Source organism: Spermophilus citellus (assembly GCF_964194105.1).
Source record: "Spermophilus citellus genome assembly, chromosome: 4".
In the NCBI taxonomy this organism is placed as follows: Eukaryota; Metazoa; Chordata; class Mammalia; order Rodentia; family Sciuridae; genus Spermophilus; species Spermophilus citellus.
Window position 1 is genome coordinate 3,712,430 of NC_138185.1, and position 131,843 is coordinate 3,844,272.

Here is a 131,843-nt window from a genome sequence, read left to right on the forward strand (position 1 = left end):
CTAAGCATCTTCTAGTAATGACTCAACTTGACCCTCATCATAATCCTTTGAGGTAAGTATGATCATGTTCATTTCACAGATGGGGGAAACTGAGGCACAGAAATTAAGGAAAGAGTCCAATTTCACACCAGTTGGCAGAATCAGGATTCAAACTCAGAGCCCTGCTCCAGAGCCCGGCTCTGCACTGCCAGCCACACTGAATGCTGCTGCTGCCTTGAATCCAGGGAAGGTAGGCAGCCGCTGGAGCTGCCCTGGGGCTATGGACCTGAGACACCAGCCAGAGCAGAGATGAACCAAGTTCGGAGGCAGACAGGAGGGGAGTCCTGCATGTTCCGACTTTGAAGAGACAGGTCTCACCAGGGCAGTGTGGCTGCAAATAGGTGGAGATCAAGATCATTCAGGTCTGGACAAAGAGCTCGCGTCTAGGCATTGAGAATTTGAGTCCCTCCGCAGAGGAGGGTGCGGATCGTCAGCCTGACTGAGCTGGTTTCCCATCAGAAATCATAAATGGTCCCTGTGGATGCCCCTTTTGCAGGGAGCAGGCCTCAGCGGCTGCCTCCTGGGCCATCTTGTCTCTGCCCAGATGATCGCGGCAGCTAGTTCCTCTCGCCCTGTTTCCACCTTCGATCCTTACAGTCTGTGCTCAGTGCAGCACCTCTTAGCACAGTGTATAATTTTCTCACTTATCACATTTATTATTTACAGGCTGACTCTACAAGTCCTGGAACTTCTTTTGTCTGCTCTGTTCAATGATGGATCTCAGGACTAATTTCAGAGCCTGGTGCAAATCCAGGTTTAGTCATTATTACATGAATGAAATAATGTGCCTTGCTTGAGAGAGAAAACATTTGCAAATCATGCCTCTGATAAAGGGTTCACATCTAAAGTAGGCACAAAACACAAACAACTCAATTGCAGGAAAACAAATAACCCAATTAAGAAATTCACAAAAGGACCCAAGCAAACATTTTCAAAAGAAGACATACAGATGGCCAACGGGTATATGAAAAGATGCTCAGCATCACTGATCCTTGGGCAATGCAAATCAAAACCACAAGATATCACCTTGTAACTGTCAAAATGACTATTATCAAAAAGACGAAAGTTAGGGCTGGGTTTGTGGCTCAGTGGCAGAGCGCTCGCTTAGCATGCGCAAGGCTCTGGGTTTGATCCTCAGCACCAAATAAAAATAAAGGTATAAAAAATTTTTAAGGGCTGGGGTTGTGGCTCAGCAGTAGAGCACTCGCCTAGCACATGCAAAGCCCTGGGTTCAATCCTCAGCACCCCCATACAAATAAATAAAATAAAGGTATTGTGTCAACTACAACTAAAAAAACACTTTTAAAAAGTTTTTAAAAAATTTTTTTAAAGAAGGAAAAGTAATTAAAAAAAGACAAAAGTTAACAGGAGTCGGTGTTTTGGTTTGGATATGAGATGTCCCCCAAAAGCTCATGTGTGAAACAATGCAAGAATTTTCAGAGGTGAAATGATTAGATTATGAGAGGTGCAGCCCAATCAGCGGTTATCTACTGATTGGATTAACTGGGCGGTGACTGCAGGTGGGAAGGGTGTGGCTAGAGCAGGTTTGGTCAGTGGGTTGTGCCTTTGGGGTTTATGTTTTATCCTTGGTGAGCAGAGCTCTCTCTCTCTCTCTCTCTCTCTCTCTCTCTCTCGCTCTCTCTCTCTCTCTCTCTGTTTCCTAGTTTCCCTCGTCCTGAGCTGTTTTCCTGTCTTGCCCTCCCACCTTCCTCTGCCTCACCTCAGTCCCAGAGCTATGGAGTCTGCCAACCCTGTCCTGAACCTCTGAAATCATGAGTCAAAATAAACTTTTCCTATTTCAAGTTGTCCTTATCAGATCTTTTGGTCACAGTAACACAAAAACCGACTAATATAGCAGGTGAAGACATGGATAAAAGGAACACTTCTACACTGTTGGTGGAAATGTAAACCAGGACCGCCATTAGAGAAACCACTGTGGAAGTTCTTCCAAAGCTAACAATATGATCTAGCAATTGTGCTTGTGGGTGTACATCCAAAGGGTTTGAAATCAGTAAGTTGAAGAGATATCTGAAATCCCATGTTCACTGCCACACCGTTCACAATAGCCAAGATACCAAATAGACCTACTTACGTGTCCATCAGTCGATGAATGGATAGAAAAAAAATGTGGTATATGTAAATAATGGTATACTATTCAGCCTTTAAAAATAAGGAAATTCTGTCATTTTTACTGATGAACCTAGAGGACATGATGCTAACTGAAATAAGCCAGGCACAGAAAGACAAATACCACATGGTCTCACTTATATGTGGAATAGAAGCAGAGTGTGGAATGGGGTGGTTACTGGAGGATTCAGGGTTGAGGGGAACAGGAAGATATTGGTCCAAGGGTTCAAAGTTTCTGTTAGATAAGAGGAATAAATTTGGGAAGATTGTACTGTATAGCATGGTGACTAATAATGCTAATTACTAGAGTAAATTTCAAATTTCTCACTACAAAAACACGATAAGTATTTGAGGTGACTGGTGTGTTAATTAGCTGAATTTAATCATCCCAGATTGTATGCATAGACCATAACACCAGTTTGTACCCCATCAATATGTACAATTAAAATTTGTCATTTACAATAGAATAAATGTAGCTTTCTTTTCAAAAAGAGATGTAATGGGGCCTAGGAAACTAACCCACAGTTGAAAACCTGGAGCAACTTCCCTGTCCCCAGGATTCCCCAGTGGCCATGACTGCGCGGACCAGAGCTCGCTTCACTCCAATTCCCCAGACCAGTTTTCATCAGCCATTGCCTTCGGAACTTGTTAAAAATGTAAATTCCTTGTGCTCCATCCCATCCTACATAAGCTCTTGGGGTAGAATCTACAAGTCTGTGTTTTAGCAAACCTCCCACCTGGTTAAAATCTGTGTCATATTTAATTCTTTTTTTTTTATTGGTTGTTCACAACATTACAAAGCTCTTGACATATCATATTTCATACATTAGATTGAAGTGGGTTATGAACTCCCAATTTTACCCCAAATGCAGATTGCAGAATCACGTCGGTTACACATCCACAATTTTACATAATGCCCTATTAGTAATTGTTGTATTCTGCTACCTTTCCTATCCTCTACTATCCCCCCTCCCCTTGTCATATTTAATTCTAAGAGTGTGACTTCAAATGCAGACTGGGAAGAGGAAAACAGAAATGTGCTACTGCCCCCTAGTGGCACTGACGTGCATGAACAGTTGAAGGGCAGCTGGCAGGCAGGAGGCCTCAGAGGCAGGGGCCCACAGTGGGCTCCTATTTCCAGAGGTGCTGCCCCATCTGGACAAGGGAAGGGACTTGCTCAAGGCCTCAGAATGAGGCAACCAGAGGTGAGTCTAGAATTTTTTTTTCCCTATTTGTGCTGAGTACAGCTGCTTTCTTTCCCGAAAATATTATTTCAGCAGATGCCTATAGGAGACAGCACCTGGCCCCAAGCCAGGCACCTCCATCTGTCCCCTGGATGACTCCCCAGGCCCTCTGCACACATTCAGCTCGTCCTCCCATCAGCCAGGAGGATCCTTCTCGAGTATGACCATGGCTATGTTATTCTGCTTGAACCCTTCAAGGCCCAGAGTTGCCCTCCGGGTTGGGTCCGGAATCCTTCCAGGCTCACAGGCCTGCTGAGTCTTCCAGATTCTTCTATGCTCCAGCCACACTGGATGGCAGGGGCTCACCACTGTCTGCCTGGGAAGGAGGAGGCTACCAATGGCCACCATGTTTCATGAGCTGATGGAAAGTTAGCCTGTCTCCCTGTGGCTAAAATGCGGCCTCAGATGGAGGTGCACTCTTAGCCCTGGGGTCATGTTTCACTGATTCTCGAGAACTCACCTTTTTGCTCTCCTACTGCAATTAATCATGATATCAGGGAGACCTAAGAGCAGGGGCCTAGGTCTCCCGATCCCCTCAAATTTGGCTGGCAGACCTGGCCTAGGTGTCCCATCACATTGATCTGGTCCTTATGCATGTCACATTTATGTCCCTCACCCCTCCTCACTGGCATTCACAGTGATGTCTCTCGTCTCAGGCTGGTCTAGGTCTCTTTATCTTGTAACATGAGCCTCTCGACAGCTTCTCTCCTACCTGGAGCCCCCAAAGAGTCAAACACAGGAAATGACTTTGACTTGCAGCCCCTGCTCACCTTAAGAACTAACCCTCCTGTCCCCTAACTTCTGCATCTCTTGGTCTCTGAGATATCCCCGTTCGGGTCCTGTTTTCCCTCTCTCCTTCTCTTGATACCTGCTGCACACCTGCTCTGATAAAAACCCATGTGGCGTCCACAGTGCCTCACCCCTTGCTCCAGGTGGCCAGTTCAGGGTTCCAACATGGGCCCTACAGAAGGCAAAGTCCCCTCGAGTCCCCTACCCAACTCAGAACAAATGTGATAGCCACCTTTTAAGATGTATACAACTAAATCTACTCCAATTACCATGATTTCAAAGTGGTCAGAGTATAAACAGTATTTTTGAGATATCTGCAACAACTTCAATGTGATATAAAAATACCAGTGATTTTTTTTTTTTTTTTTTTTTTGGTAATGAATGGGTACCACTAAGACTATTTTGTTGTCTTCATTCATAATTGAGGGAACTGATAAATGTCAGAGATGGTGGAAATAAAGATGCAATTGTTTTCCTTTTCAAGTTCATGGATCCCTGAATTCCATCCACAGAAACTATTGAGGTCTGTTGTCCTCAGGGGAGGAATCTCAGTTTTAGAGCATGACAGAGCCACAAGAAGCCTGGGTTCCTGAGTGACCACATGGAACAGATCTTCCAACATGTGTCAGCCCAGGTAAAAAGACTAATTTTTTTTCAAGAACATGGAAACTCTGAGACTAGGCCTACATCCCAGCTATGTGCCCTTGAGAAAGTCTGAACTTCAGTATCCTCCTAAAGAAAATGTAGACTATGGTCCCTGCTATGGTCTGATTGTGTGTTCCCCAGAACTCACGTTGGAACAACCCCTGAGGAGTTGTTATAAAGAATTGGAGTCATCGGGAGGTGATCTGGGTGGTGCCCTAGTGGGTGGGACTTAGTGCCTTTGTAAAAGAGGCCTGAGGGAGCTTTCTGTCACCTAAGGACACATAGAAGGTGCCATTCACAATGAACAGGTCCTCATCCGACACCGAATCCACTGGTAACTTGACTGTGGACTTTTCAGCCTTCAGAACTGTGAGCAGTAAGTTTCTGTTGGTCGTGAATTATCCAATCTAAGGTATTTTTGTTATAGAAGCCTATGTAGACTAAGACAGCCCCAGGGTTGAAGGACTGTCATGAGGATTGTGTTAGTGACTCTACCACGCGGCCTGCGCAGTGGTTTCATTAATGAGGTTCTAGGCATAAAGTTAGTTAGAAGAGATCAAAATAAAACACACAGACAGTACCTTATTTATATTGCTAGGTCCGAGACGGCTCACCTCTCTGGTTCCCACCTCTAGCCGCCCAGCAGGGCAGCGAGGATTACTCAGGGCTAGCAGGAGAGAGAGAGAGTGAACACGCCTGGGAGTAGCCTTTTATTGGGGAAACAAGAGATTCAGGGGAGAATTCCATCCAATGAAGGTTGAGGGGGGCTGCACTCCAAGGTCAGGGTCAGTGATTGGGTCCCCGAGGTCAGTGGTCAGGCACACCCCCACACGGATGGGCTCTCTCATCAGGAAAGGGTCGGGAAAGCTTCGACAGAGCCAAAGCGCCTCAGGCCCTTAACGGGAGTCACCCAATCACGTGTCAGAATGGCTTCCCACAAGTGACCACAATACCTGGCAAGATCTGCTTAGAGGAGCAAAGATTTATTTTGGCTCATGTTTTAGAGGATTCAGTCCACTGTCAGCCAGCTCCATTGCTCTGGGCCTATAATGAGCATCATGGTGGAAGGTATTGCAGGGGAAAGCTGTTCAGATCTTGGCAGCAGGGGATGGGGAGAGAGAGGCCAGGGAGAAGACAAGTCCTTTCAAGGTACGTCCCCAGTGACCATCTTCCTCCAATTAGGTTCCAACTCCATCCAGCTCTCAATGGATTAATCCACTGACCAGGTCAGAACCCTCATGATGCAGTCATTGCCTAAAAACCCACCTTTGAAACTTGCTGCATTGGGGACCACGCTTTCAGCACATGAGCTTTTGGGGACAGTCCAGATCCACACCAGTAAAAGGATTAAAGGCGATCATAACTCCAAATGCTTCTAGACTTCATGGTAGTTTATACCCGGAGTCTTCAAACACTGGCCAGTGAACTAGTACTAAAAATAAGGGCAACAGTGAAATCCCGTCAGGTTAATGAATCCTATCTGAAGGACAGTTCTTTACTCTGCCCCTGATTATGTCCCTCCCAACTTGAGAGGTTATAAAATGGATTCTTCTACAAAATGAGGGTGATTGAAAACAGTACTTGTAGATTTTTCCCCCCACTGTTCTTATGTTGCAAATGAAGCTGGCAACGTTGCTTATGCTGGTAAATATTTTATGAAGTGTGGTTGTTTTATGAAAACCCCAAAGTATGAGAATCATTTCTTCTTATCACCACATAAATATCCCATTCGTATTATCACTTAGGACTTAGGACTTGATGGGCTGGGGTTGTGGCTCAGTGGTAGAGCGCTCGCCTAGCACATTCGAGCTGCTGAGTTTGATCCTCAGCACCACATAAAAATAGGTAAATAAAATAAAGGTATTGTGTCCAACTACAACTAAAAAATAAATATGAAAAAAAAGAACTCAGGACTTGATCTTGACCTGGCATAACCTTGAATAACAATAGGAATGAACAGGTACTGAGATTTCAATGTCCCCAAACTGATCTAAATATTTCCTACTTGTAACTGGTGTACTGAATAATCCAAACTTGGTGAAAGACATACCTAGATGAATTCAGTTTCTTCATTTCCTTCCAACACTTTCTGTCGCATCTCTCTTTCATGCCTCCCTGTCCAGTTTGAATATCCAGTCATATCATATTTAACAATTTCCTAAATCAAGTTTAACCTTTCACCTTGATGTTGTATTGCTATCTAATTTAATAAACAGTTAAATAGCCTATGTGCACTTTTTAAGACAAGGTAGAGGTAGATACTATTATTAATGGCATCTTTGAGATACTGAAATCAAGAGAAGTGAGGCAATTTCCCCAGGTCACACAGCTAGTAAGTTATGGGCACAGGATTCAAATCCAGGTTGTTTGGCTCCAAAAACTTGCCTTTCAACTCTCTGTTCCTCAGCTTATGTAGGCCGAGGGGGCTGGGCTAGAGAGAGAAAGGCTAGTATAAGCTTCCTAAGAAAGTCCCATAGGTGAGTCTTGTGGCCTCCTGAAACATAGTATTTAGTACCTGGTGTCCATCTTGTGGCTTTAGCTGGAAATCTGAGATGATAAGAAGAGTCCCATTTAAGAGTCTGCTACACATTGTCATCTAACTTAATTTTTTCATATATATGTACACATACACACACACACACACATACATATATATATATATATATATAGATATAGATATAGATATAGATATAGATATAGATATAGATGTTGATGGATCTTTATTTTATTCATTTATTCATTTTTATTTATATGCGGTGCTGAGAATGAAACCCAGTGCCTCACACATGCTAGGCAAGCGCTCTGCCACTGAGCCCCAGCCCCAGAACCTAACTTAATCTTCATGAAAGCCCTACCCAGTCAGTGTATTAAATAGGCTAATGCTAGTTGCTGTAACAAACAAGGCAGGTGCATCTGGTTAGACGGCAGCCTTCCTTCACAGGATGATCCGGTGACTCACATGTGTGACTCCACCATTCCCCAGGGTTCGGGGGCCTCTGCACCTACACTGCAGACAGGAATGGAGAAGCTCACTGCTTCCTAAAGGCCCTTCCTGAATGGAACACTCCCACTCTTCCTCCATACCAACAGTGCAGGCTTGTCCCACTGCCCCCAAACTTCCGGGCACTGGGGTGTTTGGCTGGACAGGGGTCTTCCAGAGTCACTTCCACATTATGGAGTCTCTCCCAGAGTTAGCATGACAAAGATGCTCCTTATCAACCTGGTTAACCCACTCACCAGACTCACCAGCGCTCTGCAGCGCTCCTTCCACAGCCTCCTGAATGCCAATGGCTAGCAGGCCACTTGTCCCCTTTGGGTGTCGGCCATGGAGTGGCATACTTGCCAAGAGTCTGTTGGGTTCGTTCCCAAACCAGTTTGCACCAGCCGCACTTGTTATTGTGAGGAGGTCATTGAATTCAATATCCCTTAAGCTGGTGAAATACGAGTGCAAAAGGAAGAGATTTATTTCTGTGAAAACTCAATGAGGATTAGTTGCTACAAAGAAATCCTGTTAAATTAGGTGTGGAAGAAACAACCACAAAAGATCTGTTAAAAAGAAAAACCCACAAGAATCCAGAGGGATTGTGCCATCAAGTTGCTACACAAGTGTCTGCAGGTCCTCACTTAACTGTAAATAAACCCAAATTGGAAATCAGAAGACAGATCTGGCTGTAGTTTATTTAAAGAGGACAATGTGCAAGGCCATAGGAGAACGAAGACTAGATTGGAAAGTGAGGGCATGTTTATGTTTTTGAGTGGATAAAATATTCAAGGTATACATCATTTAAAAGAATTCCCTCTTATGTCATTTAAAAGAATTGGTAAGGGCTGGGGATGTGGCTCAAGCGGTAGCGCGCTCGCCTGGCATGTGTGCGGCCCGGGTTCGATCCTCAGCACCACATACCAACAAAAGATGTTGTGTCCGTCGAGAACTAAAAAAATAAATATTAAAAATTCTCTCTCTCCTCTCTCACTCCCTCTTTAAAAAAAAAAAAAGAATTGGTAAGAAAATTACCAATAGTTACTAATTTTAAAAATCTAAGAGAAAGAGTATAGATATCAGCTAGACTATTTTCTCAATTTTCATGTGTATCTGAGAATTTTCACAATAAATATTTTTTAAAAATCCTTTTCCTCTGTCCATCTCTCCCCTATTTTTCCCCCCTGCTGTTTCTTTGGTCTGAACCAGAGGGTTCTTCTGAGGATGAGAGTGAATGGGACATTTGTGGGGCAGTTCCTATGATCCAAGCACGAAGCAGGCCTCCCTCCATTTACTCCTTATGACAATGCTTCAATTCCTCCCTACAGAGGAGGAAACCCAGGCCCGGAAGTTTGCAGTAATCTGCTCCCTGTCATGCGGCCGAGGAATGGGGAGCCCAGGAAGGGGTGGCTGTCTGCTGAGCTCTTGCTCCTAACAGTGGCCCTTCCCTGCCAGCAAGGAGTCTGTCCTGGATCAGGTGGCCCCTGCTACCATACAGTAATGGACCTCAGCCACCATAGACAGGGGCCTGTCCCTTCCCCCTGCCCAGGCAACCCCTCCTGTCCCCAGCAGCTTAATATATTGGAATCAAGAGACGGCAGAAACAGAGGGAACAGAGCTCACAATTCACAAGACATTTGGGCTGGAAAGGGTGAAGCAAAGAGTCTGAGGCCAGAAAAAAATGTGTATTAAATAGGCTAATGCTAGTTGCTGTGCTGTCCCATGCTTTAGCCGCTAGCTGTATGGGGCCATTTATAGTCAAATTCATTAAAATTAAGCTGTGCTTAAAACTTAGTTCTTTTATTGCACTAGACACACTTCAAATTTGGCTACTACACTGAACAGGACAGATACAGGACACCTGCATCATCATAGAGAGATCTACTGCACAGCGCTTGCGTGGCGTGGAGGGTAAGATCGCAGGGAGACTGTGCAACCAGATCGCTGGTTTTCAATGTTACCCTGGGCCTCAGTTTATTCACCTGGAAGATGGGGATAATAATGTGAGAAGCCCATGAATCTGGGGCCAGTGGTTAGTCAGTTAATCAAGACAAATCACACAGTTGTCATTTGTTCCCCCAAAGAACACCCTCATCTTCCCGGGAACCGTGGGGCTCTGGCCTGGAAACACTGGTATTTCCCTGGCAATAGTCAAGGTTCCATCTCTCCAGGTCTTCAACCACAAGGTTTTTCTTCCAGTGCCCAGAACATTCTGGAAGACCTTAAAATCCTACCAACATCATTCTTGAATTAGCAAGAAGCAGCTTTTACTTTCTTTCAGGCCAGATCTCTAGATGATAATCAGGCTGCAGAAAGGCCACAGCTGCCATCTCCAAGTAGCTAGTATCTGATGTCCCCTGAGGTTAGAATAATCCATTCTAACAAGAAAGAGATCTTATCAGGAAAAAATGGCCAGGACCTCTGGTCTTCTGGAAAATCACTGAGCTATATTTTAAGTATAAAAGTCAATCTCTTAAGATTACAATTGCCCTGCAGAATAAGCAGTTTGGAAAGGGGAGAGAAGAATGAGTGGGGTGGGGGGCTGCTGACAGGAACCCAAGCTCTCCGTGTTGAGTGCTTGTTCACACATTTCCATTCAGTGTCCACAGGAATCTGTTAGGCAGCCATCCCCAGCCCCAGAGTCCCAGATGCTGAAACCAAGGCTTAAAGAGGTGAACTCACCTGCCCAAGATGGAATGTAGGCTGGCTCTGCTTTCTCAACCACTACCCCACCAAGGGTGGCCTTGTACGAGTCCCCTCTCTCATTCTGGTCTCACCTTCCTCTCCCTGACATGGGAATGGCAAGGCCTGGCTGGCTCACAAAGCTTTCGAAAGGCTCTAGACTCAGATATGAAGGGACTGAAGGGTGCCTGGGGCTCACCTGGTGGTTAGGATTACTTTTCTGTTGTCCTCAAAATTGACACCCTTGGAGCTCTGCAAGAAGAAACACCCAGGCCTTCTCGAGGGGTCATGGTTGTGACACTAGCACAACAGGACAGAGGAAAATCACTAGGTCTCCTGATCCCCAAAGCAGGAAGGAGACAGAAGCAGGGTATCTCAAGGGGGGGCCTCGGGTGTTGCTGTTTTTGGTGACTGTTCAGCTGACGATTTTCCAAGCTGAGAAACACACATACACAAACTCTAACCTCCTCTGCCTTAAAATAGAGCTGCTGAACCAAAAATGCCAAGTACAGGGCAGAGTCACCTGCCTGGAAGGCAGACAGTCCCCTCCCCCCAGCCCCAATAATACCCACCCACAGCAGGTGCATTAGACAGAGCACCTCTCAGCTGTGTGTCACAGGACCTTTGCAGAGGAGGGGGAGTGTGGTGGCCCAGGCTCCCTATTCCCTTTTCAGGTAAGGACAGCAAGGTCCATGGAGCTGAGGGGGGAGGGAGGGAGGTGCCAGCAGCATCAGTCCAGACAAGTATTGTGATCTCAGGAGTCAAACAGCCCCAAGTTCAAGTCCTGCCTTGGCCATGACCTGAGAGTGAGGACTTGGCAATTCTACCCCGTGCCTGCTTCCTGGACACTGAAGTAAGGGTTCCATGTGAAGTCCATGAGATGTCCAGTCCAGACAGGTCTCCCCAGCCTTAGCCTTGACCCTGCTTCTGGAAACATATTTCTTTATCTCCTCCCTGCAATCCGGTAAAATTAGGGTGGCTGCAGGAAACAAGGCATGGGGAAGGCTGGAGCCAGCTCGGGGACACACTAAGGCTTCAGCAGAGACTTGGGGAGGCTGGGAGCTCCCTGTTTGGAGTCCCCAGCAGGCTTACCAGGACGCTGAAAACAGTGTCACTGGGTACTGGGGAACTGGAGTGGGATCCGGAGGAGTGGGGTCAATGGAAGACCTAACACTGAGCCGTTCAGGCCAAAGACCAGGGGCCACACTGAGTCCTCTCCTTTCCCCGCCACATAACTCATCAGCAAGTCCTAGCCCTCCACATATCAGAGTAACAGCCCCAAATCTCAGGGGCTTCACACAATGGAATAGAAGTTCAAAATGAGTGTTCCTGATGGTACATGGCCTTGAGATGTCTCTTTAGTGTTCTGCATTCAGCCTGCAGGTGGGGAACAAGGGGAGCACTTTAAGAGGCCAGACCTGGGAGTGGCAGACATCACTTCTGCCCATTGTCTACTGTCTGCAGCTTGGTCATGCGGACACTCCCAGACACCAGGAAGACCCCTTAACATGCTGGCTGGGAACCCAGCTCCACTTTCTTAAGGTACTCCAGATTCATCCAGTTCTCTCCTTCTTTTTTTTTTTTTAAAGAGAGAGTGAGAGAGGAGAGTGAGAGAGAGAGAGAGAATTTTTTAATATTTATTTTTTTAGTTCTCGGCTGACACAACATCTTTGTTGGTATGTGGTGCTGAGGATCGAACCCGGGCCGCAGGCATGCCAGGCGAGCGCGCTACCACTTGAGCCACATCCCCAGCCCCAGTTCTCTCCTTCTCCAGTGCCATGTGCATGAGCCAGACCACTTTAACCCACTTGGAGTTACACCAGCCTCCCCTCTGCTCTCTGCCACCTTCCCCCTTCGACATGGCAGCTCTTTTTTAAAAAAATTTTTTTAGTTGTAGCTGGACATAATACCTTTATTTTATTTATTTATTTATTTATTTTTTTGTGGTGCTGAGGATCAAACCCAGCGTCTGGCACGTGCTAGGCGAGCCCCCTATGGCTGAGCCACAGCCCAACACCACCACCAGGCTCTTTTTTAAAAATGTGACTCAGATGGCTGTGTTGTGTGTGTGCTGCGGCAGCCTTTCTGTAGTTTTCAGTCCTGCCGAAGAACAGACCCACATAAGACCCTGTGCCAAGTCTCTTGTCTCCCTTCTGTCCCCCACCCCACCCTGCACCCCAATTCTCTGGACTCCAGCCACACTGGCTTCCTTGCTGCTCCTGGCTGCCAAGCCTGCCCCCTTCTGTTTGGAAGCAGAAACCTGCACTGGCTGCCTGGGTGACTCACCTGGGTGACTTTCCCGACCACCTGAGCTGCTGCTCAGGAGCATCATCCCAGGGCACTGCTTTCCTCTTTTTCACACGGTCCTGAGTGACCTTCGTGTGTGTTAGCCAACCCTGCTACAGCTTTGTTTTCACCTGGAACCCTGTGTGCATCAGTAGGTGCGGGGTGGACTCCTGCCGGATGATTGACTGACGGAAGGAAAGCGGGCGCGTGGAGACGGACTTCTGCAGACCCGGGCCGTCAGGGTCTGAGACCCCGGCGCCGGCAGGAGCCGAGGCCGACGCGAGGGGGCGGGGCGCGGGGGAGGGCAGGCCCCGCGCTGCTGTCGGCCGGGCGCTGCGCGTCAGCCGTCGGGGCGCGGGCCGGGCGCCATGTGGACGGCGCGGGCGAGCGCGCGCACCGCGGCGCTGCTGCTCTGCGTCCTGTGCTACCTGCTGGCGGGCGCCGCCGTCTTCGACGCGCTCGAGTCCGAGGCGGAGAGCGGCCGGCGGCGGCTGCTGGCCCAGAAGCGCAGCGAGTTCCGGAGGCGGTTCGGCTTCTCGGCCGAGGACTACCGCGAGCTGGAGCGCCTGGCGCGGCAGGCAGAGCCGCACCGCGCCGGCCGCCAGTGGAGGTTCGCCGGCTCCTTCTACTTCGCCATCACCGTCATCACCACCATCGGTGAGCCACCCGGCGCGTCCCCTCCGCGCCGCCCGGTCCCAGCCGCGGGCGCCTCCGGGTTTCATGCCACCTCCGTCCAGCGGAGCAACTTTGGACGGGTCGAGCCTCCCTTGCCTCCTGCCGAGTAGGACTGTCAGTCAGCCCAGGCAGGACCTGCAGGCGACAGTGTTAGTTGAGAGGCTGGCGCGGGAGTGCTCGGACACGCCCCAGGGGCTGGGGGACAGACGAAGTGGGGCTGCAGGACCAATTGCCCAGAGTTGCTTCCTTGCCCCGTTGCATCGCACCAGCTGTGTGACCTTAGACGAGTTGCTTAAGCTCTCAGAGTCACATTTTTCTCTTCTGAAATTACAGCGTTTATCGATTAGCTCTGTTCCGGTTTTATGGGGAGATTATTATCAAGAAGATAATAGGTGCAAAAGTTTTAGCGCACTGCCTGACACAGAAAGCACTACCAAAAAAAAAGTTTCTTGCGTTATAATGATAATAATTATTATCATTACTCCATGAGAACAGAGACCTCGTCTGTGTTAGTCACTGCTGTCTGGCCCAGTGCCTAGCCCATAATAGATGCTCAATAAATATTTTGTTAATGGAATGACTAATTACCACAAGCTTTGGACCACACCCTCAGGGATCAGAGCAGTTCTTTGCAGCATCTGGGCCACCAGCTGTTGCCATGACTACCGTCTGACTGGTACCTACTGAGTCTAAGTCTGGGGAAACCGCAAAGGAGAGAAGCCTGCGCTGCAAGGCTCCAAGCTTGGTGCAGCCACCCCACAGGTTCAGCTCAGGATGTACAGGCACCTCCTTGGGCTGGGAGCAGTCGTCTGGAAGTCCCAGCCCTGGAAAGAGTTTCTCCTTAATGCTCTTGCAAGAATGGGAGCTGTGGGCTTAGGGGTGGAGTTCAAAGCACAACTTGTACAATTACATGGAGTTTTGTGTTCCTTTCCACTGCCACCTACCCTCTCAGGCAATTGATTGTACCTCTCTGAGCCCTGGTTTTATCAAAGGCAAAGTGCAATTGTTCCTACCTCACTGGGTGGTTGTCAGGTTTAGGTGAGGTCAAGGCCCAGTTCCTGAGGCTAAGGAGGCACTGTTCACTAGTAATAATAATTCCTTACTGTCAACTCTGCCTCCAGCTCCCATTCAGCCCTTTTGCCCCCTCCTGTCTACATAGGTACCACTGCTTCTCTATCTGGGTTCAGCCTGAGACCGTCCCTGTCACTGTGTCACTGTGGATGCCACCCCACCCACCTTTTCTGCCCTTCCCTACATTTTTTGGAGGCCGTCCAGATGGGTTTGGCTTCCCTCCTGCCTGTATCCCTCTGACATGCCTGTGGAGCCCTGGGAAAGAATAACTGAGTGGAAATAGGAGTTTGCCTTGGCTGACCACTTGGGGGCGCCACCACCTGCACGCGGGTGTGGTCTGCGTTGCAGACAGCCCTGCACCAGGGCCCAGGAACCTGACCTCTGTTTGGATAGAAGAAAAGCATTCAGAAGCCCTGGGGATAGTGGCTACCAACTCAGGCCCTGGGACCTTTGGGCAGCTTCCTTCCTCTGAGCCTGGTTTCCTTATCTCTAAAATAGGGATAATAATGTCATCTCATATGGTCACCAGGAGGGCTAAAGAAAATAACCCATGTAGAGTACTAGTATGTTTAGTTACTATCATTATTTGTTTCGTTATCTGCCAAAATCTGGCATAGCCTAGAGCAGTGGAAACAGCATTTCCTGGACTCTTATTCCTAAAAGAGGCCCTTCTGTCTCCCTCTAGCATCCCCTCAACTTGATTTCAGTCAATAAACTTTTATGGAGAAGCCATGGTTCCTGCCCTCAAGGAGCTTAAGTCTGATGATGGACAGAATCCCCTTTAAAAGGACAGAGGTAGGGGCTGGGGATGTGGCTCAAGCAGTAGCGCACTCGCCTGGCATGCGGGCAGCCCAGGTTCGATCCTCAGCACCACATACAAACAAGGATGTTGTGTCCACCAAAAACTGAAAAATAAATATTAAAAAAAAGGACAGAGGCAAACTGTCAGGGCCAGGCAGGAGCACTGTGGAAGGCAGCCTTAGTTTTTTAGCTGTACAGTTCTTTGCATTGATGGTGTGAATAGTCCACAAGCCCACGGCACACACTTCACAGGGCGTGAAAAGGTGTTAAATGTAAAGGAAATCTTCCGGCTGCCCTGTCTCTTAACCCATCACTTTCTCTCTCAATCAGATAGAGTCACCACTTTCTTGTGTATCCTTCAGTCTGTATTCTCTGCCAATGTATTCCTTTGAACATAACACACGTCATAGGGACATTATATCATACACATAATTTTGTCTCTTGTTTTTTTCACTTAATATATTTTGGTGATTTTTTTTTTAATAACAGTCCCTAAAGAGCTGGGTCATCTTTTCATTGCAGTTAGCAGGGCATCTCAATCTCTGATCAACTGACATCTTGGCCTGGTGGTTCTGTTGTGGAGGTGTCCTGTGCATTGCAAGATATTAGTATTTGTGGTCTCTATCCTGGAGAGCCAACAACACAGTCACCCTCCCCTTCCCCCTAGTTGTGACAAAAATGTCTCTAGATATCACCAAACGTCCCTTCAGGGGAAAAGCACTCTGGGCTGAGAACCACTACTGTGTGGTACTCCATCTTTCAGATGGCACCATGATGTATGTAGCCAAGCCCCTATTGATGGACACCTAGGTTGTTCCTAATTTTTGCTAGGACTGAAAATGCTACTACAGTGACTACCCAGAGCATATGTCATTTTGCCCACACGTGAGGGCTAACTTCCTAACTGTGAAACTACCTACCTAGACCGGAAGGCTCGTGTATTTTACATTCTGGCCAGTGGCACGGATCTGCTGGAAGAGGCATATTCTGTTGGAGAGACCCACCTGACTTCTCCTGGTTTATGGACCCTTGAAAACTATTGCTTCTCTCTCCAGAAAGAGGCACCCCCCATTCTGCATTAATGGCATCCTGATGCAAGATTCAAGGAAGTCCTCTCATGTCTTGATCCCCTATAAGAGTGAGGGGTACAGTGAAGAAATCCCTACACCAGATCCAAACAGAATCAAGAGGCATTTAGTGAGGGCTGGCCAATGGCAGAGGCGGAGGTGAAATTTGGAAAGGGAGGAATGGACTGGGGGAGAGGAGAAAAGGCCACCCAGCAGGGAGAAGCCATGAGAAGCAGCCTGTGGGGGTGGGTTCTGCTGGCGGGGAAACAAGGCATAGCCAGAGAGTGGGGTGCCAGAGAAGGGGTGCGGCTGGAGAGAGGCGCCCGATCAGGAAAGAGCTGGGATGCCTCGTGAGGCTGGGACTTTACCAGTGGACACTAGAAGCCTTTGCCTGGCTTGGTTTGGTTTTGTGTCCGAGGTACACTTACACCTAGTGAAACAGCGACTCTCAGAGCGTTGAACCATTCCCTCGGCCTCTGGCTGCTCTGTACTTAACTCCTGTTAAGTTCTGTACTTAACCCCTCTTCCAACTCCAGAAACTGGCAACCACGGATCTGTTCTCTGTCCCCATAGCTGTGCTAATCCCAGAATGTCTTTCAGTGGAACATGTGGCACATTCTACCTTTTGGTTTGAGATCCAGCTTTTGTGGCTGCAAGCAACAGTCGGTTGTTCCTTTCAATGCCACAATAGAGAAGCAATAGTTTTCAAGACTCCATAAACCAGGCAAAGTCAGGTGGGTCTCTCCCTTGCTGGGATGTGCGACAGGTTGTTATCCATTCCCTAATGGAGGGATATTTGGGTTGTTTAGTCTGGGGAGATTACGACTAACCACTCAAGGTCTTAAAGCCAGGGAATGGCCTGGTTAGGTCTGGCATTTGAAGATGCTCAGCGGGCTCTGGGATGGGGGGACACCCAGGGGCAGGCTGCCACCAAGGGTGTTGAGGGTGTTGGTAGACAGAGCCGGGCTCTCACCACCCTCCCTCCGCTCTCCCGGCACAGGGTATGGCCACGCGGCGCCAGGCACAGACTCGGGCAAGGTCTTCTGCATGTTCTACGCCCTCCTGGGCATCCCCCTGACGCTGGTCACCTTCCAGAGCCTGGGCGAGCGGCTGAACGCGCTGGTGCGGTGCCTCCTGCTGGGGGCCAAGCGCTGCCTGGGCCTGCGACGGCCCCACGTGTCCACCGAGAACATGGTGGTGGCCGGGCTGCTGGCGTGTGCCGCCACCCTGGCGCTCGGGGCCACCACCTTCTCGCACTTCGAGGGCTGGTCCTTCTTCCACGCCTACTACTACTGCTTCATCACCCTCACCACCATCGGCTTCGGGGACTTCGTGGCGCTGCAGAGCGAGGAGGCCCTGCAGAGGAAGCCGCCCTACGTGGCCTTCAGCTTCCTCTACATCCTGCTGGGGCTCACGGTCATCGGTGCCTTTCTCAACCTCGTCGTCCTGCGCTTCCTGGCCGCCAGCGCCGAGGGGCCCCAGCGTGCTGCCCGCCTGGCCGGCTCGCTTCACCGGGCGGCGCCCGAGAGCCACGCGCGGCCCCGCCGAGCCCCCGGCCCCGGGGGCTCCATCTGTGGCTCCTGCCGCCGCATCCGGCAGCTGGAGAGGTGCGCCCGCGACAATCTGGGCTTCTCGCCCCCCTCGAGCCCTGTGGCCGTGCGCGGCAGCAGGGCAGACAGGCCCCGGGCCCGGTCCATCTGACAGCCCTGGCCAGGCGGGGTCAAACCTGGTTGGGAGCATCTGGAGCATCTCCCAGCGCACCCACCCGGGGGCTTGGAGAGGAGCCAAGGCCTTGAAGTTGTCTTCTGCAAGGAGTGGCTCCTCACTACCTTCTGATGCTCATCTCCTGCAGCCCCTCAAAAATACCTTATGGTGCATCATAAGCACTAGCTAGACTGTAGGCACTCCGTAGGTGCAAATCCTAGTCCACATTGCTGCAGGAAGGCCTGGCCACATCAGCACCTGGGAGAGCCCTTGCATAGGACCACCTTACTTGCTGGCCCTTCAGAGGGGAGACTTGTGGCTACGTGTTTTGTGAAGAGATGGTGTCATGTGCGGCAGGGAAATGTACAACTTTCAGCACTGGAACCCTATGGGGAAGCCAGGTGCTCAAGCTAGAAGCACGGAGAACAGATGCACGGAAGGAAACCTCCCCAGCAGCCATTTTTTGCACATTTAAATGACTTCTTTCTGTTCACCCAGCCTGTACAGAATTACCCACGTTTGAACGATCACCCCCACTGCATAAAGCTGATCCTTTGTCCTTAGCCAGCCCCACTCCCAGATGAAGGAGATCTTGCTGACAGCCCCTATGTCACTAGGACCCCGCCCCCAGGAGGCAGCCTGGTGCTGTGGGATGAACTTTATTTGGGGTCCTGCCAATCACCAGCATTGTGACTTTGGGAATCTCATTCTTTCCTTGGGCCTCAGTTTCCACATCAGTAAGACAATTGGGTGCATTTAGAACCCTGCTCCCTCCTGTGCATCTCCAGCAGGGCTTTCCCAGACAGGTCTCAGCCCCATTAGGGGATTAACAAAGACCCTGGTGGGGCATCCTGGCATCCCACAGCATTAAGACCCTTAGAAACTTTATCCCTCCAGAAAGAACCATCTCAACACAAACCAAGAACAAGCCCAGTTAGAAAAGCCAAAAACTTTAATGTTAACATGAGCTACATGGTCATGAACACAATGCAGTGTGACCCACTCCAACCCAGGGGCCCCAGAAACCCTCCCTCCCCAAAGGTCTGGGCGGTCCTGCTCCTAGAGAGGGCATAAGGAAAAGGTGGGTGGGAGGGCCCCCAGCCTGAGGACCCAGGGTCCCGTTAACCCACCACCCCCTATAGGAGGCAGTTGTAGCATCAAAGGGCTCAGAGGTGACACCTTTGCCCCCATTCCAGCCTCCACTCGGCCCTCACAGACGCTTTGGGTGAAATGGGCATGAGCCCAGCCTCGGGCCTCGTCAGGTGAGCTCTTGGGCTCAAACACTTTCGTTCTCTGAGGTGCTGCTCTACAGACATGGGCCCTCCCAGAGGGCAGGGGAGCTGGTACAGGGGGAGGGAGGGGGTCGGTCCCCTCGGCCCAGCACAGCACTGCTGCTCAATAAATAAATGCAGGTGACCTTGCCTGATGCAACAGCTGTGCCTCTGAAAGGAGCGGAGCTCGTGGGGTTCCGAACACTGAAGCACCCCCGGGGCTCCTGGCCTAAGGAACTGGGTGGCGAATCAGGCTGTAGAGTGGACAGCCGTCCCCTGAACTTCCAGCTGACCTCCTGGGGAAGAGTGAGCTTAGAGATGCTGGTCAGGGCTCAGCCACTCCCTCACAGCGGGACCTTCGCCAAGCACTTTCCTCTCACCTTGCCCTCTTGGTGGAGTCCACAACACAGGCTGCCCTCCACCTACTACCCAGGGCTCCTGTGGGGGTCAAGGGTATGAACCTGCAAGTGTGGAGAGCACTAGAGGAGGCAGGCCTGGACAGGTGAAGGAGAGCGGGGAAGTCCCCAGAGGGTGGGTGCCTCTGCCCACTCCCTGTGCCCTGGCCAAAGCTGGTGTTTCTAACTCTCCCTCCAGCCAGTCCTGGAGAGCTATGGCCCTGGACAGAAGCCCCAGCCACACATCCAAGCCTGGTCCAATCCTGCAGGCCCTCGGTCAGCTGGGCAGCCTGCTAGGAAGCCTCGGTCCCCTGGCAACCCTCTCCCCGAAACCCAGAGAAGACACTGGCCCAGGAGGTGGAGCACAGCAGGGGTGTGCAGCCCGGGGCTGAGCTGGAATACGGTCCTGGCACCTGCCCTGGCACGACCGTCTCCTGGTGCAGGAAGGAAGCCTGAAGGAGCCCCTCTTCTGCCCCAGCCGCTGACTTGCAGGGGGTCCTGGGCAAGTCGTTCCCCACTGCTGGGCTTCAGCTGCCTAGGCTTTTGTAGGGATTACAATTTGTCCTGCCCCTATTTGCGGACCATTAGGAGGCTCTGAGGAGCGGGAAAGGGAGTGTGGCATGTGGCAGCCCCTTCATCCTGGTATGGCTCCAGCTCAGCCAGTTGGGAGGAGGAAGCCCAGGCTAAGGGTGCCACTGAGTGCCTAGGTGACCCCAGGGTGGCTCCTCCTGTGCCAGGCTAGATCTCATCTATAAAGTGGAAATGGACTAAAGGTCCCCAAAGCCCTTTCCCTTAGTATGAAAAGGCATCTGGACAAGGACGGTGGAGATGACACCCTCCCATGGCACCCCTGCATGTGACCTCTGCCCAGAGATGGAGAAAAGAATTGTCCCCTAGAGACCCCAGAGCTAGAAAGGCCCCCCAGCTCCACCCTTTCTGCTCCTATCCAAATGGTGGAGTCTGAGTTGGCAAAGGATCAGACAGCAGCGGGGACAGGCTGGGCTTGAAGGCTGCCCAAAGCTAATGATGAAAATAATCACTCCCCCTCCCCAACCCCCCTCCTTTGGCGAGGACAGACGATGGTTCCCATACCCAATGGTCACAGCCCCTCCTAGGAGGGCACGTGCTCACGATGATGATACAGAGAAACAGGGCTCCAGCCCCCACCCCACCCCTCCAGGAGGTGAGCGAGATTTCACAGAACAAACAAGAAAATCATTGGGGGGGCCTCGCTGACCACCCCAGGGGGTAATTATTGCTTTGGAGAGCTCTCTCTCTCTCTCTCTCTCTCTCTCTCTCCCCTCCCCCCACCCCAAGGCTCTGCAGACACCCAAGGGAGGGCTCAGATGGAGGGGGGAGGACAAGTCAGCATGAGCTCCCTCCCCCTCTGCTTGGGACAGCCAGGCTCTGCCCCATCCTTGAAAAGTGGCCCCTGAAAAACCACAGCAATGATGGATAGAAAGAGAAGCCCTCTCTCCTCTCCTGGCTCAAAATATCTCAAATGGTGTATAAGAAACAAACATCAGAGAAATCACAATGTTTAAAAAAATGGGGGAGGGGCTGACGGTGGGCCTTGGATAGGAGCCCACTGAGCCCTGCTCCCTGGGCCCCAGCCTCAGGATTCACCCCTGCACGGTCCTGAGAGCTTCTGAAGGCCTCGTGGACAAGAGGAGCATCTCCAGCGCTTCTTGCCGTGCAACTAAGAAGTTCCATGGAGGCGATGGAACGCAACCAGAATTTTAAAGGACACCCTGGGCCTAACCAGGCTGAGGGACCGAGAGTTCCACGTGGAAGCAATCCTCGGTGGAACCGAGCAGCTCAGGTGTTCCCAGTGGAAAATGCGGCCCTGATGGCACCCAGGCCCTCTCGGCAAGGCTCGGCCACCCTCAGGAGTGCCTTATAAAGAAAATCGGTACCAAGGGCAAGTAATCAGAACGTTGAGTACAGCGGGCAGCTCAGCTACGACCCTACAGCAAGAGGAAGGAAGGGGAGGAGGAGGAGCAGCGGCTACCAGCAGGGCCCAGCCAGCCAGGAGACAGCTCCTGGAAAGTCCTCGGGTCTCCTCTCCACCCCGTAAAAGACTAGTCAGAGCTAGGAACAGGCCCCGGGTGGGAACACTAAGTCTACCAGCTAACTGGACTACGCCCTACCCCGCAGGGACTAGATGAAGAGGAAGGCGGAAATGTGCTTCTATAAAGACAGACCAGCCAGCCTGCGGCCTCCAGAGGCCTCCCTGGCATGCGAAAGGGCTTGGGGCCCAGCAGGGAAGGCAGCCGCCCAGGCTCCCAAATCTCAGCCCCTGCAGCATCCCACTCCTTCCCTTGAACCAAGACAATCAAGGGAACCAAGGGGCTGTGCCTTCAGTGCAGGATGATTGACAAAGACTAAAACAGGGGGCTCTAATGCCGCCCCAGACCCCTAAACTGAGGCAGAGGGGTAGAAAAGATGACCTTCAATCTCATCCAACAAGAAGGGTCCCCCTATTGGAAACCCTTACCATGGCACCGCCAGTCCCAATCCTAGCTTTCCCCAAGCCCCCTCCAACCCAGCACCCCCCACATGCTGAGACGGCGATCTCCCTGGGCAGGGGTTCTGGAACCTCAGGGTCCCACAGCACTTCTACCTAAACACAGGTGACAGTGTCCTTCCAGTCCACCCACAGTTCCCAGACGAGTCTGTCACAGTGCCATGGAGCAAAGGGTCCCCTTGCCTCCTTTCCTTCAGTTCCTGCTGGACCTCCATTCCTAGAGCCACCGGCAGAGGGGCAGGCAGGAGGGGATGGACAGATTGACTCGGACAGCTGCGGCAAAGCTCCTTCCACGGGCAGGCAGAGGGAGGCCCAAGCTCCTCTTCAAGTGGGGGTTGTGGGCCCCAGGAGCTGGCTCTGGATCCTTGCGAAGCTGCCCGGTCGGCTCTGGGGCAGGTGTCCTGCCTGAACCCGGTGCCGCAGGAAAGACACTTGCTGGTAATTGGCACCATGGAGACGGCCGGCTGGGTCCTCGACTTGGCTCTGGGCAGCAGCTCCCGAGGAGGCAAAAGGGGAAGAGGTGGGACAGTGTTTGGGCAGGTGGGGGTTTGCTCTGCCACCTCCGTCGTCTTCCGACTGCAGCCACATCCACCAGGTCGAGGCCAGCCAAGTCAAAGTGCGCCAGCCCGCTGGGAGAGGGAAGGTCTCGGGGAGGAGGCAAAGAAAGGTGAGGAGGGGCCCGAGGGGGGCAGGTCTCCCCATTCTGCTTCCCCCGCTGTGGGGGAGAACCCCATCCTCCTCTGTTCAATGTGCCCCTGGGCCTGGGGTCCCAGGTCAGGGCTGGGTGGTCTCCAGCCATCTCGGGGAGCCCCTCCCCATCCCCGGCACTAAGATCGCTCACCACAGGGCCCCACGGTGCTCTCAAGGGACAACTGGGATGCCTGCCGGAGCAGGGGGCCTGTGGCTGGGTCCACCATGGAGGAGGTGGGGAAGAGCTTGTACCAGCCCACGGCCAGGGTGGTCAAGTCCAGCTCCTCCAGCAGCACGCGGGCCACACCCATGAACTGCTTCCGCTCCATCCGCCCGTAGTTCCCCCACACGATCACCTGCAGGGCGAGAGACACGGGTCTGAAGCCTGCCCAGCAACTCACGGGCTCCAAACAAGAACCTGAAGTCCACACACAGGGTCACGGTCAAACGAGGGCTGGCTTCGTGGCCATGTGTCTAAACAGGCCGTGGGCTCCACCTCCCCCAACCCTACGCAAAACAGTCCAGTTTCACCGTTGTCTAATGGAGGCCCAGAGTGAAATCCTTTTCCTGAGCTTGCTCCTCGGAGAGCTGATGGGGAGCCCACTTCCAGTGCGTGGATAGATTCGTTTTCACTGGTGCCAAGGACTGACCGTCCCCACCACTTATACACTGAAGCTCTAAGCTCCACCTCCTAAGACTGGGACTGTGCTAGGTCATCAGGGGTATCAAGTTAAGTTAAACTGAGGGTGGGCCCCCATCTAATCCGACAGGTGCCCTTTGGACACATGGAGAGACACCAGGGGCATCACTCATGGTGAGTCTGTCCCACTGTGACATTTGTCGGGTCATCCAGCAGCAAGGACCCATGTCGGCTTTCTGCTTCCCCACTCCCTCCACATCCCAGAAGGGACCTGCCTGAGGACCAGAACACACAAACCTTTGTCCAGCAGGCCAGGGGTGGTCCTGAGATGGTCTTCAGGCTGTTTCAAATGCTATTTGAACACCCCTGGGCCAGCTGTGTTTTCCAGACATTTCTGACAGTGACCTGAGGCAAGGAAGATACTGCCCCACCACCCAGTGTGCACCTGGCACATACAGCTGAAGAAGGTGCCACCAGATACGGTTACCTTACTAAGAGCGATGGAGGCTTTCCTTCTTACCCCCATTCCATTTTTTAAAATATTATTTCTTGAGACCTGCTAAAACTGACTCACAACTCACTCACGGGTCTCAGCCCCCATGGTGGAAAACCCTGCCCTCCATAGGACCTGGGCTTCTGGTTTTGCCAAAGTCCTACTATCTGGCCCCTGTTGCTTTGCCTGTCTGGGCTGGATGCAAGAAATGAGATGCAGGCAGGGCTGCCCAGGTGGCACAGAGAGCCAGGCAGAGGGTCCTGTGGGCATTAACCAGGCCCTGCCTGCCCCACGATGGGCACTCTTCAGCTGGTCTCAGTAACCGCCGGGGTGGGGCCAAACCTCTGTGGTCCGCCAGACTCAGAAGGCTGCTTCGGCAGGGGCATGTACACTGTGGGCACGGATCAGCCCCGGTGCTCAGCTCCTTCCGGGGGGGCCTCCAGAGGCATGATGCCCAGACTCAGGTACCACACCCTCGTGTTCACGCACACACATACACAAACAGAGCTTCACCTGCAGGACTTTGCCCTGGGGACTCTCAGGAAACAGCAGCACCTGGTTGTACAGTGGGTCTAGCGACTTGCGAGCGACTTTGGTCTTCTTCTTAGCGATGCAGACCCCGTTCTCTAGCAGGTAGGCCTTGATGTAGGCCGCTGGGGACAGAGGCCAGTGGGACAAGTTCTAGGCTGGCCCCTCATGGGGTGGGCAAAGGGGTGCCGCCCACCCACTGCCCAGAGAGGAGTGGCCCCAGGGAGTCTGGGAGGAGGCCCAGGAGCAAGTGAGGCATGGTGGGTGGTAGGTGCAGCTAGCACTGGGCGGCCCCCTCTCCTCAGGCCTTCCCCTCCCCTGCTCTGCACTCCCCTGTCCTCTCAGCCCACGACCTGCCCACCCCCCCTTCACATTCATTGCTGACCCACTCACTCAACAAGCTGACGAGGCACGTGTTGAGTACCCTGCTAGTCATGGGGTACAGCTACAGACCGGAAACACGTGCGCCTTCCCGGAGCTCACTGCAGCGGCCGGACAGACAAGGCTGACCCATAATCTCCACTGGGTCCCTGGGGCCAACACTAAACCACCAGCTCCACGTAAGCCACCAGCTTTGGAACAGAGGAGCCTCCCATGATTGGGCCCCAGTCTCTCTCTTCTAGACCCTCTCGGACCTCCACCCACGGCTTGCAGAGAGGAGCTGGCCCCACACCTGGCAGTGTCTTGGAGCCTGGTTTGGCTGTCAGTCCCCGAGCCTGGATGATGTCCACTTCCAGCTGACCATTCCGCTCCTGTAAGCCAATCTCCACGTCACCTGCAGGAGGCCCCAGGAGATGACACTGAGAAATGGGAACTCAGCAAGGACCCAGTGGCTCCTCTCTGCTTAGGGATGAAAGCCCCTTCCCCTGCTCCAGCCCGAATAAGACCAGCGTCAACCCCATGCCAGGGTCCAGGCTCTGCCAGGGCGTGACCATGCAGGGCAGGCTCCAGGTTGGGTACCCAGAGCAGGGCAGAGGGGAAGGGGAGACGCAGGACTTCCGTTGGGACTCCCCATCCCTGTCCACAGGTAGCAGGCGTTTGGGGACTTACCCATGGGTGTGGTGGCCAGGGTCTGGCGGCCCACAAACTGCGCTGGCCCCATGCTGCCCAGGAAGTCACTGAACTGGGCATCCGATGCCAGACAAACTCCCCCGTAGTTAAGGCTGCAAGGAGAAAAGGTGAACATAAATGTTCCCAGGGTGAGACAGAACTCCGGAACTGGGGCAGGTAGCTCCAGAACATTCCCCTTTCCCTGCGGATCGTCGTCCACGTCCATCACCCAGACTCTCCTCGCTGAGCCTCCAGGGAATGGCTGAGCGGACACTGACCTCTCGGGCTGTGAGAACCACAGGAGATGGTCTGTTACAGGCCAGGCTCCTGTTCTCTGAGGCCTTGATCCTCTAAGGGTGGTCCGGAGCCAGCAGCATCACATCCCCTGGAGCTAACTGATCACACTGCACCTGACTCCACCCCCTTCCCCTCTGTTGAATCAGAATCTGCAGTTTAGCCTGAGTCCCCGACGACCACTTTACACACCAAAGTTTGAGGTGTCCCGACAGCAGCTTCGGACCTCAAGGTGAGCTGCTGTTGCTGCTGCCTGGCTACCAAAATCCACTTCCCCTTCCTTTGGTAATAAGATCTCAAATTTCCTTTGGGGATCCCTCTCCATGGCATGTGACTGCAGTGGCTGAGCCGGCAACTCAGCCTGGCCAATCAGGCCATTCCTTCTCCTTGGCCAGCTGGCACAGAGAATCAGGCCTGTGGCCTAATTCAGTCAACAAGAATCTGCCTGGGAGCTTTGTATGAATTTGAGAGCAAGAGCTCTCTTTCCCCACCAGATGTGGGTCTCAGACATAGGATTGGAGCTTCATGGAGCAGAGCCATGGGATGGCCTGTCCCCCTGCAAAGCACCTGCAGACTCTACCAGTCCCCATCCTGGCTGCCCACGTCCCTCAACACTGTGAGGCACCCCAGTTGGCCAGCAGGTTCTGGTTTTGAGTAAGCAGCCATCAGGTCAATGCAGGATGGTAACTTGACATTCTAGCCCGAGTGCTTTTCACTGTCGCAATTCCCACTCCCCCTGCCCTGTCCCCCACAGAGGCAGCAGCAGATTGTCTGATGTCCACTGCCTCAGAGGAGGGCAGCCCTTAGGGTGCAGAGATTAAGAGAGGTTCTTGGCTTTTCGGTCCCAAGAAACAGACTTAGAAGAACAGGTACCAAACCAGGCTGTCCTGCCCCAAACCAGCCAGAGAGAAAGTCAGGCAAGGTTCAAAATGACCAGAATGACGGGTGGTGTCTGAGGACCTCTCACTCTGCCTCCACGGTCCCTGCAGCTCAGTGATGACAGCCAGCATGACCCAGCTAAGCACAATTCCCTGGCACACTAGGAACTACACCAGTGTCCCTGTCACTCATTCATTCATTCGACAAGTGTTTATGGAGCACACACTACTTCCAGGCACTGTTCTGGATATAGAGTGTGTCAGGGAACAAGTCAGTGATCCTGCCCTCGAGTGGTTAGATTCTAGTGGAGGAAGACACATAAAAAAAAATATTATCCCTAAAGTATATAGTATGTCAGATGGCAGTAAATGTTGGTGGGGGGAGAGGACAAGAAAATTCCAGTGTGTGGGTGCGGCTGCAATGCTGAACAGTCGACCAGGGTCTGTCCTGAGGTCTCTACTTCAGCCGTCCCTCCGTATCCACAGGGATGGGTTCCAGGACCTCAGAGACCAAAACCCACAGTGCTGGAGTCCCGGATTTAAACGGTGTAGGATTTGTACCTGATCCTCACGTATATTTTAATTTGATCATGTCTCAATTACTCAGACACCTAGCACAGTGGAAATGCTATTTAAATGACTGTTACACCTTACATTATGTGGGGAATAATGACGAGAAAGGAAAACATCTGTACCTGTTCAGTACAGTTGTAAACAATGGAGACCCGAAGCCCACCAAGGCGCTCAGAGCTCTGAGAAGGGGCTGCAGTGGGGGCCTCCCCAACTCCCTTGTGTGAGTCCAGCACCGTGCTTAGCGTGTGGCAGGTCCACGTTTTGACTCTGGGAACTTTGGGGAAATTTTTTTTTCAGATATTATTGATCTGAGGTTGGTTGGATCTACAGATGCAGAACCCCTGGGTACAAAGGGCTGGTTGTACTTTGAACGTTACCCCAAGGCCTCTTTTAGCAATTTACACAGAGTCTTTCTACGTAAACTTCCACATAAGCACAAGCCTCGGGGAAATCTGAACCAAGTCAGATTGACTTTCCACAAACACCAGAAAAATGGAGACTCCATACTGAGAGTCAAAATAGCAAAGTCCAGAGCTTACAGAGTGACCCGGCATCTCAGGGCTCCTACAGGTTTTAACTGCTTCTGCCTTTCGGCCCCAGGCTGCTACTATTCCTGGGCTCATTACACAGATTGGCGGGAGAGGTCGGAAACCTGCCTGCCCTCCTGCCCTCTCTTGGCTCAGCTCGCCGCATGCTCACACAGACCACACAGTCTGAGGGCTCGATTTCTGCTGTGACAGCACTTTCCACCTGTGCGCAGGGCAGGCTGGAAGCTCCCAAGGGTTAACACCCCAGAAACAGCCCCAACCAGTGACAAACTGGGAGTGGTGTGCCGCAGGGATGACTGGGACCCACATCCAACATGGTCTCCCTGCGTCCACCGCCCACGGTGCTCAAAGGCTGAGTAACCCTCCTGCACTGGCTCCTTCTCCTCCCATCTCCTTCCTCATGCTGCCCCGTCGCTGGGGACTCCAGGGAACACCTCACAAAAGCACTCATTTCACTTTCATCTTTGAGTCTGGGTCTGCTTCTGAGAGAAACCAAACCAAGACAGACGCTGAGCAGTTCTGGAGCCCAGGTCGTCGGGCTTCTGTGGCTACCATCCGGATGACTTTACTATGCTGTATTTTTAATTAATCAAGTATCTAAAAAAATAACGCCACTTAAACACCTGGGGACTGGAATATGTACTCAGTAATACTCTGATCAAACCAAAGGCCCTGAGTTAACATCACCGAGGCGAACAGCTGAGCTCAGGGCAACTAGGCCTTCCCTCCAGGCCCTGGGACTCTCCGCCCCACCCTCTTAGCCCTCTGAGGGGCACAGGCTGTCTTGTAAGGTGGGTGGACTCTAAAAGCAAAAGAAATGGCTGGGCCACTGGGCTCCGAGGCGTGGAAGGAGCCCAGTCGCTCAGACAGAGAGGCCTTCCACAGCCGGAAATTGAAAGTTTCCTCCACCGTCTCACTGCCTGCTCCTCAGTTCCTGGTGGGGTGTGAGCAGACAATGGGGAACTGGCAGGCCTGGTAATTAGTGGTAATTGTTTCTAATATCTGGGCGGCTGCCTGATTTCCCATCCCAGGGTGCCTCGCTGGCTGCCAGGGAACCAGGCTAATGCCCTGGAAACCCTGAGCCAGCGTGTCCTCCACGGGCTGGAGGAGGAGGTCAGTGTGGCCGCTTCCTGCTGGCCGAAGGGCTGGCGGCTCTGGAGACCCCCTCCACCTTGGGTCTCCCCTGGAGCAGGAAAAAAGGCTACTAAGTCAGACCTGGAGCTCTGACAAGTTGCTGTCCTCACTGCATTTTAGTGCTCTTATCTGTCAACAAGATCGCATTACCCCGTGGAGAGGGGACAGTCATTTAGGAGGCTGGAGCCTATGCTCTTAACAGTTGTAAATGTTTCCAAATTGTCTTCTTACAGGGCTCATTAGCAGAGGCACACTTAGAGCTGGCTGAATTATGAAGTGCCACATCATGCTACTACTTAGACCAGTCCTTGTATGCAACAGGAGCTTAATACATGTTCATTATCAAACCCCACAGCTGGTCTCAAACAGGCAGAATGAAGGATACTGGTTAAGATTGGACTTTGGCATAACATGGACCTTGGATCCTATGTGCAATCTGGGACTGTTTTCTGTCTGTCTGTCTTTCTTTCTTTCTTTTTTTTTTTTCTTTTAGGTACTGGATATTGACCCCAGGAGCACTCTACCACTGAGTTACAGTGGTAGCGATCTCCCTACCTCAGCTTCCTCCTAATTGACTATCCAATTTCCACTCTTTTGGGGAGTGTGGGGGGGTAGCAGGAGTTGAACTCAGGGGCACTCAACCACTGAGCCACATCCCCAGCCCTATTTGCTTGAGTTTGACTTAGAGACAGGGTCTCCCTGAGTTGTTTAACGCCTTGCTTTTTGCTGAGGCTGGCTTTGAACTCACAATCCTCCTGTCTCAGCCTCCTGAGCTGCGGGGATTACAGGTGTGTGACACCGTGCTGGACCCCAGAACTTTTTATTTTGGATTTTGAGTCAGGGTCTTGCTAAGTTGCCAAGGCTGATCTTGAACTTGCGATCTCCCTGCCTCAGCCTCCTCCTGAGTCAGTGGGATCAGCAGGATCTGTGGGAGCAAGTTTTTAACCTCTCTTAGCTGCAGTTTCCTTATTTATAAAATGGGAATAAATGGTAATTGCCTTGCTGAATTGCTGGGGAGAGCTGGTGAGATAAGTCAGACTCGGCACAGAGGATCTGCTGTGAACCCAGGAGGGAGACGCCCTGGTCTGGCCTGTGGGGCCTCCTCTTGGCACTCTCATGGCTTCTCCAGGCCTGTTAGGCAGTGCAGCAGCTGGAGAGGTGGGGCAGGGCTGCAGGCCAGGTTCCTCCAGGGATGGCAGGCCCTGAAACAGGGGACACCCGTGTTCGACTGGCCTTTCATTTTGTGTTAATGCTGAAATGAGATTTCTTGCACTTCAAATTCCGTTAGTTTTGTTCATGGACCTAAAAGTCATCTTTTTTTTTTTTTTATATCATTAACCTTTGAGGTTGGTTTGGCCCCTGGATTTTCTGTGCTCTTGATAGTTAAAGTAATAATTGGGTTTTCTGGGGTTCACTCCAGTCTCTTTTCCAGATGGGTCACCGGTCTCCACAACATCAGGAATCTTAAGGTTGCAAAAGCCTCGCGGTGATGACTGGCTACAGGGTTCTCTGAAAGCTCCTGGGAATTCACTGCCCACTTGTGCACCCCTGCATGTCCGTCTGTCCAACCACCCTGCCATGCCTACAAATACATCAATTCTGCTGTAGTGCAAAGTATGCAGTTCTAAAAATTACTGTGGGTTGCAAAATCCTGCAAAGAAGAACACGGCTTATGGAGAAAATGGGGTCAGTGTCACATTAAAAAAAAAAGGAGGACAGGAACCTAGTAAATACAGTAGCAGGGCAGCAGTCTGATGCATGCTAAATGGTTCTGAAATGCATAAAAATACGAGTACTGCACTTTTCCTTGAAAACCTGGTTTGCTCAAGGACGTGGAAGTTTGCTTGTCAGAAGAGAAGCAGACAGCGAGTTACTGAAATGGGGTGGAAAACTGTCCCGCCAGGAGTGGCTCATGACACCCGGTAACCTGAGGGCACCTGAGCCGTGTGGGGTTTTGCGCATGGCTGGTGGGGGACAGCCTCTGCATTCACCTGGTGTTTCTCATGGACGAAACCAACGCCTGACTGAGCAAACGCGAGATCCCTGTTATGCTCAGATTGTTCCCTGATACTGCCATCATGTTGGAACAAATTCTGGTTTTCAAAACCAGCGCTTGTAGCAGAATCGACCGAGTGCCAGGACACACCGCGTCACACAATCCTGACTGGCTTTTCAGGCATTCAAGACAGTTCCAAACCGGCCCCACTCCCATGAGAGTGTGGCTTGTGGGCGTGAAGCCAGGGATTTATTTTTTATTTATCAAAAATGTGTCATGAGTCAAGTACTGATCGTACTAAGTTATTCATGTTATCTCACTTGATCCTCTTAACAACTCTCTACGAAAGCTAGGCATTTGTGATCGATGCCCATTTCACAGAAGGGTAAATCCAGGCACGGAACTGTTAATAAGTAAATCAAGATCTACCTGCTAGGATTTGAACCCCAGGGGTCTGACTCTAGAGTCCACCTTCTGAGCCATTACAGTAGATAGTCAACCTTTAGTGTCCCCGGGGAGTTGGTTTCAGGACTTCCCACAGACTCCCAAACCCATGTATGCTTATGTTCCTTACATAAGGTGGTGTAGTATTTGCAAACGACCTACGCACCTCCTCTGTATATTTTAAATCATCCCTAGATCATTTGTAATCCCTAATCAATGTCAATTCTATGCAAACCATTGGTTTTACTAGACCGTTCAGGGAATGACAGCAAGAAAAAAAGTGTTCACACATTCAGTACAAACACTGTTTTTTCTCCTGACATTTTCCATCGGAGGCTGATGGAACCCACGGAGGCAGGACCCTTGGGTGTGGAGGGCTGACATCTGGCTCCACTGCCCTGAGGGGCCCTAAGTGCTGGGGTCAGACAGGCCTGGGTTTTCATGGAGTCACCTGATTCCCCTCTCTAGGCCTCGGCTCCCTTTTCAGGAAACAGGGATAAACAATGACGGGAGAGTTCTTGGTGCCGCTGAAGCAAAGGAGACAAACTCCTCAGAAGGACTGGCACCATCGAATGCTCCACAAATAGGAGCGCTTGTGAAACAGAGGGACGACCCCATCTGATGGGGGCCCCTAGCCACACCAGTCCCACTTTGTCCTTTAGGCACAATGACCTGCTACAGCAGAAGAGGGGAAGGGGAGGGGGTCTGACCATCTTCCGACCCCCAGGCCCACAGTGAACAGGGAAACTGCGTGGCAGACGTGTGACCCTGAGCTGGGTGCGTTTATGCCCTGTCACTGGCTCACATGCTGCTTTCCTGGGATGTGGGCACAGTGACCCAGACGCCCAGAGGCCTGGCTGCTGATGACCCAGACACTTCAGGTCAACAACAGGCAGAGGGGAGGAGCAGGTGGGGCCTGGGAGAGAACTCTAGGAGCCCCCCAATGGACAGAGGATGTGCGGCCCTGGCTTTTGTGAGATGAGGAAGGCTGCGGGGGGCGGAAGGAAAGGACATTGAGTGGCTTCGGCTCCCCACATCTGTTCACCAAAATCTGCAGAGCATGTGGGCCAGCCGGGTGGACACGGAATCTGGTGTCCAGTGGGACGGACACACACAGGGGACATTACAGTAGAGAGTAGAAGGTGCTGTGACGGGGAGTCCAGGGCCCGTGGGTGCTGCTGATGCCGCCGGAGGAGTGGCGGGCCGCGCTCACTCTTCCACTTGCCCAGCCCACACCCAGGGCAGACATTGCTAATCGACTTCAGCCCTGCCAGGCCCGGACTTGGCTCCAGAACCCTTCTCCACACAGACTCCGGGGAGCCACTATCAATTAGCTGGAGTTGGCACATGAGCTGAAGCCTGTGTGCCAGTTCTGAGCTGAGATCTGGAGGCGGCATGAGTCAGAGGGCGAAGCGGGAGTACAGGCAGAAAAAGGAGTGCCAGGCGCGGAGGCAACGGCCGCGGAAACTTGGGGTGAGGTGGGGAAGTGTGGAGGGATTGGGGTGGTGGGCCGGGCCGCAAGGCTGGGGACTGGGAGAAGCCTAGAGAGGCAGAGAAAGTGTGAGGTGACACAGTGGGAATGTGGACCAAGGAGACTTGCTGGTATCTAGGGGAGAGTGACAAGTGGCCTCAACCAGGGCCACTCATGGATGCAGATGGGGGGAAATGGATGGATTCAAGGAATAATCGAGAGTAAAATGGGGGGCCAACTGTGGATTAGGTAAGAGAAAGAGAGGGGAGCCCTCGGAGAGAAGTCCCAGGCTTCGGCTGGGCAGCAGGAGATGGAGGCTCTGCCCTCAGGCAGTGCGTGGCTCTGTGGGCCCACCCCCCAAAAAACTGTTCAGTGTCCACGACTTCTAATTGCAGCAGTGACATTCCTTTGCCTAAGTCTCGTGGCCTCTAAAGGACTCTGGTCCTAGCCCCTCTCTCTACAAGAAGAGCAAGACTCCCAACAGGAGCAGCCTCCAGTCAGTAACTGAGAAGAGCCGGAGTGTACATACCTCTGCCCTCACCTCTGGGGATAACTGCCGGCTTCCCCAGCAGGACTCGGGTCACACTGCTGCAGTGGGGCTGGCTGGCTGCTACCGCTGCTGCTCCCACCCCCCCCACACACTCTTTTGTGGTACTGGGAATTGAACCCAGGGATGCTCTACCATTGAGCTATATCCCAACCCTTTTTCACTTTTTATTTTGAGATAGGGCCTTGCTAAGTTGCTGAGGCTAGCCTTGAACTTGCCATCCTCCTGTCTCAGCCTCCTGAGTCACTGGGATTACAGGCATGGGAGACCACACTGGATGGGAGCTGGCTTCTTACAGCTTCATTTACTGCGTACCTCTCCAGCCCTGTCTCTCTCACACGATCCTCTGCCATGATTTCCCAGAATCACCTCCTAAGTGGACTCCTTGCACCAAGTCTCAGATCTGATTCTGAGAAAACCCTTAAACTGAGGCAGTCAGTCAACAGGAGCATCTCAGGCTGGAGCAGGTGCTGTTCCCAGGGGCCTTTCTCAGGGGCTTGAACTCTACCCCTGCCCTTCATATGAGCAAGATGGGCCTGTCTGCAGTGCGGAAGCTCGGTTGGCTGGTTGGCTGGTTGGCTGGTTGTCCCTCCATCCTTCACATACAGAACTCCAACTTTTGACAAGGCAGAAAGGGGCTCAGGAAGAAGAAGCCTTTCCCCAACCCGGGGATAAGCCATAACTAGTCTAACATAGGAGGTCTGCAGAAGGGAAAGATGGAGGGGATTTAGGTCCTCAGTGGCATCGTCACGCCACCAAACCATCCAGGAAGCATCCACTTCAGAAATCTTGGCAGAGGGAATTGCTAAATGAAAGAGCGGAGCCTGACTGTTACAGACAAATGCCTGGCTTTGAATCCTGGCTCGGCCACTTACTCACCGTGTGACCTTGGGCCAGTCACCCTTTCCACATCCTCATGTCTAGGACGGGGATTAACAAACAGCCCCACCACCATCAGGTTGTCGTGAGCCTTAACTGTCACTCTATGTGACTGTATGGCACAGTGCCGGCACTTGCTGCTCTCTTCAAGCGTCACCTGTGGCCACTAATGCAATGAAGCCAGGCGTCACCCTGACGCTCCCACAAACCAGCAGGGAGACTTGTTAAAGTTCAGATTATGACCCCGTGGGCCCCGCTGGAGCAGATTCTGCATTTCTAACAAGCGCCCAGGAGATGAGATGCTGCGGAAGTACAGAGGTCACCTTGACCAGCAAGGTCAGGAGCCACTGTCCACTGGCATTAAGTAACGAGGAGCCCAAGGCACCCTTACTGATAGAGGGCCCCAACATAGGTGTGCCCCTTCCCTGCCCTGAGATCTGGTCAGGTCTTCCACACCTGGTCTTGGCAGCTCTCACCACTGCCAGCTACTTGGTCAGCACCCTGCGAAGGAAATCCGTGGAGGGCCGGGCCTCTGTCCCGCCCAGTTGCCTGGCGCATAGCAGGTACTTAATGGAATTTGTTGCAAATCCACATGGGAGCGCCCTGTGCCCCCTTGAAGGAATACACACACCCAGTGGGCAGCAGCTCAGGCAGGCCCGGCAGCCCGCGGCTGCTCCAGGGAGGCTGCCTCCCCACCGGCCTCGGCTGGGCTGGCAGAAGCCAGGGGTGGGAAGAGGGCGGGACAGTCACACCCCTTCTTGATTCAGAGCCTGGCATCTGGGTCCAAACAATGCCCCTAACACCTGCAGAACAAGGAGAGGGCTGGCTATGGCTCATGTCACCCTGTCCCTTCTATGTCTCTCCCTCATGCAGGTGTGGGTGAGGTGGCAGCCTTAAGCTGGCCCCCACTTAGACTCAGTCTCTCTCAGGAGGCAAGACTGTCCCCACTTCTGGACCCAGCTTCCTCAGACCCCCGGATCCTGCTCGTTGGAATCAAACCACACACCCCAAACCTTTAATAATCAGTCACCACAGCCAACCTCTCCCCGGGCTTACGCTGTGCTAAGCACTATATTTGGGGTGGCTCATGGTATTTGTTAGAATGTGATTGACCCCAAGCAGCAAAATGCCCACGAGTGGCTTAATTAACAACAAACATAATTAACAACAAAATACCAACAGTGCATGATTCCAGTGCTCGCCACGTGATGCTGGGTGTCCTAGGTGTTTCCCATGTATTAGCTCATTTAATGCTCACTGTCTCCTTTCTGCAACTGGAGAAACTGGGCTTAGAGAGGTAAGGGACCTTTCCCAAAGCCACATGGCTACTGAGGAGCAGGAACAAGTCACAGGCCAGGGATGTCTGCCAGCTGAGTCCTGGGTTTGAGCCCTTGACACAGAAGGGACAGGGTGGCTTTGAACCTGTCTGTGAAGGGACTTGCAGGTCCCTGCAAGCACATTTCAGCAAATGTCACCAACAGCCACCCTCCAGGGCCTTGTCACAGGCAGCCACCACCTCCTTAGGACCTGCTCCCTGTGGGTGAGCCATGTGACCCCCGAGCCTTCCCTTCCTCTTCGGTAAAGTGGGAATACGCTTCTCCTCACCTGCTGCAGCCACAGGGCCGCCTGGCCTCCCCTCCCCAGGTCCTCCTGACCTGTGTGAGGCCAACAAGGTGTTGCCCGGCCTCCCTGAAGCTTCAGGAAGCCCGTGGGTGTGTCTAAGGCCGTGCCGAGGTCTGGGGCAGAGCCAGGACTGTGGCCTGAGCCTCCTGGACCCCCGTCCCCCAGGTGCCTGGCTCCTCCCCCCAGCACGGACGCCTGCCAGGTTTCGCAGGTTAAACACACGCCAGCTTCCTCCTCCTCCTCCTTCCGCCCGTCCTCCTCCTCTTCCTGCCCACCGGAAAGCTCCGCTCGGAGGTGGGTGGACCAGCCGCATCTGCCAAGGCAGGGCCATTCACAGGACCTGAGATGCCCCTCGCAGGAGGGGCCAGGCATCAAGGTGTTGGCCCCCAGGCCCCCCGCTGAGGGCTGTAGCCAGAGGTGGAGGGCAGTCACCGGGGCGATCAGGAGCCTGCCCACCCTGCGCTGGCTGGTGTCTGCTCTCAGACAAGCCGCCGGGCCAGGGCTGTCCAGCAGGACTTTCTGTGATGATGGCACTATTCCAGCTCCACACCGTCCAGTACAGTTGTCATGAGCCACATTTCGCTACTGAGCATCAGTGTGACAGAGGAACAGAATAATACATCTTCCTTAATTTTAATTAACTTACATTTAAATAGCAATGTGTATCTAATGACATCTGTACAGGATAAGACAGACCTTAACTTTTCCAAGCCTCAGTCTCCTCAAGTACATAGCAAGGGTCATGACGCCCCAGGCCCCCTCCCTGACTCAGAGGACTCTAAAGCAATATGCTGTCGTGGAATAAGCCACACTGGGAGTCAGGACCCCTGTGTTGCAGACCCATGTTAGCATGCTGTGTGGCCCAGGGCAAGCTCCTGAACCTGTCTGACAATATGGAAGTTGCTTTGGTCTTTGCCAGGTATCCATGGGTTGACTTTTGGGGATCTGAGAGCCCTTTGCCATTAGAAGAGGAGTGTGTCTGTGTAACTGTGTGAATGTATCCATGCGTGTGTTTACTGGGGGGAAAGCAAGATGAATCAAGATGAATTCTTCAGAGAGCTTCTAAAGTCAGAGCTCCCAGGAGCTCTTCACAGAGTTTCTGATTCAATGACTCAGAAGTGGGACCCTGCCATCTGTATTTGTGACAAGTTCCCCAGTGACTCCAGTGTGCAGCCCAGGAGGGGAACGCTGACCAGGTGCCAGGCAGCACCAGGTCTTGGATCTGAGATGCATGAGACGCCTTGGACACGTTTAAAACCCAACTAGGATTTAAGACAACGGAACACAACGATGACCATACCCTCCCTGCTCCCGCCTTCGCTCAGCGACACCCACACGGGCACGGACGCGCCAAGCTGCCCTGGGCTCTTCAGAGGTACCAACCCAGGACTCCTTGGATCGTTGAGTGTCTGACTCCTAAGATCCCCTGTGGCTGGTGCCATCACCCCACCCTACAGATGAGGCAGCTGTTGCTCAGGGATGTGACCTCCCCAAGGTCACGCCGCTGCAAGGTCGTGGAGCAGGTCACCAGGAACCAGAGCCTGCGCCCTGGGAGCTGCACAGCTTGCTGCCTACCTTCCCAAGATGGGCACACCCCGGAGCCCAGAGCCCCTGCCAGCCTGAACTGACCCTGGCCTCCTGGTCAGCTCCCTGGGCACTGCTCAGCCCCTCCTTCCCCCACCGAGAAGACCAAGAGCCAGGTGGCTGTGGCAGGCGCGGCCCACACTCACTTGCCCTCTGAGCCGTAGCTGTTCATGCTGTCCTCGATGGACTCGTGGCTGGCCTGGCGCAGGGTCCGGCTGGGCATCTCCACTGCCAGGCCTGTCTCCGTGCTCCTCTGGATGGCCCCCTTCAGCCTCCGGCTGTCTCCTTCCCGCAGAGAGGCCAGGACGGGAGAGAGAGGGAGAGAGAGAGGCAGTTAGCTGGTTAGTGTTTCGGCGGCTGGCTGCAGCCCTGCTTTTGCGCCCAGCCCAGCCCGATCTCCTGCTCACCCCGGCCTCGCCTGCCCCCACCCTCCCTGGAGCACACCCCCATGGGGGGCTACCTGCACTTTGATCTGGAGAATCCTCCACCATGGACTCTCTCCCTGTGGAACCTTCTCCATCGGCGGCTCCCCCTCTTCAACTGCTAGTTTTTAAGCACTTACTAGGCGTCGCACTCTGCCAGGGGCTCTGTGCGGTTCAGACCAGCATGACTGCCATTGTGGGTGGCATGCTGCTTTGCTGTGGGTGCTGTTCTGTGCACTGTGGAATTTCTAGAAGCTTTCCTGGTCTCTCCCTAGTACATGCTAGTGGCGCCCCCAGTGCAGAAGTGTCAACCCAAGAACATCTCCGGACCCTGCCAAATATCCCACATGGGGCAAAAGGCACCCCCAACCGAGGACCGATGATTGAAACCACTGGCTCTGAAACTAAATGGCATGGGTTCAAATCCTGAGTGTCCTTCTCACTGGCTGTTAGACTTTGGCAAACATTCAGCCTCTCTGTGCCTCCATTTCCTCATCTGTAAAATGGGAGAGCAACAGGGTCATCATGAGGATGAAGACTGTGTGCTTGGTCCCAACACCTCCTCCCCTGTGATCCAACTTCATCTTACCAAAGGCCCTTCTTGACCACCACTGGCCACTCCGAAACAGCAGCCCTGGTCACTGCCTGCCCCTCTCTGCCCTAACACCCTGTTTGGTTTTCACCCTAGCACTCACCACCCCGCCGGCTGTTGGCCAGTGTCTTCTGTTGTGAAGAAGGTGAACCCCCCACACCCCAGGACATGACACCTCGTTCACAGTTGGAAGCCTCTGCCAAGAAGAGGGCGTGGCCTGTTGTAGGTGCTCGTTAAGAAGTGCTGAATGAACCAACACCCCCCTGGGGGCAACCTTGGTCCCTCTGCCGTCCCTGAGGTGGTGGATGCTACTTTTCTTCCACTTGAGTGCCCAGGTCGAGAGTACGAGGTCAGGGACTTGTCCTCACCCCTATAGTCAGTAAGGTGGGACCATCAGAATGCACCCAGGAGTCTTCCTCCCCCTCCTGGGTCCACTTTATCGTCCTACCTGCCCAAGGGGACAGTGGCTCTACACCTCCCTGCTCCTGCCAGGACAGCACACCTCTCACGGGCCTCCTCTGGCCTCTCTCCGCTCCAGTGTTTCCCAGAGGGGTGCCCACGGGATTCTGACTCCCACACGTGGTCATGTTGTTCAGACACACACATGCCGAGTCCTCAGGAAGACACACACACACACACACACACAGGAATATACATGCAAAGACAGTGTCTGTGTGTCTCCACGGGTCTGTCTACCATTCTGTGTACATGTGTGCCTGTGTGTGCCCCCGCCACACACACACACACACACACACACACACAGAGGCACTTGCATTAGACGTCTTCGCCCACCTACTGAAGAAACACACAGAGAGACTGCCACTTGGCATCTGTGTGTCACCTGGTGTCTCTGAACACGTGGGGAGGTGGGTGCTGTCTGTTCCCCTTCATCCCCATTGGTTCTCCTGAACTTGCAGCTGCATCCGCCCCCACCCACCCCCATTACTGTTTCTGTGCTCCTCTGTACAGCAGGTACACACACTCACACACACACACAGACACACACACACACACACACGGAAACAGACTGGCAGGCATACGGTGCTGTCCACATGTGCGCACACACACAAGTCACGTGGGCAGGGCAAACGCCCCCCACTGGGCCTTCAGACCCGCCCTGGGTGGAGCCCCCCACCATCCCCACCCTCTAGTGCTGACAGCTCTCCTCTCGGGGAAGAGGGTGGCGCCAAGCTTTATGGGCACTGAATCCCCATCCCTGCGGCCCCACTGGAGAGCTCCTCACGTCTGCGGTGTCCTGGGGCCTGCGGTGTCCTGGGGCCTGGTGGCAGTTCACACGGCCCCAGGCCCCACCGCAGCCCTGGCTCAGCCCACAGGCAGCCTGGCGTGGCCGTCAGCGGCCCAGGCAGGGGCCCAGGCAGAGGCCAACACCCCTCGTGGTGGAGGTGAAAAGAGGGCGTTGCCCCCGTGCCTGGCAGAGCAGGTGCTAACCAGACTCACTGGCATTCCCCACATCCGCCCTGGCCAGCTGTCCTGCTGATGCCCTCCTGTGACCTTCCAACCCGGGGACCCCCTAACCAGTCACACCAACGGCACTCACCTAACTTAGGCAACCTTCTGTTGGGCGTTTCTTTCAAACATTTCTCTCTTTAATGTTGTTTTGTAGTTGTAGGTGGAGAGATGCCTTGATTCCATTTGTTCATTTGCTTTTACCTGGTGCTGAGGGCCGAACCCTGTGCCTCAGGCATGCTAGGTAGCGTCTGCCACTGAGCCCCACCCAGCCCTGTTGGTCACCCTGTGTGACGGTCCTAATGCTTCCCCACTCCTGCCCCTAACCCACCGGCGGGGGCACAGTCCTGCTCCCTCTTGGCTGGAAGGTGTGCTCAGCTCTTCTCCCTCCCAGACTTCACCAGCCTTAGGCTCTTCCACCCCCTGGCCCTGCCTCCCGAGGGGCCTCCCCCTCTCCTGGTGAGGCTGACCGCCATCAGTCCTCGCCCCACTCCGCCCAGACCCAACTTGACTTCCTTCTCCTGGCTTGCTCCCCTCTGGTCCTGGCTCTCTCCTTCCTCCTCCAGCCTCTGGAGGCTCCACCTCCTGCCAGCCGGCTGCGTCAGGGACCTGGCTGCCCACCTCAGCATCCATGTGCTCTCTCTGGTCAGTCCCACACACCTCGGCCGCTGCCTTCTTTCTGTCCTGCCCTGCCGGACAGGAATCTCATCACAGGGTCTGCCCGGGGAAATGTCACCTAACACAGGCTGGAACCCCCAGGAGTTGACGTTCAAACCTCTTGGCACAGGTGGGTCCCAGTGTGGCAGCAGAACCCTCCCCCTCCAAGGGCGGGCATGTTTTCCAGAGACGGCTAAGGGGTAAGCAAGAGGGGATGTCACACACCCTTATCACCACACACCGCCACCACCACCGAAGGGGCTTGGGGTGTGAGTCCCGTGAACTCTGGGAGTGAGGGTGCAGCCAGGGAGACACAGCTCCTGCTCCTGAGCTCACGTTCAGAGGGGAGGCAGCGACCCGCAAGGATCACACTGATGAGTCACAGCTGTGTCAAGAGCTTGGCAGACCTAGTGCCCAAGGTAATGACAACACGTCGGGGCAGCGGGGAGGGGGACTAACGGCCACGGATGACTTCATCCTTTGACCCAGAGTCTCTCCAGACCACTCCGCCTTTGACATCCCTGACAGTGGGCACCTCTGTCTTCCCTGCCTGCCCCGTCCCCACGTGGCAGGTGCTGGCCAGGCCGTCCCTGGGTTCCCTCTCTGGATCCCCCTGGGTGCTTTCATTCCCCTCAGCAACCTCAGGACTGCCCTATGCCCCAGGCTGTCACCTTACCCACCAGATAGCAGCCTGCACAAACCAGCATCCCACTCCCCAGTCACCAGCCCACTCCCCAGTCAGCTTCTGATTCCGTTCCAATCTTCCCACCACCAGACTCAACCTCCCAGGAACACGGCGGCTCTTTCCTCTCTCATCTGGCGCCTGACCTGACAAAGCCTGGGCCACCAATACTCCCAGACCTCACACCCTCCCCATCCATCCTCCCCGCCAAGCAGCTCCTGCCTCAGGCTTCGACCCACCGTTCCCAGCAGCCTCCTCCCTGTCCTCCCAGCTTCCCGCCCGCCAGCCACAGCCGCCAGCCACAGCCGTTCAGATTAGATCTCCACTCAGACCAAGGCCCGCCACTCTCACTAGTTCCTCTACACAAACAGCCACAAAAGTACACAGCACTAGGCACCAAGGGGCTCCCCGCAGCATCCTCTACACCAGGGAAATGCTGGAATCAACCGCCGTGGACACGAGACCCGTTAACTACACAAGACATTGCCACCGTGAAACGCTCCGTCACAGCCACACGGAACGACTCCCCCAGCACCCTGGCAGTTCAAAAAAAGCAGGTTGCAGGGCAGTATGTGAAACATGGTGCCATTTCTGTAGAGCTATAGATAGCTCTGTGTGTGTGTGTGTGTGTGTGTAGAGAGAGAGAGAGCTCGAGAGAGAGCACACAAGCTTTATCTTAGGCACAGAAAAATCCAGGAGTATATGAGCAGAGTGGCTCATGGTGAGTGACTGCAGGGAGACCATGGGAGGAGGTGTGCGGAGTCATTTTGTGATTGAAGATCTAAGTATACAGAAGAGTGCCCAAACCTTCAGCGTAGAGCTCCATGCATCTGCACAAACCAAACCCGCTGCACCAGCAAACCCCATGCAGAAACAGCATTCCTAGGATTCCAAGGACCCTGTGCACCCGCCTCCCATCACCAACTGGCTCCAGGGTCACCCTGTCTCCCATCACCAACTGGCTCCAGGGTCACCTGTCTCCCATCACCAACTGGCTCCAGGGTCACCTGTCTCCCATCACCAACTGGCTCCAGGGTCACCCTGTCTCCCATCACCAACTGGCTCCAAGGGTCACCCTGTCTCCCATCACCAACTGGCTCCAAGGGTCACCCTGTCTCCCATCACCAACTGGCTCCAGGGTCACCCTGTCTCCCATCACCAACTGGCTCCAAGGTCACCCTGTCTCCCATCACCAACTGGCTCCAAGGGTCACCCTGTCTCCCATCACCAACTGGCTCCAAGGGTCGTCACTGCTGGTCTCTGACGCCACTCTGCAATGCCTGGTTTTGAACGCTCTATAAAGAGTGTGGCCTTCTTTTTATTGGCCTGGTTTCTTCTGGTTCATGTCCCACATGAGGTGCGTTCACATTGCCTGAGTCGCCAGGTGCTCACCATCGCTGCAGGATGGACCTGGTTTTATCTACTGTCCGGCTGATGGGTTTTTGCATTTCCCCCCTCCAGTTTAGGACAAGGAACAATGCTGCTGCGGCTGTTTTCATGCACATCTTTTGGGGAACATCCTCACCTGAGTCCCCCGGAAAACTACCTGGGAGAGGAACTGCTGGGTCCGAGGGAGGCATCTGTTCAGCTCTAGGTGAAGCTTCCAAAGAGCTGTGCCAACTGACACTCCAGCCAGCACACTGGGAAGGAGGCTTTATTTCTCTTTTGTTTGCTTCTCTGTCACTTGAATTTTTTAACGGTTGAATGTATTAATTCCATAATGTAAACGAAAGTAAAATACAGACAAGTTCATAAATAAATCACACTTTCAATCAGGCCAAGATCTTACTTAAAAGCCTCAGGATGATTCCTCATCACCTGCCAAATGAAGTCCAATCACTGCCCAGAGGCATCCAAGACTCTGCATTACCTGATTCCTTCCCCTCTGCTCTGGTCTCCCTTGGTCTCTGTACCCCCATCTGGCCAGCATCTCGCTGCTCCATGTCCATCCCAAACTTCATCCTTCTCTCTCTCCTTTCCTTTCCTTTCTCATCTCCTCTATCAAAATTCTAACCATCTTCCAGAGTTTAGCTTTAAATAAACCCGATAGCCTGGCACAGTGGCAAACATCTATAATCCCCGAGGCTAGGGAGGCTGAGGCAGGAGGATGGTGAGTTCAAAGCTAGACTTAGCAAGGCCATAATCAACTCTGCAAGACCCTGTCTCTAAATAAAATACCAAAAAAGGACTGGCGATGTGGCATAGTGGGTAAGCACCCCTGGGTTCAATCCCTGGTACCAAAACCAACCAGCCAGCCAACCCTGTAATTCATCAGTCACTCCACAACTCCGTTTCCCCACTGTGTAGCAGGGACACCAGCACCATATTCCTAGGACTGCAGTGAGCATCGAATGTCACTGGTGACGTAATGATGTAACAACACTTAATCCTCGGGACACCCGAGGTGGGCTGTGTGGGACACACTAAGGATTCAACACAGGTAGCTATCACAGTATGCTATTAGCCACTGTGCCAGATGCTGGGCCAAGAGTTGAACACAGCCATCATCTCACTTAATTCTCAAAACCAACCATGAGATGGTTACAACCCCACTTTACAGAGAAGGAAAATGAGGATCAAGAAGATCAAGGTCATATACAGCTACTCATGGCAGAGCTGGGTTTCAACCCCAGGTCTTCTCACTCCAAAGCCATGCTTTTAATGAGCCACTGAGCTCTACCAGAATTCAAATGCCATCTCTTCCCCCAAAGACGTCCCTGATCAGACTCCTGGAGTCCCGGGGGCACTCAGCTCACCTCTGTTGGAGTGACTGGTCCACTACACTTTGGAAGGCAATCCGGTCAACCCTGCCGTGTCCACAGTGAGCTCCAGCCTCACCGTTCAGCACCGAGGACAGCACCACGCTGCCGGGCTGGCTAAAAGTGAGCTTAGCTGAACTGGCTTTAGCAGGTGTCCCAGAGAACGCCACAAATTCTCTGGCAGAGAAAACCAAGTAAATCTTACTCAGTTGTTTATCATACCTGAATATAAATGTGCTTAATGTACCTTCTCCCAAAAGCAAGTGTTCACAGGGAGCAGGATAATAAAATGATGATGATGATGATGATGATAGAGTATGAGAGCAGATACCATTATTTTTAGCATTTACCCTGCACCAAGCACCACGAGCTATGTGATTTAACCTCACCGTAGCCCTGAGAGGCAAGTGCTGTTATCTTAACAAGGCAACAGGCTCAGAACAGCTTAGCAACGCGTCCAGAGTTACGTCAGATGAGACGGCCAGATCTGAAACCCAGGTGTGGAAGCAGATCCTAAATTCAGACCCATGAGAGACCCTGGGCAGGGGGTGATGGGGGAGAAGAAGAGGACAAGCACCACCATAATTCTGCACTTCTATGTTTTACTGAAGATGAGAATCACCAGTTTTGTTTCCCAGAGGAGGAGTCTGAAGCTGAGGGAGCCTCCATGATCCAGGGTGCCAAGCCTTAAAACCCAATCCAGGTCCCTGACCAGTGTCTATCCCAGCTCCACGAGGGCCAACTGCATGCAGGTCCACACAGCAGCCTGTGAAGTTCCCCCAGTTATTTGAACCCAGGATCACAGAAGCACTGAAATCCCTGGCCTCACTTCCTCTTCCCTCTGCTTCCTCCACATTCAACCTCTCCCTGGTCCCAGCAACTTCAGCCTCCCATGCCCCCTTGCCCAGGTCTTGAATTTCAAAGGGCTGAGGTCTTATGTGAGCACTCAGGCCTCTAGAGTTCCCATGTCGCCTCTGGCCATGCCTCCAAGGACAGGCAGAGGAAGCACAAACCCTGTGTTGCTTCTCTTCCCTGTTCTCTCCCTAGAGCTATGAGTCTACCTTCCCTCATCATCAGAGAACTCAGGAGCCATCCAGAGCACACCTTCACTGTGTAGAGAACGAGAGAGGGGTGGGTTGCTGTGAGGACTCAAGTCTCCGACCTGCTAACCCCCCTCCCGGTTCCATTCACAGTCAACAGCCGTTCCCCAGCGTTTCTAGAACATCTTCAGGGGGCAGTGGAGCCCAACACCAAAGGCCTGGACCATGGCTGCAACCCACCCCCGTCACTGAGAGCTGCGCAGTCCTGAGCAGCTGCGTCTCCCTGTGTCGGTTTCTTCTTCTGTGCATCCCCACCACCAAAGTGTCCTTTTCTGCCAACCTCTCCCCTGTGGCCTGCGTGAGATTCTAAACCTCAATCTTGAGCACATCATCTCTTTGATTAAGAGCTTCTGATGGTACCCCACGGCTTGCAAAGGCTTTAATCCACTGCCCTCCTGACCTGGTCCCGATTGACAGGTCCAGCCTTATGGATTCCCCCCTCCCCCTCCCCCAGGGTGCTCTACATTCTATTTACACTGAATAGTTCCAAATATTCCATGAGGCCAGCCACTCCCCAACGTTCTGACCCATCCTCTTGCTCACAAACGTCTCGGGATTCTCTTCTATACTGGAGACAGATATTTTTAAAACAACTGCTGAACTACAGCGTACACCCGGGAAGGTGTGCGACCGCAGAGCGGAGGGTCGTAGCACCCAGCTCCATGAAGGCTACGCAGTGCGCTCACCTACGGAACCAGCCCCAGGTGAGCAAATGGCATTACCAGCGTCCCAGGGTCCCTGCGCCCCCTTCCTGCTTCTCTCCCTCAAGGAGCAGCACTGCCCTGACTTCTAAGAATGCAGACTTGGCTGCCTGTGTCTGCTCCTAGCCGACAGGACCATCCATCTGAGTTCCTTAGCGTCAAGTTAATTTCCCTCAGCATGGTGTTGTGCGCTCCTCCACCATGACTGCTTCATGGGAGCTCGTTCATTTTCCTGGCCTCAATGTAGCCCCTGGTACAAATATATCCCAAAAAATTCCATCTATTCTCTTGTTGATGAGCATTTGGGTGGTCTCCATATGGAGACACTGCAAACAGCTGTGACAAAAGCAATCTTGTGTGTGTCTGCGTGTGCACACTTCTTCTGGGCACAAACCTAGCACTGAAGATGCTGGGTCAGAGGTCACACATTTGGAGGCTTTATAAAGAGGTCAAAGCCAACTGGTACGGTCGCACGTGGATTATCCTCTCTCGGGAGGCAGTGGCCTGAAGAGGTGAGGCTCGGGACTGGAAGTATTTTGGGAAAAAGGATGATGGAAAGGCGGCTGGTGTCCAGTCTACCTGACTCACATTTGTATTCTCCAAATGTAACATCTGTCAGTGAAGGTACAGACTGCAGACAGCACCCAGGACAGGAGAGGAAGGAGTAAACGGGCCTGCAACGCAGCGGCCATTCCATAAATGCTGGCTATTAGTATTAACCTAGCTAAGGGTTACAGGTCAAGTGCTCACCAACCGTCACCTCTAGCCTACTGCCTGGTCTCATCAATCCATTTTCAATACCTCCCAAATGAAGATGCAAATGACAATCAATGGCATGTCAGAAGCTGTCACTTGCTTCTGAAGGCCAAACAGTCAGAGGCCATGGGGACTGTCCGTGGTGCTGACCAGGTGTGGCAAGTGGCCCTGATGGAGGCGGAGTGGGGCTCACACCCAGAGGAGATTTCAGAACAGTGAGGCACCTCCGTCTCACGTGCTTTTAAAACACAATTCCTTCCCACCCGCTTGCCGAGGCTGAAATTCCACTCTCAATCAACCTTCCACATAAAGACGCAGACTCCCACGTACAAGCTCAACCAGAGCCTATGAGAGGTGCTCACATTTGTTCCTTCATTCAGTCCCAACCTCCAGTGAAGGTGTATTGTCTCCATTTTCAAAACAGAGAGCTAACAGCCAGCAGTGGGCGTGCCTGCCTGGGGGCAAGGCTGAGGGGGCAGATCTAGGCTCTGGCATACGTGAGTGTGCTTGGCCCCTGAGGCTGGGGGAGGGCGAAACCTCAGACCCCTTCCCAAAACCACCTGGAGAAGAGGGAGAGGTCACAAGGACAGAGAGAGGAAATGGGTGGAGGCCACGGAGGCAAAGGCAGCGTGAGGAGGACTCGGAACACTCCAGAGGGCAGAGAAAGGGTCAGCGGGGAAATGCGCAGGAACGTGTTCTGCAACTCTAAAGGGTTCTGCCCTGGCTGGAACCACTACTTCTATTTACCCAATAAAATGTGCACTTATGAGCTCATTTCTTATGCCACTCTTTTCTTGGTGCTGGGGATTCAAATAAGACCATCTTTGTCCTTAGGAGCTAACAGGTAGTGGAGGGGGAAGGGGAGACGAGACCGAGAGGTGATCTTCATTCATTCCACCGACTCTGTGAACTAATTGCCTTTTCAGTGCCAGAGCCTGTGCTGGGGACTCACAACATAGGTGATTTAAACCCAGACTCTGCTCAAACTCTCAGTCTACCAGAAGAGGCAGACAAGCAAAGGGGCAATGATAATCCCAGGTGTTATGATTACAAAGTAGTAGAGTATGAGGGGGAGAGAGATGCAGAATACTATGGGGGCTGCGGAGAGCGAGAATGGATCCAGTCCTGCAGGTACCGGCAGGCTCTGGGCTGGAAGGAGGACTGTTTCAACGCTGAATTATACTTCATTGCAAATAGAATAATCTTTCACAGGCAAGTGCTGCCTTTGGTCCAGTGGAGGTTAGGTGGACAAATGAAAACCGGGCGGAGAGAAGGCAAACCGTGGGACACAAATGCAAGGAAAGGTGGGACGTCTGACTGTTAGGTAAACGCACCTGGTGGGGGGCTGCCGGGGCAAGTCACCCACTGCTCCAGCCAACGCGGAGACCTTCTAGAGAAGAGGCATGGGGGCTGTCACTGGAAGGACACCACAAACAGCCACTTTCCCCAGGAGGCCACTCCTACCAGGACTTGGGGCCCCTGAACATGCTCTGGAAGAAGCTGACCGTGGGCAAACGACACAGTGTACAGCCCCACCTGGCACCCGAGGCCTCACATACACACAGCACTCAAGACTTCCAGGGTTCGCCCCAAACCTGTACTACAAGTCTGATGTCATGCACATACCAGGTGTACCGTCTACACGGGATTACTCACCCGTCACCAGACAGCCCACGTACTTCCGTCTTCTTAAGAGCACGGGCTCTGATGCCCGAGTAACGGGGTATGGGACTTGAAGCATCACTCTGCCACTCTCTGAGCCAATTAAAGAAAGTTACCGAACCTATCTGAGCCTCCGTTTCCTTATAAATTAGAAATATCATAACCCCTCACTTACACTCATAAGGATTAAATTGTATTAGTCAGCTCTCACCAGGTTATGCTGTGGTAACAAGTGACCCCAAACTTCAGTGGTTTACAGGACAAAGGTTTATTTCTTGCTCATATTAAACATCTTTTATGAGTTAGCCATGGCCGTGCCCCGTGAATTCTTCTGGCACCGAGGGTGAAGGAGCGAGTCCTACTGGGACACGTTATTCCCATGGTGGAGAGGAAACAGGAAAGATGAAACTTGGGCGAGCTCTTGTAGCACTGCACTTTTGTCTATATATACACTTCAATTTAAAAAATGTTTAAAAGGAAATATGGCTCTAATAACATGAAAATGCCAAAGGTACAGGGGAGGTGGGGAGGTTGGAAAGAGAACCCTTCATCACAGGTGATTTCTTATTATAAGGCGGCATGTTGGCCCGTTTTAGCACAGATACACCCTCACTATGAAATTAACCCTCCCATGCCCCTTGTGGGGCTGAATTCAATGACAACAGATGTACAGTGCCTGTCACAAGAAGGTAAGAGCACTCAGTAGAGTACAGCTACTATTATCAACAATACTCAGAGACATTCATGTCTCCAATTCCCAGAAACTCTCAGAAAACTGAGGTTCTGAGAGCTGAAGTGGTTTGTCAAGGAGTCCACAGCAATTAAGTGGCAAAGACAGAATGGCAAAGGATGCCATCAGAGCTGAACCCAAATGTTCATGATAGCGGTAGGCACAACAGTCAAAAGGTGGAAACAGCTCAAATGTCCATTGACAGGTGAATACATGAACAAATGTGGTGTACACATACCATGGAATATTACTCAATCATGAAAGGAATGAAGTAGTGATGCATGCTACAGCAGAGATGAGCCTTGACAACAGTACACCAAGGGAAAGAAGCTAGCTGCAAAAACCTTCTATAACTCTATTTTTTGGGGGAATTGAACTCAGGGGCACTCAACCACTGAGTCACATCTCCAGCCCTATTTTGTATTTCATTTAGCGACAGGGTCTCACTGAGGTGCTTAGTGCTTCACGATTGCTGAGGCTGGCTTTGAACTCATGATCCTCCTGCCTCAGCCTCTGGAGCCACTGGGATTACAGGTGTGTGCCACTGTGCCTGGCTCTGTGACTATTTATATGAAATGTCCATCACAGGCAAATCTGTACTGATAGAAAGAAGACTGGTGATTGGCAGGGACGTGAGGGGAAACAGGAAGTGACTGCTAATGGGTGACAAAAATGTTCTGCCATTGATTGAGACGGTGATTGCCCAACTTGGAATATACTAAAGCTCAGTGAATTGTGCACTTCTATTAGGTGTAGGATATGTGGAGTATATCTCCATAAAAAGCTTTTATATTATATATATTCCAAACTCAGCTCATCTCCCTACATGGGTCCGAACTCCTACACTACACAGACCCTGAAGGTCAGGAAGAAGTACTGTGGGGTGTGGGAGGAGGCTCCTTCCAGGGGAGGGGCAGGGAGGCAGCAGCCCAGCAAGAGACCAGCAATGAAGCACATAGGAACTGGGGATGTGGGGCAGGGGGTGGGCTGGGAGAGACGGGATGCATTTCTCCCAACCCCACAGGGCAAGCCTTCTGTCTGTCTGTGCCTCAGGCTCCCCACTGCCACCGTCCTCAGCTGACACAGGGCCAGCTTCCCTACAGCCTGCCAGACCCTGGAGAAGGGGCTCAGGGGGGATGGGTTAAGACCTGTTGGCTGCAGCACTCACCAGAGTAAACCCACCCTAGCCCAAGGCTTCGGGGAATGCTGGCCTTAGGCAGCACCTTCCCTGTGGACCCCTCAGTTCTTCCACATCCCCAAACCAGTACCTCTCCGAACTACTCCGCAGAACAACAGCTCATGGGGCCAACTTCCACATGCCTGCCTAATCCGTGCTGGGGTCTCCGAGTCCTTGGATAGGATGCACCATCTTTTATCTTCCATGCAAACAAGTACCTGCCCTGACCTGGTCCTAGCACAGCTGCAGAACAGCTGGGCCCCATCTTGGCTCTCTCAATGAGGGCAATGAGGGCAGGGCCCATGCCTACCGCATCGACTGGGAGGGTGCCTGGCCTCCCCGGTACTCCATACAGAAATGGAGGCTGGGTGAGTTCCAGCCCTGTGACTCTCAAATGCAGCCCCCAGGAATCTTGCTGAAATGCAGATTCTGATTCTCCAGGTCTGGGTGGGGCCTGAGCGGCTGCCTTTCCAACAGCAGGTAGGTGAGGCCAAGGCTGCGGTCTGTGGCCCCCGTCCTGAGTAGAAGGCTCACTCTCTTTGCTGATTTCTTCAGCTTCCTTGGCCATGCAGGGAGCCTCTAGAGAGCTACTGAAGCTATTCCTCTCCTTAGAAAAGAACCTGCGGCACAGACACACAATATGTCGCAGAAAACCCGGGGTTTGCGGTCCATGAGTTGAAAGCCACTCTTCCACACCCTGAGCCTCAGTTCTGGTGGAAAAGAGGGTGCAACGAGGGGAGGGGGCCGCACGGGAACTCGGAACCCCTGGGTCTGGTCCCAGCTCCATTACTGACTTCCACTATGACATAAGACGCTGAGCTCTAGTTTCCCCACCATGAAGGGAATGGTCTAGATTGGAGAAGATAAATAGCTTTTCTCTCTTTTTTTGCCAACTCTGGTAGCTGTTGCCTGAAATATCCTGTGTTAAGAATTCTTAGACTGTGTCGACTTGGCAGAAAAGGGTGTCATGATTGATTGGTGACGCCTGCCACGGTCCTGGGACAGGGTGCCTTGATTGATTGGTGATGCCTGCCAAGGTCCCAGGCCTGGAGAAGGATGGGGCTTCCTGCCAGATGTCTGCCTACCCCAGAAAGCCTTCCAGCTGTGACATCTCCAGCTCCTTTAGAGTCAGGCCAGACAGAGGAAAGAGGGTGATGCTTGTCTCAGGGGGCGGGAAGGGCGGATTCTTTAAGCCGCTGCATTCTCAAACTCAGGCCCTGCAGCCCCTTGGAGGAGAGGTGGCAGGATCCTTGCTTGGTGGCAGAGGACAGGGTGTCCTTGCACTCCCATCCTTGGCTATTTTTAACTTCAAGGACAGAAGCTCAGGCAGAAGCTGAAGCAGAGAAGGGCCACCGAGCCTCCCAAGGGAGGGGAAGCGACCAGCCTCCCGTCCTTCCTAAGCTGCTCGAGGTTGGCCAGGTGAGAGGCCAGGGGCAGAAGGGTCCTCTCCTCTGGTGTGACTCCCCACGGCTCTGTCCCATGCTTCCCCGAAGGACCAGCCACCCTCCTTGGTACCTCCAGACTCTCCTGCTGGTCCACCCACTGCCTGCTGTGTATGCTCCTTCAAGCTCAGGGGCCACGTGTATGTGCTGGCCATCGTCCCGGGGCACAGGACACAGCACAGGGCACACAGGTGAGGCCCTGTCCACTGAGCTTCCTGTCTGGGATGGCAGGCAGCAGACTGGACGGCAGCACAGTGCTTAGAAGGGAACTAGGCCATGGTCCCCCTTGCCCACGAGCAAGGACGGGGACACAGGTGTTCACTGTCTATCCCTAGGACCTACGAACCTTCCCGGCACAGAGGGGGCGTGGGAAATGTTTGCCTATGGAAAGCACGAGCAAGCGGACATCTGGGGGTCTGAGAGCCCCCCGGGGCCTTCCTCAGGTGGGCTGGGCGCTGCTCCCTCCCTCACTGGGCACTTCCTATGACATCAAGCCTGATGTTCTAGGCCAGGAACTCGCCCAGGGGACCACACTGCCCCTGAGGCTCCTCTAGGAGAGGCAGGCCAACACCAAATATGACCAGGACACACGAAACGCAGGGGTCAGAAAGCAGGGGACAGAGCGGCCAGGGAGACCTCGCCACAGTGAGCCCAGGAAGGAGCCCATAGTGGGGGCGGAAGGGGGCGATGCCAACACAGGGCAAGGAAGGCAAAGGCCCCGCCCACTATGTCTGGTAAGTTCTATGAGCAACAGGGAGGCGAGTGGCTGAGCAGAACAGGGGGCCTAGGAGGGGAGGCTGGAGGGCAGGCAGGGGAGGGGACCTGGGAGACACTCACCCCCAGCACAGGCCTTCCACACAGTGGACGGAACCAGGGCGAGGAGGAGGGCGGCGCTGATAATGATGTGGCCACGCTGACAGAAGCGCCACAGCGCCTCGCCACGTGAGTAACGTGCATCATTTACTTAATCCCACGACTCAGGCAATCGGTCTCTCATTGTCCCCATCTCACAGATAGGAAGGCTGCAGGTCCACCAGGTTCACGCAGCCGGGTGGTGGCTGGGCTGGGACCCTGGCAGTCGGGCTCGGAGTCCACTGTCTCCCTGAGCTCACCCAGTCCCTCCACATGCGCGGTGACTTCCAGTTCCAGAGCTCTTAAACTTTTGGATTCCCCTGAAAATTTGTTGAGAGCTGGCTTTCCCCAGGGGTGGAAAAGGACAGGTGTTCAGTGGAACAACTTTGACATGGTTATATGAAGTTCAAAGTGGTGAACTCCAGCCCTGAAAATAAGCATTTTATCATCATTTGCAGCAGAAACATTGTCAGAGTTTTCCAAAGAGGTGAACATGGGCATCCACAATACCAGTGAAAACTAGTTCCAGAAATGGACTTCACTTAAACATCACTGATGACTACTACTATGTCCCCTTTATAAATAAGGAGCCTGAGGCAGAGAAACGTTGAGTGGCTTGACCGTGGGATTTGGCAGAGCAGAAATCGACCCCAGACCCAGTCTCTGTCCTCGATGGCTCTCTTCTGGTTTCTCTTACTGGCACCCTTCACCTGCCCAGGGAGAGAAGACACCAGCCTCAGGTGTCACAGCTCGGTGTCTGCAGAGCTGGGCCTACAGCTACATCGCCCAATATGGCCGTTGGCCACATGTGGCCACTGATGCTCATCAAACTTTTCCAGAATAAGGCGCTACTGCACTAGCAACACTTCAAGTGCTGAACGGCGTGGCCACTGTTGGGACCACAAACACAGAACGCCCCCGTCACCACAGACATCTCTGATGGAGAGCGCTGGCCTACACCGTGGTCTCGTGACTCCCAACCTTGGGTTTTTCCACTGGGGGCCACTGGAATTAGATTCCAGCTGATAGATGAAGTGCAGCACAAAGAGGAGACGGAACAGGAAGCCGAGGTCATGCCAGGGAGAGCTCGGAGAAGGGCCCCAGTGGTACCCGACCTTCTCTCCTGTACAAGACGTAAGTCTATGTACCCGACCGGGAGAGAAGGTCGGGAACCACCAGCCTGAGACCCACCTCTCCAGCAACACACACCCCTCTGTGTGACTACAGGGACTCTAGCTATGACAGTTTCCTCACTTCCTTGCTGATGACGGAGGCTGCTTTATCAGGGACAAGTTCTTTCATCCAGGGGCAGGAGAGAAGGCCACACAGCCTGTTCCCCTGAGAGAAAGAACACCGTGGGCAAAACTCCCCGTTTCCTTAGCTAGAAAGAAGGCCACATGCTGGGGGCACTGACAGGCACCCAGGGCCAGCCTTGGGCCCCACAATTCCAGCAGGGCCTCGACTTGGGCACGGGCCGTGACTTCAGGTGGCGTGGGGATGTGGACAGTGGACCAGGTGTTGGCTGCATCTGCAGCTGAGGGGGCAGAGGGGAAGGTCAGGCTGCACGGGGTCTGCAACCCAGCCCTGGAGAGCTGGCTGAAGAGCCAGGTCACCTGTGCTCCTTGGTGACGCCTTTCTCTGGTGTCTCCACAATGTTGTCCCTAAACTGCCTGGCCCAGAGGGAACCATGGTGGCAGAGTGTCCCCCCTTCCTGCCTTCCCCCCTTCCTGCCTTCCCCCCTTCCTCCCTTTTCATATTCACTCTTGCAAAAATCTGCTGAAGGTGGGGAGTGGACTAAACACCTTCCCATCTTGCCAATTTTTTGACCTTTATCTTCTTACCAGTAAAAGCTCGCTATCTGCCCCATCTGCATTGTAAAAATCAAAGGCTCCTAAAAACTGTCGCTGAGTGAGAACTTTTCCCTATAGGCCCACCATCTGGAGTGGGGCTGGGAGTGTATTAATACTCAATAAAAACCTCCTGAATGTTGAATTTACCAGGCAGACGCCCCACAGAAGAGCGACAGGGTTCACAACCATAAATTACTGCACTGGGAACATCTCCCACATCACTTAATCCCTCCAACAACCTGAAAGGTGAGAACCATCACCATCTCCATCGACCACCTGGGGACACAAGACGCACAGAGGTTAGGCCACTTAAGAACAGATAGAGGAGGATAAAGAGAGGGCGGGAGGCTTAAGCCCAGGTTCCGTCTGAATTTAAAATGTGTACCTTCTGCCTCCCGGATTAAATACTCTATGGGCAACAGGGAGGAGTACAAGTATTGGTTATTGACATCCTCACTCTGTCAGGACTAACACTGACAGTGACTCTGGGGAAGGGACTGTCTGCAGCCTGCTGCCTGGTGAAGGAAGGAGGATGAGCCCCCTCCTCTGTTCAAGGGAGATGGGAATGGAGACGGAGGTGTGGTCCCCAGATGGAGACTGGATAGGCACCCTGAATCCCAGCTGGGGGCATGTGAAGAAACAGATTTCCAGGCTCCCCTAGAGATTGTTCTGTGTGTGTGTGTGTGTGTGTGTGTGTGTATAATTTTTATTGTTATTGTTTATTTCTTATGCAGCGATGAGAACGGAACTCAAGGCCTCATGCATGCTAGGCAGGTGCTTTACCACTGAGCTATGTCCTCAGCCCCTCCACTGGAGATTTTTTAATGAAGTGATCTGGGTGGGGCTCAGGACCCAGATTCCAGACAGAAAATACTGCACAGAGCAGGTGGGACATCACTTCCTCAGCAGAGACCCTGGATTCCAGAAGTCTCGGGAGCCACCGCTGGAACTCTGGACGTGCTCTCAAGTAACATGCCACCTGCTCAACAGCAGCAAAGGCTGGCTCTGGCCAGGCCCTGCGTAGCATGACAATGAACCCAGACTCCTCCTGGGCCACCTCCTCCCTGGGCTCCTTCCTCCGCTCCCCCTAGAAGTCCTCCCTGACCTGCAGAGCTGGGGAGCCCTCTGTGCACTTCCATACCTGGGAAGATCCTCCCCCATGGACATCTGTGCCCATGTCCATCCCCCCATGGCACGCTGTGAGATGGGGCCTCGCCCAGGGTAGGTGCTTGCTAACTACTCGCAGAGACGGACGTGCTCTGCTCCGGGAAGGATGGACAGAGGAGGCCACGAGGAAAGCAGCCACCGCAGGAAGGAAGTAATCCAGGTCACCAGGTTGGGAGGAGACAGAACCTACAATCGCTCCGCCACCGTGCAGAAGGGGCTGGTGCTATTTATAGCTCACAAGCCTTCTGCTTCCTGCATTGAGATGCAGGGCCAGGCATGGAATAAATCCTGGGGAGGTCTGTGTGTTTTAAATTTTATTCATTCATTTATCTATTTATTTTACAAGAACAGGGGCAGAAAAACAGGGATAAAACAATCCAAGGCTGTGAGGATGCGCTGCCTTGTGTCGTCCCCGGGGCTGCCTGGCCAAGTCTGCGGACCACGGCTGAATCGCATGCAGTTCCAGACCTGATCCTAGAAGCCAGAGTGTCCCTGTGGAGACCAGCCTGGGAAGGTCTTTTTAAGGTGATTTTTAAATGGTAGCGTCAGTTTACAAAATAGCATCACCGCAGGGCCCTGCCGGGGCCTAAGCATGTCTCCTGGGCTCACGTGCACCCACGCACTCCTAGGAGAATCGGTCCAGTGGTCGGCATTCCACTTCTGGACTACAGAAGGGGAGTTGTTTTCATTTTCTTTTGGGGTGCTTTCTCTGTGGTTTTCCCAAATCTCTGCCATGGCTACCCATCGCATAGAACCTGGGTGTGAGACCCGACCATTCGCTGGCTGGGTAGCCCCGGAGTCATTTCACTCTCTCATCTGGACAGTGGGATTAGCAGCAGGACCTTTCCCAGAGGTCTTCCCTGGGGACCAGGAAAGGTGACACATGTGAATTCTCAGTGCAGCATCCAGGGCACACACCTGTACGCGAGCAGGGAATACCAGCTGGGGGAACCAGACATGTGCCTGTAACTGGTGAAAGCACAACATTGTTTTCAAAAGTTAAAGTGCTCAATGGCGACTCTGCCCCTCCTGGGAAAAAAGCCCTGGGAAGGGGCAGGAGCACGGGCTGCAGAGGCCCATTCCAACGGAGCCTGCCGAAAAGGTGTGACCGCCCTGCTCTCCCCCCTCGAATCTCAGTTTCCCGACTTTGAAAACATGAGCAGGGTAGACATTAGTCCCTCCCCTCTTGGCAGAGGCCTGAGATGATGACATAACTCTGGTCCTCAGGGAGGAACCCGCCCAGCCCTTCCCGGGCCCCACTTCCTCCCGGGCCCACTTCTTCCCAGTGCCCACTACCTCCTGGTGCCCACTTCCTCATGCACCAACTTTGCCCGCAGGAGACATAAATAAGCTCCCCCTGACCTCACAGGACCTCCAGTGACCTAAGCACCTTGGTGGTACTTGACGCTCCCTCCTCAATGGGTCCCCCAGTTACGTGCTCCACTTGTCTTTGCTCCTGGGTCAGAGGGGCCTGGTCCTACGTGGCCCCGCACCCTCAGTACCCAACACACTGGAGAGGGTGGGAAACGCTTGCTGACTGCATAAGGGATGCTTCTAAAAATGACAAAGGGCCGTGCAGAGCCGTGGCTGGGCTGACGGACTCAAGTGCCATACTATACACGGCCCTGGGCCAGAGGCAGACCCGACTTCTTGGAGCCTGATTCTTCATCTATGCAATGGGTACACTGATGTCTCCCCCTCAGTCTGACATCGCCACAGCACGATCCAGGTGAAAAGCTCAGAGCACTTGGCGTAAAGGAAACACAAGCAACGCCTCTCGTGTGGTGAGGGTGGTTATTAAACAGGAAAAATGCCTGACCATCAGCTTGAGAGCCCAGAGAGCCCACACTTTCCCTCTGGGTCTCACCAGGGCTCCTGCTGGTTCTGTGAACTATCAGGCAGAAACGCAGCCATCCCCAGGCCAGACTGCCACCCTGGAGAGGGGGAGAGTCCCAGTTCAACGTCCCACAGACAGTGCCACTCTTCAAGCCACCACTGTGCTGGGTGGGCGGGGGAAGAGGTGCCTTCCTCTGACTTGCACACAGTTGACTCCTAAGCCACAGGCCTCCATGTGGGGCCAAGATGTAGGCCATGAGGGGAGAGGCCATCCCTGGGCTGGCTGGCTCTCAGTTCAAAGGTGATGCAAAGGCCCTCCCTTCACATGCTGGGGCCCCAGGAAAGAGTCTAAATGAGGATCTCATGCTTATTCTAAATATTTAAAAGTTATAAATCGGGGCTATTGAATAAAATATGTTCCGTCCTTCTATTCTGAGAAACATGCCTTCATAATGACCTTGAAGGCCAGGACAGGCTCATATTTAGAATCATCGGAGTCTGTGGCGGAACGCGGTGTGAGGAGGGCGAGCCCACCCCTCCCCTCTTCCTGGACACCACAGCAAGGGGCCAATCTGCACTTACGTGCTATTCTGACCTCCACCCTCAAGGCCACCACCATGACACCAGCAATGGACAGAGCCCACTAGACCCAAGGAGGGTGTGACCAGACGCGGGAAGCTGGCTCAGGGCCATTTGGGCAAAGAATGCCCGGGCCTCCATACCTGACCACGGCCTAGCAGGAGTCTAGGGAGGTGAGTCCCCTTCCCGGCTCAGGGTCCTCACTGCCCCCTGGCAAGGACGGATCTGGCTGGAGGAGGGCCAGAGAGCAGCCCTCGGATGCTGGTGACCTGAATCGGGGCCCATCCTGCCCAGGTGGAGAGACAGGAGCCAGGTGGCACAGGATCCACCAACAGCCGGCTCTGCCATTCACCAGCCAGGTCACGAGGAGGTTCACAAGGTCAACACAGGTCGATTCTTCCAGAGCATGTGACCCAATTTCTACAGATGTACCAGGGCTTGAGGGTGAGGTGGGCATGAAGCATCCCATGCTTTCTTCCCCAGCAAGGCCCAGACTTAGGAGTTTAAGTTTCCGGGGCAGCCAGAGGCATCTGCAGGGCGGGGGCCACTCTGAGCCTTTTCCAGGGCTTGAGGCATACAGTCGGGGTCAAACCCTTCCATCCTAACCCTTAACTAAAGAGTGGTTTTCCTTTATTTTTTTATTTTATTTATTTATTCTTTTTTTAAAAAAAGACTGAGACATTCACCTCTGGAGAGAAATTATGGGTTTCAAGAGTTCTTGACAAAGAGCTCCATTCCAGAAATGTAAAGCCAGCATTTTAAATTTGGTTCTTATTCACTGCTGGAAAGTATTAGAATGAAGATTACAAATTTAATAATGTAACGCGGCAGGAACTGGCCCGGCCTCATCTCCAGGAGAGTAATTTGTTCCTGCCTTCCAGCCGGCACTTCCCAGCCGCCCAGCGTCACCAGACCAGCCTGGTGACACACTCCTGACTTGTCTCTGGTGCTCTGGCCCATACAGCCAGCCTAGAAGCCTGAGGACCCCAGGCTGCCGCTGTCAGGTCTGAGAAGAGCTGCCGTACCCAAGAGGAGCCGTCCTGGTCTTCTCGGAGCCTTCCCTCCCCCCTGCAGCCACGGAGGACTTTAAAGACTCGCAAACCCCAAATCTGAGGCTGTCTCTTCCCTGTAAAAACCCAACAGGGTCTGCGATCCTCCTGCTCAAGTGCAAGATCCTTGACTTGAAAGACCTAGTGAGACCCAGCCCTGTGACCTCGCCAACCACATGCTCCTTTCCCAGGACTCTCAAAAGGCAGGTCCCTTTCCCACCTCAGGGCCTTTGCACAATTGCTAATAATAACAAGAGCTAATATTTATTCAGCACTAACTACGTGCCAGGCACCGGGATAAGGGCTGCCCAGATGTCCCCTCATCCTTACCCTGTGAGGTGGACAGCAGGGCCCAGTGGTTGGGCTCAGACTGTAGAGCCACTCAGGCAGATTGGAATCTTGGCTCTGACCCCTACTATGTGATTTCAGGCAGCTTACTTAGCCTCCCTGTGCCTCAGTTTCCCCATCTGTACAATTGGAATAGTGATAGAACCTGCCTGGGGCAGTCCTGGGGCTGGAATGAGTTAAGAGAGGTGAAGCATCAGAACATGATGGGAACCACGTGAACAGGGTTAATTGCCACTACTCTTCCTTTACAGAGAGAAATAGCATCACCCGTGAACGGCAAAAAAAAATGTAGTTATAAAACTGTCGTGGGAGTGTGGTCTCACCGGGCCTGCACTCTTACCAAGACAGGCCCACTGCAGAAAATGTGGAAAACAACTAGAAAGCAAAAAGTTACCCATGATTCTTACGCACAGAAGCAGCCCTAGTCAGTAGGTCCACCTGTGAGCGCTAGAGGTGTAGACAGACAGGAGGGAGGAGAGCCGCACCATCCAGGAGAACCCGGCTTCAGCCTCACTCCCCGACTCCCAGGCTGTGCTGGCAGCATGACAGCCCCAGCCACAACCTCCCCCACCTCAGGTCCCAGCCCTGCTGCCAAGACCCCCACACAGAGGTCAGGTCTCCCTACTGAACCTCTGCTGGCCCTGCCCCTGTCCCCGGAGTGATGAGATCATCAGTCGTTGGTGTCAGGTTGTCTAACCTTCCCCCACAGGCTGCAAACTCCACGAGGGCCAAGACGGGGCTCGCCTCAGGTCACTAGGGGAGCCTGGTCATCAGCACCCACTGGAGGGGAGCAGGAGTCAGGGACCCAGCTCTGCCCCTAGGTGGGGTGAGGACAGGATGGTGCTGTCTCTCACCCGGGGCAGCTCACGGTGCGGCAAGAGAAACTGACAGAAGCCCCGTTGTGCCGGTGCTAGAGGAAGAGCAAAGCACCACGGGAATGCCCAAGAGAAGAATGGGTGCTTCCTGGAGAGGTGGCTGGGACCCCTGGAAGAGGGGTAGGATGTCCCAGCAGAGGGAAAGGCCCAATTGGAGGCCAGAGGTGGAAAACTCGCACGAGACCACTGGCCATGGAGAAGCTGGGCTTGGCCTGGAAATAATAGGTGCTTGCAAAGGCTGGAAACAGGAAGCTGAATATCTGGCCTGTGCAACCCCGGTTTCCCTGTCCACCCTGCCACCTTCTTGCCAATACACTCCCCCAAGGCCAGCAGGTCACGCTCCGAGCTGGAGAGAGTCTTGCTGTTTATCCCCTTCCTCACCCCCACCTGGCCCAGCCTCCTCTGACTGGTGAGGGCTTCCACCCTGGCAGCCCTCACCGTCAGGTGGAAGCTGGCGCATAAACCCCCTGCCCCTCATTCCCCGGTGGGACAGCCGAGGTGCATGCTCTACCCCAGGCGTCTGCAAACGATGGCCCGACGGCCCCTGTGCCGAATCCATCTTGCTGCTGCTCTTGTAAATAAAGTTTTATTAGGACATGGCCTCGCCCTTCATTTACATACCGTCTGTGGCTGCTTTCTCACTACAACTGTGAGATTGAGCAGTTGCAACGGGGACCGTATGGTCTGCAAAGACAGAAATATCTGCTGTCTGGCCTTCACAGGAGTTTGCAGAGCCCTCTTCTCCAGTCTCCTGAAGTCTTCAGAAGCCTCATTCCCAGCTGCCCTCGCCCAGAGGTAACCTGGCTTTGTCCCCTGCCTGGTGTGCCCACTCCCCTCGGGGGTTTCACCCACCACCTCTGTGGACTATGAAAACCTTGTAAAATTGCTACTCAACCGTTCTGACTTATAAAAATGGCACTTCTAGTGGTTGGAGCTAAGAGTTGCGCCTGAATCCTGTTTCTCGATCTGCTTCTGGGGGAACCCAACCACAGACAGCAGGGCCAGTGTCACTGTGCCTCGCACAGGCCCGGCCTCCTCGGCAGAGGCAGAGGCCACCTTTGGCTGGACTCCGCCACCCACCCCCTAAGTGGAGCCTTGCCACAGTCTTGCAGACTCTTTAACACACCTGCAGGTTGCTCCCCCTTGTGACTGCAGACTTATTCACCCAGTGAGGAAACAAGGTTCAAAGAGGGAGGACCATGACTTGCCCAGGGCCACCCAACCAGCTAACCGGCAGAGATGGGATCTCAGATCCAGGTTTCCTTATGACAAATGCAGAGTTCGTGGCATGACACATCAGCTACGCTGATGCTGTCACATGGCCTCAGGCAGCCTGTGGGACTCCTGCCCACCTCTCCAGATACGGCCACTGTTCCTGAGGATCAATGAGATCACACAGCTAGAAATGCTGCCAGACAGAGGGCTCTAGGTCTGCTAGGGTTAGGCAGAAGCCAGGACAGACACCATTATTGTGTGTGTGTGTGTGTGTGTGTGTGTGTCTGTGTGCACACATGGGATTGAACCCAGGGGTGCTTAACCACTGAGCCACATCCCCAGCCCCCCTTTTTTCTCATTTTATAGCATCTCATTTTTAAAATTTTTTTATTTTTTATTTTAATTTGTTATATGTGACTACAGAATGCATTACACTCATATTACACATATAGAGCACAATTTTTCATGTCTCTGGTTGTACACAAAGTAGAGTCACCTCCTTCGTGTCTTCACACACGTACGATGACCATCGCATTCCATGGTCTTTCCTACCCCTGTGGCCCTTCCTTCCTCCTCCCTCCCTCTTCCCCTCTGTTCATTTAATCCTCCCATCTCCCTGCCCGCGAAACATCCTTAAATCAGAGAAATCATTCGGCATTTGGTTTTGGGGGATTGGCTACTCTCACTTAGCATTATATTCTCCAGCTCCGTCCATTTACCTGCAAATGCCATGTTTTATCCTGAGTCAGGACCTCGCTAAGTTGCTTAGGGCCTTGCTAAACTGCTGAGGCTGATTTTGAACTTATGATCCTCTTGCCTCAAACTCCCGAGTGCTGGGATTACAGGCATGCGCCACTACACGGGGCCAGGACAGACACCCTTTAAAGGGGCACTTGGAAAGAACCCACTAAGAAGCACCAAATACACACCATGTCGTGAAGAATGCGGACTTGAGTACAGGATGCTGGGAGGACTACAGTCCAGAGCCCAGCCTGGGCTGGCACTTCCCCAGCCCTCACTAGCTAGGTGACCCTGGCTAAGACAGGAGTACAGCTGGAGACTGGCTCTCTCATCCTGCCTCCCCGGCCATCACCACGCCCATCTCATGGGACTGAGAGGGGGACCTACAATGAGGGCTGGGCAGCACGGCACACTGGGCACAGCCGCCCTCCACACTGGGCAACCAGAGGTTTCCAGACAGGGAGTGGCTGGACCTCATCGGTTCACCAGCCAGATCCCATCCCACAGCTGCTGAGAGTCACCTGCAGGCATCAGCTCAGGGCTGCCCTGTCCTTATAGGACTTTATAGGACTACCCTAGCTGTCAGTGGCTTGCCCCAAGGCGTCCCCAACCTGGGGGACTCCCTGATACAGGAAGCTGGTCAACACTGAGTTACCCCCCCACCGAGAAGGGCCCAGAGAACAGGCTGCAGCTGGACTGCAGCAGAATGTCCGTGTGGCTGCTACTTCCCCTTCCACGTCCTGTGTCCCTGTCACTCACAGGTCTTACTTGAGAGCCTTTCCACCGTATCACACCCAGGGCCTCGTGTGTGTGAGGTAAGCACTCTACAGCCTAAACACAACCCCAGCTCTTCTATTTTATTTCAAGTCAGGGTCTTGCTAAGTTGCTAAAGCTGGTCTCAAACTTGCAGTCCTCCTGCCTTAGCCTCCTGAGTTGCTGGGATCCCAGACACGTGTTACTGTGCCTGCACAACACCCATGGCTCAGGCCACGACAGCGGAGCAGGAGGGAAAAGTTCCCCGTCCTCTGTATCCCTTTCAGTCCAAAGAGACTGTCAGGAGTCCAGAGAACAAGTCCAGAGAACAGCTATGTTAAATTCCCCCTTGTTGGAGGCAACCACCCACTGCCCTCGGGGCCAGGCTGCCCAGTTTGGGGTCCCTCTGCCCCATCTCAGCATGACCAACAGAAGCTGGGCAGAAGTGGCAGCTTCCTGAGGCCATATGGCTGGGGGGTGGCTTGGCCGTGGCCTGGCTGGGCTCCAGAGGCACGTGGTCCAGGCTTGGTATTGGGCCCAGGCAGATGAAAGATGTTTCTCCAGACATTTGCTAAGGAACTAATTAATTTCCATTATAGACCCCAATTAGTGATATATCCTCCCACCGACTCCCAGGACATCTCCAGGCGGCATCTACCAGGGACACCAAGTGCCGGAGATGCAGGGCACAGCCCTGATGCCTCAAGCAGGGTCCATCATGGCTACTGGTTACCCTGCACTTGGGGAACACTCAGCACCTGGAGTCTAGAAACATTAGTGTTATTTCTGGCTTTGCCATCCACCTGCTGTGAGGTTTTGAGCAAATGGAGATCCCTCTGGTAATCCCAGCAGCTTGGGAGGCTGAGGCAGGAGGGTTACAAATTTCAGGCCAGGCTCAGCAACTTAGCAAGGCCCTAAGCTACTGAGTGAGACCCTGTCTTAAAAATAAAAAATTACCCAGTGGCTCGGGAGGCTGAGGCGGGAGGATCGTGAGTTCAAAGCCAGTCTCAGCAAAAGTGAGGCACTCCACAACTCAGTGAGACCCTGTCTCTAAATAAAACACAAAATAGGGCTGGGGATGTGGGTAAATGGTTGAGTGCCCCTGAGTTCAATCCCTGGTACCAAAAAATAAAATAAAAAATAAAAAAGGATGAGGATGTAGCTCAATGGTAAAGCACCAGTACCTCCCTGCAAACTGTTCTAGTGTATGTGTATATTAACTAATTCCCCAAATACTTATTTTAGAAATTATTCAATGACTAGTCACCAAAGATCATCTAGAAAGAAACTCTGGTAGGAAATGACTCTTGGGGGATGACAATGATCCCACAGGGTGACAGGAGGGTAGAGACGTGCACAGGAGGAGTAGAGGTAGGCCTGCGCGGTGTCCTTCCTCTCTGGGAGACTCCTGGACCCTCACTCAGCAGATAGGGAAACTGAGGTCGGAGAGACAACCAGAAGTAGCTGGAGAAGACTCTGAGGTTCAGCAGCTGAACAGAATTCTCCTTTCTTGACCCTGAATGCAGCCTCGCAGGCTCCACAAGGCACACGCAAACACACCTACCAGGCCAGGGCCAGAGGGGGCTGCACTCCCACCCTCCGCCAGCCAGGTGTGCGCACCCCTGGCTCAGGAAGACTGCGGGAACAGGGCAGGCAGCAGCTGCACTTCTGCAGTGCCTTCTGTGTGCGGCTCGGGCACTGCCTCCGATCCTCCCGAGCTGCCTGGAACTCTTGCTGCATTTTGCAGAGGACATGGCTGAGGCCCACACCAGTCCCATACGTAGTCAGGACACCCAGCCAGCAAGTGGCAGAGGCACAAACCTGGATCTCTGCACCTCCAGAGTCTGTGCTTTCTGCCCCAAGCCACCCCTCTCGGAGAACATGGGTTTAGTCCGTGTCCCACCCGGAAACTATGTTGTGTGCCTTTGTCTTCTGACCCTGAGTTGTGCTAGGCCGGGTGAGAGTTCATCTCACCACAAGCCCGACTCCTGCTGGAGAATAACCAGCACCCCCTTCTTAGCAACGGCTCAACAAGCCGACCGGGGAAACTGCCTTGGTGGCATTTCCCAGCACTGTGACTCTCCACCACCATCATTCCTTTGACTGACTTCTTCCCAGGAAAGACCTGTCCTGAAATGAACCTCCTGGTGTCAACACGCCAGCCTGCGACCTGTTCTGTCTGGTAAAAGGTGCTAGACCGGAGCCAGCGTCCCCAGGGCTGCGCGAGCCCGGCAGCGTGGCCTGCCGGTTGCTGTGTTGGCTCACTTATCACTTGTTCAGATGGCTTCATGGGATCCTCGCGGTAAGCCCTGTGCAGGCAGAAGCTGAGGCTCACCTGGACCAGAGGCCCTAAAGGAACCAGATGGACACCAAGACGCCATCCGGGGCTGAATTTGGAGCCCAGCATCCCAGACTCAGGGAGGGGCACTGAAGAGACCCTCGTTTTTCTCCGGCCAGTCTCACCCGTGGTTGTCAGTGTGGGTCCCTGGCCAGCAGCCTCAGGGTAGCATGACCTGGGAACTGGTCAGAAACAAGCCCACCCCAGACTGAAAGAGAAACTAGGGTGGGGTCCCCCAGTCTGTGTACAAACAAGCCCCCTTGGTGATTCTGGGCTCGCGGAGACTGAGCAGCCCGGCTCTGCCCTGTTCAACTTACCACAGTGATGAGAACCACAGCGGCCACCGCTGACCGAGTGCCCCTGCGTGCCAGGCATTGGCACACGGCCTCGCTGGTCCCCACCACTGAGGATGCTTAACCCCGCAAGTCCAGCTCTGGGCGGGGTGCGTCTGTGCATTTCACCGTCTTTTCCTCCCGATCACCCTTTGAAGTACCTACTATTATTATGGCCCAGTTTACAGAGGAGGAAGCTGAGCCCCAGGGAGGTAGAGCAACTGGCCCAACGCCATGCAAGCCAGAAGCGGCAGAAGTAGCATGGAAATCCAGGCCTCTGGGATTCCAAAGCCAGTTCTTCCTGCCCCCGCAGGGTCCCGCTCAGGTGAGATGAGAGGAGTGTGGCAGCAGGCAGGGTGGGAAGAAGGGGCCCTGCCCTGACTCCATAGTGCCTTCCAGCTAGGACTCAAAGGAAGCCACGTTGTGCATTTAAAGGCACAGCCATCTGTGCCTGAGGAACATCAGAGTCAGGGACTCCAGGGGCAGGAGTTCTTTGCCTCTCTCTGACTTGACCTAGCTGAAGGCCTTTCCTTTCTCCTCTCTGGACCTCAGTTTCCCCACCATGGTCTATAAGGCTGTGATGATCTCCACCCCCCATGCCCACCATGCTCATGTCCCTGACCTCTCCTCCTCTCACCCACTCCTGTAACATGCCAGACTGCTGTTTCCTAAAGCTCACATTCACACTGACCTCAGGGCCTTTGCACAACATCTCCCTCTGCCCAGAATACTCTTCTCCTCGTATCCTATTGCTGGCTCTGTCCTTTAGGCTTCAACTCAAGTGTGGCTTCTCTGATCACCTCACTCATGCTCTCTCCTATCCTGTCACTTTCTATTTTCATTCCACTTAACACAATCTAACATTATTTATTTTTGATTAATCACCTGATTATTGTCCGTCTCCCTCAGCCCATAATTCCATGAGAGCAGAAACCATGTCCGCACTGTTCCCCGATAAACCTCTAATGCCTAGCAGATTGTCTAGCACCAAGCAGCTAATTCAATATTGGTTGAATGAATAAATACCAGACAAGAAAACCTGGACTCAGAGGTCAGACCCTGGACCCTTGACGTGTGACCTTTGCTAGCCACTACACCTCTTTGAGCATCGGTGTCCCTCTTTGCCCAGTGAAGGGAATGGACGAGATGCTCCCCAAGGGTCCTTCCAGGACTGTTAGTCTTGGAAAGTCAGGCCTGGAACCTACCCAGTTGGCCCATCCAAAGCAGGCAGCTGGCCAGGGTCCGGGCAGCAGGTCCCTCTTCCCACCTCCACCCGTGTCCCTGCCCAGCCACACAGTCCTCTCACTCCCCCACCGCAGAAACTGTTAATGAAGTGCGCACTGCTAAATGCAGTTACAATTACGGGGGCTAAGAATAAGGCGCTGACATCAGCCTCGTCAGTTTCCGAGTGAATCAGAAGGGGAGGGGGGAGGAAGGAGACGGGGAGGGGGGACAGCGCTCCGGAGCTGTCAAGTGGAAATAGCACAACGTTAAATATAATCCAGCCCTGGCCTACATCGGTCTGGAGAGGCAGGTGATGGCTGGGCCCCCAGGGCCAGGGCAGACTGGATTCTTCAAGGAGGCCAGGCAGGCGCAGCAGCTGCTGGCCGACTGTGATGGGATCATCCAGGAACCGATGGCCAGGCAAGAGCGGCAGTGGGGCAGTGGACCCCGGAGGGCATGCGTGAATCTGAACAGGCCCCTGCACCCTGGCCTTTGTCCCTTGTTATTGTGACAGCCCAAGTAGAGTCCCTGAAGACTGCACAGCCCTTTCCCACCTGGGAACTCATTTCATGCCCGCAGGCGGAAGGTGGCTGCCAGCCAACGCGGCTGGGCTGGAGTCCTCAACCATGCACACTGCTCCACCTGCCTGACTTTGCTCATCTGAAGAATGGGCACATCTGCAGCGGCAGCTACCCTCAGCTACAGGATTCATGAGATCATGCAAAGCACTGAGCATGGCTGAGAGGCCCTCAGTTATTCTATTTCTACCATCCTGAGATGCTCAGACCAAGGGCATTAACCCCTTTTCCAGATGAGGCTCATGAAGGTTAAGAGACTTGCTTGAGGTCACAGGGCAAGTTGATAACCCAAGCCAGGTTCTCCTTCCACTCCAGAAAGACAGGGTGACCTGGGCCCCGTGCAGGCAGGGGTTACGCGGGGAGATGGTGCGCTATTCTCAGCACCCTCTCCAGAAGCGGCACCTTTTCAACAGTTTCTAAAAGACACCGGAAGTAAGGTTGTTAGGGTGGCAGAAAGGCCCCAAGACGGGAGAGAAGGGCAGCTCAGGGCAGCTTCTTTCCATTCCGGCTCTCCTCCGCACTTGGCCTCCCCCCACTCAGCCTGCAGTTGGAACTGGCTCTGCCTCTGGGCCTGGGGGTGGGTGGAGAAGGAGGCAGAGCCTCATCCCCAGAGGGAGCCGAGGAGGAGGGGCCTTCCTTCCCCTTCCCACCAAACCCAGGCAGGTGGCCCCTGGCAACTGCAGACCAAGGGAGCTGGAGCCAGGAGTCTGGGAGGACAGGGAAGGGGAAGAGCCCAAGGGGGGGGGGGGACTTGAGGAAGGAGCCCCAAAGGCTCAGAGAAAACTGCAGACCAAGGATCAGGGCCACATGGAGGGCTGAAGCCTCATGCCCCTAATTTTCCCCAGATACTTATTTCAGGAAAATTTGATTAAAATGAATTGGTTTGGGTCCGCACTATCACCCCACCCTTCAGCCTGAACTAGGGAAATAATCGGCTCAATTCTCTACCAAGCTTCAGTCATCCAAACCCAGAAGAGTTCTGCACAGCTCCCAAAACGTCGGGGCGATTATAGACCAGGTGATAAATGGGAGGGGGGTGGGTAGACAGGACAGGGGTGGGGGACAGAAGTGGCCTGCCCCAAGCGTAAGGGTAGGAGTGGAGGCTTTAAAGCCTCAACCTTATGCCTTCAGGTGGCCCTATTCACAAAAGCCACCCCCCCACACCCAGCCCAGCCCCCTTCTAAAGCTGAAGGGCTCCCTCTGTTCCACCACCTCCAGAGGAAGGGGAGGGACAGCAGGACATTTTGTTTCCCAGAAAAAGCTCAGGTCAAATTTCAAGGACAAAAGTTAGCACTTGGTCTGGGAAAGAAAACTCTACCAAACCGTGTGAATAGGGGTGGGGGGTCGGTCCAGAATGTTCACTCCGGGTGCCTGGGAGTGGGGACAGGGACAATCAAATTCTGACTCCCCCTGCCAGGATCTGGCTGGCAGGATATGAGCACCTCCACAACCCAGAAGTAACTCGACAACCACCTCCATTTCTCCTCTGTCCAAATATGGGGAGGGGGGAGGCTGTGGTACTAGTTTGTGGGCCCCACCCACCAGGCCCCCACCACCACTGCATCAGATTTGGTCTGAACGGAAGAGGGCAGTGCCATGAAGGGCTTCCAGCCCAGAGATGTGGCCCAAACCGTTAGCAGAGGGACTGGTAGCCGGCTGGTGTTGCCATGGCAACTTCCTCCCTGCACCGGATCGAAGCATCCATCCTCTGGGCAAATCAGAGCTGGCTGCTCCAACTTCTCCGCCCTTCTCCTGAGCGGGCGGGGGAGAACCGGACGCTGAAACCACTTGGTCAGGCTCAGGAGCCCCATTGCCAATTTCAGACCCCAGTGCAATAACTCCCAGTGCATCCACTGGAAAGGAGATCCACCCCTGCTCCCAGCTACGCCCCAGGACACAGCAGCAAGGGCAGACCTGTGGATGTGGTCCAAACGAGTGGTCACATAAATGGGCAGCCAGAATGCTTCCTACCCTCTGTTTGGCACACAAGCCCCCCAAGTCTCCATCTTAAGAACCGCTTCAGGGCTGGGGATGTGGCTCAAGCGGTAGCGCACTCGCCTGGCATGCGTGCGGCCCGGGTTCGATCCTCAGCACCACATACAAACAAAGATGTTGTGTCCGCCGAAAACTAAAAAATAAATATTAAAAAAAATTCTCTCTCTCTCTCTCTCTCTCTCTCTCTCTCTCTCTCCCCTCTCACTCTCTCTTTAAAAAAAAAAAAGATATTTGGATCCATTTTTTTAAAAAAAAAAAAAAAGAACCGCTTCAAAGGAAGGTCCAGCTTTACCATAATAGTAATCATAAGGCAAAAAAAAAAAAATTTGCCTAGTAAGATTATTAATAATAACATTTTGAGAATCAGTCTTTTACCTGCCCAAGCCCACAAATTCTTCTTTACAGTCATGCTCAGAAACAACTCTCACCTGGTATTAAGACAGATCAAAGTGAACATGCATTGCGATCTACCTCATGCCAGGTTCTGTCCTGAGTCTTTGAACAGCAAGCATAGTATGTTAATTAAAAGCATAGATGCTTGAGTCAGAGTGCCCAAGTTCAAATCGCAACTCCCTCACTTCCTGGCTGAGTGACCTTGAACAAATTACTAAGTCTATGCCTCAGCTTTCTCATCTGAAAATGGGGGTGTTAATAGGATATGAAATTTTACGGGGGTGCTATGAGAAACCCTGACCCTGTGAGGGTTCCTGCTGTTATTTACTTCCTCATACAGTTGAGAAAACGGGGTCTCATGTCTAACTCCTCCCCATCCCAAACCTCCCCAACCACAAACTCAGTGTCAGCAAGGCTGAGCAATAAACCCAGGCACAAATGCCCTGGAGCCTGCCTCCCTAAAGCCCCTGCATCCTCGGGAAAAGCGCAAAAACAACATTCTAAGAAAAGCAAGCACACAGAAGATGCCCCTCAACAGGAATCTAGGAACCTGCAGTGACCAGCCTCCTGGGCCAGATGGTGGCTAGAAAGGTGTGGAAAGAGGAAGGTAGGGTCTTTGGCCCACCCCAGTGTCCAGAGCCCCCAAGTCCAAAGTAGGAATGTGCTCTGCCCATTTAAGGCTAATGGAAAGCAGAGGGGGAACAGTTCCCTCCTTAGCCCATTCCCCAGGAAACCAGTGGAAGAAGGCAGATGAGCCTGAGGATGGCTGTGGATGGGAAAGCAGCCTTCCACGGGAGCTGGGAGCAGCAACAAAGGGGAGCCTCCCAGATGAGCCAGAGGCCTGTCAGACACACACACTTCCAAGAGAGCCATCAGGGACAGGGGACAGACCAGGCAGTAAGAGGGCCACAGGAGCGGGGAGAGACAGGTGGAGCCAAGCCTGCACCCGACAGCCTCCTGCCCAAGCCAGCTCTGTCCAGGAGCCCAGAGACTCTTCCAACTGCGTTTAGAAATTAGTTCAGCCAAGTGCTTTCTGAAGAATGCACCCAAAAGGCTTCTTTTAGAAGGAAATTAATGACTGGGAAGAGCAAGAAAAATTAAGCACCAAGACAACATTCCCCACTTCCGACTTTCACCAGACACTCATTATTCTTCCGGAAATGAAAGTTGACTTTCTCCCTCCCCCTCCCAGACTCCTGGCAGCCCTAGAGATGAGCAGACAGTGAGCTCAAAATGCCCACACTGAACTCTCAGCCACCAGCTACTCCCTGAGGCCTCCTCACCTGGGCACCATTTTTTTTTTTTAATATTTATTTACTTATTTAGTTAGTTAGTTTTTAGCGGACACAACATCTTTATTTGTATGTGGTGCTGAGGATCGAACCCAGGCTGCACACATGCCAGGCGAGCGCGCTACCACTTGAGCCACATCCCCAGCCCCATGGGCACCATTTTCTACACAGTGAGATCTAGCTTTTTAAAACCATTCTCTTTCAAAAAGAGGATTGCTGGTGTTCTGAGAACTGAGAACCTGGCTTTAGTCTCGGATTTGTACCTGCTACATTGGTTGACCTTGGGTTATAAACACACAGAAGCATACACACACCACATACCAGGGCTTCAGTCACATAAACACACAACACACACACACATGCATACACATACACACTCACATGTATACAAATACACACCCACACCTACCCACTGAGAGTCTAGACGGGACTGCATAGGATGATTTCTAAATCTCTTCCAAGTGCAACACTTAAGAACTTAAATCTTCTTGAAAACAATATAAGGTGAACCTTTAAAACTATCACTGATATTACATGCAGTTTTCTGTTGACTTAAGTGAAACCTAGGGCAAGCCACCTTCAGCCAAGGTGTCTGACCCATGACATGGAGCATGACTCTGGAGAAAAAACAAACTGTGCTGCCTCAGTTTTTGCAGGAGGAAAAAACTGCAAAACCATGCTCCTGCCCAGGCAGGCTCCTGAGACCTAAGTGACCTGCTGAACTTTAGAAGTGCCTGGCCACCTGGCAAGAGTTGGGAGCCAGCTTACCTGGGCTAGGGGCTTCCTGCCCTACCTTTTTCTCTGCCATTGTCACTTCCTCCAGACCCCCCAAGGTAGCCTGCTTTCTTCCCTTCAATTTTGCACTAGTGGAGACCACGGCATTAGGGAGACTCCCTCAGCTATTTCAAGGGGGAGACTGAAGCCTCTGGGCCTCAATTATTTGCTCTGTAAAAATGGCAATCCCATAAAATGGCTCTGTAGTAACCATCTTACCCCCACTCCCACCTTCAGGTCAACAACAAGAAGGTCTGTAAGGGGTCTGCCCCATTCATCACCAGACCACAGATTCTGAAGACCTCTCCTTTTCCCCACCTGCCTCCTACAGGTGAGTACCCATCACCCACCACTCCATTCCTTGGCAGAACCTAGAGAGAAGGGTTGTCCAGATAAGGGTCCCAGCAGGCAGAGAGTGGAATCCTGGGCCCTTTAACTCCCCAGAACTGTAGGCTAAATTCTGTAGATGAAGCACTTATGTATTTTGGGGAGAGAGAATCCATATTTTCATCAGAGTCTCAAAAGTGTAGATGAAACCTTCTTGCTCCTCCCCAACACATACTCTCCTCTCCTTTTTGTCCCCTCACTGAATTCAAACACTCTCAGATTTTCAGCTCACAAAACACTTTTAACCCCACCCTACACCATACAAAGCCTTGTGTGGAGGCATTGCCATCCTCATTTTCACAGATGAGCAAAACAGAAGCTGGAGGTGGGGGGGGGTCATGTCTTACCCAAGGTCACGGCTCATAAGAATGAAGACTGAAACCTGATTCTGACTCTCAAGCTGGCACTCCTTGGAGAACTCTCGCCCCAGCCCTCTAGCTACCCCACCTGTTGTTGGATTCACTTCCTCACCCCAAAACCAAATCTGGAGCTCTCAGGTTCCCTCTGCCTGGTTTCAGAGCCCCAAAAAGCTGTTTCCGGCGGGAGCCTCCCGCCCCTGGGGCTCTGGCTAAGGTTGCACGCAGGCCTGGGAGCAGCAGGTTCCTCCGGGCCGCAGGATGGTGGCCTGGTTCAGCCCACCCCAAAGGGCCACTCCGGGGACAAGAGCACGCGAGGTCAGGGGCACACACTAGCGCGCGCGCAAGTGTAGAGTTGGCGCCGCCTTACACCTCCTCCTGGAAGACGTGGAAGAAAAAGGAGGAAAGGGCATCACCTGGTAGGTTCCCGGTGACTGCCCCAGTCAGATAAGAACCTAGAGTCCAGAGCCCCAGACTGTGGGGGAAGGGGAGGAGAGTCAAATGGGGGCGCTCTAGGCCTTGGGCGCCAGGCCGGGGTCTTGGGCTGGGAGCCTTTGGGTGCAGCCAAGACAAAGATGGAGAGGCAAGGTCTGTGCGCCACCTCCAATGGCGCGGGGCGCGTCGGAGCCCCAAGGGGTCTGAAGAGTGGGCACATTCTAGAGACTCAGGGACGGTGACAGGTCAGATCTAAGAACAAGACAGGGGGCATCCGGAAGGCGCAGGTGAGTAGGGAGAGTTGGGTCCAGGCGGCCCAAGGGCCCACCTGCGAGAAAAGGGTGCAAACGATCTAGAGGTCCCTGGGGGGAAGTCTAGAAGACGGCCCATCCTAGAGCCCCTGCGGTCCCGTGGAATGGGAAGGAGACCCTGGGGACGCTTCCCGAGAGGGGCTGGGGTGGACAGAAGACGCAGGCCACCTCTGAGGGTGCACCGGATCCAGGAGCGGGCCTCCGGATCTGGACCCCGGGACACCCCCAGGGTCGGGGGCGGGCCGCGCGCTTACCCGCGTCTTCGTCGTCGAAGGAGTTCATGCACGGGAAGTAGATGGCGAGCGCCTCGAAGGAGGCGGACAGGCTGAGGCGGCTCTGCGAGCGCTCCATGCCCGCGCCGGCGCCGGGCGCCTCGGCCGCGCCGGCGGCGGCGGCGGGCGGCTTGGGCAGCTTGGCCGCCCCATTCTTGACGCGGAGTACGGCGCGCGGCGTGGTGGCAGCGGCCCGGGGCCGGCCCGGGGCTCCGCGGCGGGGCTGGCGGGCGCGGCGGGCGACAGGAGGGCCGGGCGCTGGCGGCGCACGGAGACGGAGGCGCGCTGTGCTCCTGGCAGCAGCGGTGGCAGCGGTGGCGGCGGCGGCGGCGGCGCAGCGCGCTCTGGCCCCCGGCGTCCCCCGCCGGCCGCGCGGGGCGGGCTCCGAGCGGCGCGCCGCAGCCAATCGGCGCCGCCCGGGGGAGGGGGCGCTGCCTGCGGGGCGTGGGAGCCGGAGGGTGCGGGCTGCGCCCCGCTCTCGCCGCCAGGGTCCGCGCAGGTGTGCGCGCCGGGAGCCAGGCGCGCGGTAAGACTGGCTGCGCCGGGTCCTACGGCGAACCCCCCGCCCGCCCGCCCAACCCCCACTCTCAGTCCTCAGAGCCGCCCAGATGCAGGCTTACACTCACCGACCCAGACAGGCCTCAGCCAGGGACAGACACTCTCTGGAAAGGGCCACTCTCGGAGACCAGCGCAGACCCCTGTCACTCGTGCTTTCGCCCAGAGACCCTCGAATCACTAGCACACTCACAATGACATTCCCTCTGCAAGAAGGCAGCACAGATGCCATGAGACGCAGACGGCTGGACAGACACACCCAGACTCATTCATAGACATCTAGACAGACAAATCCATGGACACAGACAAGACTCACACAGATACAGCAAAGGACACCCTCAGACTGGCACATGAGGACCACATGGGCAGAAACAGCAAAGGACACCCTCAGATAGGCACATGGGAACCTGCAGACACACTTGGAGCCACAGGCATCCCACCCAAGGGAGATCCTCAGATCCCACAAAAACTGTGGAAGGTCGGCCAAGCACACACATCCCATGCGCCCACGCTGCCTCACAGAGAATTCCAGCATACAGACATATACACTTGGATGGACACACAGCTCCAAACTCACATGCACACACTCATTGTCCCCCCTGCTTTGACCACCTCATCATTGCCAAACATTTGGACAGACACCCATCAGTGGGCATGTGCATACACATGGAGACAACCACACAGACTCAGTCACTCCATGACAGATACATTCTGATGCTCAGACACCCTCAGACTCATAGGAGACACACTGCAGCAGGCTCACACTCGCACACTCTCCCACATATGCACCTCCAGTGAGTACAGTCCTCACACTCACACCCACAAGCTCAGACACTCAGGGCCCCAGGACAGAGAGAAGCACAGTGGGAACACCACACTGTGCTCCCTGGCCTGACCTAGGACCTGAGGCTCCCCACCCACTCAGCCAGGCCCCTAGGCTCACCTGCTCAGCAGTCCCCACCCATCTTGAGGAAGCAGCCTGCTGAGATGCCCTGGGAAAGAACGAGCCCAGCATTTCCATCTCAAGGGTGACGCCATCCTTCTAGGTGGTGCAGAGTGAAACCCTCTATTTCATGGCTCTATTTCCTCATCTGTACAATGGGCACCCCCCATTTTGGATGGTTGTGAGGATTATGTAAGACAGCATGGACATTAGTTGCTGCACAACCAACTCAATGACTTTAAAACAACAGCCTTTTATTTGCTCACAGTTCTGTGGGTCTCTAGAAACCTGGGCAGCTTCAGCTGCATTTTCCGCTTAGGTTCTCACACAAATTTGGCCAGGCCTGACTCCTATCTGCAGGCTCTGGAGAAGAATCTGCTTCCAAGAGCATTCAGGTTGTGGCAGGATTTGGTTCCTTGTGGTTACAAGACTGAGGTCCCTGTTCCCTGTGGGATGTTGGCCAGGAGTCAATCTCAGCTCCTGGAAGTGGTTCGCTGGCTCTTGTACATGGTCCCGTCCATCTTCAAGGACACCATACATATCAAACTCTTCTCATCCTTTGAATCTCCCTGGCTTCCATCTGCTCTCTAGTCCGACAACATGCTTGCTCATAGAGGGCTGTGTGGTCAGATTAGGTCTGTCTGGATGATCACCTTGGATGTATCATGAAACATAATCATGGTGATGATATCTTATCCTGGTCACAGTTTCTACCCACACTCACATGGGGGATTATCAAGGGCAGGGATCACCGGGTTATTCTGCCACACACTATGTAAAGCACCTAGCTCAGTACTTGGCACCAGGGGTGCTCTTGAGCTCTTTCCAAGAACCCAACTTAGGCCTTGAGAGCAAGCAGCAGGGTGCATTGGTTAAGAGTGCTTCCCACCTGCCGTCCTCATCTGGGTAGCTCCATTTTCCTAGTTATTCAGACTACATATCCTCGACTTCTCTCTTATACAGCACTTTCAATCCTTCAATAGTTTCTGTTGATTCTACACCCACAGTATATCCAGAAACTAACCACTTCTCTACCCAGCACCTCCCACGGCTTCCCTCTCCTCAGAGTCAAAGTCCAAATGCTACATTCTACCAAGTCCTAACTTCATTGCCTCTGCCACCTCTCCATTCTCATCTCCAACACATCCCGTGGCTCACTGGGCTCCAGACCCATTAGATTTCCTGTTCCCTCTGCCTCAAACACTCTCCCTTGCAGAGAGCCACAGGGCTCACTCTTACATTCAAATGTAAAGTAGCAGAATCCCCTCCCTGAAATGCCAAATCCTCGGTACCTTGCTGCACTCTCTCCCTGTCTGACACATCCCATATGTGGGGGGGGGGGGGGTAATATATGTGTACACATGCCCACATACACCTTTGTGTGTGTGTGTGCGCATTTTTCTTGTTTGTTATTATCTGTCTTTCCCTCCCTCTCCCTGGAGCATAGGGAGAGAACCTGGTTAAAAGGTGGTGCTCAATAACTAGCTGTGGATTGGATAAAGAAAACCACCCCAGCTTTGAAGGAGGTAACCTTAGCATCCCTCCCCCATACTCTACAGATGAAGAGCTGAGGCTCACAGAGGGAGACTGGCTTACTCAAGGCCACAGAGGGAAGCGCAGAAGATTGGAGCCTAATTCAAAAGTTTGTCCTTCCCACAGTTCTGCTTGGCCTCCTAAGACCAGGGCAGAGGAGCAGCATGTGGGAGGAGACTTAAGGACAATAGGGGGGGCCAGGGAAGGAGCCATGGAATCTCAGGAGCCCAAGAGGACTGTCCAAGAGACTCCAAGGAGCAGGCAAGGGAGGACTCTGAGGAGCAAGCCCAAGAGGACTGTCAGTGAGACTCCAAGGGAGAGATCCATCTGGGTGCCCAGCCTGGCAAACCTCAGTATAGCCCCTGCTGACATCTGCTGGCCACACATGAGAGACACAGAGTCGGAGCTGCTCGGCAGAGCCCTCCCCACACCACTGACCACAGAAGAAACGGCTGTCAGGTAACACCGCTAAGTTTGAGGATCATATTTTACGCTACAGTGGAATCATGAATTTGAGTGGGTGAATTAATCTCTCCAGCCTTGGTTCCTTCAACTGTAAAACAGGGATAAAGTCTTACAGTGTGGGCATCCCCATCAAGTGAGTCCACAAGTGAGCTCTTAGAACAACACCCAACACAGTAAGATCTCTGCCAGAGCTGCGTGCACAGAGCTAGAAGGGATAGAAATATCATCCATCTCGTCTGGGAGAGAGGGAAACTGAGGCCCCAAGCACAAGGGACTGCCTCGAGTCATACAGTACATAGGGAGAGAGCTGTTGGCAGAACACAGGTCTCCTGACCTGGGCCTTGCTCTTCCTACTGTGCTCCAGGTCACCTCCTCACCTGGCAAGAATGACTGTGTGAGGTTAGCTGTACACAAGAGGAAAAGCAGCCTGAGAAAGCTAAGCAAGCCTTTGGTGGACTGCCTGGGGTGACTCCTTCTCTCTTGGTTAGCACATGTCTAAAATTCCACCAGGAGTTCAGGCCTGGAAGCCTTAAGTCTTTGATGCCTTTTAAATATGTAGTTTCCCTGGGAAGTTTAAGTGGCCAGCACTTGCACCTGCTGAGGATCATCCATTCTCAGAAAAAGCCACACAGTGGGGGCTGCTTGAGATTGTGGATGGGGAAAAGGCGAATATAGATCCAGGAGAAGGAAGAGATGGGAAATCAAAGACAAACTGCCAGTTTGAGATGGAGATGGCAAAGGTCAGACAGGTCCATCGGAGCTGAAGAAGTATTGCCTGATGAACTTAAGTGCACATTCTTATTTTGGCTTATGTGACCTTAGGTATGTCCCTTCAGGGTTCCCGTCAAAAAATAAGAATAATGAACACTCGCTTTGCAAAGTCATGGTGAAGACTAAATGTATGGAGAGTGCTGGCATCTAGTAGATACTTACTAGGTACATTCATTGAGTAAAATTTCCAAGTGCCCACTGTGAGCAGTCTGTACTCAACCCTCAGAATGCAGGGATGATCACACAAACCTGGCCTCTGCCTTCACAGTTTAAAGTTTGGCAACATTAGACAAATAATCATGCCAATAATTATTTAATGACATTATCTAATACTTTCATTATAATTATTTTAATTACAATTGTGATGAATGCCACAAAAGATATACAGAGTACCTTATGTTCTTTATAATGGGTGTGTGTACCTACAGGTGGGCGGGGACTCTCAGCCAGCCTCCTGACGGAGGAGGCTCCCTGGGCAGGTGATGTTTAGGCTGGAAATGTTGCCTGCTTTGAGTCTGTACTGTTCTTGGCCCTGAGGATTTATCAGAAAAGAAAATAAAGTCCCGCCCTCCCATTTGCATTTTGAAAATGTCTTGGGGATGCTGGGGGGGGGGAGCGGGGAGGAGTTAAGTGTCCCCTGCTTCTCTTCAGTAAGTTCTGATTTAAACAACAACAAGATTTCCAACATGGCGGCGGTCACAGAGAGATCAAGTCTCTGACCTCTTCAGCTGTGCGGGCATAGGGAGTCGTAACAATCTAAATTCTGTTTGCTCGGGATCACTAGGCAATGCTGAGCTGACGTGGATCTGGGGCGAACAGTCTGGGCCTCTCAGAATACACACTGAGCCCGGATCGGCTGAATTCAAGCTCCCGTTCGCCTGCTTCCCGCAGACAAACAGCTGTGACTCAGCACTAATGCATCCGGCTGAAACAACTGGTTGGCCCTTCTGATCCTACGGAGGTAAATGCCAACCGAGCCTTCATAGGTAGTGGCCACAGGTTTGAAACGGGGCTTGGGAGAGACAGTAAGGACTCACCCGTTGCATTGGTCGCCCGGCAAAGGGAAACGAACTGTTGCCATTTGCAAGAGATACCACCATGGCAGAGAACTGACGTCACCAGACTGCGGCGGAAGAGATAACTTCATTGAAACCTGCAACTACAGGTGTGTAATTCCCTAGCCTTCCCTCTCCACACATCGGGGAAACCTTAAGGGCCCCTCCCAGCTCTCCCGTAAGGGCCCCTTCCAGCTCTCCCGTGAGCGCGATAGCCAGACCGAGGGAATCAGAAGTGGTGCGGGACCCGCAGCACAGAACTCCCGACTACTGCTCCCACCAGTGCTGACAGCTGAGGTCTCTTGCACCAGCTACCGGGGGCATGGCTACCAGAGGGCAAGTAAAATTTGCTGAGGATTCTCAGCCCCAAGCTCTACAAACTTAGGGTCTGAGGGAATGGCAAACTGGGAGAGTGTGCCCAGTCGTTCATGAAAACAGGGCTCCCGGGAGCAGCAGACCTGGCGTGTAGCCAGTATTGTGGTGAGGGGCACCCGTGAGAGGGGCCTGGCTAGAGGAAAAGTGGGGAAGTGACTAGACACAAGAGGAGGCCCTAGGCACTCAGGATTAGAGACTCGCCCAGTCTGGGAGGAGCTGCTGCACAGTGATTGGTTCCCGCGTATTGACAGGAGAAACTTGGCCTGGTGGGCACAGCGCCACCTACTGGAAGAGAAGTTAATCAAACTCTAAGACTGCATTTATCAGTTTTTTTTTCTCTTTTTTTTGATTTGGGTTTTTTTCTTTCATTTTCATTTTTTTCTTGTTTTTTTAATTTTTTTTACAATTTTTTTCCTCTAATTTTAATGTTAATTTTTTTATTATTATTTTTTTTAAATTTAAAAAAAAATTTTTTTTCTTTTTTTATTTCCTATTTTTTTTCTTCTTTTGTCTTTTCATTTCTTTTCAATTTTCTTATTCCCCCTTCCTTGAATTCTACCTGCTTACTCTTATTCTCTTTAGTGACTTCTTCTCTTCCCTTCCCTTCTAATACCTTTCCTCCCAAGCATCAAATAAATTTCTAGGAGTAAACAGTAACTCAGCAGTCAAACAGAACAAGAAGTAACATGAGCAACTTGAAAAAGCAAGGAAGAAAAGGAGTACAAACAATGCAGGACAGCCTAAATATTCAGGAGGACCTAGAGTCATCAGAAAAACGGTCATATAAAAAACTCAAGGAACACCTTAGACAGATGGAATGGAACCTTAAAGAGGATACGAGACAGCAAATTCAAGCAGCGAAAGAACACATTGAGAATGAATTACATAAACAGATAAAAGAAGAAGTTAAGCATCTTTATCAGGAGATAGAGATTATAAAAAATAATCAAACAATAATTCTAGAAATGAAGGAAACGATAAACCAAATTAAAAGCTCAATTGAGAGTATCACTAACAGAGTGGAGCAAGTAGAAGCCAGAACATCAGATAATGAAGACAAAATATATCATCTTGAAAAGAGTCTAGCCAACTCAGAAAGGCTGGTAAAAAATCACGAGAAAAACATCCAAGAGTTATGGGATAACATAAAAAAACCAAACTTACGAGTCATCGGGATAGAAGAAGGTACAGAGATTCAAACCAAGGGAATGAGAAACCTGCTGAATGAAATAATTACAGAAAACTTTCCAGAAATAAAAAAGGAAACAGATATACAAATTGAAGATGCATACAGGACACCGAGCACACAAAATCACAGTAGACCAACGCCAAGACACATTGTTATGAAGATATCCAATATACAGAACAAAGAGAAAATATTAAAAGCTACAAGAGAAAGGAGGCAGATTACATTCAGGGGTAAACCAATAAGGTTAACAACGGATTTTTCATCACAGACGCTGAAAGCGAGAAGATCCTGGAATAACGTATTTCAAACACTGAAAGACAATGGATACCAACCAAGAATTCTGTATCCAGCAAAATTAAGCTTCAGGTATGACAACGAAATAAAAATCTTTCATGATAAACAAAAGTTAAAAGAATTTGCAGCCAGAAAACCAGCATTGCAAAGCATTTTGAGCAAAACACTACACGAGGAAGAAATGAAAAACAATAACCAAAACCATCAGTGGGAAGTGCCTCGGTAAAGACAGAGGGCGGGGGGAAAGATAATCATGGAGAAACAAACTAAATTTTAAAAAAAGGATAAATAATCAAACATGGCTGGAAGTACAAACCATATATCAATAGTAACTCTGAATGTTAATGGCTTAAACTCTCCAATAAAGCGACATAGGCTGGTATCATGGATTAAAAAAACAAATCCAACAATATGCTGCCTCCAGGAGACACATCTGATTGGAAAAGACATACACAGGCTGCAGGTGAGAGGATGGGAAAAAATATACCACGCACACGGTCCTCGTAAGCAAGCAGGGGTGGCCATCCTCATATCGAATAAAATCGACTTCAAGACTAAGTTAATCAAAAGGGATAAAGAAGGACATTATATACTGTTAAAAGGAACCATTCACCAACAAGACATAACAATTATCAATATTTATGCACCAAATAATGGTGCTGTGACATTCATAAAACAAATTCTCCTCAAGTTCAAGAATCAAGTAGACCACAACACAATAATTATGGGTGACTTCAACACACCGCTCTCACCATTGGACAGATCCTCCAAACAAAAGTTGAATAAACAAACTATAGAACTCAATGCCACAATCAAAAACCTAGACTTAACTGACATATATAGAATATATCAACCATCATCAAATGGATATACTTTTTTCTCAGCAGCACATGGATCCTTCTCAAAAATAGACCATATATTATGCCATAGGGCAACCCTCAGTAAATATAAAGGGGTGGAGATAATACCATGCATTTTATCTGATCATAATGGAATGATACTGGAAATCAATGATAAAAGAAGGAAGGAAAAATCCTACATCACATGGAAAATGAACAATATGTTACTGAATGATCAATGGGTAACAGAAGACATAAAGGAGGAGATAAAAAAATTCATAGAGACAAATGACAATACAGACACAACATATCGGAATCTATGGGACACAATGAAAGCAGTTTTAAGAGGGAAATTCATCGCCTGGTGGTCATTCCTCAAAAAAAGAAAAAACCAACAAATAAATGAGCTCACACTTCATCTCAAAGCCCTAGAAAAGTAAGAGCAAAATAACAGCAAATGTAGCAGAAGGCAAGAAATAATTAAAATCAGAGCGGAAATCAATGAAATTGAAACAAAAGAAACTATTGGGTCTTTTATTTTTCCATATGAATTTCATGATTGCTTTATCTATTTCTACAAGAAATGCCATTGGGATTTTGATTGATATCGCATTAAACCTATAGAGAACTTTTGGTAATATCGCCATTTTGATAATGTTAGTTCTGCCTATCCATGAACAGGGTATATTTTTCCATCTTCTAAGATCTTCTTCTACTTCTCTCTTTAGGGTTCTGTAGTTTTCATTGTATAAATCTTTCACCTATTTTGTTAGGGTGATTCCCAAGTATTTTTTTTTTTTGAGGATATTGTGAATGGAGTGTTTTTCCTCATTTCCGTTTCAGAAGTTTTGTCGCTGATATACAGAAATGCCTTTGATTTATGCGTGTTGATTTTATATCCTGCCACTTTGCTGAATTCATTTATTAGTTCTAGTAGTTTCTTTGTAGATCCTTTTGGGTCTTCTAGGTATAGGATCATGTCGTCCACAAATAGTGATAATTTAAGTTCTTCTTTTCCTATTTTTATGCCTTTAATTTCTTTTGTCTGTCTAATTGCTCTGACTAGTATTTCAAGGACTAAATTAAATAGAAGTGGTGAGAGAGGGCATCCCTGTCTTGTTCCAGATTTTAGAGGGAATGCCTTCAACTTTTGTCCATTCAGAATGATGCTAGCCTGAGGCTTAGCATAGATAGCTTTTACAATGTCAAGGTAAGTTCCTGTTATCCCTAGTTTTTCTAATGTTTTGAACATAAAGGGATGCTGTACTTTGTCGAATGCTTTCTCTTCGTCTATTGAGATGATCATATGGTTCTTATCTTTAAGTCTGTTGATGTGGTGAATAACATTTATTGATTTCCGTATATTGAACCATCCTTGCATCCCAGGGATGAATCCTACTTGATCATGGTGCACAATTTTTTTGATGTGTTTTTGTATTCGATTTGCCAGAATTTTATTGAGGATTTTTGCATCTAGGTTCATTAGAGATATTGGTCTGTAGTTTTCTTTCTTTGAGGTGTCTTTGTCTGGTTTCGGAATCAGGGTGATGTTGGCCTCATAGAATGAATTTGGAAGAGCTCCCTCTTTTTCTATTTCCTGAAATAACTTGAAAAGTATTGGTATTAATTCTTCTTTAAAGGTTTTGTAAAACTCCGCTGTATACCCATCCGGTCCTGGGCTTTTCTTGGTTGGTAGTCTTTTGATGGCTTCTTCAATTTCATCCATTGATATTGGACTGTTCAAATTGTGTGTATCCTCCTGACTCAGTCTGGGCAAATCATATGACTTAAGAAATTTATCGATGTCTTCACTATCTTCTATTTTATTGGAATATAGGTTTTCAAAATAATTTCTAATTGTCTTATGTATTTCTGTAGCATCTGTTGTGATATTGCCTTTTTCATCCCGTATGTTAGTAATTTGAGTTCCAGTAGAGACAACTTAAAGAAGAAAGAAAACGAAGAAAAGAGATTCAAACTTTACCAAGTTCATGATTTGACCAAGAACCAGACATGGCTCCAGATACAATGCCATTATGACAAACAACATTGCTGAAAATGCTTTCTAAAATTGGTTGACTTATTGTAAATATAAATTAATATCGCACAATTCCACTGGAATAAAGAATATAGGTGGTCTCATGGAGTTCACTATTAAACTATTTGAATTATTTAAAAAAAGGCCCAACTACTCTAGAAAATAGAGGATATTAATAGGCAATTCATACAAGTGACTTGTAAGTAGTAAAAAGTCACGCAGCACTTCTCACAATGGAATATCAGTTAAAACAAAAGTGAGAATTATTTTCAACCTGTTAGCCTAACTAACAAGAAACTGCTTAAAAGCCAAGTGTAAGGGAGAAGGGAGTGGGGCATAGAGCCACACAATGCTGGTGGGGATATGGACTGATTGATGGAAACTTTGAAGATTAATTTGTTAGTATCTTTCAAAATATTCAAACCCACAAACCATTTAGGTCAGCAACTCACCAGTTAACACAATTCCACTTCCAGGAATTTATTCCACATTCTAAGATATATTTGCACATGCACAAAGATAGTATATACAAGGATTTTTTTTATAAAATTGTAATAGAAAGAGATTGTAAACAAACTAAATGTCCATCAGATAAACCATGATGTATTCACGCTGGAGAATTCTGCAGTCATTAAAAAGATTAAAAGTAGATCCAGATATGTTGATGTCCTAGATATATGACTAAATAGAAAGCAAGGTTGAGCAGCATGTATAGTATGATCCATCTGTGTCCCCAAAAGATATGTATGTATTTAAGTATCTTTGAATAGCACACAAATTTCAGAAGTGACACATAGCAAGCTATTAATGGTGATTTCCTCAGGAAAGTAAGACTGAAAATTTTTGGGTGGGAGTCTATCTTTGGCTTCATGCCCTTCTCTAGGATTTTTTAAATTTTAATCATGAGCATGTGCTGTTTTGAATTAAATAATCTTAAGTAAATTCTTTACATAAAGAGAGGTCAGAATCAATGATTGGTGACCAAAACTAAGGCATTGAGCTAGGGATATGGCTCAAGTGGTGGCGCACTCGCCTGGCATGCGCAGGGTGCTGGGTTTGATCCTCAACACCACATAAAAATAAAATAAAGATATTGTTTCCACCTAAAACTAAAAAAAAAAAAACTAAAAAAAAAAAAAAACAACTAAGGCATCCATGTGATGCATTGCTTGGACCAGGGTACACACTAAGTTCTTGTGACCCGTGACTTCAGCAGCATGGATTACGTTCAGCGTCATAGGAGTTGGTGACAGACCGATGCAGTAGACACCACTCCTTGGGACCACCCTCAGGACAGGAACCCACTTTGCTGCCTCATCTCCTGGAAATGTACCAGCAGGTTTGGTGGCCAAAAATGCTCACCTGCTATTGCCCAGGTCAGCACTTCCCCTCCTGAGCCGAGAGAGGCCCTGGCTGCTGGAGAAACCGGACCATTCTTTTCAGCAGCTGGAACTTTCCCCCCTATATTCCTCATCCCACAGGCACCCCTGACTTCTGAACCCCTGGCCCTTAGAGCACCCAGACCAAAAGAGAGAGATGGCTGGGGTCATCCCAAGAAGCCCAGGGACCCGTGAGCTCGTGGTGGGACCCGGGGCAGCCCTTCTCTCCCCCTGTCTTCCCCAGCTTCCCCACATGTAACGTGGGTGGGGAGGATGATCGCCCAAGGCCCCCAGCTCTGACAGCTGATGGAGTCTAATTTGGTGTGGTGGCTTCTCCCACACTTCTGTGACCGTCTGCCTTGAGATCCATAGCCGTGTGATCACGTGGGGACCTGTCTTCACCTCTCAGTTGAATGGAGAAGGCCCCACGACCTTGAGGAAGACCAGAGCCACAAAATAGAAGTTGAGGGTGTGGCTAAATGACTACCTGGAGCAGAGCCTGTGTGTCCATGCATGTCTCTGTGTGTGTGTGTGTGTGCGCGCGTGCACGTACACACGCACACATACACACACACACACTGACCCAAATTACATGGTGATGTGAGCAGGAAGTGAAACTTTAGTTGTGATCGGCGGCTGTCATTTTGCAGCAGTTAGCCTCTCCCAGCCGAAATGTTCATTACCAGGTACTTGAACTAGAGGAAAAGTGACACAGGGGCCAAAGGAGCTTTGTCTGAGCCCAGTGGCCGGGAAAGGCAGGAGAATGAAGAGCTCCACAGAGAGGAACAGAGGAAATAAGTGGAGACGTGGTGCGGGCAACCGTGGTGTGTGAGATGCAGATCCCAGTTCTGCTCCTTCACAAGGTCGCCTGAGCACAGAGGGTGGGTTGCCTGCCCGGCTCCATCTTCCTGCCCTGGGTTTTATTCCCCCTGCACTAGACATCCATCCTCTGGCAGCGTTTGTTTATGCCTGTGACTCGGTTTGACTATGTCATGTGAGTAAAGTGTGTGGGGACAAGGTTCCCTCACCATTGACACACAGAGGGAAACATTTCCTTTCCCATGACAAACAAGAGGGCAGCTAAGTGACACAGTCACAGCCCTGGTTGGCCAGGCACATCAAAAGAGAACCAGAATCCTCATGTGATGTCACTGAGCCCCGGCATTATTGGACCTTAGTAGCTTGGTGTCATTGTTAGCTTACGATTTCATCATTTCATACGTTGTGTTTGGGGTTTTTTGCTTTATGTTGTGGGGGTCACCAAAGCATCCTAAAGGAAATACCCATGTGACTTCATTCCCTGCCAATGACTTCTCTGACATTCTCTTCATCCCTTCAACAAATCCCCCTCCTTATTTTGTTACTTAAAACCAATAACTCCATCGATGTTCATAGCAGCACAATTCACAATAGCAAGACTGTGGAACCAACCTAGATGCCCTTCAATAGACGAATGGATTAAAAAAATGTGGCATTTATACACAATGGAATATTACTCTGCATTAAAAAATGACAAAATCATAGACTTTGCAGGGAAATGGATGGCATTAGAGCAGATTATGCTAAGTGAAGCTAGCCAATCCCTAAAAAACAATTGCCAAATGTCTTCTTTGATATAAGGAGAGTAACTAAGAACAGAGTAGGGAGGAAGAGCATGAGAAGAAGATTAACATTAAACAGGGATGAGAGGTGGGAGGGAAAGGGAGAGAGAAGGGAAATTGCATGGAAATGGAAGGAGCCCCTCATGGTCATACAAAATTACATACAAGAGGATGTGAGGGGAAAGGGAAAAAAATAAAAACAAGGAGAGAAATGAATTACAGTAGATGGGGTAGAGAGAGAAGAGGGAAGGGGAGGGGAGGGGAGGGGGGATAGTAGAGGATAGGAAGGGCAGCAGAATACAACACACACTAGTATGGTAATATGTAAATCAGTGGATGTGTAACCGATGTGATTCTGCAATCTGTATACAGGGTAAAAATGGGAGTTCATAACCCACTTGAATCAAAGTGTGAAATATGATATATCAAGAGCTATGTAATGTTTTGAACAACCAACAATAAAAATTATAAAAAAAAAAAAACCAAACCAATAACTCCAGGTTCAAACAGAGCTTCTTCAAGTCACCACCAAGAATAGCTTTCAATGGTTGGTGTCTTCGTTTCTGATTCAGGGAGCAGGAAGATGAAGCGTGGTACAGGCCTGGCCCAGCAATGGGGAAGCAGGTGCAGGGGGGGTGAACAGTGGTAGCACTTCCCCTGTCTCGTGCCTCTAACAGGGTGCATCACTCAAGGGCGCCCCAGAACCTGGAGAGTAGGAAGTTTTTACTGAGCAGCTGGGGACTGCAGAAGACTATGCTCAAACAGACAGAAATCTCTGCCCTCAGGAAGCTAACATTCTACATAATAAAGCAGAGAAATTCGTAAAAACAACAGCCTTTTAGAGTCAGTTCTGTTGGGAAAATTCCCTAATGCAGGTAGGGAGGAGGGGGAGGATCTGGAGAGGGGATCATAATGTGACACAGCAGGGCCAGGGAAGGCACCGTGAGGAGGTGACATTTAAGTAAAGGCCTGAAAGGGATGACTCATGCAGACACCTGGAGGAAGAGGGTTCCAGGCAGACCGAGGGGCAGGAGCAAGGGCTCTGAGACGGTGCAGGCCTGGCACGTTGGGGAAAGGAAAGGAGGCCAGAGTAGTGGGTAGAGATGGACGAGGGGAGGTGGCAACGCGTGACATCAGGAGGTAATGGTGGAAGGGGGAGGCCGTGGTGCAGTCCTTGATCTGCACAATTCCATATGCTATGAGGGTAATTGTTTTGTTACTGTTCCCTAAATTGGCTTGCTTTTGTTTAGATACATTTGAAATGAAAATGTATATCACTATCTTGAATGAAGAGCCAACATCACTTCCACGAATAAAAGATAACGGAATTAACGAGCACCACGGAACAATGTGTAGGTGCCGAGTAACACTGAGGCCTGCAGGGGGCTTGCCACTGCCTGATAGCCATAGAGAAGTGACAAGACATACTTGCACCAAATGAAGACTTGCTCCGTGATGCTATGTAGTGTCGTATTACCAAAGTCACCTTGCATCCCGCTAGGCAGCGTGACTTACTGTTCCTGTTTCTCAGGGTTTCTCAGGATAGACTTTCAATGACATAATTGGGACAGCCCTGGACAAACTGGGTCAGCTGGTCATCCTTCCCCCAGCAGTCCCCGACACACTGTAGCCTCAGACTCCAGGCTCCGTCTTGCCAACCCCTGGGCTGCCCAGGTGGAGGGCCCACTCACAAGATCCTTTCCTCTTGGTGTCAGTGCCTTGTGAAATCCCCTCCCCCAAGGGTGGGAAGCACCCACCACTTACTTCTAACCAAAAAAATGGCAAAATAGGCAGACTATGGCATCTGTGAATGGATTCTGCACGAGACGTGCCGTCCACATTCCCACACTCCACCGCCCTCTCACCTGCTTGGTTGAAGCGGCATGTGTGCTGAAGAAAACCGAAAACCGATCCCATCACCACCACCCAGCCACCCCACCTAGAGAAAGTCACTTCTGAACTTGATGTGTTTTTTTTTTTTTTTTTGGTCCTCTTTGACCATGTATCATCTAAGTGCTTTTTCAATGGTATTGTGCTGTACATGGTTTCAGGGTTTGTGGGGGTAATTTTTTCACTTACTGTCCTCGTAAACATTTTCCCATGGCAATAAGTATAACTCCATGTCACTATGTTAAATTATTGAATAACATTCTGTATTATTTAACTAATCTCTTTTACTGGACACAGAGATTATTTCCAGTTTTGGGGTCTCACGTTATTAACATTTAAAGAAACATTCTCATAGCAACTAGATGGCTGAACACATCCATGAGTGTCAAGAGGATGCGTGTTTTCAAGGCTCTTATTAAGTGACGATAAATTTCCCCTAACACTGTGAACCAGCTGTCAGTCTCCAAGAGCAAACGTCATTAAACCCCAGCCCCGTTCTCTAAAGCCAGCTATTTTCTTTGTGATTTTTTTTTCTTTGCCATTGGTAATCTCAGAATTTCCCATCTCCTGCTCCCTACCACCAACAGACATCCATTCTGATCTATCAAATCTGTGAACTTAGACAGTATACCTCCAAAATCTTTATTTACATCTATGGGTATCCACAAACAATAATATAATGTTGTTTGGGGACAAGCATTTAAAAAACTCCATGTAAGTTGGGCACAGAGACGCACCCCTGTAATCCCAACAACTCAGGAGGCAGAGGCAGGAGGATCACAAGCTCAAGGCTGGTCTGGGCCATTTAGTGAGACCCTGTCTCAAAATAAAAACTAGGGCTGGGGATTTGGCTCAGTAGCATAGCACCCATGGGTTCAACTCCCAATATTGGGAAAAAATGTAAATGCTATCAAGATATATATATATATATATATATATATATATATATATATATATATATATATATATATATATATATTTAGAGAGAGAGAGAGAGTGAATTTTTTTAATATTTATTCTTTAGTTATCAGCAGACACAACATCTTTGTTGGTATGTGGTGCTGAGGATCGAACCCGGGCCACACGCATGCCAGGCGAGCGCGCTACCGCTTGAGCCACATCCCCAGCCCAAATATTTTATTCTACTGTCCCTTTTTATTCAATCAATACTGCTTTTGACAATAGAGAAATGCAAATCAAAACAATTCTAAGATTTCATCTCACTCCAGTCAGAATGTCAATTATCAAGAATACAAGCATTAATAAGTGTTGGTGGGGATGTGAGGGAAAAGGTGCACTCATAGATTACTGGTGGGACTGCAAATTGGTGTAACCACTATGGAAAGCAGTATGGAGAGTCCTCAGAAAACTTGGAATGGATCCACCATTTGACCCAGCTAGCCCACTCCTTGGTTTACACCCAAAGGAATTAAAATCAGTGTCCTAGTGATGCAGCCACATCAATGATTACAGCAGCTCAATTCACAATAACTAAACCTAGATGCCCTTCAACAGATGAATGGATAAAGAAAACATGGTACCAATACAAATGGAATGTTGCTCAGCCTTTAAGAATAATGAAATAGAATGGGATAGACAGCAGAATACATCAGTCACTAGAAAGGCAATTTGTAAATCAATGGAAATGTAACTGATGTGACACAGCAATCTGTATACGGGGTAAAAATGGGAGTTCATAACCCACTTGAATCAATCTGTGAAATATGGTAAAATAAGAACTATGTAATGTTTTGAACAACCAACAATAAAATAATTAAAAAAAAAAAAAAGAATAATGAAATTATGGCATTTGCAGGTAAATGGGTAGAACTAGAGAATATCATGCTAAGTGAAACAAGCCAATCCCAAAACACCAAAAGCCGAACATTTTCTCTGATAAGTGGCTGTTGATCCGTAGTATGGACGGAGTTGGGGGGTAGGGAAGAATGAAGGAACTTTGGTTTGTGTAGAGGGGAATGAAGGGAGGGGTGGGGCTGTGGGGATGGGAAGGACAGTAGAACGAGACAATCATTATTATCCTATATACACGTCTGATCACACTACTGGAGTGACTGCACCATGTACAACCAGAGGAACGAGAAGTTGTGCTCCATTTGTGTACAGTATGTCAAAATGCATTCTACTGTAAAATAAATAAATTTTTAAAAATATTGCTTTTGAGAACTGTATTAATTTGTGTAACTCTAATTTATTCATTTTGACCACAATTTAATTTTTGTCTCCATTTTCAAAATTCATTTTCAAACTGATGTAAATTAATGCTTTCACTTTAAAATGCTCTGATGAACGTCTTCATGTCTTTTTCAACTTTTCTGGTGCTTCCTTGCAGAAGTGGGGTTGTGGGTTTTCAGCAGTTTTCACTTTCTTTTTTACTGTGACCCACATTAAGAAACACATTTTACAAAGCCAGGCATGTTGCGCACACCTGTAATCCCAGCAGTTTGGGAGGCTGAAGCAGGAGGATTTTAAGTTCAAGGCCAGCCTCAGCAAGTTGGTGAAGCCCTAAGCAACTTATCAAGACCCTAAAAAATAAAAAGGGCTGGAGATGTGACTCAGTGGTTTAATAATGCCCCTGGATTCAATCTCTGATACAAATCAAAGAAAGAAAGAAGAAAGAAAGAAAGAAAGAAAGAAAGAAAGAAAGAAAGAAAGAAAGAAAGAAAGAAAGAAAGAAAGAAAGAAAGAAAGAAAGAAAGAAAGAAAGAAAGAAAGAAAGAAAGAAAGAAAGAAAGAAAGAAAGAAAGAAAGAAAGAAAGAAAGAAAGAAAAGAAAAGAAAAGAAAAGAAAAGAAAAGAAATAGATCTTACATCATCTGGTAAGGCTCCCTTCACACACACATAAAACAAATTTCCATGAAATAACCCATATTCTTATTACAAGAAGATATCCTAATGTGTTTTTATTCCATTTAATTCAACTTTATTTTTCAAATGTTAATCACAAATCACTAAATTGATTATACAATACATTAACAGATCATGTTCCATAATTGGAAAAACTATGGATTAAAATATACCTAGTTTCACTCAGTACTTTGAAATTACTTTTCAGGGTGAATTTGCTCTTTTCTGACATTAGGTTTTCATTTGCCTCTGTCCCGAACAGCACCTGATTTTATTTATTTTTTTCTTTTTCTAGTCTAAGGGAAAAGCAGTATGCCATTTTTGCTTTAATTTTTCTTTCTTGGTTACCTATAAGTTGAGTTTCTCTTCATATGTTCATTTACTATTTGAGTTTTTCAGAGACTGACTGTTTCCTTATTAAACAGTCAGATTTTTATTGATGTTTTACTACTGAGTTTCTTATATCTTAATCTTTTGATCTTTAAAAGGATACTGTGATCTTTTCCCAGTCTGTTAACCATTTATTAACTTTGTGGTATCATTTGTTGAACAGAAAACCATCAATCATTTTCTTTATGGTTTGGATTTTTGCATCTTATTTGAGGGGTGTTTTCCAAATCCCATATTGAAAATATTTGCCTTTAAATTTTTTTATCATCTTAAATTGTTTTTCTGCACAGTAAGTCACTTTCCCCAACACCATTAACATAATCCATTTCTCCTTCTGATTCCTGTCACTTACCAAGTATCCATGGTCTGCTTCTGGGTTGGTTCATCTGTCCCATCCCATTAATAGCGAACTTTGAAAAATTTATCTGAGTTTATAATATCCTCACTCTTGCTCTTATTTTTCAGGATAGCTGTCTTAGCTACTTATGGAATTTTGTTCTCCCAGATAAAATTTAGAACCAGCTTATCTAATTCCTCACCCCCTAGTATGTGGGGAGATCTCATGAGTGACACCATCACAATGCCATTCCATCTGTGAACATACTATATATCCTCCTTTGCCCAGTCCTTCTGTCTTATTTGAAAGGCTTTCTCTAACATGCTTAAGTTTGTTAATTTCTAGGTAATTTCTTTTCTTTCTTACTCTTCTTTAAACACACACACACACACACACACACACACACACACACACACACATTAGTTCTGTGAATTGGCACAGCTTCTCCAGAGGGCAATTTGGCTGATTTTATTTAAAAAAAAAAAAAAAAAAAAAAAAACCTGAGGACAAGCACTCTTTTTGATCCAGCAATCCTACTTCTAGGAATTTTTCCTAAGGAAATAATTAGAAGTGAACACAAAAATGAATAATAGCAGCTTAACATTTACTGGGTGTTCATTCCGTGCCAGGTGATACTCTGAGCACTTTACTATTAATGCATTTCGCCCTTACAGCAGGGTATCTTGACGACGATTATTGGCTTCATTTCTGGTGGGGAAATGGAGACTCCAAGAGGTGTTGTAAGTTGCTAAGTCCAAGTTGCTGGTGACAGGCTGGGGCTCAAACACCGGTCTCTTAAACTCTAAAACCCCAAACTAAGATCTTCATGCAAGGAACCAGCTTGTTATCTTCTCTCCTTGGAATGCTGCAATGGGGATGTGACTCAGTGGTAGAGCAGTCACCTGGTGTGCGTGAGGCCCTGGGTTTGATCCCCAGTACTGGGGTGGGCAGAGGGGGAGGGATCTACATGGTATTGTTTAAAGTAGCAAAAATTCAGAAATATGTTAAATGTGCAAAAACTGAGGAATGATTAAATAAATCATGTACAATTTATGATAAATACATACTCCTGGATAATAACTTTAGAGGGGCTGGGAGTATTTGTTGGTGGTAGAGCACTGGCCTAGCATGTGTGAGGCCCTAGGTTCCATCTCTGACACCACACACACACACAAACACACACTTTTATATCACACACAGAGAGAGTTTTGTTGTTGCTTTAGAGCTGTATAGTTATCCCCTGGCACAAACAGCAAACACACAACTGACAAACTCATACATGCATGGAACTCGATTTCAGTTCATGATCCCCCTTTCCCTCCTGTCCTCTTCTCTCTCTCTCTCTCTCTCTCTCTCTCTCACACACACACACACACACACACACACACACACACACACACACACACTCTCCCACTGTCCTTCCTTTTGCTCATCTATTTATTTCTATTTGGTTGGTTCTTTCTATTCATGCATTAAAGTGAAGGTCCTGGGGTGGATTCCCACATGCACAGAACATGGCTTTTTAAGAATTTATTCTGATTGCCTCCCCTTACCCCTCCCTTCTACATTTCCGACTTTCCCTTTGTCTTGATGTCATCCTGTCCTTCCCTCCCCTTCCCTTTATTTTCCTCTAGCTTCTAGATATAGGAGAAAACATCCAACCTTTGAGTTTCCGATTCTGACTTATTTCACTTAACATGAGATCCTCCATTTCCATCCATTCACCCACAAATCCCATGATTTCATTCCTTTTTATGGTTAAGCAGAGCTCCGTTGTGTATATATACCATAATTTCTTAATCCATTCATCTATTGATGGGCATCTGGGTGGATTCCCTGATTTTTCTGTTGTGAATTGTGCTGCTATAAACATTGAGGTGGCAGTTTCACTGTTGTGTGCTGATTTTTAGATCTTTTGAGAAAATACCAAGGAGTGGGATAGCTGGGTCATATTGTCCATCTCTAGTTTCTGGAGCAATCTCCATCCCACTTTCCCGAGTGGTTTTACTCGTCGGCAGTCCCACCAACAATGCACAAGTGATCCTTTCTCCCCCAACCTCACCAGTGTTTATTGTTGTTCATATTCCTGATCATTGCCATTCTGCCTGGAGAGAGATGAGATCTTAGTGTAGTTTTGATTTGCATACACACAGTTTTGAAAGAATAAGGATGGGGAAATATTCATGACACATTCAATGAAAAAGCCATGTGAAACACTTATGTCCCGTTTTAATTTTAAAAGTGCATATATGCCATTTTCATCAAGTTCAAAAATAGGGAAGCCAGTCTGGTAGCCAAGGTTGGGGGAGGAGGGGCTGTCCATCGGGAAGTCTGCCAGGTGCTTGAAAAGCCCTGAATCTTGATCTGGCTTATGGTCACGTGGGCATATTCACACATAAAAATTAATCCAGTTGTATAGTTAAAATGTGTGTGCTTTATATAGGTTTATATAATTTATATGTCACTAAAAAAAATGAATAGATGAATAGAAAAATCCTGGAGAAAAAGAACAAAAATGTTAGTAGTGATTGTTGCTAAGTACTGTATAATTTTAATTTTTTATACTATTCTGTAGTTTCCTTTTTTTTTTTTTAACAAAGAGCTTGTATTACCTTTAGAATTAGAAGGGAAAAAAATAACACCAAGGTCATGGGGGAGGGGGATATGCACATGAGAGCCAGGTTCAAGTCCAGTCCTAGACCCCTGGAGGTGGGAGACCTGTTCAGTCTTTAATGGTGGGCACCCACCTGGGCCTGGTTTGCAAGCAGGTTACCAAGGTCCAAGGACAGAACAGAGGGAGAAGCCCAGCCCCAACCCCACTTGGAAGGCAAAGTGACCGCCAGGCCTAAGGAGTCTTGGATGGACTACAGCGCCCTCAGATTCCTCCAACTTTAAAATCCTGCTGGGCAGGTGATGCACAAAGCCCTCCTGGTCACAGTGACAACTCATGGTTCAGCTGCCAGTTGGACACCTTGTTGTTCACTGGTGATGACATCAGGCCTCCAGGGAGCATGTTGGCTGTCAATCAAGAGCCTTTTCAAGGCAGTCAGCCATTTCTGCCTCCTCTCTCTCTTAAAGAGACAGTGTCAGCTTGGGTAAGAGAGCTGGGTTTGGGCCACTTTGACACTTTCTATGCATTTCGAGAGCGGTTCTAGGGTAATGGAAGAATAAGGGAGGTAAAAGGAAGATTTCTGTGGGTGATTCCTGTGATCCCAGCCTCAGCTTGCTCATGACACTAAAATTTGCCAACTAAGAGGTAGATAAAAATAATTTCACTATTAAAAAAAAATCTTTGGTACATGAGGTTTCTGGTAAATATAAACCACATTTAAATATAAAATGAGCAAAAATAACTGTGAGAATTAGCAGCAGTTCTTTCCATCTTCTTACTAAAAAATAACAGTTTTATCAAAGCCATTGACTGTGTCTAACAACAACAATAAAAATCCCAGATCTTGGGACTGGGCTGTGGCTCAGTGGTAGAGCGCTCACTTAGCATGCACGAGGCACTGGGCTCGATCCTCAGCACCTCATAAATGTAAAATAAAGATATTGTGTCCACCTAAAACTAAAAAATAAATAGTAAAAAAAAAAAAAAACAAACCCCAGATTCCCTAGCCTCTGTTGCAGCTGGGGTACCATAAAACAGTTATGGCCAGTGAGTCACAGACAAGCAGTTTGTGAAAAAATTTCCCTTTCTTTTTTTTTAATATTTATTTATTTTTTAGTTCTCGGTGGACACAACATCTTTGTTGGTATGTGGTGCTGAGGATCGAACCCGGACCGCAAGCATGCCAGGCGAGCGCGCTACTGCTTGAGCCACATCCCCAGCCCCATCCCTTTCTGATATAGTAATTTTCTTGTCTCTGAGAGGACAAGAATGCAATGGCCACAGCTGCTGCAGCTACTTTGAAATCATGAGAACAGCCCCCCTCGGGAACAGCAGAGAACCTAACTTGACCCCCAGTGCACTGTAGCAGTGAGGGTGACTGCCTGACTCTTCCTTAATTGTTATTTAAATCAGTGGCTGCTCAGGTTGTCTGCAACTCGTGGTCAAAGCCATCCTCCACTGGTTCACCCAACAATGTAAAAATCATAATGTCACCGATACAAAATGCAAAGTCCGAGCAGAAGCGATGGCAGCATGTGTAAATGGCAGTGCTTCTTGAAGGACGTGCCACCTTAAGTTGAAATAACTGGTTAAAACGACAGCTGCAGTCTCCCAGGGGAACTTACATCTCTTTCAATGGAAAAATAGCAATGTAAATAAAGTTCACACGTTTTTTTTCTTTGCTTTCACTCTTGTAGTTCCATTAAATCCCCCTAAAAATATCCTTCAATACTTAAGAAAAATACCCTACTGTGACCATGTGTGTATAATATGTCAGAATACAGTCTACTGTCATGCATAACTAAGAACAAATTTAAAATCCTTGGAAAAATAAAAAATAACCTAATATGAAACATTTTTTAATAAAATTATTTCTAATTACCTATCTATATACAGGCATCGAAAGATGTTTGGATTGAGGTCCATGTCATTTAAATTCCACTCACCTCAGGCTTTTCTGTCTGATTTTGCTTTTAAGCCTTGAATTTGGAAATGATTGTAGATTTACAAGAAAAGTTGCAAAGACAGGACCAAAAGTTCCCACTGACCCTCCACCTATTTCCTCTCACAGTAGCACCTTACATAACATGGTACCTTTGTGAACATTTAGCAGTGAACTTGGTGATTGGTGTGATATTACTAACTACTCTCCACATTTCATGCAGACTTTCCACCGATGTTCTTTTCCTGATCTGGTTTCCACACAGGAATATCTCTTTGCATACAAATGTGGGGTGTCCTTAGTCTCCTCTGACTGATGACAGTTTCTCAGTCTCATCTTGTCTTTCTCAGCCTTGATCCTTTTGAAGAGTAGTGGTCATTTTGTAGAATGTCCGTAATTTGGGCTTGCCTGATGATTTTCCCATGATTCAACGGAGGTTGGGACAGAAGTAATGGACGTACCCCACCCCACTATACTGGAGGGAATGACACCTACCTGACCCCTCCCTGGTGATCCGACCTTAATCCCTTTGGTTTTTGTACTTTTCCATATTGCTTTAATTCCTCATAATGAGTTTCTGAAAAGAGTGAATTTGGAAATGTTTCATAAACTGAAGAACTCTGCAAATGTGAGAGTTTAAATTTTTTATCTGAAAGAGAGAATTGATGTCCAGGGCTTGGCTGAAAGGGGATGAGAGATAAGTATAGCGGCAATATCAATGTTTAATTGGTCTGGAGGCTGGCCAGGGTGCCACAGAAAGACCAAGATGACTTTGAGATTTATGTAACCGCCAGCAAAGCAGAGAATTAGGGCCTCGTCCAGATATTTTTAATATAATATATTTCCTTTTAGCCTGTGGCCCTGGGCTAGAGCAGGAGCCACCCCACCCACCTAGTCAGAAGCAGTGGAATCAAGAAGAACTGATTGAGCTGGGAGAGCAGTGGGTCTGGAACCAACGTGGACAAAGGGTCCTCCATATTCCAGGTGCTTCGTCTCATCCACTGACTCCTCACAGTGCTGCTAGCCAACCGTGAGGATCATCTCTCCATTGTGTGGGGAAACTGAGATCCAGAGCCAACTGCCTGCTGGCCATCAGACACCTCCCAGGTCATGTAGGCACAGGAAGGTTACCGGTCCCTCTGGAGCTCTGTGACTTCAAACCCATGCTGTTTCCCTTCCACTTCAACCTTGTGCTTTCTGTGAGCAAGTGCAGGAATCCCAGTCCTGGACAAAGATCATGAGTTCGGGCATCTGTCCCCCAGCATTAAGGTTTTCCATATTCTGTAGTCTCCTGGTGGATCAAAGAACCACCTGGCATGAATCCCCAGGTCAGGACCCCGCTATCCTCTAGATGACTTAAGCCACTACCTTCTCCAATTAGATGGGCCAAGAGCGCAGGTAGCTGGGGTAGATAAACCTTCCCTGGCGCCATCTTGGAATGGCAGGGAGAAATAAAGGAAAAAAGAATAGGAAGAGGGCAAAAGAATGGGGGAAGATAACTGCTAGGTTTTGGATTCTTGCTTCCAGTTACCCCTCAGCCTGGCTCCTGTTTGGCCCCTTAGGGATGGATGTGGCCCAAAGAAGGCTTTTCTATTGAAGCTAGTTCAAATTTGGTTCCCATAACTTAAAACCAATGTATCCTGTACACTTTGCACTTATCCCAGTTTCCCCATAACGTCACCATACCTGCGGGTTGTGCCAGTCTGGACCCCTAGGCCTCTTTCATGAAAGGTTCTGAACGTAAGCTCAGGAGTCAGAAAGACCAGGGATTGAATCCCTTTTTCTCCACCAACAAGCCATGTGGTCTTGGGCAAAGGACTTTCTCTCCTTAAGGTTGTTCAATCCGATAAAGGGGGATGATAATATTACTGCAAAAGGTATTATAAGAATTAGACAAGGCCGGGAGTCATGGCGCGCTCCTGTAATCCCAGCAGCTCAGGAGGCTGAGACAGGAGAATGGCGGGTTCAAAACCACCCTCAGCGGTGGCCAGGCACTAAGCAACTCAGTGAGATCCTGTCTCTAAATACAATACAAAAATAGGGCTGGGGATGCGGCTCAGTGGTCAAGTGCCCCAGTACCCCAGTACACACACACAAAAAAAGAATTAGACAAGATAATGCATGCAAAGTGCTTAGCAAGGCACAAATCTGGCTTAGCATTCAATACATGGTAGCTATGATTATTATTATTCAACTTTCCTCGCCAAATGGCTACAATTTATTGATTTCCCAATTCCATGAGACAGCTTCCGGCCTGAACCATTTCTTTTCTTGCCAGGCCACATAATTCATATGCCACTAGCAATCCATGAATAAGTCTTCCCAAAGGAAGGACTCTATGTCAGTCACTTTACTGGAAATCAAAGGATTAAAACGGTTAGGCCTGTGCCCTGTGGCATGCTGGTAAGTATTTAACAACTAGATCGCCAGGATTTATTTATTTATTTATACCGGGTTTTGTTTGGTTTTTTGTTTGTTTGTTTTTGCCAATTTCCATGGTGTAAATGTTCCCACCATGGCTAATCCCATGCCGAACTCAGAGTTGGGAAAAACATGCTCAACTGACTGTCACAAGTCACTGGTCAGCTCCATCAGGCCACTGCCTGTCCAGGCAAAATCCTCCAAGAAGGTGAGAAGGGCAGGGAAGCATTCCAAAATGCATCCGCTAGCACAGCCATGAGTGGTGGGCATGTCTAAGGCGGGTTCTCTGGAAGCAGAGACTGAAGTAGGACTCTGTGGTACTGAGGATTGAACTCAGGACACTCAACCCCTGAGCCACATCCCCAGCCCTATTTGGTAGTTTATTTAGAGACAGGGTCTCACTGAGTTGCTTACCACCTCACCATTGCTGAGGCTGGCTTTGAACTCACGATCCTCCTGCCTCAGCCTCTCCGAGCTGCTGGGATTGTAGGTGTGCGCCACTGCATCCGACCTGAAGTACGATTCTTACAGTGCTCCATTGAGAGACTTCGCAGGGGAAACCTGTTAGGGGGTGAGGGAAGCAGAAGAGGACAGGAGAGAAAGTCAGGCCCAAGTATGGATTCAGGGAACGCCCAGCCTCAGTTCCAGTCCCACAGAGGGTGCTGTAGCATGGATCCACTACCCCAGAGTGTCCCAGTGCGAGCCAGGAGACTGGGCGTTTGTACACCCCACTTAGAGAGCAGGGGTGACTTCTCAGGCATTTCCTGTTGGCTGAAGGGAATTCTCAGGAGAAGGGAGCAGCTGGGGAAGGAAGGGCCAGCCTGGGAAAGGGCACCTGGCTGGGGCCCAGTAGGGTTGGTTCTCTGGTGTCAACATCCTGGCAATCATTTGATAGGGACAAAGATGCTAGACACGGCGAAGGTGCTGGCCACCGAGGCTTGACTGGGTGGGTGGAGGTGGCGGTGAAGCAATGGGTGGCACGGGGGTGGCAGTGCTGATAAGGGTGACGGTGAGTCCAGCGTAGATGCTGGTTATTGGTGGGAGTAAGACGACAAATACCAAAATCCTTACTTTGTCCAGGTTTGTCTCTTCCTGTTTTGTGTTTCTGCAGTGGCCTGGGGGATTGAAACGGTTCAGAATTTCCTCTGGTCAAGACCAGAGAATGAGACCACGACTGAGGAGAACTGCATTCCCTCAGCCAGTGAAGCCTGCTGTGTGTATCTTTTTATTTTTATTTTTTAAACACTGTGCACATTCCCCCGGGGGCTGTACCTGATTCCATTCACCACAATATGTCAAGGTCCTCTGTGAAGCGTAGGGGTGTGGTGACTTCCGACTCCTTAACACGTCAAAGGTGGGAGCAGGGTTTAACACACCCACTCCTTGTGCCAGGAAGTCCCAGAGGCTGCCGGAGTGGCTCTGTCCCACGCACAACACGCAACGTGGGGTTGCTGCTGCCAGCTACAGGGCTCTGCTCCTGAGCGTGAGGCTTGGTGGCTTGTGCATGTGGGTCAACAGGTCCTGCTGAGGGCGAGTCAGGCCCAGGGCCCAGGCAGCTGCTTCTCTCCCCCGTGTCTGTGTGTGTGTGTGTGGGGGGGGGGGTCTCTCCTCCCCCTCCCCAGGGTAGGTGGTGAGGCAGGAGGACGGGCTCCCCGCCAGGCCAGGTACCTTACACAGTACATTTGCAGCACAATAGCTCTCTACCTAAGAGGTTGCTGGGATCAGTGAGGTGCATTCATTCATTCTCTGAATAGATACTGAGCATCCATGATTTCCAGGCACTAGCCTAGGCGCTGGGACAAGCACACGGTGGGGAAAGACAAAATCCCTGCCCTCCTGGAGCTTACGTTCATGGCTCAGTCTTTTTTAAAAAATATTTTTTAGTTGTCAATGGACCTTTATTTTATTTATTTCTATGCAGGGCTGGAGCCACACCCCAGCCCCATCCTGACTCTTTCTTATCACACACAGTTGAGGAAACTGAGGCCTAATGAAGTTCATTGACCTCATCAAAGACAGACAGGAGGGGGCACAGCTAAGACTGTAACTGAAGTCAGCTGATCCCAAAACACAAGCCCTGGGCTAATTCTATACTAATATGGTTTCTTTCTCTTTTTTGGCTTTTACTACCTTTTTTTTTGTGCTAAGGTCCTTGGTTGCTTCCAGCAAACCTCTTCCCCATCTGGTGTGGAAGGGCTCCTCCCAGCACCTGTCTTCCTTCAGCTGAGGACCGAGCTCATGACCACGCTGTCGTTCTGACGCTGGTCTCTGCTACCTTAGACTTCCTGCAACTAAAGCCCCAGGTCAGCGTGTCCAAACCTGCCGATGATTCTGGGAGCCATCCTGTATTCGTCTGGCAAACAATTTTCCCCTCCAGTTCTACGGAGCCCACTTCTATTCACGCAACCAAGCAACTGGGTGGACACTGTCACTTCACCCTCTGAGCCCCAGTTTGCACTCCAAGCAACTTCTGTCATATGCTAACCCATGTCACGGGAAACCAAAGGAAGGAGAGCTTGTCTGCTTGAGCCAGGCTTTGCCCACACCCTGATTTCTAGACCCTTCTGAGACCCCACCTTCCTAGAGACACCCCCAACTCCTGCACCGGGGCTGCAAGACACGCAGGTAGGTGCTGCTCACTCAGCAAAAGCAGCAGAGTTGGAGCTATATTTGAGCTTTCCTGAAACACGTGCATCAGGGCCGCCGTGCTCTGACTAAAGACAGGGGGAATGGACCACACTTTATCCAGAGAACGGACAGGACAGGGGATAGCTCAGCAAGCTCACAATCATAGCCACAGCCATGCCTCTTCCTCCAAGGTCTATTTTCAGGTTATCACACGTGCTTATTAATGCAGCACATCAGGGCTTGGGGCCAGAAACAGACCTTTCTTGGAGAACTTATCAGTCAGGATTACACTGAGTTGTATGAAACAGAAATCTGACTTAATAAAGCTTCCATTTTTATCTCCTCAGGAAGATGTCCAGAGGTAGGCAGTCCAGCTTAGTAAAGAGTCTCAAAGAAATCCGTAAGGACAGAAGCTCCTTCTGCCTTCCTGCTCGGCTATCTTTAGCGAGGGGTTCTTTCCTCATAGTCATAAGATGATTGCCCTACTTCCAGTAATCTCACCTATATTCCAGGCAGGAATAATGGCAAAGGCAAAGAGAAAAAGGCATGTGCCTGTTGAGTTTCTCAGCCTTTTTGTATGAGGAAGACAAGAAATTCTCAGGAAGCTCCATCCAAATTTCTATTTATATCTCACTGATCAAAACTGGACCAGAGGGCTGGGGTTGTGGCTCAGGGGTAGAGCGCTCGCCTAGCACGTGCAAGGCCCTGGGTTCGATCCTCAGCACCACATAAAAATGAATAAAATAAAGGTATGTGTCCAACTACAAATACATAAAAAACTGAGTCTGAGGATCACATTAGCTCCAGGGGAGGGGATGCAAGGAGGTATTTTTAACTGGGCCCATTGTCATTCAAAGAAAACAGGGATTCTGTTACTAAGTCAGAAGGGGAGAATACACACTGGTTTTGCAACTGTAGTGTCTGTCACAACAGGTGAGGTGGGGATGGGTCTTCCTGAGGAAAGCCTCTGAGGAGCTGCGTCAGAGGCTCTTAGGGAGCGACCACTTCTAGGATGCGCGTGTGTAAGTTAGAAGGTGACCCACTGGGGGACTGCTCATAGCTCCTCCCTGTCCCCTCTGTGACTCCCAGGGACAACCAGCTTTTCATCTGTGACCAAAACACATGGCGGGAACAATTTAGAGGAGGAAAAGTTCATTTTGGCTCACAGTTTAAGAGATTAGTCCCTGTGGGCCGACTCCATAGCTCTGGGCCCAAGGAGAGGCAGAACATCACGGCAGAGGGGCCTGGGGGAGGAAGGCTGCTCTGTTGATGGTTGCCAGGAAGCAGAGAGAAAGAGGAGAAAGGCAGGGCTGCAGGGAGATGAACCCCCCCCCCCAGGGCACCTCCCAGTGACCCACCTCCCCAGCCACACACCCCCAGCCTACAAGGTAGTTACACCAGTTAGTGAGTCCCTTCAAAACAGGACGGACTGACGGCCGATGGGCTCGCATGATCTGAGGATTCTACTGAACTTTTGGGCGTGGGGGGAGACCTCATGTCCAAACAGTAACACCAGAACAGATATATAAATATGTCCTTTAAACATGTCTTTGTCCTCAGAGAAATGTCTTAAAGGTGGAGGGGCACGTCATAAAGGAGTCAAGTGGTCCTGGCTTAAATCCCAGCTCTGCCAACTCTGTGACTTGGGTAAGTCACTTATCCTCTGTGGGCCTCTCAGTGTTCTGGGTTATAAAATGGAAAGGATTCCTTGCATTGGCTTCACAGGGCTCAAACAAGACTATACACACACCTTGGACATTGTGTTAGCTTTCCATTACTGTGACAAAAGGCCTGAGGAAAAAAAAGATGAAAGATTGGTTTTGGCTCACAGTTTAGAGGGTTCAATTTATTGCTAGGCCCCATCCCCTTGGGCCTGAGGTGAGGCTGAATATCACGGTGGGGAGTACATGGTGGAACAAAGCCACCTTCCTTAAAGGTGGAGCAGAAAGAGAAGAAGCGGCCAAGGCCAAGACACACCCTTCTGAGGCACACCCCCGGTGACCTACTTCTTCCAACTAGGCCCCACCTTCTGCAGTTCCCACCCCGTCCCCAAAGCCCATTCTATCATGAACCAATGGATGGCTTAATCCACTGATAAGACCAGAGTTCTCATGATCCAGTCACTTCCCAAAGCCCCACTCTGGACACTGCTGCACTGGGGACCCCATTTTTAACACTTGAACCTTCAGGGGACATTTCAGATCCATACTGTGACATACATCAAAGGTGCCTAACAAATGGGAATTGTCAACGCTTTCATGGCTTTGTTTTCTAATGGGTGAAAATGAAGCTCAGAGAAGAGAAGCAAGATGACCCCAGTCACCCGGCCAAGCAGTGCCAGGGCAGGGGCTGGGCACCCTTTTCCACCCTGGGTGTATTGCCTATCCCCACTGCCTCTTCTAAGACAAAGCTATTAGCTTTCACTAACACATGACATAGACCTGCCTGGTGGGAGGAATAGCAGAAAAAAGTGGAGGCAGCATCTTGGTGTGCCCCTGGTGGATTCCAGGCACCGTCACTGCTATTGTGATTAATACTTCTGAGCACCCTGTACCTGACCTAAGGCTGGAGGTCCACCTAATGGCAGTACTCGGCGTTTTTTGAGCACTGTGTTGTTTCTCGTGGCTGCTGGAACTGACTGCCTCCTCCCTAAGACTGCACAAATGTGTTCTCTTACAGTGCTGGAAGCCAGGAGTCCCAGAACTAGGTGTCAACAGGTCCGCCATCCTCTACAATCTTCTACAAAGGTATTTCTTACTTTTCCAGCTTCTGGAGGTCTTGCACATTCCTTGGATCCCGATCCCTTTCTCTATCTTCAAAACCCACCGCATGGCATCTTCAATTCTCTCCCTGTGTGTCCAGCTGGGAGTGCAGCTCGGTGGAAGAGCATTGGTCCAGCATTTGCAAGGCCCTGGGTTCTATCCCCAGCACAGGAAAAGAAAAATAAAAAAATCATTAGCACTCTCTCTCCCCGGCTCCGGCCTCCCTCTCCTCCCCTCCCTTCCCTTTTTCTCCCCACCCTCCTCTGGCTTCTGTCCTCCTTCCAGGGTTCTGGCCTTCCTGCCTCCCTCCCTTTGCTTGTAAGGAGCTCTGACCACATGGAGCCCACCAGGATAATCTGACTCAAAATCTTCAATCACATCTGGGAAGTCCCTTTTGGCAAGTAGGGTAACTCTCCCAGGTCCTGGGGACTACAGTGTGGACGTCTTTGTTTTATCTGCCAGAGCACTTACTGGGGACCTAGCACTGAGGGGGGCTCAGAGAACCCTCCAGAACAGCCAGTGAGGCGGATACTCTGATGTTGTCCGTTTTCAAATGATAGATTTTATTCGTTTCCTATTGCTGCTAATTGCCACTAGCATGGTGGGTGCCTTCAGCAATACAAACTCACCATCTCCAGTTCTGTAGGTTGCAAGTCCTACACAGGCCTCTGTGGGCCAAAGTTCAGTACCAGCAGAGTAGCCTGAATTTTTCCCCAGGGACCACTGGCATTCCTTGACTAGAGTCTCCTTCGTGTACAGACCAGCAACCACGGGCCCCATCCTGACATCACGTCACTGTGACCATTCTTCTGCCCCTGCTCCACAGGTAAGGACCCCAGCTGGGTAGCACAGGATAATCTCCTTGTCTTAAAGTCAGCTGACCAGGGGCTGGAGTTGTAGCTCAGTGGTACAGTGCCTGGCTAGCACGTGTGAGGCCCTGGGTTGGATCCTTAGCACTATATAAAAATAAATAAAATGAAATAAAAAGGCATTGTGTTGGGCTGGGACTGGGGCTCAGTGGTAGAGCACTTGCCTGGCATGTATAAGGCACTAGGCTCGATTCTCAGCACCATATATAAATAAATGAATAAAATAAAGGTCCATCAACATCTAAAAATTCTTTTAAAAGGCATTGTGTCTGTCTACGACTGAAAAAAAAGAAGTCAGCTGACTAGCAGTCTTAATCTCATCTGCAACCTCGATTCCCTCTGATCAAATAACCTAACATAGTCCTAGGTTCAGAAGTAGGACATGACATTTTTGTTTCTAGCACGTAAGCCAAAGACTCAGAAAGGCTGAATGATTTGCTTGGAGTTTTATGGTAAGAAAATGGCAGAGCCAGGCTCTGGATGGAAGCCATTGGCTTCAGCACTCATGACTTAACCCTTGCACTATACCTCCCTATGCCAGGTACCCGCGATGGCAATCCTACCGTCAGGTAGGAATTGTGGTGACTATTAAGGCATTTTACAGTTGAAGACACTGTGACTCTTTGGGATGGTGTGGCCAGCTCAAAATTCACACCCATACTGGTTGAAGGCCCTAGAGCGAGGCCATTTGGCCCCAGATGAGAGATGATCCAAAACAAAAGGGAGACACTGGAAGGTTCAAGATGTCTTCCTTTTAAGCCAAGATTTCAGGTATTTTTATTCAATCAGCAGCTCTCTTCCTAGATATCCCTCAACAGTAGGCTCACCCTTCACTGTCTCTTCTTCAGTGTCAGCTACCAGTGACACCCTGCCCACTCCCCTCCCTCTCTAACCCCTTGTCTCACTTTAATTTCCTCGTCAACAGTCATAATTATGTAATTTATTTCGACTCCTGTGCTGGAAGGAATGCTTCATGAGGGCAGGGAAATGTCTCTTCAGTGCACTGCTGTATTCCCAGGGCCCTCAAGACACGATGTTAGTCTGAAATGAGTTAGTGAATTATTCAGCCTCATCAAGGGCCTATTAACAAATGCTATTAACACATGTGCATTAGATAGTGGGGCTCTTGGTATCTTGATGAAGAAAAGTCTTTCCTATATGGAAGATGGAACTCACGGAATTGTGTGGTCATCAGAATTATAAAGGAAATGTGTTCAAAAGGCCAGTTCCCAGTGTTTACCCGCAAAGATTCCTTTTCAAATGATTTGGGGAGGAATCCAGAAGTTAGTCTTTCTAGAGTTCTTCACGTGACGATAATGTGCCTCTTTTGTAGAGTCACAGCTTCTGGAGACTAAATCAGAGCTTCTGGGACAGAGGTTCTCAATGTTCACAGAGTTTTGAGAGACTAATGCTGGAGTCCCCACTCCAGACATTTTAATATAATTAGACTAGGACAAGGCTGGACGTTAGATTTTCATTTCAGTTATTATACTTCTCAGCTTCAGAAACACACTTTTCTTTTTTTGGTACCAGGGATTGATCCCAGGGGTGCTTAACCACTGAGCCACATCCCCAGCCCATTTTATTTTTTATTTTGAGAAAGGGTCTTACTAGGTTGCTCAGGGTCTCGCTAAGGTGCTGAGGCTAGCTTTGAACTCTCGATCCTCTTGCCTCAGCTTCCCAAGCTGCTGGGATTACAGGCATGCATGGAACACACTTTTCTCTTGTGTGTGTGTGTGTGTGTGTGTGTGTGTGTGTGTGTGTGTGTGGTTGGTTTGTTTGTTTGTATAGTTGGTAATCTTATACTCCCAGACCTGAAAATTGAACATTTGTATATTATAATGTGATAATTTTGAAGATCAGAGTCTCTCCCTTCTCCAGGGTTTGTTGAATTTGATTATTGAAGGTTGTAATGATCTGTTTTAGTTTTAATTTTTGGTACCAGGGATTGACCCAAGAGCACTTAACCACTAAGATATATCCCCAGCCCTTTTTACATTTTGTATTTTGAGGCAGGATCTCACTACATTGCTTATAGCTTCACTAAGTTGCTGAGACTGTCTTCAAACCTGTGATCCACCTGCCTCAGGCTTCCAAGCCACTGGGATTACAGGTATGCGCCACCATGCCCAGTGAGTCCTCTGTTTCTTAATGACTCTTATAAACTATTTTAGGAAAATGCGGAAGTCCAGCTGCAGCAAAATAACCCAGGGGTGACGAACAACTTGTGTAGATTGATACAGCAGGAGTGGGAGCCGTTTATTGTAGGACAGGAGGGGTATATATACATTCCACACAGCTTATCTTGATTAACATAAACTAGATACAGCAGTCAACCAATAAGGAATCTCCACACTTAATGGCTGGCGTTACTTCACAAACCACTCCCTCTGCAAAATACCAGGCTCCATCTTGACTTGTTTACAGACTCTAACAGGAAAAGACTGTATTCCTTGTCGAATGTGGTCACTGAATCTCTGTTCCTTTAGTTTATGTTTGATTAGTATTTTGACAGGGATTTCCTTGAAAACAAATGAAAGATGACAAAATCAAACACACCTCCCTCAGTCTTTGCAGACTGGCTCTGTGCTGAGGTCCTCTTTCAACACGAGGCCGGGCTGATTTACAGCTCTACCTTAGCCTTCATTTCCCACAGAGCTGCTTTTAAGTTGCCTTTTTATTTTATTTTATTTTTATTTATTTTTTGGTGCTGGGGATTGAACCCAGGGCCTCTTGTGCATGCTAGGAAGGCATTCTACCAACTGGATAAATCTCCAGCCCTGCTTTTTCTTGATTCAGAATCCACTTGGTTGCTATAAACCTTTGATGGTTTTCCAGAGTTCTGACACAGTTGGTTCTGACAGTTTCTAATGTTTCTTGTGGAGGAACCTGAAAAGCCTATTTGCCATTTTGTTCCTGGAGTCATTGAACTTTAAAAAAAATAGTTCTTAGTTGTAGATGAACATAAGACCTTTATTTTATTTATTTATTTATTTTTATGTGGTTCTGAGGATCCAACCTAGTGCCTCACTCATGCTAGGCCAGCACTCTGCCGCTCAGCTACACCCCCAGCCCCGCGCGGTGGAACTTGTAGGAGTCTCCCTGGGACTCTCTCGGGAGGCAAAGGTTGGCACCCGCTGCTCTGGAGTGAAACCTTGCATCACTCCTTTCAGCAAGAGCCTCAAGTGATTCTGCTGGAGCCAATCTGACTTTGAGAGACTGCAGATTGATTAAACCCAGGGTCTGACCACACTAAGTCCACCTTCCCTGGACTTGCGTTTGAATTCTCTCTCTCAACTTCCTCCAGCTCCTGGGAGCTGAGCTGGATGAGGAAGGTCAGCCTCCTGTGAATGGTTCTGCATCTCTGCGATGGGTTCCATGGAGACACCTAGTGGTGTTTTTGTTTTAAGTACCAAAGATTAAACCCAGGGGTACTTAGCCATTTCCCCAGCCCCACCACCACCACCACCACCACCACTTTTTAAATTAGTTTTTTATTTTTTATTTTAAGACAGGGTCTCACTAAGTTGCTTAGGGACTCACTAAATTGCTGAGGCTGGCTTTGAACTTGTGATCCTCCTGCCTCAGCCTCCCAAGTGGCTGAGATTACAGGTGTGGAGTTGTTTTACTTGAGGTTAACCAGAGGAATGGTTAACCTCAAGTATGGCTCCCCTTTCCTTTACAAAGGAATCAAAACAGAAATAAAGCAAGGAATCCAGGAGGCATCAGATTCCTGCCCCTGAGTTTAACAGTTCAGTGGAAGTTTTTTCCATGTAAATCTCTGTTGGCACCTGGCATAGAGTCTTCCCCCCACTTGAGCTAAAATCCCCTGAAGTCTTCAACCATTCAAGGCTACCAGCTTGCAGGTAAATACCCAGTGCAACTAAACTCCAGGGTTTGCCCCTCACAGAGACCATGAGCTGGAAGAGGAAGTAGTTCTGGGATGACCAAGAGGTTTCTTCTCCTCTCACCATGTATGATCATAAACAGGTTTTAATTATAGGATTCTCTGTTTCCTCACTTGTATGTGAGAATAACAACTGCCCTTGATTCCTATTCTTGATATGGAAGGTAAACACAATGTATTGTTTAATGACAAAGTCTTAAAAATCTTAACAAATGTGTGATTTGATCCTGTTTTGTTTAGAATTATCTATATACCTTTACACATGGATTTATCTATGTCTGAGTCTATGTGTGAGTGTTGATTTCTGGAGGTGGGCGTAGAGAGCGGCCAGAATGATGTTGACCAGAGAGGTAGCAGGTTTGAGGGCCACTTTTGTTGTCCCTTTTGCATCTTTCTAACTGGTTTCTGATGTCCATGTATCATTTCTGCAAAAGAAAGCTGGACTTTGGGGTCAAGAGGGCTTATCAAGTGCATCTCTTCATCTTTTCTCTTTCCAAATATCCTACTGACAGGACAAAACAAGCATTTCAAAAATCTAATTAAAGCTATCAAAATAATAGCTACCTCTTAGAATTATAAGGTTTGAAATCTGGCACATAGTGCTTATTATTGTCTGCATTTCCTACCCACTTCTAACTCCAAAAAAGAGTATTATTACAGATGTTTTTAACCTCTCTTGAGCCATGGACTCCTTTGCAATCTTGTAGAGCCTAAGAGCCTCTTTTTCAGCATTCTTTTGTGTGTGGTGCTGGGGATTGAACCCAGGGCCTTGCACATGCTAAGCAAGCCCTCTACATTGAGCCACACCCTCAGCTCTCAGAATATTGTTTATTGATGATTGATTGAATGATTCTTGGGATTGAACCCAGAAGTACTTTACCACTGAGCTAAGGCCCCAGCCCTTTTGATTTTTTATTTTGAGACAGAATCTCACTATGTTGCTTAGGGCCTCACTAAATTGCTGAGGCTGGCCTTGAACTTGTGATCCCTCCTGCCTCAGCCTCCCAAGTCACTGTATCATAGGTATGCACCACCATGCCTGGCTATCATGATATTCTTAAGTGAATAAAGTTCCATACATAGGGTTATAAAATATATTTCATAGATATTCTCCAAGTTATGTAATTTTTTTTTACTTTATGATGGTATGAAAACAATAAGCATTCAGTAAAAGCCATACTTTGAATTTTAATCTTTTCCCAGGTTAGTGTTATATGGCATGATATTCTCCCTCTATGCTGGGCAAGAGCAACAAACTGCAGCTCCTAGACAACCAGCCGATCAGAAGGGGAAACATCTGATCTTCTACAGTGTACTGTGTTGCTAAGTATGATATTCAATAGGTTAGGTGCATTAAATGCATTTTTTTAAAAAAAATTTAGTTATAGATGAACACAATACCTTTTATTTTATTTATTCATTTATATGTGGTACTGAGAATTGAACCCAGTACTTCACATATGCTAGGTAAGCACTCTACCACTGAGCCACATCCCCAGCCCATTAAATTAATTTTTGACTTAGGATAATTTCAACTTACAGTTGGTCTATTTTGATAGAACCCTATTGTAAGTTGAGGAATCTGTGTATGCTGAAATGCAGTCATCAAAATATTTAAGAAACTTGTCATAGAGTAACATATTCCAGCCCCAATGCTTCTATATTATAAGATTTAGCAGCATGTTTGTTAAGAATCAGAATTTCAGAGTCATAAAGAGTATAAATGTCATATCTTGAAATAAATTCCACAAAAGCAATGTGATAGAAAAACACATGATTTCTATTGGTGATGAAGTTGCAGGTACTTAATTACTTCTATTACTCATGATCAAAGGAATTGCTACATTTCAGATGAACTTTCTGAAAATAAAGACTATATTTCCCACCCAGCTTCAAGAACCTCTTAATTTAATATGTGTTTCCGTGGATCTTTGCCTAACGTGGATCTTTGCCTAAGTCTATTTATCTTTTTGGTTTTTTTCCTCACTTATTCCAGGATTTCCCCAAATGTATGATGATTCTTCTTTATCTGTTCATATTGAAGGACGGCATGTAGACCAATACTCTTGGAGCATATGAGGAGGGCTTATTGATCATGAACTTTGGGTGCCTATGCATCAGGAACTCCCAGTACCAGGATCTTTAAGTCTTCCTTCTGATCTGGTTAAATTCTCCAGAAGACTCTCTGGACATTTTTTTTTTTTTTTAGTTGAAGATGGACACAATACCTTTATTATTTTATCATTTTTATGTGGTGCTGAGGATCAAACCCAGGGCCTCATATGTGCTAGGCAAGTGTTCTACCACTGAGCCACAAGCCCAGCTCTCTCTGTACCCTTTTTAGGAGAGCACAATCCTCCCTGGGAAAGTATAACCCTGTGCAGTCACTCTCTCCCTCCCCAGAAGTCTCAGTATCTGTTCAAGGACTTTCCAGGGCCAGCGTTTGGAATGTAGGCTGGAAAAGAAGCCTGAGAGATGAGGCTGCGGGGACCTCTCAGCCTCCACCTGTGAGACTTCCCCTCTCCTTTTGCAGCATGTGCTGCCTTTACACTCCTTCTGTCACTTGCTCTGTAGGCTATCAATATGGCAGCCTCCACCTACATGTAGCTGCTGAAATTTAAATAGAATAAGCTTTGGGCTCCTCAGTTGCACTAGTCACATTTCCAGTGCTCAGTGGCCACCCGAAAGCTGAGGCTGGCTGCTGTTGCAGAAAGTCCTATTGAACTTTCTAGAGCAGGGATTGGCAAATTATTTTCCATGAAGGGACAGAGTCAGTTTCGGGGGGCTTTTCATGCTACATGGTCTGCACCACATCTACTCAACTCTGTCACTGTAGCATGAAATTCAGGAACACAAGTTGGAATATGTGGCTGTGTTCCAATAAAATTTTATTTATGTACATAGAAATTTTCACATCATAAAATATTCTTCTTTTGAATTTTTTTACAACCATTTAAGAGTATAAGACTGTCCTTAGCTTATAGGCTGCATGTAAATAGGCAATGGACTTAATCGAGTCTATGGACCATAGTTTGCTAACCCCTGTCTTGGTGAATTGCCATTTTAAGGAATCCCTGATCCAGGCGCGGTGTTACACATCTGTAATCCCAGCGGCTCAGGAGGCTGAAACAGAAGGACAGCAATTTCAAAGCCAGCCTCAGCAATGGCGAGGTGATAAGCAACTCACTGAGACCCTGTCTCTAAATAAAATACAAAATAGGGCTGGGGTGTGGCTCAGTGGTAGAGTGCCCCCGGGTTCAGTCCCCGGTACCCCCCCCCTCAAAAAAAGAGTAGCTGTATGTTCTGTATGTTATTTTAGTAAGTGCAGAAAGAAAGCAGAGGCTAAGATGTGCATTTTAGATGTTTTTTTCTAAGCTGGAAGTCTGATCATCTGTTCAGGGCCTGACTTCCCCTCTGCACTTTAGAATCTATGGGCATAGAGTCCCATCTTTCCTCTTCACCCTTCTCCACCGAGCGCCCAGCACAATCCTTGACAACTACTAGACTTAGCGGACAGCGCTGGGAGAGCAAGTGCCCATCAAGCCACCTTCAATGTAAAAATTGACTTTTCATTTAGATCTGCTTTCAGGAAAGAATGTGCAGCTCATACTGATGAGGCTATTCCAGTCTACTTAACAATTATATTTTCTTTTTGTTATCATCGAACACATTGACATTCTGACTTTCCATTTTTGTCCCAGGAGCTTGATAAATGTAATCCCACCTCTGAGAGAAGACATCAGCTTCTAAGTCTGTGTAGAATCAAACAAATCTTGGTGACAGAAGTGTAAGTCACAACTGCATTTGATAAGAATTCTCGTGAAGAGAGAGGAAGCTATGCAAAGGATATCAATACTTGGAGAATTTTGAATGCTGTGTTGAAATCACCCTCAGCAAGATAAGGAGGAGAAGGTTATGCAGAATGTCAACATTGCCATGACCGTCAAAGGACAATACGACAAGAGCATTTTTGGGGACTGGTCTGATGGGGCAAAAGCCATCGAGGAGATTAAAACTATCCATGTCCTGAGGAGTGGTTACCTGGGGGGTCACTAACTTGGAAAGGGCGTGAAAAAGCCTCTTGGGGTACTGGGAATACTTCTTAGCTTGATCTGGCCATAGTTTCACAGGTATACACATGTGAACAGTTTCATTTAGCTGTAATTACAAGACATGGCACTTTGCCATGTATAATTTATTTCTTAATTCAGAAAAAGAGGAAAATTTATTAAAGAAATGCAAATCAAAAGCACAATGAGCTATCAACTCACACTTATTAGGAATAACCACTACAAAAACCTAAATAAATAAATAACGTGTGGCCGAGAATACAGAAAAGTTGGAGCCCTGGGGCACTTTGTTGGAAATGTAAAATGATCCAGCCCCTGTGGAAAACAGAGTGGCAGCTTCTTGAAAAATTAAAGGTAGAATTACCATGTAATCCAGCCATTCCACTTCTGGGTCTGTTTCTCAAAAGAATTACAAACAGAGTTTTGAAGACAGATGTGTGTATCTGAGTTCCCAGCAGCATTAGTCACAATAGCCCAAAGTGAAGCAGCCCAAGTGTCCGTGGAGGATGAATGAATGAACAGAGAGACCTGCATCCACTGTGGAACCCCCCTCAGCCTTTAGAAGGGTGGAAACTCTACAATGGCACAGCAGGAGTGACCCTGAGGACACCACGCTGAGTGAGATAAGCTGATCGCAAACAGACCAAGGCCTCACAACTCCATGTATGTGGGGTACATAGAAGAGTCACATGGGAAGAGGGACGCGGGGAGGTGTTATCTAATAGGAAGAGGATTTCAGTTTCCCAAGATAAAAGGTCTTTGAGTGAACGGTGATGATGGTAGGACAACAGTTTGAAAGTACTCAACACTACTGAACTTTGCATTTAGAAACAAAGATTGCCAGGTGCTGTGGCGCAAGCCTGTAATCCCAGCTCCTCAGGAGGCTGAGGAGGAGGATAGTGAGTTCAAAGCCAGCCTCAGCAACTTAGCAGGCCTTAAGCAACTCAGTGAGACCCTGTCTCTAAATAAAATATTAAAAAGGGCTGGGGATGTGGCTCAGTGGTCAAGTGCTCCTGGGTTTAATCCCCAATATCAAAATAAATAAATGAATCTAAGAAATAAAAAAAATAAGATCAGCGAAGATGGTAAAATTTATGTGTACCTGATGATAATTTTTCAAAAATAAAAAACAAAAAATGCATATTTTTTCCTGATTATTACAGCTAGTGGTGCCTTCTCCATGTTTAATAACATGTATTGAGAAGACATTTGGCTTTCTAAGAGATATAACTATGAGACTACACAGGTTTTTATACGTATGTATGTCATCTTTAAAACCTAAGACTTGTAACAGTTTAAATTATAAAATATGTTTGTTAAAGAAAATTTTTCATTTAAGTTGTAAGAAAGCAGAGACCAACCAATTTTGTGTTGTTATTTTTGTCCAATAATGTGCAAATTTTCCTCTGGGCTGAGAGCACTTCTGAATACACAGTCATGCTGGGACCTCACAGTGGTTGGTACTTCAAGGTGTAAGCTGTCTTTGGTAGATCTGACCCAACCAGATCTGCAAGCTTTGTTTCTCCCATGCCTGCAGGACTAGAGCTGGGCTTGAGTAAGTACACTGTAGTAAGAAAGTCCAACCTGAAAGGTGTCGTGAGAAATAATCAGGCGGACCTAGCAGGCCACACCCCTCTACCCTGGTGAACGTCTCTATCTACAGTAAATGTGCACTACTTCTTTAAAAAAAAATTATATATATATATATATATATATATATATATATATATATATATCTTTTAGTTGTAGTTGGACATATTACCTTTATTTATTTATTTATTTTATGTGGTGCTGAGGATCAAACCCAGGGCCTCGCACATGCTAAGTGAGTGCTCTGCTGCTGAGCCCACAGCCCCAGCCCTGTGCATTACTTCTTTAATAAGAAAAACGAGTTCAGACACTTACAAAATACAATGTACCATTGACCATCCTTAGTATTTTACAAACATTAATTTATTTCACCTTCATTAACAACCAACTCTATAAGGTAGATGAGAATATTGTCACTAACTCAGCCTACAGATGAGGAAACTGAGGCACAGAGCAATTAAGCAGCCAGCTCAAGGTGAGCTTGTAAGTGGCAGAGCTGGGACTCAAACCCAGGCAGTCAGCTCCGGAACCTGTGCCCTCAACAGTGTGCTGCCTCCAAGTCAGGGTGGATGCATTTCTTGTTGGGGAATGTCTTAGTTCCTTTGTGCTGCTATAACAAAATGCCCAAGACAAGGCAATTTTTAAAGAACAGAAATATTTATTTTCTCACAGTTCTGGAGATGAGGAGTTCAAGATCAAGGTGCTGGCAGATTTGGTGTCTGGTGAGGGCTGCTCTGTTTCCAGGTGGCACCTTCTTGCTGAGGCTCCTGGTGAGGTGACCAAAAGGATAAACACTGTGTCCCCATTTAGCATAAGAAATGGAAGGGTAAACAGGACCCTGCTAGTTTCCTCAGGCCCTTTTTCCAATGTACTAATCCCATTCACAGGGGCCGTGCCTAACCCTCCTAAAAGGGCTGGCCTCTTAGTTCTGCCACATTGGGTCTTAGGTCCCAACATGGACTTTGAGGGGACACATCCACTCTAACCACAGCAAGAGCACAGTCTTTTGTATCTCATTTCTCCTCTTTCTCCTCCCGGCCCCGGCCCCATCTTTACTCCAGTTTTGAAGATAAATTCGACAGTTTTGATCTGGATTGGTCAGATCACACATTATAAATTGTTTTTGGTGCTGTTTTAAAGAAAGTTACGTCCAGAACGGTGGTTTCCAGGCTTTCAGATTTTCCATATGGATAATTCTTTGTTTCAAAGTGTTGGGCAAAGACTTTTTCTTCCAGTCACGACAACTAATAGAAGCTGGATTTAACCTTTCTTAGACAATTAGGAAAATAGGCAAAATTATATAAAATAAGGATTTTCATGTGCAATCATAGGCCGCAGAATGTTTCAGCTAACAATGGGCCACATATACAACAGCGGTCCCATGAGATTATGTCACCTAGTGACATTGTAGCCATCTTCGTTTGTGCTTAAGTATATTCTATGATGTTGTCACAACAAAATCGCCAAATGATACATCCTCAGAACTTGTTCCTGTCAATAAGCCTCACGGGACTGTATTGGACAACAGGTAATGCAGAACGATGGTCCTTGGGAGAAAGGAAACAGCAATATAAGCCTGATGATGACTCCTTACTGCATGGAGACGATTTTCAGGATGTAGCTCAGGAAAGGGAAACCCAAACAGACCCCAGGGAAGCCAGGGTGGCTGAAATTTACCAAAGGAGTACTGGAGGGGAGGGTTGGGAGATCTCAACTTCAAAGACCTCCCAGGGGTCCTGGGGAGTCTCTGGCTGAGTCATGATCTGCTCAACAAAAACAAACAAACAAACAAACTACTCAAGACCAAGGGGGAGACTTCTGGAAAGGAATAGGCTAGAGAATTTCTAGAGCTCATTCAGTATCAAGAAAAGTCTACAACTCCATCAGGGCAAAATGGAAACCCTTCTTAGTACAGTAGGTATCAAGGAAAGTCCCCATAAGGGGTCTTGCCTTAGTAATGAAGCTAAATTAGGCTTAGATTAAAGGCTATTCTGAATCTGCCTTTAAAAAAACTTAAAAGGAATCCGGAAGCAGGCCCAAATGATCCCAAGTAATTTAACTATGTACCCAACCAAGCCAATGCTATGTAAAAGAACACAACAGAATCCAGCACCCCACAGCACAAAACTTACACAATGTCCTCTGCTACGGGTTGAATTCTGCCCCCCTCCAAATTCATCTCTGGAAGCCCTAAGTCCCAGTGTGATGGAGACGGGGCCTCTGGAGGTAATTAAATTACAAGAATGGAGCCCTCGTGATGGGATTGATGCCCTGGTAGGAAGAGGCATACGACAGATTCTTTTTCTCTCCTTGCTATGTGAGGAAGCAGACAAAAGATGGCAAGAAGCAACCATCCTGGCCCCTAATCTTAGACTTCAGCCTTCAGAACTGTGAAAAGCTGTTAAGCCACAAAAAAACACAGAATTTTGTCACTGCCACTCGAATTAAGACAACGAACGTGTCCCCTCCTACTTGACGACTTTCCACCTTCCAGTCTGCCCCACATCAGTTCCTACAATTATAGGTTCTCTGGTTAAGTACTATACTGCCCGTTTTTATGCCATAAATCCACCAGAGGTTAAGAAAAAAGATGAAAGCTCTTTGAAGGTATTATGAGCTGAACAGATTTAACAAACATGGACTGAGCACCTCCAGTCTGCCATGAACTCTGCTATATTTTTACTGCCAATTGTCAACTGAAGAACCTGGGCCCTCAAGAGCATACATGACTTGCTCTAGGATTCCATTTATGCCAAGTTTTAAAGAAACGTGGAACTAATTGGCAGTGTTCGAACAAAATAATGAGTGACCTTTGGGAGAGAGGATGGGAGTGAAAGGGAGGGAGCCCAGGGCGACTGGATCCTGATCATAAAGGACTTCTTCACTTGGAGGGAGGTGACCTGTGTGTGTTCACTTTGCGATAATTCACCCCATCGTGTGCTTGTGACTCATGCATTTCTCTCTACTATACTTTACATAGAATATGCATTAAAATCCCCCAAATTTGAGATACTGCTAAAATGCAAACTTTAAGAAATGGCTGAAAAGTTGAAAAAAGTCCTCCCCACACAGAACAAAAGAAAGTAGAAAAAACAAAGAGATGAAACAAAAGAAAACGAGTTAGGAGACTTTGATGTCATTTTCCATAGATTTTAAAAAAGATTCATTTATAAAGGAAAAAGAATCAGATCAGCATCAGGTTTCTCACCAGAAGTAAAAAGGCAGACACCATGAGTGCACTATTTTGAAAGCTCTGAAAGAGATTTTTATTCTACAATTCTATTCCCAGACAAATATAAGGGTGAGGGTAAAATAAAGACATTTGCAGAGTTCCCAGGACAGAGGAAGGATATCTTTTAAAATAATCTGTTGATTTTATTTAAAGTAAGGACAACACATGAAAGTATTAGTGGTAGTTGCAGGACAGCGTTATAATGGGAAATGCATCCATAAGAATATAATTGGCTGCCGTGATAAGTAACTCAAACTCTCAGAGTCTTCAGACCACAAAGATGTATGTCTCCTACTTACTACATGTTGAGGAACATTAGTGGGGGCTCTGACAGGGGTGCCACCATGTGTGATGCTTGCAGGTACTGTATGAGTGTATGGGGCTCACACCTGCCATGAAGTGCTACAGCCCAGAAGTCACAAAGATCCCTTCCCCCACACCCATTGGCCAGAATTAGACACATGGCTATCCTCAATTTAAAAAGGTAGGGAAATGCAATGCTCCATTCATCCCAAAGGAGAGGAAAATTAAACAGGAGGGAAGCTTTGAAATATTTACCACATTCTTAAAAAATGACAATTAAAAAATATATAAGTGAGGCTGTTGAAAGGTAGAGAAATAGAAGAGGGTAGAAAAGATGGAGAGAAAAGTAACACTATGCATACCCACATCTTAGAAAATGAGATGTCCGCAGACATTGCCCATGCAGTAGCATAAGAAATTAGAGTTTATGTTTACTGAATTTATGAGATCAAGGGAACAACAAATAAGTATGTAAATACTAAACAGTTGGAGATGGAGGAAGCAAAGAGTGTAAGTAAATGTCACAGTAGGTAGTCAGAGTGCCCAGCAGTTTGTCTTAGTCTGTTCAGGCTGCTGTAACAAAATACCACAGGCTGGGTATAAACAACAGAAATGTGTTTCTTACAATTCTGGAGAAAGTCCCAGATCAGGGTGCCAGCAGAGCCCGTGTCTGGTGAAGGCCCACTTTCTGGTACATAGATGCCACCTTTGCCTGTGTCCTCACATGATGGAAGGGAAAGGCGATCAAGGGCAAGAGCCCCTGATCTCTGAAGGCCCTGAAGGGCCTGATCCCACTCACAATGGGTTAGCGCAAAATGGGAACGTCAGCGGTTTAAGAGCTGACAGGCTGTGTTTTTGCATGCCGACACACAGCAGCTCTGCTTTTTGACATTTAACCCTAGAGGCTTACGGCGGCTCACAGGTACCATAGGAGATGACCACAGTAGCAGAAGAAGGAGACAAAGCCAGGGACAGAACAATCCCCTTTAGGCTTAGTCCCTAAGCTGTATGAGCTAAGAGTCCCTAGGCTCTTGACAAGCTTGCACCCACGTAAGGGATGTAGAATGCACCCCCTTAATAGAATTGCACCAACTCCGTTGCCTCGATGTGCCCAAAACTCACTTATGTATAAAAGCAAAAGCTCTGCTGTGTTCGGGGCTCAGAATCTGGGAATTATCCCTCTGGGTTGTGGCACCACCAATAAAGTGTTGCTTCCAGATCTGGGCGTCCTCACCCTCACTTCCTGCTACCAGGGCTCCACCTTCATGGCCCAATCACTTCCCAAAGGGCCCGTCCCCTAAACACCACGGCCGTGGGGGGGGGGGTTCAACATATGAACGTGAGGGGCACAGACTTTCACACTATTGTTTCTATCAAAGAAAAAATAATCAAAATCATTAAGGGAGGTGACTTGAGGAATCCGGGGAGTTTGTTTTTCATGGTAAACCCCTCTGTGCTGTTTTATATGTTATGATGTCTGTGTGCTACTTTAGTGAAATGTTTAACCATTGTTTCAACTAATGTATCCTTTGTGGTCCCACCTGCAAGCCTGGCCACACTGGGCAAGTTGTCATCACTTCAATTACCTGAGCTTCAGTTTCCTCGTCCACCAAGTGGCTGAACTGTCCACCTCCCTCACATATGGCGGGAGCCTGGCACAGCGCCTGGCACAAGGCACATGCTGGCTAGATGGACGACACCCAAGCCGATGTCAGGTCCACTCTGTGTATGACAGATCTGGGCCCTGAGAGTCCTGATGGAGAGGCAGCGACCTTAGATTCTCGGAGACCATCTGACCTAGTGCTTATGTGACAGCTGAGCCTGTGTGGCCCAGTCTTGTCCTGGGCTACAGGAGGAATCCATGCAAGACCAGGACTGGAACTGGCTCCTGGTTTCCAGCCCAGGGCCCTGCTGGCCACCCCTGCGCTCTCTGAATCATCAACTGCTTTTGGCTCGGGACAGAGTGAAAAGAGAGTGGGCTGGGAAGAACTGAAACGTTCCCTCCTGTGCAAATGGTTTCTCTCTGTGCTGGCAAGTCCAGAGTGTTCAGACAAAGGTCAGGAGCATGTGCTTTCTGTGATATCCTGGGGGAGAGAATGTGACCCAGCTGAGGGTGCAGGTGAGGGAGAGGGAGCCGGAAGGAGCTTGGCCGACTTGGATATCTGAAAGGGCTCCTTTTTATTACAGGAAGTGGTTGTTTGGGGGGGGCACAGAAACCAACTCTGATTTTCTATCAAAACCAGCGGAAATTATAATCAGGAAAATTAAGAAGTCATTGAACAGACTGATAATGTGGCCCAGGCCACTCTCTGTCCAGCCCTGTCCTCTCCCCAGCCTCAGCTTCTCCTTCCTCTCACCCACCTGAGCTTTGCCAGCTGGTCCCCCCACCCAGCTGCTCCTTTGCTGACCTGCTTCAGTCCTCCTCTAGGACTCCTGCCCTGCAGCCACCACGTCTTTCCACCTCTGCACTTATCAAGGTGTCAAAATCGCCCCTGCCTACCTGTCTCTCCTAGTGGACTGGAGGTCATGTCCTGGACCCTCAGCCTCAGGTCTGGAATCCGGACCAAATAGTGCTTTTCTTGGCCTGGACTATTTAGGCCCATGCAGTCTTTTAAAATATTTGCATTCATCACTGACAACTAAAAATCAAGAAATCATAATCTCTGGCTTCTCTTGACACACCGGAAACCAGGTACCTGGATCCACTTCTCCTCCTTCAGAGCCGCAGTCCCCTTCAGATAGAGGATCCCGTCTCCATTTATCCACAGTCCTCCGGTGCTTTTTTGTCTCTCTGGCCTAAAGGCCAGAGGGAGCCATTTGCCAAGGCCCTTGCAGTATCATTTTCCTTCGAGTGGGTCAAAGAAGAAGGTGAGATATTTCTTCTACCCCTGCTCCTCTGTCACACCTGCGCATTTCCCTCCTTCACATTCCCAGACTCCGCCTGAGCTTTCACCCTCCCCCAGGCCGGGAACACCTGAAAACAGGTATGGGGTGCCTTGTTCATCTCTGAGGCTCCACAGCCAGCACCAGGCCTGTTGGGAGAATGAGCTCTTTACAAATCTTTCATCTCCTTTCGATAAAGGAGAAGAAATGTCCACTCAACAAGTGCTTACTGGGCTTAGCTCAGAGATATAGCACTTGCCCAGCCTATGTGAAGCCCTGGGTCTGATCTCCAGCAGCTCAAAACTTTTTTTTTTTTTTTACCAACTTTGTACCCATTTTTCATCCTTAGTGTAGCCCTCAATCAAACCACTCCCTGGATGTGATTTCAAGTTCTGACCAAACCTTGCTCTTAGCGTTTACAAAAGATGGTGAAGATCCGTTTATTGGTGGTATTGGTATTAATATTAGAAATAAGTAGTCATCATTGATCAAGGGTGTTCCCGTGCCAGAAACTTTATGTTATTTATGCGTTCAAGCTTTACAGCCACCCCATGGAGTATCGGCAGTCCTCACTGAAGGCAGGACTGTCCGAAGGCATACAGGATAAACCAAAACAGCACAGCAGCTGATTTTTAAGTGACTCAAGGCAAAATTTGCTAACTGAAAAGTAAGATCTAGCACTCATTAAACCATAGGTAGCCACGTAGTTCTAAGAATTTTACCTGTATGAGCCCCTTCAATCCTCTAGATGATATTTTAAGGAAAGAACTAATAATTTCCATTTTGCTGCTGGGGACATTCGAGTCCTGAGATTTCAACAATTTTACTGTGATCATCAGCTAAGCCATCTCTCTCTCTCTTACTTCCCAGCTTCTGCACCCACTCCCTGCGATGAGGGGAATGATCTCCTTCCTGAGACTTCCTGGAGAGCCATTCCCACAGGGGAGGAGGACAATGTCCCACAGGTTCGCCCCCAGCCGCTGGCAGCCAGGACGTGAGCATGTGACTCAGCTCTGCCCGAGTCGGGCGCATCTGCCTGGGGCTGGGATTGAAAACTCACCGGGGAAATGTTCTCTGGCAGGCATGGTGGGCCAGCACAGCCAACTTCCCGTGACAACAGTGGCAGTGGGGTGACAGGCAGCACTGGGTATCTGGAATCGGGGTCAGCAATGTTCCCAAGCCGATTCAGCTGCGTTCATGAAAAGTGGACCGTTTCATTCTTTTTTTTTTTTTTCTAAGTTTTTTGGGGTTTTGTTTTGTTTTGTTTCTGTGTGTGTGTTTGTTTTGGTACCAGGGGTTGAATCCAGGGGCACCTAACCACTAAGACACATCCCCTTTTTATTTTTGAGACAGAGTCTTGCTAAGTTGCTTAGGGCCTCACTAAGTTGCTGAAGCCTCGATTTAACTTGTGATCCTTCTGCCTCAGCCTCCCAAGCTGCTGGGATGACAGGTGTGCACCACCACGCCCAGCTCTGGACACCATTTCCGACTGCTCAGCCTCTGAATCTCCAGTGACTCTATGGTCTATTCCACATCCTTTAAACAAATTCCTTTCTGCCCTACTCTTTCAGTTGTGTTTCTGTGTTTATTGATTGCGGTGGCAAACGGGATTTCAACCTGACCAGTCTGTCTCCTAGCATTTACATTTCAACCAGTCTGCTATGTTCCCCCTGGAAGTGTTCTCCAGCTTCAGGCACAGTTGGATCTAGGTCCTTAAGTGACGTCAGTGGGCTGCTCCATTATTTCCTCATCTCTCCTCTCCTGTGTACTGGCTCCACTTTTAGCCACACTCCTTGCTCATATAGGCAAGATGACCACCAGAAGCTCCAGGCTTATATATGCAGTAGCTCTGAACCCTCACAGAGAAAGACACTTCTCTTACCATATAGTTTCAGGAAAAGTCTTAGACTTAACTCCTGCTGACCCAGGTCAAATTATGGACATCTGTGCAGTGGACTCAATGAATTGGCTAGGCCTCAGTCACAGATCCACATGGTACTCAAGGTGGGTCTCATGCAATGGGATGGAGCAGTTCTCCACAGGAAATCAGAAGGAAATGCTGGGCAGGCAAAAACAAAAGGTATCTCCTACATCCCTACTTCTAAAGAGGAGGCAAATCAGGCTCAGAAAGCCTGGGTAATCTGCTCAGAATCACACAGGGAATGAAAAGTTAGAATTTGAAGGCCCTCAGACATGGATAGCTCAGCTTTCTTATTGCTTTTCCCATTTGGTTTGCAAAATTCTTCTAGATTTTATTTTCTTCCCCCATTTCCCTGATTTAAATGCTATGAAAGAATTTAAAATTTATAGAGTTATAAGGAAAAAGAAAAATCCTTTGAAATCTCATCACCATATGACGAGTGCTGTTGGTTAACATTTCGTGGGCATCTTTCATGCATGTCTATGCACATGGGCAACAGAAGCAACATTTACATAAATCAAAACACACAGTAACATCTTCCAATCACAGATGCCCTTCCTTAATGTGATTTTTCCCCCTTGGCCCTTTCATTATCCTTTGCCACCCTCCACTAACCTCCCTAACATACTCCTCACCTTCTGGCTCAAATAATCCAGTTAACAACTGAGTGTGTTTTTGCAGACTTTTCTCCAAGTCAATATAATCTCACACACACACACACACACACACACACACACACACACACCATAGAGAAATTCTGCTCTTACTTCTTACAATTTTTTTTAAATCTCCTTTAACTCTGATGTCATTTTCCGTTCACTGATGTAATATGTATTGTTGTTTTTAATACCAGGATTGAACCCAGGGCTTTCAACCACTGAGCCACACCCCCAGCCCTTTTTATTTTTTGAGACAGGGTCTCACTAAGTTGCATAAGGCCTCACTAAGTGGCTGAGGCTGACTTTGAACTTGCAATCCTCCTGCCTCAGCCTCACAAGCTCCTAGTATTGCGGGCATGCACCACCTTGCCCAGCTTCATAATAAGTATTTTAAAGGACACTAATTGTGGCATTTTGGGTCCCAAAGAGTGATTGTCAAGAGATCTTATTCATAGAAGGAGCCCCCCCCTTTTTTGTGCTGCTGGGGATTGAACCCAGGGCCTTGTGCATGCAAGGCAAGCACCCTACCCACCGAGCTCTATCTCCAGCCTAAGGAGCCCTTCTTGACACCCCTAAAATTGCTTTGCTGAGGTCACCTTCAGGTGGGCTCATCCCCCACAGTTCTGGAGCGGGTGTAAGAAGGCTGAGGGGGGACACTCTATCCTCGCCATAGATATAGACTGCCAGGCCCTGGTCTCCCGGTGTCCAGGTGTGCTTGCTGGCCTGTGTGTGATGCCCAAGGGCCTGCAAAGTCACCTCCGACTGGAGCTCCTAATCCAGGCCAGCTCACCCCTCCCCCCCAGCCCTTCAACACCTTCTCCCATTTCCCTTTATGGATTTTTTTCTTCTTCTTCCTCCTGCTCGGGAATTTTAACCAGTCTAGGGACCAGTTGCCTGCCCTCAGATCAATAGCCCTGGAGAGGGCTGCGGGTGGCCTCTGGGATGCACTTCAGCAGCTCCTGCAGACACCATTTTCTTCCTGACTCAGTTTCACTCAAATTAAGCCCCTTTCGCTTTTGAGAGCGTGAGTTGGCACCAATCCAGAACCAGAATAAATCGGTGGCTAAAACCTCTTATTCATTTCTCAAAAGTCCAGCTCCCCAGCAGGAACTTGGAATTTTTTGTTTGTTTGTTTGCTTCCTACTTTTGTTCCTTGGTCACCATCACATTTTAGAAGGGATTTGAAGCTGCTCTGTGGCTGGAGTTAAGTGCTTAGTAAAGTATTTGTTGAGGAAGGGATGGAAGAGTAAAATGATGGAATAGTCAGCGCTTGGTGAATGGTTAATGCGCCTAAAACTGACCAAAAATTGTTACTGAGCAGAGGCAGAACTGCAGTGTTGTCCACTGGCGCCACCTTCTGGAAACAAGTTAGAATAACAGGTCCGTTTCTGCAGCTCCAGCCTAAGGGCTTCTGAAAATGCAGACCAGGAACTGAGTCAAAAGGAAGAGATCCCAGCAAGTAGAAGGCTGAGGCACGAGGATCCCAAGTTCAAAGCCAGCCTCAGCAACATAGAAATTAAAATTAAAAATAAAAAAGGGTTTGGATGTGGCTCAGTGGTTAAGCACACCTGGGTTCAATCTCAGTACCCCTCCTCACCAAGCCCCTAAAAAGAGAAAAGAAGAGAATCAATTTCAACAAAATCCCCTACCCCAGTCTCCTCTGCACTGGACCTCCAAGTTATTGTACTAACATTATTATTTTTAATAAAACATGACTATGACATATTAGTGCTGGTTTCAAGTGAACCTAAATGTGCTAAATGCTTTAGATGTATCTTCATTCTCATAGTAACTGCAAGAGACGGATTACCATTATTGTTGCATCTTTAGATATTAAAAACCTGAGGCTCTCAAAGGCTTATAGTAGACTTATTATATCTAAGGAACTCAGCTAGTCAGTGACTAAATAAGACTCAAACTGTTCTGCCTGACTTCGGAGACTGTCGAGGGTGGAGCTCCCCAGAAATCAGACTCTAGGGTGGAGATTTGCTGTGGGAAGTGTATTGCAGAGTGCTGTCCAGGTCGTCTGTGGGAGGGAAAGGTTGAAAGTGCAGCCTCAACAGAGGCCTCAGTTGATGCCAGGGGCACATGGACCCAGAATGGCAAGGAGGCACCCTGTCCCTCACAGTCATTGGATGCAGCCTGTCCCAGGAAAGGGGTATGAACTTGAACCAGGCTGCTCTCTTCAGCCAAAGGCAAGGCCCCAGGAGAGACTCAGCTGAAAGCTGTTGGCAACCAAAGTTCCCATCACTGGGGGAATAAATGCTTCAGCCGTGGAGTTGGATGGGGGAGGGGGGTCTGGGCCACAGACCACAGTATCCCCTAAGAGCCCCTGTGCCCGTCCAGCACACCTGACTGCTCAGTGCATTCCTCAGTGCAATGGGGAGGTTTGGTAGGTAGACAGAGTCAGTGTTATGAATTGTGGAAGGAAGGATTTAAAGAATAAGAATGGTTCTGCCTACCATCTACCCGATGAACCTCTGACCCAGGCCATGCCTGCCATGCTGCTGCAATAACCAATGAACTTTGGTCTATTCATACAGAAATATGAATTATTTTATGAGTTCCAAACCCTTAATAAAGAAGTAAAATGCAAAATCATCAGCTGACCAGGCAAATGCATGGTGATGAATTGCTTGACATATTCAAATTAAAAATGAAAGAATTGAGGGTCAAAATTGATTAATACATGAAAACTGATTTTTTAACCTTTTAGATTTTTATTATAGTTCTCTCTGAAAAAATATGGATCACTTCTGCAATTTGTGTATCATCCTTGCATAGGGACCTGCTAATATTCTCTGTATGGTTCCAACTTTAGTATATGTGCTTCCAAAGTGAGCCGAGAACTCATTTTAAAAACATAATTCTGTGGCAAATTAAATTGTTTAATAAAAATATTTTACTCATCTCATGCTACTTCCATAAGAGTTTAATGGTGAAAAAAAATATGAAAGGAACTTTAATCAGTGTGGCTACACTAGGAAGACAAGGGGGCCCAAGTCCTCAGCCCTTCCTTCCAGGAATTGACAATGACTTTGAGGTTTGATAGACAGGGGAACGAGTGTGAGGGTTTGGGGCTTCCAAAGCCGGAAGTCTTTCATAGCTGCAAGACAGGTAATCTTGGGTTGGCTTGGCCTGGTCCATCATTAACTCAGGATTGTTCAGGCAGGGCTTTGCCCAGGATAAGGAAGTTGCTGTTGTCTGGAGGTAGCTTCCACTCATCTCAAGATGTTTATTGTTCAACCCGGTGGTTCCTGGAATCTAAGGTGACTCAGAGCAAAGGAGACAGATGCAAAATGGAGGCAGAGATGCCAAGTCTTGAAGCCTGCATTTAGTCACCTATCAAACATTTGCAGACAAAAGTGAAGAGGCTAAGTCCTTACTATATTTCCCTCAAGGGGGGTGAATTCTTGATGTTGAGGGACGTCGGGCTTGGTCTCATGTCTTCTTAGCCCAGTGTAGAACAGTGTTACTTCCTCATCCCCTGACTTGAGGCTTGGCTGTGTGACTTGCTTTGCTCAATGGGATCTGAGCAGTTGTAACACAAGCTGAGGCTTGAAATGTGCTTGCCCGGTTGACTTTGCACTGTGGTTCTTCTGCCATCCGACAGAACATGTCCTGGCTAGCTCACTAATCTAAAGAAGATGAGTGACACGCAGAGCGGGACTTGACCAGCCTGCAGCTTACAGCCAAGCCCCACAAGCCTCGCTGAGTCAGCCGCAATCAGCCAACTTGCAGAAGTGTGAGAATAAAGGATTGTTATTTTATGCCACTGAATTTTGGGGTGGCCAGTTATGTGATAATAGCCAGCTGATACACATTTACAAGGTTGTAGAGGATAACGTACGACTGTGTAAAGAGTAATTTTGCCTATGACTTTTCCTAAGAGCTGTCTTTAGACCTTAATCTCCTCATAAGATGTTGACTCATGTACTTTTATATGATAGATACCACAAAGTGTCTCCTAATAAATGCCTCCCTTACTTTTACAAAGCCATGAGACATTCAGGGTCCCCAAACCATCAAGACACAGGGCTATAAAACCTGTGAAGCCCCTTTAAAGGGTGAAACTCTAATGTCTGTCATAAGGATACTGGGCAGTGATGAGCCTCCCTGAGAGCGAGGTGTCCTGGAGCTCAGAGGGCAGGAGCACTCCCCCTAGAAAGCCAGACTAAATCAACTGCCAGAGAAGGATGTCAAATAGGATTCCGAGGTCATCTCCCTTGTACCTAGGTACACGGTCCTCCCCCTATCCCCACCCCACCCCCCAAAATGCTAGTGGTCCTAACCTCCCTTACAGTCATGTCTGGCCATGAAATTGGGTTCTGTCCAATAAGATGCAAAATAACCACATAGCAGAGTCTAGAACCCTTCTTAAGAGACAGGAGGATTTCGCCCAGTACCTTCCACTTGTTCCCCTGGTGGCTTCTTCCTTCTTTCTGACTTAGATGCAGGATGTCAGGAGTTGGGACAGCCATTTGGACCATGATGTGAGCTTGGAAATGGTAGTTTATGCAGAACGAAGTAAAAAGATTAAAGTTCTCATGGCACGAGATTTCATGGCACAAACCACCAAACTTCCTACCTCCAATTTTTGTAAGAGAAGGGAAACAACTTCTAAGTTGCTAAAGTCCTTGATATTTTAGCATCTCTGTTATTCACAGATGAACCTAACCCTAAACTGATACACTTCCAACTGTTGACAATCCATAGTCCCCATGTTTATTAGAAGAGAAGAGGTCTTTCTTTGATGTTGTTGTTGCTTTTAGTAGAAAATGAACCTCACAGTCAGGAGCAGCTCCATGATCCAAGCAGACCAAGGAAAAACACCGTGGCTCCCCTCCACTCCTGCAGTGGATAATGACAGGACAGGATGACATCACTTCTGCTCCTAAAGTACTCTTCCACCACCGTGTTGTCAGAAAAAAATCTTTCTCACACAAATTGCTTCTTCCTGACATTGCTCACTTCTCCATCCGTGTCTTGAGTGAATATATCAGATACAGATACATCTTGAACCTTAACTGAAAGAGTCTGGCAAACGCTTTGCTTTTCAAAATTATCTCGGGAAGGTAAAAGACTAAGAAACACAGAAAGGAAAGGTTAAAACTGTTACTAAAATATTTCTGGTATTGAACAATAGAAATCATTGTCTCACGGTTCTGGAAGCTGGAAGTCAAAGACCAGGGTGCTGGCACAGGCGGGGGCTGACACAGGCAGGCTCCAAGAGGGCTCTCTTCCTGTCTTCTATCAGCCACCTTCTTGCTTTGTAGGGATGAGTGAGCAAACACAATAAAAATTATTGAAATCTCCAACAACCAATCTATTATTGAAATAATAATAGAACAAAATATACCAAACGAAAATGGTAAAATATCTATGGACTAGTCTATTAAAAATGTGCCAGATGTCTACTAAGAAAACTATAAACTTTTACAATGAGACACCAATGGAAATACTGTATATATTACCTTCCTGGATGTGAAAGACATAATACCAAAAATAAATCAAGGAGCTCAAAGTGAATATATAAACAAAGCTCCATGCCCATAAAATACTACAAGAATTTTTCATAAGGGTTGATAAGCTGACTCTAAGACTTAATTTGGAAGAATAATTGTGCAGTATGACAAAGGGAACTTTGGAAAGGAATAGAAGAGTGACAAAGGACAGAACATCTTCAGTAACTAAAACAGTCCTGGAATTTACAAATACATCTACAAAACAAGAATCCAGAAATGAACTTATAGGGATTTATTATATATGAAAATGTTATTTCAGATAATGGGAAAATAGTGGGACATTCAATAAATGTCACTATGACAACTGGATATCCATTTGGGAAAACAAATTGATTTGACTATACCTCATCCCATTTTCAAATATAAATCTCAGAACCAAATATAAGATTAAAAATCCTAAACCAGGTGTGGTGGTGCATATCTGTAATCCCAGCAACTCAGGAAGCTGAGGCAGGAGAATTGCAAGTAGAAGGCCATTCCCCATCTCAAAATTGAAAAGGATCAAAATATAGGACAGGGGATATAGCTCAATGGTAGAACACCCCTGGGTACAATCCCCAGTACTGAAAAATAAGAGACAGAATTTGTTGGGTTTTTGTTTGTTTGTTTGTTTGTTTGTTTGTTTGTTTGTTTGTTTGAGACAGGGTCTTACTATGTTGCCCGGGCCATCCTTCAACTCCTGGGTTCAAGGGATCCTCCTGCCTCATCCTCCCGAGTTGCTGGAACTAGAGGCATGGGCCACTGTGCCTGGCAAGACAAATTAGTTTTTTAATGGAAGTTTGTAAAAATGGAAAATAGAAATTGCCAATAAAATATGGAAAAATGCTTAGTTTCACTAAAAATGAAGGAAATGCCAATTAAAAATACCAAGCATGGTGACGCACATGCCAATAATTCCAGCTACTTGGGAATCTGAGGCAGGAGGTTCGTAAGCTTGAGGCCAGCCTGAGTAACTTAGTGAGACCCTGTCTCAAAAATCAATTTTAAAAGAGCTTAGGATGTAGCTCAGAGATACAGTATTCCTGGGCTCAATCCTCAGTACCCCCCCCACACACACACACAAACCCTTACCATATTTTGCCATTATTGCCAAATGACAAAGTCATTTCTTTCAGTGTGGGTGGGAGAGCAAAACTGTCTCTTCAGTTTTGCTCTCTGCCCTTTTCTACCTCCTTTGTGCCCCAGGAGTCAGGCTGCATCAACAGATTCCTTCTGCCATCTGGTGAAGGTGGAGGTCAGCCCAGTAGGAGACCGAGGGGACAGGGTGTTTCAAGGCCTTCATTCCCTGGCTCCTTCCCTGTGGGGCCATTCCCACCGTCCCTCTCCAAGGGACTCTTCCTTCCACTAAGAGCCCTCTCTCCTTGATCCTTCCAACCTTCAGGGGTAGTAACAGCCCCTCTTACTAGTCCCAAGTACTGCACTACTTTTTGCAAACAGTCCCCCTTTAAATTCGCCTTGAAACTCTCCTAGTGAGTGTGCCACATGAGGATACGAGAGAAAATGGGCACACTCCTTTGGAGAAGTACTCATCAGCAATTTCACTTCTCCGTATCTACCCCAGAGACTCACTTGCATACATGTACAAAGGGCAAGCACATGGGTACTTGCAACACCCTTGTTTGCCATAATAAAAAGTTAGAAATAATTTAATTGCCTTCAACTAGGGAAATAGTTAAATCAACTATCGTACATCCATTGTATGGTGTGCTATGTAGTTATTTTTAAAGGAGACATCTATTTGTAGCATAAACATCTAAAATATATTTTTGCTTGAAGAAAGATCAGAGCCATAATAAATAGCATAAAAATGATACCTATTTCCATAGTGTTATGTATTTCATAAAAGTGTAGGAAACTGAGTACACTTGTAATCCCGGAGGCTTGTGAGGTTGAGATAGGAGGATTGCAATTTCAAGGCCAGTTTCAGCAGGTCTCTGCTGCCCCTTTAACCTGTATCCAGAGATACAGCTGAAGTCAACCTATAACAAACATGTGAAGGATCAAGATATAAATCTTTATTGTTATGAAATTTTCAAGATGTTTGTTATTGCAGCACAACCTAACCTACCATGACTAATATATACTGCTGTATAATTGATCCAGTTACTTCTAGGGAAGAGAAATGACGCTGGGAGTGACGATCCCAGGGGACTTTATATTTAATATTTTAATTTTCATACAACAAAAATATATTCATGCATCACTGTGTAATAAAAATACAGTATTTA

General features: G+C 49.3%; 2 protein-coding genes across 2 annotated transcripts; one reads left to right on the forward strand and one right to left on the reverse strand.

The window, feature by feature from the left end:
- Positions 1-13,160: 13,160 nt before the first annotated feature.
- On the forward strand, positions 13,161-18,107 carry KCNK15 (potassium two pore domain channel subfamily K member 15; the record flags this gene model as incomplete). The annotated part of the gene is made up of 2 exons (XM_081291442.1): positions 13,161-13,449; positions 17,407-18,107. 2 exons carry the CDS (start codon positions 13,161-13,163, stop codon positions 18,105-18,107), a joined length of 990 nt encoding a protein of 329 aa, XP_081147568.1.
- A 1,060-nt stretch (positions 18,108-19,167) lies between these two features.
- RIMS4 (regulating synaptic membrane exocytosis 4) lies at positions 19,168-73,950 on the reverse strand. The gene is made up of 6 exons (XM_081292261.1): positions 73,757-73,950; positions 37,822-37,960; positions 25,705-25,817; positions 25,328-25,429; positions 24,640-24,779; positions 19,168-23,349 (listed from the first exon to the last, which is right to left on the reverse strand). Exons 1-6 carry the CDS (start codon positions 73,851-73,853, stop codon positions 23,131-23,133), a joined length of 810 nt encoding a protein of 269 aa, XP_081148387.1. The 5' UTR covers positions 73,854-73,950; the 3' UTR covers positions 19,168-23,130.
- Between the last annotated feature and the right edge of the window lie 57,893 nt (positions 73,951-131,843).

Excerpts from the sequence above, each read along its gene's own strand:
- RIMS4 (XM_081292261.1), bottom strand. The coding sequence starts at position 73,853 with ATGGAGCGCTCGCAGAGCCGCCTCAGCCTGTCCGCCTCCTTCGAGGCG. Across the intron at positions 37,961-73,756 it reads CTTCGACGACGAAGACGCGG|GAGACAGCCGGAGGCTGAAG; the intron begins GTAAGCGCGCGG and ends CTCTGCGGGAAG. Across the intron at positions 25,818-37,821 it reads AGCTACGGCTCAGAGGGCAA|CCTTAACTACGGGGGAGTTT; the intron begins GTGAGTGTGGGC and ends TTCTCCTTGCAG.